The 144,179-nt window shown below is 38.7% G+C and overlaps 1 protein-coding gene across 2 annotated transcripts; it reads left to right on the top strand.

The window, feature by feature from the left end:
* Nucleotides 1-10,822: 10,822 nt before the first annotated feature.
* On the top strand, nucleotides 10,823-118,368 carry cxxc4 (CXXC finger 4). 2 transcript variants are annotated; one of them, XM_062026110.1, is made up of 3 exons: nucleotides 10,823-10,930; nucleotides 28,643-29,582; nucleotides 117,496-118,368. In XM_062026110.1, exons 2-3 carry the CDS (start codon nucleotides 28,758-28,760, stop codon nucleotides 117,538-117,540), a joined length of 870 nt encoding a protein of 289 aa, XP_061882094.1. In that variant the 5' UTR covers nucleotides 10,823-10,930; nucleotides 28,643-28,757; the 3' UTR covers nucleotides 117,541-118,368. The 2 variants fall into 2 exon arrangements, with proteins under 2 accessions (XP_061882094.1, XP_061882092.1); XM_062026108.1 differs by lacking the exon at nucleotides 10,823-10,930 and adding an exon at nucleotides 26,914-27,215.
* The last annotated feature ends 25,811 nt before the right edge of the window (nucleotides 118,369-144,179 follow it).

Here is a 144,179-nt window from a genome sequence, read left to right on the forward strand (position 1 = left end):
GCGATTAGGAGTGACAGATTGTTTGGTAAACGTATAGCATGTTCTATATGTTATAGTTATTTGAATGACTCTTACCATAATATGTTACGTTAACATACCAGGCACGTTCTCAGTTGGTTATTTATGCGTCATATAACGTACACTTATTCAGCCCGTTGTTCACTATTCTTTATTTATTTTAAATTGCCTTTCAAATGTCTATTCTTGGTGTTGGGTTTTATCAAATAAATTTCCCCAAAAAATGCGACTTATACTCCAGTGCGACTTATATATGTTTTTTTCCTTCTTTATTATGCATTTTCAGCCGGTGCGACTTATACTCCGAAAAATACGGTATTAATTGTTTTTAATAACACATTTCACAAGACCACATTGAACACATCATGATAACTGACCTTCATCGAAGGTTATTATTCAGTTGCTCAATAGTAATTCATTATTAATAATAATTAGGGATGTCCGATAATGGCTTTTTGCCGATATCCGATATTCCGATATTGTCCAACTCTTTAATTACCGATACCGATATCAACCGATACCGATATCAACCAATATATGCAGTCGTGGAATTAACACATTATTATGCCTAATTTGGACAACCAGGTATGGTGAAGATAAGGTACTTTTTTAAAAAATTAGTAAAATAAGATAAATAAATTAAAAACATTTTCTTGAATAAAAAAGAAAGTAAAACAATATAAAAACAGTTACATAGAAACTAGTAATGAATGAAAATGAGTAAAATTAACTGTTAAAGGTTAGTACTATTAGTGGACCAGCAGCACGCACAATCATGTGTGCTTACGGACTGTATCCCTTGCAGACTGTATTGATATATATTGATATATAATGTAGGAACCAGAATATTAATAACAGAAAGAAACAACCCTTTTGTGTGAATGAGTGTAAATGGGGGAGGGAGGTTTTTTGGGTTGGTGCACTAATTGTAAGTGTATCTTGTGTTTTTTATGTTGATTTAATTAAAAAAAACCAAAAAAAACCAAAAACCGATACGATAATAAAAAAAACGATACCGATAATTTCCGATATTACATTTTAACGCATATATCGGACATCTCTAATAATAATGTTTAATAATTACCCAGTAGTTAATAATTACTAAGTAGAACTTGAATGTGTCTTATTACAATTCGATGTAGCCTCTGATGGGCGCATACTGGAGCACTGTATGGCAGTGATATGTGTGTATTTACTTATATTAATGATTTAGCCCACTGACAATGAAAATTTAAAAAATTACTAGTTTTTCATGAGCTGTATGTTGAATGTCTGGGTGGGGGTCCTGCTTTGAAATAATTTGAGACATCTACCCCTTTCACAGATCACATTTAGTTCACCTTAAAACATTGACATTTTGCACAATGAAATGTATACTGTTAATAGAGTGGACAACTTTTTAACTGTAAAATACATCATTGCAGATGTTTTTTAGTAGCATTTATTTAATATAGGTACGGCATTTCATGATTTATGTCCAAAAATTAACATTAATAATATATGCCACTAGAATTAGCTCATCTGTAATTGGACAGTGGGGATAGGTTGTTTGGCAACACTACATGGTCCCTAGTGTGTGAATGTGAGTGTTAATGTTGTCTATGTGTGTTGGCCCTGTGATGAGGTGGCGACTTGTCCAGGGTGTGTCCCGCCTTCTGTCCGTGTGCAGCTGGGATAGGCTTCAGCACCCCCCGCGACCTTGAAAGGGACAAAAATGGATAAATGGATGGATGAGTGTACATTGTTAGTTCATTTTGCTAATATGAAAAAAAAAAGTTAGCATGCAGCATTTACTCTTTTAACGGCTTTTGGTGCTATAAACTAACCTGCAAAACAGCAACACGCACACATGACATGCTGTTACGGACACTGATTGACTGCATGTGAACCGTATCACATTAAACTAGAGATGTCCGATAATATCGGACTGCCGATATTATCGGCCGATAAATGCTTTAAAATGTAATATCGGAAATTATCGGTATCGGTTTAAAAAAGTTAAATGTATGACTTTTTAAAATGCAGCTGTACGCAGTGGTACACGAACGTAGGGAGAAGTACAGAGCAGTTGCGTCTCCTAGTCATACTTGCCAACCCTCCCGATTTTCCCGGGAGACTCCCAAATTTCAGTGCCACTCCCGAAAATCTCCCAGGGCAACCATTCTCCCGATTTCCACCCAGACAACAATATTGGGGGCGTGCCTTAAAGGCACTGTATTTGCGTTCAAGCCCAATCACATACAAACCCCGTTTCCATATGAGTTGGGAAATTGTGTTAGATGTAAATATAAACGGAATACAATGATTTGCAAATCATTTTCAACCCATATTCAATTGAATGCACTACAAAGACAAGATATTTGATGTTCAAACTCATAAACTTAATAAAAAATAATAATTCACTTAGAATTTCATGGCTGCAACACGTGCCAAAGTAATTGGGAAAGGGCATGTTCACCACTGTGTTACATGGCCTTTCCTTTTAACAACACTCAGTAAACGTTTGGGAACTGAGGAGACACATTTTTTAAGCTTCTCAGGTGGAATTCTTTCCCATTCTTGCTTGATGTACAGCTTAAGTTGTTCAACAGTCCGGGGGTCTCCATTGTGGTATTTTAGGCTCCATATTGCGCCACACATTTTCAATGGGAGACAGGTCTGGACTACAGGCAGGCCAGTTTAGTACCCGCACTCTTTTACTACGAATTCACGTTGATGTAACACGTGGCTTGGCATTGTCTTGCTGAAATAAGCAGGGGCGTCCATGGTAACGTTGCTTGGATGGCAACATATGTTGCTCCAAAACCTGTATGTACCTTTCAGCATTAATGGCGCCTTCACAGATGTGTAAGTTACCCATGTCTTGGGCACTAATACACCCCCATACCATCACAGATGCTGGCTTTTCAACTTTGCGCCTATAACAATCCTTATGGTTCTTTTCCTCTTTGGTCCGGAGGACACGACTTCCACAGTTTCCAAAAACAATTTGAAATGTGGACTCGTCAGACCACAGAACACTTTTCAACTTTGTATCAGTCCATCTTAGATGAGCTCAGGCCCAGCGAAGCCGACGGCGTTTCTGGGTGTTGTTGATAAACGGTTTTCGCCTTGCATAGGAGAGTTTTAACTTGCACTTACAGATGTAGCGACCAACTGTAGTTACTGACAGTGGTTTTCTGAAGTGTTCCTGAGCCCATGTGGTGATATCCTTTACACACTGATGTCGCTTGTTGATGCAGTACAGCCTGAGGGATCGAAGGTCACGGGCTTAGCTGCTTACTTGCAGTGATTTCTCCAGATTCTCTGAACCCTTTGATGATATTACGGACCGTAGATGGTGAAATCCCTAAATTCCTTGCAATAGCTGGTTGAGAAAGGTTTTTCTTAAACTGTTCAACAATTTGCTCACGCATTGGTTGACAAAGTGGTGACCCTCGCCCCATCCTTGTTTGTGAATGACTGAGCATTTCATGGAATCTACTTTTATACCCAATCATGGCACCCACCTGTTCCCAATTTGCCTGTTCACCTGTGGGATGTTCCAAATAAGTGTTTGATGAGCATTCCTCAACTTTATCAGTATTTATTGCCACCTTTCCCAACTTATTTGTCACAAGTTGCTGGCATCAAATTCTAAAGTTAATGATTATTTGCAATTTTTTTTTTTTTTTTATCAGTTTGAACATCAAATATGTTGTCTTTGTAGCATATTCAACTGAATATGGGTTGAAAATGATTTGCAAATCATTGTATTCCGTTTATATTTACATCTAACACAATTTCCCAACTCATATGGAAACAGGGTTTGTAATATCCACGGCTTTTCACACACAAACAAGTGAATGCAAGGCATACTTGGTCAACAGCCATACAGGTCACACTAAGGGTGACCGTATAAACAACTTTAACACTGTTACAAATATGCGCCACACTGTGAACCCACACCAAACAAGAATGACAAACACATTTCGGGAGAACATCCGCACCGTAACACAACATAAACACAACAGAACAAATACCCAGAACCCCTTGCAGCACTAACTCTTTCGGGACGCTACAATATACACCCCCGCTACCCCCTACCCCCCACCTTAACCCCGCCCCCGCAACCCCACCCACCTCAACCTTCTCATGCTCTCTCAGGGAGAGCATGTCCCAAATTCCAAGCTGCTGTTTTGAGGCATGTTAAAAAAAATAATGCACTTTGCGACTTCAATAATAAATATGGCAGTGCCATGTTGGCACTTTTTTCCATAACTTAAGTTGATTTATTTTGGAAAACCTTGTTACATTGTTTAATGCATCCAGCGGGGCATCACAACAAAATTAGGCATAATAATGTGTTAATTCCACAACTGTATATATCGGTATCGGTTGATATCGGAATCGGTAATTAAGAGTTGGACAATATCGGAATATCGGATATCGGCAAAAAAGCCATTATCAGACATCTCTACATTAAACCAAGGGTCAGCAACTCACGGCTCTAGCGCTGCATGCGGCTCTTTAGCGCCGCCCTAGTGGCTCCCTGGACCTCTTTCAGAGATGTGTGAAAATGGAAAAAGATGAAGAAAAAAATATATTTTTTGTTTTAATATATTTTCTGTAGGAGAACAAACATGACATAAACCTTCCTAATTGTTAGAAATCCCACTTTTTATATTATACATGCTTCACTGATGAGATTATTTGGCAAGCACTTGTTTGTCCTACTAATTTCAGCGATCCTTGAACTCATCGTAGTTTGTTTACATGTACATCTCTCTCTGATGCTGCCACAGAAAGAACTGTTTATGCCACTCCTTCTTTGTCTCATTTTGTCCACTAAACGTTTTATGCTGTGCGTGACTGCACAAAGGTGAGCTTTGTTGATTTTATTGATTTGCTGGAGATTTTTAAGTTTGGTAACTTCAAAATAAAGACAACTCCATGTTGATTACTTTGTTTTACTTTGGCCAATAATAGAACAAGTACATTCTGAAAACATACAAATCACAAGTAATCCTCTGGACAAAATACTTCCAAGTTTGTTGAAAATTCTGAGAAAATTGGTGCAGCTTCAAAAACACAATGAGCTTAGTTAGACTTTGTCTCAGTGTATCTACAAAGCCAGGATTAAATTTTAAATCACAGTCTTTCTGGGATTGAACAAAAAACGCAACATGTAAACTCGTCGAGGTATCAAATACCTCCTTTGTCATGTCCACGTATCAATCCAGTGCTAACTTAACAAACCGTAAGAAACGGAGGTAAAAACTATTAAAAAGGGTTACGTTCACTTTTCTTATGGTTGACAGAGACATTTTGGGCAACAAGGGTGCCAAATAACAATGTGTTTGAAGCAAAAGACATAAAACGGTAGTAACTCTTGTTGTTGAAGTGTGTGATGCTTGTTATTTAATTAACATTGTTACATGTGTATTTGTCGCCATCATGTGGTCAGGGCAGTTAATACATCTTTCAGAAGTGTGTACTTTGAATCAAACTGTATTGACCGGAAGTTGCATAAGCCAAGCAGAGAAATGTACGGTGGTTATTTTCGAAAAAATACTACATATACGGTATCTTTTGTTTAGGGTTGCATCGCTGGTATGTATCATAAGTTGAACTTTGTAACTTGGTTTTTGTCTAAAATATTTCTAGCTAAATTTACGATTTGTGATGTCTCATGAGATCTTTGTCATGCTCAATAGCGATCATTTTCTATGTCATCTAAGATGGCGTCGTAGTACAAATTCACTTTGGTTTACCTTCACATGCCATTACAGCATATATATGTACACATTTGCATAACATATGTAGTTTCACCCTTTTGAATGTCAATAAACCTGCTGACAACGCCCATCGGTCTCCAGAGTCGTCGTCATGAATTGATTAACGTGGACCCCGACTTAAACAAGTTGAAAAACTTATTCGGGTGTTACCATTTAGTGGTCAATTGTACGGAATATGTAGTGTACTGTGCAATCTACTATTAAAAGTCTCAATCAATCAATCAATCAATCAATCAAAAGACGTAATAAAGGTGTTAAACAGCCCTTGCATCAGAAATGCAACCCTAGGTAGATTTTAAGCTTAATTTGGGTCGAGGAGGAGGAGCCACAGTTACCCCTTACTGTGTACCTCTGTGTACTGTTTGCTTGCCTAACAGAATTGCTATTGTGACATCCAGTGGACACATTTAAAGGCCTACTGAAATGATTTTTTTTTATTTAAACGGGAATAGCAGATCCATTCTATGTGTCATACTTGATCATTTCGCGATATTGCCATATTTTTGCTGAAAGGATTTAATAGAGAAAATCGACGATAAAGTTCGCAACTTTTGCTCGCTGATAAAAAAAAGCCTTGCCTGTACCGGAAGTAGCATGACGTCACAGGAGCTAGTATTCCTCACAATTCCCCATTGTTTACAATGGAGCGAGAGAGATTCGGACCGAGAAAGTGATGATTACCCCATTAATTTGAGCGAGGATGAAAGATTCGTAGATGAGGAACGTTACAGTGAAGGACTTGAGAGACAGTGATGGACGTATCTTTTTTCGCTCTGACCGTAACTTAGGTACAAGCTGGCTCATTGGATTCCACACTCTCCTTTTTTTATTGTGGATCACGGATTTGTATTTTAAACCACCTCGGATACTATATCCTCTTGAAAATGAGAGTCGAGAACGCAAAATGGACATTCAGTGCCTTTTATCTCCACGACAATACATCGGCGAAATGCTTTAGCTACGAGCTAACGTGATAGCATTGTGCTTTAACTGCATATAGAAACAAAAAAATAAAGGATAGAAGGAAGGATAGATAGAAAATCAACAATACTATTAAACCGTGGACATGTAAATACACGGTTAATGCTTTCCAGGCTGGCGAAGGTTAACAATGCTGTGCTAACGACGCCATTGAAGCTAACTTAGCAACTTAGCAACGGGACCTCACAGAGCTATGCTAAAAACATTAGCTCTCCACCTACGCCTCATCTACTCATCAACACCCGTGCTCACCTGCGTTCCAGCGATCGGCAGAAGGACGAAGGACTTCACCCGATGCGTTTGGCGGCCCGGAGACGTAGGAAGTCAAGGTGAGGTCGGCGGCTAGCGCGTCTAGCGCGGCTAGCGCTCCAACAAAGTCCTCCTGGTTGTGTTGCTGTAGTCCGCTGCTAATACACCGATCCCACCTACAACTGTCTTTTTTGCAGCCTTCATTGTTCATTAAACAAATTGCAAAAGATGTCCAAAATACTGTGGAATTATGAAATGAAAACAGAGCTTTTTGTATAGGATTCTACGGGTACCATAACTTCCGTTACTCTGACTTCGTCACGCGCATACGTCATCATACCGTGACGTTTCAGCCGGATATTTCCCGGGAAGTTTTAAAAGTCACTTTATAAGTTAACCCGGCCGTATTGGCATGTGTTGCAATGTTAAGATTTCATCATTGATATATAAACTATCAGACTGCGTGGTCGGTAGTAGTAGGTTTCAGTAGGCCTTTAAAACAGCAGTTTCTTTCGTTACTTGGCAAACTCATCAAGCGGGCTGGAAAAAAAACTGTTTGCGGGCCTAATCCGGCCCACGGGGCCGTTACGTTTGACACCCCTGGTTTAAAGGGTTTTTTAGCTTTTTTCCCTTCTAATCATCTGTTGGGGATTGCCATGGATGACATTAAAGTACTATCTATCTATCTATTTTGGGGCAACGAGGGTGCCAAATGACCATGTGTTCGAAGCAGAAGACATAAAACGGCAGGTTTTAAGTTTAAAAAAGTAAAGTTAAAGTACCAATGATTGTCACACACACACTAGGTGTGGCGAAATGATTCCCTGCATTTGACCCATCACCCTTGATCACCCGCTGGGAGGCGAGGGGAGCAGTGAGCAGCAGCGGTGGCCGCGCCCGGGAATCATTTTTGGTGATTTAACCCCCAATTCCAACCCTCGATGCTGAGTGCCAAGCAGGGAGGTAATGGATCCCGTTTTTTTAGTCTTTGGTATGACTCGGCCGGGGTTTGAACTCACAACCTACCGATCTCAGGGCGGACACTCTAACAACTAGGCCAATGGTGCCCAACCACCGGGCTGCAGCACGGTACCGGTGTATCGGGCCGCACAAGAAAAAAATAAAATAAATGAATAAATAAAATAAAATAAAAATATTTTTTATTAAATCAACATAAAAAACACAATATATACATTATATATCAATATAGATCAATACAGTCTGCAGGGATACAGACTTGATTGTATTTCTTTATGACAAAAAAAACAAAAATTAAAAATACCATAACCCCCCCCCCCCCTCCCCCCGGTCCGTGGGACAAATTTTCAAGCGTTGACTGGTCCGCAGCTACAAAAAGGTTGGGGACCACTGCACTAGGCCACTGAGTAGTTTCATGTGGGTCGAGGAGGAGGAGCCACAGTCACCCTTGACTGTGTACCGTTTGCTTGCCCAACAGAATTGCTATTGTGACATCCAGTGGACACATTGAAAACAGCAGTATCTTTCGTTAAAAAAAAAACCCTTAAGTTTTATACTCTGTAAACTCATCACGCGGGCCGGAAAAAACCTGTTTGCGGGCCTAATCCGGCCCGCCGGGCCGTTACGTTTGACGCCCCTGGTTTAAAGGGTTTTTTGTTTATTTCCCTTCTAATCATCTGTTGGGAATTGCCATGGATGACATTTCCTCCAGTCTTGTACAGATATTATGGAAATATTTGTTTCACGTCCAACCAAGTCACTTATAAAAGATGTCGGTGCCAGGTTACTTTGCCATTGCTGACAAACAGTTAATTTCATGTTTAAAAGATTTTGGATCATCTTCACATGATGGATCGGTCCCTCGTGCCGATGCCGTGTTTTCTCATGTTGAATCAATGGATGCGCGTCATCACCCCTTTAAACGCCTATATCCTTTGACTCCACTCACCCCTGCCCCCTACATGTGGGCTACATTCTAAATCTGGCTTCATGGTTATTAATTGCTTCTTGGGCTTAAGTTAAAAGCCCAGGGTAACAGCGAGGAGGTGGAGACACAAGGGGATCGGCTCCGGAGCGCAGAGGCAGGAACAAAGGGCTGCCACGAGGGTTCATGCCTCCCACGCCGCCGGAGACTCACACAGCACTGTGGCTCTCGGCAGACAGAGGTTAGGACCACCGAGACAAGATTTCCCCTGGGGGCTATTATCGCCCAGAAGATAAAAATGATTTTCAGACAGAGAAGCTTCCGCGCACACAGATATAGAGGCTCTGATACGCAGCAAAATAACGCTTCAAGGGTGTTTTTTTTTAATATTGTCTCATGTGGAGGATCAAAACACTGAGATTCTTCATCAGTTTAGGAAAAATTCAACACAAATGCGTTCTTAAAGTCCCTTTTGCAATTAAACGCAAACATGCCATTATTACTAATGGATGTCAGATTGAATAAAGAAAACCCTACAAACAACTTGTATTATTGGCAACTAGCAGGTCAACCCAACTCATATTTAAATGTAAATGGGTTATACTTGTATAGCGCTTTTCTACCTTCAAGGTACTCAAAGCGCTTTGACACTATTTCCACATTCACCCATTCACACACACATTCACACACTGATGGCGGGAGCGGCCACGCAAGGCGCTATCCACGACCCATCAGGAGAAAGGGTGAAGTGTCTTGCTCAAGGACACAAGGGACGTGACTAGGTTGGTAGAAGCTGGGGATCGAACCAGGAACCCTCAGGTTGCTGGCACGGCCACTCTCCCAACCGCGCCGTACCATAACTGAGTACTGATCAATTTGTGTTGGAAACTACCCGAGCCCAGTTTAAGCCAGATTAACAGCCTTTAAAAAAAAGGGTTTTGTTATTCCTACTGCAGCGTATCACATTAGATGATTAATCCATCCTCGGTTTGGTAGTGAGCCAGATTCAGGTGCGTAGACAACAACAAAAGACAATTGTTTTTTTTTACACACACGCAGCTCGTAACTCCAAACACTCAATTTTTAAAGCAGCTCTGTGTCATATCGTGGACTATGGAGTGTTCGTTTTCCCGAGATGGAAGTAAAGTTGGAGTGGACATGGCGTGATGGTAAGGACATGTTTTAATAATAACTATAAAAAAGTACAAACAAAAGGCACGCTCAATGGCGGAAGTACAAACTTGGCTTATGAAACAAAAACTAACACTTACACAAAAACTATGAACATGAAACAAAACTACACTTACTGTGACGTGAAAAAACTAAACTTACGTGGCATGGCATGAAGCATAGACTATCGAATAAACAGGGCATGGTAATGACAATGTCACCGGGCTGACTTCCTGGCAACTGTCGGCTTAAGTAATACAGACATGATTGACAACAGGTGCGCGAGTGCAAAACGTGAAACCGGTGAAACTAATGGTCGTCATGGTGACAAGACAAACGAGAGTGCACAAAGAGTCCAAAAACCAAACCGAACATAACCAAAACAAAACATGATCACACAGACATGACACTCTGCCCTTTGAAATGAATTGCAATCAGTTTAATCCCTGCTATGCTCTCCCGTAACCCCACAATTGTAACATGTAACATGTGTCATGATCCGCTGCCCGGATCATGTTTGTTTAGTTTTCGATATCCCTCACTTCCTGTTTTGAGCACCCCTGGGTTTGTGTTTTAGTTGCCATGACTGCAGATTGTTTTCACCTGCCTCTGATTAGTGTTCGGGATGCTCACCTGCTCCTGGGCACTAATCAGAGAGCTACTTATTCCCGCTGTTCACCACACTCAGTCAGGCTTTCTTGTTTACACTACGCAACAGTGACCACGTCTTCTATTTGCTTCCATGCAACCTGTCACGTCGGGGTTTTCGCAGCTTACTGCGGGGTTCGTTCTCCCGAAAATGCATATGGACCACTCCGGACAAAGCGTGCAGGTAAGAACATGATCTATTCCTCAAAATGTCAAAGTAGTACAAAAAAAAACAGAACACAAGGCGAAGGCACAACGTGCTGATCGCACTTGGAGCTAAAGCTAACACTTAGCATAGACTATGGACAAGGAATACTCATAAAACTGTGGCATGAAACAAACAAATCTTACGTAGACAAGGCATGAAGCAAAAACTTAGCATAGGCTAGGAGACAAGCAAAACTTACGTTGACATGTTGCATGAAGCGAATACTTAGCATAAACTCGAAACAAAACATGAACCTACGTGACTGTTGCATACGGCAAACAATGACGCCAGACTGAGCGTGGCGAGCAAGGTGAATAAATAGCTCTCGGATTAGTGGTTGACAGCAGCTGAGCGTGGGACCACTAACCAGAGGCAGGTGAACCCATTTAATCCCCATGGTGACCAAAATAAACCCAGGAGTGCACACAACAGGAACTAAGGGAGTCCAAAACTAACAGAACATAACTAACCAAAACATGATCCGGACCACGGATCATGACACAGGTCATGAGTCCTGTTCCTGTGCTAAGATTCGCCATAGCTCCCACGCTATCAGCACGCTTTTCGATCTTTTTGTATTTTTGCATGATTTCATGGACAATAAATCAATGTCTTACCTGCACCTCGCCTCCGGAGTTCCTGCTGCATCTTGGGAGAACGTGCCATGCAGTAAAATGCGACCCCGCCGTTACAACATGACTTTTAAAAAACGTTTAGACAATAAATATTGTCTAAACATTACAATAGCATGTACTACAAACAACTCAAGTAGTAATGTCATAATATTGTCCAGCATTTACCGAATTGATGCGGCTTCTCCTATGGGCTGCTTCTCCATCCTGTGTTGCCAAGTTCGCTTTTTATGACCAATCTGTTTTCATTGAGCTGGTTTCTTGTTTCTCTCGTGACATCTGGCAACACTGTCTCTTGTCGTGTAACAACAGGAACTAGGAAATCGCTGTTTATGTTCCACACTGTCGTCTTTGAGTGACAGACCGGAGAGGTCAGTGTTGACAACAAGTGTGAAGGTAATGCCCGACCCTCCGGCTTGTTGAGTCAGGACGAGACAGAACAAATTGAAACAGCTTCTCAATATTTTCATGGATAAGTGTTCGTCGTTTGGACATTTGGGGCCGCAGACGCTGGCTGCAGCTTCTGTGATAAGAACTGACAGTATACACTGATTAGCTGTGCGTTTTTAATGGTTTGTTTCTCTGATTTGGTTCCTCTCCTTCACACTAACTTTCTTAGCTCCAATAGTTGTTGATCTCTGAGTGTCGCTCAAATGTGCACGTCAACTGTCTAATCCAATCCAATCCAATCCAATCCACTTTATTTATATAACATATTTAAACAACAACATTTTTTCCAAAGTGCTGCATAAAAATATTAAAAACAAGATTCAAATACTATCCTTAGCTCCATCAATGACTGAATAAAAACAAAATAAATAAATATAAAACCTATATAAAAACAATATAGAAATATAATATATATATGTGGAGGTGCTTCCCCGCAGTTCCACTGTTAGACACCGCACCGGAGCCAAGTGTGCAGGTTTTCACAAGGTTTTAATAATCAATTGTTTTAACAAAGTTCTCTCTCCAGCAGGACGCAACTTTTCAGCCATGTCCGTATCCTCTCTCCCCTCCTGCTCCCGGCCGCTTATTGTTAAAGACAACAGATGATTAGATTAACACGTACCACCTGTGAAATCTAATCACCTGCCAGCTGTGTCTCGCCGTCAGCACATCCACGCCCCCGTCTGATGGTGCTTTGTCCTCAGCATCATGGACAGAGGCGGTGACATTTGCTCCTGCAGGCACCGCTGGCCACATCTCCCTCCACAATATAATAATATAATATTTAAAATAATATAATCAAAACTTATGTTTGAAGCAGGAACAACAACGTGTAACTAGGGTTGTACGGTATACCGGTAGTAGTATAGTACCACGATACTAATGAATCATATTCGGTACTATACCGCCTCTAAAAAGTACCGGTCCCCCCAAAAAACTAATGTAAAGTATCAAACAGAAGAATAAGTGATTATTACATTTTAACAGAAGTGTAGATAGAACATGTTAAAAGAGAAAGAAAGCAGATATTAACAGTAAATAAACAAATGGATTAATCATAAATTTTTACAGCTTGTCCCTCATAATTTTGACAAAATAATAGAATGATAAATGACACAATATGTTACTGCGTACGTCAGCAGACTAATTAGAAGCCTTTGTTTGCTTACTTACTACTAAAAGACAAGTTGTCTTGTATGTTCTCTATTTTATTTAAGGACACAATTGCAATAAGAAACATATGTTTAATGTACCCCAAGATTTTTTCTTAAAATAAAGCCATCCATCCATCCATTTTCTACCGCTTGTCCCTTTTGGGGTGGCAGGGGGTGCTGGAGCCTATCTCAGCTGCATTCGGACGGAAGTCGCCACCTCAAATAAAGCCAATACTGCAATTTTTTGTGGTCCCCTTTTATTTAGAAAAGTATCGCAAAGTACCGAAAAGTATCGAGATATATTTTGGTACCGGTACCAAAATATATTAACTCTTTATTGCTCGAACGGCACAACCTGGTTACAAATATTGCGTAAGCTTCTAACTCATTAGTTAAAATCCTCTGTAGTGGAGGTACCACTGTACTGAAATAGATCTTTCTGTATTGAAAATGAGTGAAAAGTGCTCAACTCCACCACCACAAAAAAAAAAAATTGTCCTTTATAATCAGGGGAAGAATGAGCCAGTTTTTGTCATTCATTGAAATGAAAGCTAATGTATCACATTGCATGACTAAGGTAACAAACGTGACAAATTATGCTCATTGGTTCGATTCTGTCCACTTTTTTCAGAAGGGTAATACAAGTGTTTCAAAACATCCGACCATTGTACTTCTAAAGATACAGTGACAGGGTTTTCCTATGAGGGTTGCAGCTTAACACTAGCCTAAAATATAATATAGGGGGGCTTATAAATTAATTTTGCATGGTTGATTAATTAATAATTGGCAGAGGTGAAACACGCACGCCGTGCTTACTTTGTTCTAAACTACACCCTGAAGCCCGGGATAAATGTTCGGAGGAGGGTGTGCGGGGGGGGTGGTGGTAATAATCCTGGACGTCGATTGAAGTGGTGATTTCATTTTAACTCCCAAAGCCACGGGCGCCGACACGAGCGCACGCACGTCACGCAGGGGGCTGGTGAAATAAATGGGCACGCCGTTGTCAGCCTGCGGGAACAAGCATGTGCCTCGTGTGGCCAGCAGGCGGGATTTATAATGGCTGATGAATCCCAAAGGTTTTAAGTCATTACCGCTGTCACTGCATGGCAGGTGGGGGGGAGGCGGCAGCCAGGGGTTGTTATTTTACCTCCATCACAGCTCGGCTCTATTCAAATTAGCAGCACGGTGGACCACGTGGGATGTTTACATTGTGGTAAAGGAAATTGGAAAATCAAACAATTGGGGAAGGGTGGCACAATCTGTTGGGACGTCTCTTTGAGTTTGCGGGTTCCGTGAATATGTGTGTGTTATTTCCAGGTACTTCAGCTTCCTCTCACCTATCTTAACCCTTCTGCAACTATAAATAGACTATACACACTTCATTTTCGTATCTAAAAGGGATCCACTCATTGTCTTGATTTCAAATCTTTTTTCCCCACATACATACACAAATACAGTACATACCCACACACTCAAAGTTCATACATGTACATATACATTCACTGTACAAACATACATTTACATATACATGTACATATACATTCACTGTACAAACATACATTTACATATACATGTACATATACATTCACTGTACAAACATACATTTACATATACATGTACATATACATTCACTGTACAAACATATATATACACATACATGTACATATACATTCACTGTACAAACATACATATACACATACTGTACATATACATTCACTGTACAAACATACATATACACATACTGTACATATACATTCACTGTACAAACATACATATACACATACATGTACATATACATTCACTGTACAAACATACATTTACATATACATGTACATATACATTCACTGTACAAACATACATTTACATATACATGTACATATACATTCACTGTACAAACATACATTTACATATACATGTACATATACATTCACTGTACAAACATACATTTACATATACATGTACATATACATTCACTGTACAAACATACATATACACATACTGTACATATACATTCACTGTACAAACATACATATACACATACTGTACATATACATTCACTGTACAAACATACATAAACACATAATGTACATATACATTCACTGTAAAAACATACATAAACACATACTGTACATATACATTCACTGTACAAACATACATATACACATACTGTACATATACATTCACTGTACAAACATACATATATACATACATGTACATATACATTCACTGTACAAACATACATATACACATACATGTACATATACATTCACTGTACAAACATACATATACTCCCTGCTTGGCACTCAGCATCAAGGGATGGAATTGGGGGTTGAATCAGCAAAAATTATTCCCGGGCGCTGCCACCGCTGCTGCTCACTGCTCCCCTCACCTCCCAGGGGGTGATCAAGGGTGATGGGTCAAATGCAGAGAATACATTTGCCACACATCGTGTGTGTGTGTGACAATCATCGGTAGTTTAACTTAACTTAATATACACATACTGTACACATACATTCACTGTACAAACATACATATACACTTACTGTACATATACATTCACTGTACAAACATACATATACATTCACTGTACAAACATACATATATACATACACTGTACAAACATACATATATACATACTGTACATATACATTCACTGTACAAACATACACATACACATACATGTACATATACATTCACTGTACAAACATACATATATACATACACTGTACAAACATACATATATACATACTGTACATATACATTCACTGTACAAACATACATATACACATACATGTACATATACATTCACTGTACAAACATACATATACGCATACTGTACATATAGATTCACTGTACAAACATGCATATACACATACATGTACATATACATTCACTGTACAAGCATACATATATACATACACTGTACAAACATACATATATACATACTGTACATATACATTCACTGTACAAACATACAGATACACATACTGTACATACACATTCACTGTACAAACACACATATACACATACATGTACATATACATTCACTGTACAAACATACATATACACATGCTGTACATATACATATACATACATACCCTCATGCATATGATCACATTTCATCAAACATATATTAACGTTGTTGCCCTAGGGCAGTGGTTCTCAAACTTTTTTCACCAAGTACCACTGCAGAAAACACGTGGCTCTCAAAATACCACCATACTGTAACATATGTGAACATATGGGTTAGTAATTGCTGTGAAGTGGAAACAGGGTAGGATTAATTAAGCTTTGCTTTTTCCTACTCCTTTTCATTCATGCAAAGAAAAATTAAAATATGTATAATGTATCATATTGCACCTGTATAGATGTTCGAAATAAACTTCAACCTACCAACCTAAATGACCAACATTAAAATAAAGTACTATAGTAGGCCTAAATGTTCATTATTAAAAAGGCAGAGGTTTTATTTAACAAGTGTATTTATGTCCACTGTAACATTACACACAGTTTGAACAGTAACACTGTGTTTGAATATTGCATTAAATGATTATTTGGCATGCCATGTGCCACAGTTTGAGAATCACTGCCCTAGGGGAAACTGGGTAACACACGGCACAGTGACAAAGCTTAACCTATTGTTACTATAACAATCTACAAGGTTAATACGGTTCGCTTCTCCTTCTTCCCCTCCATTTATCTGCTTTCTTGTATTTGAAGTTATCATTACATATATGTATTGTTGCATTTGAAACAATTGTATTGTTGATAATAGAGGCAATTATTGTTATTATTAATTGCTAATAGCGCTATTTCTATTGGTATTTGCATTGCTCCATTTGTAGTGTAATAATGTTCATTGTCATTTCTGTATTATTATTTATTTCACTAACTGCTTCTTGGCTATCACTTTTACCATCATATTTGTACATATTACATATTTGCTGATGTTGTTCTGTTGTTGTTGTTATTGTTGTGTTTGCTGTTGTTGTTTTTGTCTCTCTGTCTAATCCCCCTCTTGTCCCCACAATTTCCCCCTCTGTCTTCCTGTTTTTCCTCTTTCTATCCCCTCCTGCTCCGGCCCGGCTGCACCTAATAATAACATAAATCCATTTATTAAAGTCAAATACAAATAAGGCAACAAGAGAAGTATCCCACACTTCTCTTTTGTAAAGTACATCTGCACAGCTGATATGGCTAATCTACATCAACTATATGATTTGCTTAAGTAGCTGGACAGGACAAAAGAAAAAAAAAATTGCAAATGAAGGAATATTTGTAAAAAAAAAAACTTCCAAATTGGAATATTTGAGATTAGGTATTTCCAGCTTTGAAAAGTTCAATAGTTTATTAATTTTAAACATTTTTTTTTACAGTGCTTACGAGCTATAATGAGAGAGAAAGCAGACGGGACTTGGTTGACTTTATTGTATTCCCATAAGTCTTTTATACGTTATATTTAACTGGCCAAAAATCATTTTTATTGCATGTAATTCACGTTCATTTTCGTTTATTTAACCAGGTAAAAACTCATTGAGATTAAAATCTCTTTTTCAAGAGTGCCCTGGCCAGGAGGGCAGCAAATAACAGGTTCCATAAATACATAGAACAACAACAAAAAACAGGAACAGTCACACACTATAGTTAAAAGTACAAATTACTTACAACATAAACATAAAAACATGCAATAGGTAAAAAAGTTAAATGTTTCAATTAAAACAATTTAAAAAAGTACAGTGCCCCATATAAACGGTTTCTTGATCCTGAAATGGCCTGGAATTACCCCAAAGTGATCAGTAAAGGTGGTTTAGTGGCAGTCGAAGTCACATACGCTCATCAAAGCTCTAGGAATTATGCTCATGGTCTGATGGCTATATATTGGTGACTTTGCTGACAAACAGAAATAGCCACACCCTCAGCCAGCTTGTGCGCCAAGGCATACAGGAGATACTCGCTTACGCTCTGCAATGAGAAAACGAATGTGTCTGATTTTTAAGATGTATTCATTCAGTGCACTCAGGAAATAATGCACCGCACAAACATTGGCAAGTTTGCATACGCACTGAGCACCATATATGACAGTGGCGGGCCGTGCGTTTCCCACCTAGGCATTCAGTGATGTCCGACTTCAATGATTGCCTCTCAAAATACCATAATTGGTGTCACAATGGATGGACCCCGACTTAAACAAGTTGAAAAACGTATTCGGGCGTTACCATTTAGTGGTCAATTGAATATGTACTTCCATGTGCAACCTACTAATAAAAGTCTCAATCAAAAACAAAACAAAACACATGACCATCCATCCATCCATCCATCTTCTTCCGCTTATCTGAGGTCGGGTCGTGGGGGCAGCAGCCTAAGCAGGGGAACCCAGACTTCCCTCTCCCCAGCCACTTCGTCCAGCTCTTCCCGGGGGATCCCGAGGCGTTCCCAGGCCATTGCTGGATAAATACTATACAGAAACACATTTACGCCCTACTGGGCATTGAATCACCACCAACAGTGTACATAACGTTTTTTTTTTGGCGCATTTAAAAATCAATAAACCCGCATGAGCAATTAAAACATATCTTATGTGGTACTGTCAAAATTAAAATTGCAAAAAACATTTGAAACGTGAAAAAAATAAAGAAATTAAATATCCGAACTTACATTTCATCGACAGCTGAGCTAACTTCCGGGGTTGGCCGACATGGTCTCACAAGATGTAGTTTCTCTTTAAATATCCTTCTTGGAAATGGCCTTGCAAATATATGTGTTGTCTTGTCTAATCATAAAAGATGCAGACGAGGCGTGTTGGCTGACTTCTTAAAAGTTTACTCCACAGCGTGCTCATCAAAAACATCCCGCTGCCGGCATGTCTACATTCAACAACCTAAACTGGGCTACTGCGCATGCTCTTCACTACTGTGGCATGCTGGGTAATGGAGTTCTTATGTTACCTAGCTCATAACATCACAATATATATCTGCCTTAGGCCAGCTAGAAGGCCTTACTGACAACAACTCGTGATCTGATTGGCTATCGCAACTGTCTATCACCTCTATGTCCCCGTTCACTTCCAGTGCACAGACGCCAGCATTGCTGAATCTGAAGGCCCGGGCGGATTTGGTACAGCATGGCAACATAAGCTAGCTGAATTCTGATTGGATAAAAACTATATAAACTAAAAACAACATAATATGACATGAAGAGAATATGAATACTTTTAGATATTTAGGGAAAGTAAATTAAAAATCAGTTTTATCTTTAATTATGATCAGGATTTCTGGTTATGTTAGGCCAGCAGAGAAGATTTTTTCTGAAAAAACATATAATTAATATGTATCTTATAAATCATTATTAGTTTTTATTTTAATTTTCATTAAATGAAACCATCAAAACCCTGACCGCACGTCTTTGGTATCTCGTTCTTGTTCTCTGAACTTTACAACATACGTCCAAGTTTCAGGCTTGCATTCTGACCCTGGCAAGGACTTCTGAAATGACCCCAATTGACAGAAAGTAGCCACTGCCTCCTCGCCACAGTCACCGGCAATTGGACTTCCAAGGTGCAGGCTGACCCTTGAACTGCTTCAGTGCCGTCTTCTGTCCTCATGCTGGACTTTGCATGTCTCAGGGGATCGTTTTTACATGGCCCAGTTTTTAACTCAAAAGTCGATACCAACTGGAAACTAGTTTGTTTCATTTACTATTTGTTTACAGTACATTAGAAATGTGTTTGGGAGCCTGAAAACAGTTCTTGAAGTGGTACTTTTTTATTAAATGACTTTGAACATGTTTGATCAGTTAGTGCACAGGTGTCAAACTCAAGGCCTTATCATTTTATGTGGCCCACGAAAGCCTAGAAAGAACATGTGCCAATAAGTCATTACATTTTTCTTCATTAATATATTTCAATGTTGACGGAAAAAAATGTAATGCATAAAAATACAGTTCTCAACTTCATATTATTTGAACAAGCCATAGGGCGCAATACATTGTGGTTCCTGCTGGTGTCCGAATAGCTTATTTACATGGCTGAATGCAGGACTCTGTCCTGAAGTTGTGTTTTTTTGTTAATTAGTTCAAAACATGACGCGGATGTGCGACATAATTAACTGTCACAAAAGTTGTTATGATCGCCAAGGAAGTCGGGTTAGGGAGCTAATAAAGAGACGATGGATAGCAGCCATGAGATGGTCAAACATCACTTTTAACGCCATCACCTAGTACATGTTGGTGTGTTCGCGGCATTTTCAGCAAATTTGAATCAAAGCATATTTTATTCTGTTGCACATGTAGCATTTAGTAGGATGTTAGCGTTAGCTAAGATAAGATAAGCTTTCTGCGGGTTACGAACAACGTACAGTATTTTGGTAAAAAGCAATATCCCAATTCACAGACCAGTAACTGAGAGGACTTCCCACATTAACCTCTTAAGGCCCAAGCTGTTTGTTTACATGCTTGTTTTATTTCTCTTTGCTATTTGGGCTTATTGGACCCTAATTAGAAAAAAAACTAAAAATCATCTTTTAATATGATGTACTTAGTCCATAAGTACACAAATGTGTACTTCATGTGTAGTGACATGCAAATGTTTATTTTTACACTTTTTTTTTTCCAAATTCCATTGTATGTTATACTCTTCTGACACCACCAGATGGCAGTATAAGTGTCCATATGTCGGCATAAGACCCCAATTCAGTAGTGTACACAATTTTGGAAATAAGAGCTAAAAGGTGCTGTCCACGCATGTGGCCACTAAGCCTTTAGTTAATGCACAGTGTATTTCAGACTTGAAATATTAGTTTTAGTTTGAAACTAATTTCTCCAGGAGATACCGCGCAGTAATAAGTCCTGTTGATTTACATCCGAAAGGACGACAAATGTAAAATACCGAGATCCTGCACACACCCAAAGTTGGTTTGTCCGTAAGCGTTTACAGACTTTGTCTTCTTGTTTCGCCTGTATTAAAACAGACTCCGTTGCACCCGGGATACATGACACGTTCGGCAGCTTGCTCAAATCTCGACTTTTGGACGTGCTCATATGGATCAGTTCCACCAATTTTACTTTTTTTTTTTTAAAGGCCTACTGAAACCCACTACTACCGACCACGCAGTCTGATAGTTTATATATCAATGATGAAATATTAACATTGCAACACATGCCAATACGGCCGGGTTAGATTAGTAAAGTGCAATTTTAAATTTCCCGCAAAATATCCTGCTGAAAACGTCTCGGTATGATGACGTTTGCGCGTGACGTCACGGATTGTAGCGGACATTTTGGGACAGCATTGTGGCCAGCTATTAAGTCGTCTGTTTTCATCGCAAAATTCCACAGTATCCTGGACATCTGTGTTGGTGAATCTTTTGCAATTTGTTTAATGAACAATGGAGACAGCAAAGAAGAAAGCTGTAGGTGGGAAGCGGTGTATTAGCGGCCGGCTGCAGCAACACAAACACGTAGCCGGTGTTTCATTGTTTACATTCCCGAACGATGACAGTCAAGCTTTACCATTGGCCTGGGACAACAGAGACTCTTACCAGGAGGACTTTGAGTTGGATACGCGGTACCGTGAGTACGCAGCTGCGACTTCCAAACATTTGATCGCTTGCCCGTACGTGCGTGCTGCTATGTGCATGTCACGTACGTAACTTTGGGGAAATATATGTGCTGTATGAACTTTGGGGAGGTGAACGGTACTTTGGGCTGTGGGATTGAGTGTGTTGTGTGGGTGTTTGATTTGTATTGGCGGGTTATATGGACGGGAGGGGGGAGGTGTTTGTTATGCGGGATTAATTTGTGGCATATTAAATATAAGCCTGGTTGTGTTGTGGCTAATAGAGAATATATATGTTTATTTACTGTTTTAGTCATTCCCAGCTGAATATCAGGTCCCACCCGCCTCTCACAGCATCTTCCCTATCTGAATCGCTTCCACTGCCCTCTAGTCCTTCACTCTCACTTTCCTCATCCACAAATATTTCATCCTCGCTCAAATTAATGGGGAAATCGTCGCTTTCTCGGTCCGAATCGCTCTCGCTGCTGGTGGCCATGATTGTAAACAATGTGCAGATGTGAGGAGCTCCACAACCTGTGACGCCACGCTACTTCCGGTACAGGCAGGACTTTTTTATCAGCGACCAAACGTTGCAAACTTTATCATCGATGTTCTCTACTAAATCCTTTCAGCAAAAATATGGCAATATCGCGAAATGATCAAGTATGACACATAGAATGGACCTGCTATCCCCTTTTAAATAAGAAAATCGCATTTCAGTAGACCTTTAAGGTGGCGTTTTTTTAAGGTCCAGTTTTTTTCAGTACAGTATCTTGATTTTATTCTTTCCTACGATCCATGTTCATCCAGTTTGTTGCTCTCTCTCACTATACCCCTGGTTGAGTACATTCATGTAAACAAAAACTTTGGCTACCCAGCCCCCACAATGCATTGTGAATTCATGTGCCCTTTCGAGCCCTAGTCCCGCTTTTCACTTTGATTTCTGATTCCCAAGAAAGTTTGTTGGTAAACAGTGACAATTAATCCAATAATGGGGCAATTGTATATTGTGGAAGTCGATCCCTACCCGTTCCACGGATATCACGTCACAGGAGCCAGGCGTGCCGTTTTAACAGAGTTTTATTTTTTCCATGCACGTTCAAGCATAATCTTTCATGAAGCTTTTCTTTCCAGTCTCTCTCAACTCTCCCTCCTCCGCTGGCCGCTCACTGTCGAAGACAACAGATGATTAGATTAACACGTACCACCTGTGAAATCTAATCACCTGCCAGCTGTGTCTCGCCGTCCCGCACATGCCCCGCCCCTAGCCGATGGTGCGCCGCCCTCGACACCATTGCCAGAGGCGGTGACCTTTGCTCCTGCAGGCGCGCTGATGCACTTTCCCTCCACATATACTAATAAACATTTTTTTGTAATTGTTGTTAGGCCTAAATTGCCTAATTTTGATGCAGCATTTTCAAAAAGCTGCGGGAAAATTACCAGGGAGACATTTAATTAGACGAGGGCTCTCCAAGGTGTGGCACGGGGGCCATTACACAAAAAAAAGTAGAATATAACATTTTGGGAGAAATTGCGTGTAAATGCTGAAATGCACAGGGCGAACTTAAATGCTATTGTTAACATGCTAACAGATAAAATGCGTCAGGTAACAAGTATGAAATATGAAGGGTATGCATAGAAATGTAGCATAAAATAAGTTAACATGTTAACATTAGCAAGCCCTCGGTTAGCGTGTGTCAAGTACTAAGTTATATGACTCTGACAGGTGCGGCAGGTAAAATTGGCTAAAAAAGTTACAGTTAGCGTGTGTCAAGCACCAAATTATATGACTTGAGGTTTTCGGATGCAAAATTAGCAAAACAAAAGTTGCATACCAAAATGCTAACATTAGCATGTTAACAGTTAGCGTGTGTCAAATACCAAGTCATATGACTCTCAGGTGTTCGACTGTAAAATAGGCAAAACAAAGTTACAGTTAGCATGTGTTAAGTACCAAGTTACTGTATATGCCTCTGAGATTTTCACCTGCAAAATTGGCTAAAAAAGTCAGCTCGTTAATGTTAGAATGCTAAAATGCTAACACTTAGCATGTGACAAGTTATGAGTCTGAGGCTCGGCTGCAAAATTGGCTAAAAAAGTTAGCGTGCTAATGTTAGTAATGTTGCGTGAGGCTGATCCAATCATGCAATGCTTTTCCAGCTCAGTGGCCTAGTGGTTAGAGTGTCCGCCCTGAGATCGGTAGGTCGTGAGTTCAAACCCCGGCCGAGTCATACCAAAGACTATAAAAATGGAACCCATTACCTCCCTGCTTGGCACTCAGCATCAAGGGTTGGAATTGGGGGTTAAATCACCAAAATGATTCCCGAGCGCAGCCACCGCTGCTGCTCCCTGCTCCCCTCACCTCCCAGGGGGTGGAATAAGGGGATGGGTCAAATGCAGAGAGTAATTTCACCACACCGAGTGGTACTTTAACTTTAACTTTGTTACCAATAGCACAACGCTAAGATATGGATGTTGTGTTCAGATAGTTTATCATATCTTGATTGATTTATATTGCATTGGTTTTAGTATCTGTAATGTAAAAAAACGTATCGAAGTAGCCCCTGCATCCTTAAATTTTTATTTATGTGTCCCTCGCTGGAAAAAGTTTGGACACCCCTGAGTTAGACAGTTGCATTACGTTTGAGTGGTGCTGGGACAAATTAGAATGGCGGAAGTGTCAATGGTTGGCCAAATTGTGCAGGGAAATTGTAGGGATTGGACAAAATTGCGAGGCTGCACATAATTCTTGGGCATTTATTGAATTTGCGTAAATTGTTGTGATGTCTTGAAGTCGGCTCTCTGAGGGTCTTTGTGACTGCGATGTGGCCCACAATGAATATGAATTTGACACCGCCGAGGTAATGCATTGTCATTATGTCACAGTCAAAACAGTCATGCCGGAACTGAAAACGTAATAACTAGAGATGTCCGATAATGGCTTTTTTGCTGATATTCCGATATTGTCCAACTCTTAATTACCGATTCCGATATCAACCGATACCGATATATACAGTAGTGGAATTAACACATTATTATGCCTAACTTTGTTGTGATGCCCCGCTGGATGCATTAAACAATGTAACTTTACCATGAATTGATTAACGTGGACCCCGACTTAAACAAGTTGAAAAACTAATTTGGGTGTTACCATTTAGTGGTCAATTGTACGGAATATGTACTGTACTGTGCAATCTACTAATACAAGTTTCAATCAATCAATCAAAAACAAGGTTTTCCAAAATAAGAGAACAACTTCAACTCCAGTTATGGAAAAAAATGGCAACATGGCACTGCCATATTTATTATTGAAGTCACAAAGTGCATTATTTTTTTTAACATGCCTCAAAACAGCAGCTTGGAAATTGGGACATGCTCTCCCTGAGATAATCCTGATACCCACTACAACTATGGGAAATACTATTCTTTGACTTTCACAGGGTGCATTATTTGTTTATTTTTTTAAACATGCCTCAAAACAACAGCTACAAAAACAGTGACGGCACACAGCTTCAGTCCAGAGTATACTAGGCCTACGTCCGTGTTTTACCAGGTATGTACCGCTCCGTACAGCGGCATTTGAAAAAGTCATTCATTTTACTTCTTGAAACCGATACCGATAATTTCCGATATTACATTTTAAAGCATTTATCGTCCGACAGTATCGGCAGGCCGATATTATCGGACATCTCTAATTAAAAGCCAGTCATTTCCAGGAGTTATCTCACCTTCTGAGAAGTTTTACTCATGGTTTCTAATATTGTAAAAATGTGTAGAATAAATATTACATTTCAACATTTCTGTCAACGAAGATTTGCGTCAGCCTGCGACACATAGTCATTTTGATAGTAGGCTATTATAGCTAATATAGACACGTTCATCATGTGTTGCCTTCATTATAACTAGAAATGTCCGATAATATCGGACTGCCGATATTACCGGCAGATAAATGCTTTAAAATGTAATATCGGAAATTATCGGTATCGGTTTCAAAATTATCGGTATCGGTTTCAAAATGTAAAATTTATGACTTTTTAAAACGCTGTAGGGAGAAGTACAGAGCGCCAATAAACCTTAAAGGCACTGTTTTTGCGTGCCGGCCCAATCACATAATATCTATGGCTTTTCACACACACAAGTGAATGCAAAGCATACTTGTTGGTCAACAGCCATACAGGTCACACTGAGGGTGACCGTATAAACAACTTTAACACTGTTACAAATATGCGCCACACTGTGAACCCACACCAAACAAGAATGACAAACACATTTTTGGGAGAACATCTGCACTGTAACACAACATAAACACAACAGAACAAATACCCAGAACCCCCGGGACGCTACAATATACACCCCCCGCTACCCCCTATCCCCCCCTACCTCAACCTCCTCATGCACCCAAATTCCAAGCTGCTGTTTTGAGGCATGTTAAAAAAAATGCACTTTGTGACTTCAATAATAAATATGGCAGTGCCATGTTGGCATTTTTTTTTCCATAATTTGAGTTGATTTATTTTGGAAAACCTTGTAACATTGTTTAATGCATCCAGCGGGGCATCACAACAAAATTAGGCATAATAATGTGTTAATTCCACGACTGTATATATCGGTATCGGTTGATATCGGAATCGGTAATTAAGAGTTGGACAATATCAGATATCGGCAAAAAAGCCATTATCGGACATCTCTAATTATAACACTTATATAAGTCTTTTAATTTTTTTGCGGCTCCAGACGGATACATTTTTTGGATATTTGGTCCTATATGGCTCTTTCAACATTTTGTGTTGCCTACCTCATACTAACGCATAATAAAAACACGTATATTTTTATTATCTTTTTTTTCCCATCCATCCATCCATCCATTTTCTACCGCTTGTCCCTCACCCAAATATTCCAATGTACGGATGCTGAACACGTCGAGCCCATCCACTGTCCCCCTCCCACCCCCACGCGTGTTTCTATAGTAATTTCCAGCCAATGATCAGTAGGTGTCCACATCCCCGCGTCCTCACCTCAGCACCAATCAGCCACACTCAGCGACAGCAACCACAGAGCGAGCACACACACACACACACACAGAGAGAGAGAGAGAGAGAGAGAGAGAGAGAGTGAGGTGGAGGGGAGAGAGAGAGACTCTCACACACTCTCCACAAAGCCCGGGATCAGGACAACAGCAACTCCCTCTGCTTCTAGCGCCTTTTTTTTGGCTTTATTGAAACCTCCGTTTATATATTTCTTTTTCATCCTTCTGTAAGAAAAGTCGCTACAAAAATAAAAGATGGCTCTTTTGTTTTGAGTGAGCGCTCCCACCCCCCCAACGCTCACGCTCTTTTTTTTTTTCTTTTTTTTTTTTTTTTTTCTTTTTTCTCTCCCCGTCCACCACCTCCACGCTCCACATCTCTCAGCGGTAATGTGCGTGTTCACGGCCGCAGGCTGCTAGCGCCTCAGGAGCTGCTCTCAGCGGGAACCTGGTAGGTGAAGCAACACCATCACTTTCCTGGGCAAAGTCCTTCAGCATCCTATCCCGTCCTGTCCCGTCCTGTCCTGTCATGCATGTGTCTTTGTCAAAGTCAACCGGGCACTGCCAGATTAAGTTTGGTTTTTTTTCGGGGATTTTATTTTTTAATTCGGATTACTAACCCGTGACCTTTCGATGGGAATATCTCCCACGGTTGCCCGATGAATGTAATTAATATCGCTGGGCTTCATCCCTAGCTCCTGCGTGTGTGCGTATTGGACATTTCTATCTTTGTAAAGTTTGTTTACAGGCTGAAAATCAATGGCGGAGACTTGATTGCCTTTGGGCCACATGTTCTGCTTCTTGGGCGGATTGATTAAGTAATAATCACCCGGCGGAGAGATGATCATTAGGCCAAGGAGGAGGTTCAGTTCACTCTTGGCTCCGGGTTGTTTTGAATGTATTCAATGTGTGTATGTGAAAGTTGTGTACACCTGATAACAATAACATAACATATAATCACGCGTCTATTTTGGCAATAAATCCACGCAAGGTGATCTTCTTAACTTGTGTGCATACTAGAATGTATTTTGGAAGTGATTTGCTGTCCCACATATGGATCAGAGGGGATACACACGGGGGGAAAAAAGGTAAAGCTGGATGTGGAAACCGAATCTGGTGTAGAGATAGAGGAAATGAACCGCGCACGCACTCTTGGACACACAATGACGTACACACCGGGTGACACCAGTTGGTCCATGGCTTGGATGCAAATTCACCAGTGGCTTTTATTGCGTTTTCATTGGAGGAAATAGACCGGTGGGTGGTCTTGGGTGACCTATTTGGTTCTAAAAGCAAGTAAAGATCTTCCAAACATTGACTCTAAGTATTGTATTTTTGAATCCACTGAGTATGTTCCTCGAAGGACTATTGTATGGTATTTGTACGGTAGTTCAAGTTAAGAATTCGGTAACCTTTTGGGGGAACATATTCACCAGTAATTAGTTGCTTGTAACATATTGGCTCTTAGTTAGTCATTATTAAGTACTTATTAATGCCTTATTCTGCATGGCCTTATTATACAACAACCTTAACCCTAACCCTAACCCTAACCAAATAACTCTAAATTAAGTCTTTGTTACTTACAATATGTTCCCCTAGTGTCCAAATAACTCTTAATTAAGTCTTTGTTACTTAGAATATGTTCCCCATACTAAAGTGTTACCAAGAATTCTTGGTTTGCAGCTCTGGAGTCAGAAATTCCAATTCTAACTCTTCTAAAGGAAAATGTACTTTGTGTTGCCATCTCTCCAAAAATGATATCAGTAGTGGGTTTTGAAGCATGCTTTTTTTCTTCCCTATTGTAACTTTTTCAATGTTCTTCACAAAATTACATTATAATCATTACGTCTTATGTGTATACCTTTTCCCCACTTTTAGCACCGGTGAAGCTAACTCAGGATGCTACGGCCTTGTTGGTAAGCAGCTCGACTTCCGACCAAGGCCACGGTAACCTCCCTCCTCCCTCCTAAGCAACGACCAGCCATCCTCAGCCATGTCTAACCTAAACAGTGCACTTTGCATTGAAAATGTACAGAACGCCGACTTGTCTCTTTTACAAAAGGATACTCTCCAGGATGGTGGATTAAGCCAGCTTTTGGATTATAACGCTGAAATGGAAAGGTACAGGTCTTTTGCCAACTTTTACAAAACCAATGGGGCATTTTCGCAGTCTGCCAAGATCGCCCGCATCACGACGCCCATTTTTCCCAGCGCCAGAATTGGCATGTCCCCTTGGAACTGCGATAACGCCATGCTCTGGGGGAGGAAATCAGCGGCAATAAACCCTAATAGGACCAGCATGCATAGAAATGACTCCCAGAGGCCGGGTAAGCCTGGCGTGCCGCCAGAGACGCTGCAAATGGCAAATAATAATTTCCTCTCTACCTTATCCCCCGAACACTGCAGACCTTTAGCAGGAGAATGCATGAACAAGCTGAAATGCGGCGCTGCCGAAGCAGAGATAATGAATCTCCCTGAACGCGTTGGAACTTTTTCAGCTATTCCGGCTTTAGGGGGCATCTCATTACCTCCTGGGGTCATCGTCATGACAGCCCTTCACTCCCCCGCAGCCTCAGCAGCCGTTACAGACAGTGCGTTTCAAATTGCCAATCTGGCAGACTGCCCACAGAATAATTCTTCGGCATCGAGTGGCAACCCGGCGAAGAAGAAAAGGAAAAGGTGTGGGGTCTGTGCACCCTGCAGGCGGCTAATCAACTGTGGTGTCTGCAGCAGTTGTCGGAACCGCAAAACGGGCCACCAGATCTGCAAATTTAGGAAATGCGAGGAGTTGAAGAAGAAGCCAGGCTCGTCGCTGGAGGTGAGAACCGGGGCTCGGCTTCCCCATCTTTTGTTATTATCCCCTTGCACTCTAAAGCATTAACCTTTTCATCCAGTCACGTTCTAAGCCCTTGAAAATTGTTTCCATGCCCACCCATGCCTGAACATCCCCCCGGCTTCTCAAATCTGCCTACCCGCCTAGCCTAATTGGCAGTAATTAGGGGTGTTTGTGCGAAGCGCAAGCTGAGCTTGGCTCAGACACCCCTAATTGCTGCCAGTCAGACTGGGGCTGGAACATATCCGAACAACCCAGAGCTTGGCTCGGCTCCAAGCGGGGCTGGGAAATGGTTTTCAGCAGAGAGCTATCCCTCTCGGCACCCGGTCATTTTAACCAATTATGGAAACCGTCTCTGGATGGAGAGAATCAATATCCCGCAAAGCCTCAGCCTCCGACCACCGCGAGATGCTGAAAGGGATGGCAACACTGCTGATGGCATTTCTCAGAGTTTACACTCAGAGGACCCTTGGTCCTAAGAAGCATGTGTATATTGACAAACAACCATTGCACATATTAGTGGGCTTCAGTTTGGTCAATGTAAGAGGCCTTTTTGTAGAAAAAACAGAAACAGGGTGAAGACCAACTGATTAGCAATCTGAACCCAATTTGGGTGCAGAGTAATTTGAACCAGCTGATCATCAGATATTGTTTACATGTATTCACTAATGAAGACGACATATTGATTGTACTACTGTAGTCACCAACAACCTTAGTTCACTTGTTTCAACTAATTTTTACGTGGAGATTCTTGTCATCTCTTTATATTGGTTTGCGGGATGTTCTGTGATATGCATTTCCATTTTACAGCGCTATTTGGGACATAACCAATTGTGGACTGAAGATGATGGAGATGACTGATTCTGCCGTGTTGTTAGCGTCAGTTTCATGATCTGTGTTACATTCAGCACTTCTGACCACATAACACAACTTTGGTTTAGTTTACTGAACGTTTTGGGCCCTTCAGTTTGTGCTCTTGGTAGGAAATTTGTGTGAACACTTAAGTACAAAGCTTTTTAACAGCATGGTGGCAAAGTTTGAAGATTACATTAAAGATTTGCCTATAAAGACAAAACTCCCCATAACTTCTCTCCACAAGTTCAGACCTTGATCAAAATTAGTGTGTATGGGGATGATGCTGTCCTCAATCCCCCTTAAGGGACACAGATTGGATATTTTTTTGCCAAGTTAAACACTCCAAAATGCTTCAAATTTAACATGTTTGCATGATATTTGGGCCACATCAAGGGTAGTCCGAATTTGTTTGGAATCTGATGTTTTAAAATGTGACTGCAGTCTAAACGGCAAAGCGACCTGTTTGCGACTTTACGTCATCTTGAGTCCAGCTACGTCATCCGTGCATGTGCACAGCACGATCACTTTCCTTTTTGCAATGCTCTTCTACCTCTTCCTGCAATTGTTTTCCTTCTTCTGCCTACTTCCTCTACACAACATCCACGGTGCAAACCCACTAACTAACCACTGATCTGTGGTGTCCATGTTTTCTTGTGTGGTAGCGATTTACGTGTTCATTTCCGACTACCCGGGCAACTTCCTTTGTTTTCACTTTATGGAACTGCGCATAGAGGCCTTTATACTGAAGTCTGATAACGACCATATTTTACTTGTAAACTGAACAGTCAGCTAGAAAAAAATCTGATTTGGTCTACTTTGGCCTGCAGTGTAAACATCTATACTGCTGGGCAATGCTAAATTGCACATTTTTAGCCTATGCCAGGGCTATTCTACTGGCGGCCTGAGCGGAAAATCTAGCTCAGGAATGACATCATTCCGACCCCCGGGTTTAGTTCAAAACTTGGGAGACAAAGATTTTTGCAGCAAACTTTTAAAAAGACTAGAGTGCTCCTTGGACCACTATAAACACATTGGCCGATCCTTGCATTTGCATTTTAAAGATGAAAGATTAAAGATTAAAGTACCAATGATTGTCACACGCACACTAGATGTGGTGAAATTTGTCCTCTGCATTTGACCCATCCCCTTGGGGAGCAGTGGGCAGCAGCGGCGCCGCGCCCGGGAATCATTTTGGTGATTTAACCCCCAACTCCAACCCTTAATGCTGAGTGCCAAGCAGGGAGGTAATGGGCCCCATTTTTATAGTCTTTGGTATGACTCGGCTGGGATTTGAACTCCAACCTACCGATCTCAGGGCGGACACTGGCCTACTGAAATGCGATTTTCTTATTTAAACGGGGATAGCAGGTCCATTCTATGTGTCATACTTGATCATTTCGCGATATTGCCATATTTTTGCTGAAAGGATTTAGTAGAGAACATCGACGATAAAGTTTGCAACTTTTGGTCGCTGATAAAAAAGCCTTGCCTGTACCGGAAGTAGCAGACGATATGCGCGTGGAGCTCCTCACATCTGCACATTGTTTACAATCATGGCCACCAGCAGCGAGAGCGATTCGGACCGAGAAAGCGACGATTTCCCCATTAATTTGAGCAAGGATGAAAGATTCGTGGATGAGGAAAGTGATAGTGAAGGACTAGAGGGCATTGGAAGCGATTCAGATAGGGGAGATGCTGTGAGAGGCGGGTGGGACCTGATATTCAGCTGGGAATGACTAAAACAGTAAATAAACACAAGACATATATATACTCTATTAGCCAAAACACAACCAGGCTTATATTTAATATGCCACAAATTAATCCCGCATAACAAACACCTCCCTCCCCCGTCCATATAACCCGCCAATACAAATCAAACACCCGCACAACACACTCAATCCCACAGCCCAAAGTACCGTTCACCTCCCCAAAGTTCATACAGCACATATATTTCCCCAAAGGCCCCAAAGTTACGTACGTGACATGCACATAGCGGCACGCACATACGGGCAAGCGATCAAATGTTTGGAAGCCGCAGCTGCGTACTGCGTTACACATACAAATTAAACAAAATGCTTATGGCAACATTCTGGTTGCATACTCACGGTAACACGTCTGCGTATCCAACTCAAAGTCCTCCTGGTAAGAGTCTCTGTTGTCCCAGTTCTCCACAGGCCAATGGTAAAGCTTGACTGTCATCTTTCGGGAATGTAAACAATGAAACACCGGCTACGTGTTTGTGTTGCTGCAGCCAGCCGCTAATACACCGCTTCCCACCTACAGCTTTCTTCTTTGCTGTCTCCATTGTTCATTGAACAAATTGCAAAAGATTCACCAACACAGATGTCCAGAATACTGTGGAATTTTGCGATGAAAACAGACGACTTAATAGCTGGCCACAATGCTGTCCCAAAATGTCCTCTACAATCCGTGACGTCACGCGCAGGCGTCATCATACCGAGACGTTTTCAGCAGGATATTTTGCGCGAAATTCAAAATTGCACTTTAGTAATCTAACCCGGCCGTATTGGCATGTGTTGCAATGTTAAGATTTCATCATTGATATATAAACTATCAGACTGCGTGGTCGGTAGTAGTGGGTTTCAGTAGGCCGTTAACCTTGCAAGGAAACAGAATGCTGGGCTGCAAACGTCTGATTTTTACATAACTGATGCGTCCCTCAAGGCACCCCTTTAGGTCCTCCCTTTTTTTGGCCGTTACACATTTTATTCGCAATGTGATTTATGTAAGTAAGATGATGCTGTAGCTTGTTTACTTCTGATGCAGTCATTAGTCACTTCTTTTGTTATGCTAGTAGTGTTCCATTTTAGGTCATCTCTTTTTTCATCCTTTGGGTTATTCCAATGGTGGCCGCTTGTTCAGTTCAAAAGATTTGTGAGAGACTCACATTTTTGCTGCAAATTCTTAAAAAAACACTAGAGTGCTACCATAGAGATCGGTCTTTGACTAGCTTTTTTTGCCGAAGGTCCTTAAAAAACAGCAGGTCACTCCTGTAACTCTGACAAAATAAATAAACCAACGTCAAATGTGTACTGTAGAGGATGCTGGTTCTACGGAATATACAAAGTAAGAATAATCGTGAAAGGAGAAGTCCAGCCCCCGGTCCTTAGCTTTCTGGAAATGTGGCTCCCAAAACAATTTAGTTGAGTACTGCCTCATAATACAAAGGTCCTGAGTAGTCCTGGGTTCAATCCCGGACTTGGGATCTTTCTGTGTGGAGTTTGCATGTTCTCCCCGTGACTGCGTGGGTTCCCTCCGGGTACTCCGGCTTCCTCCCACCTCCAAAGACATGCACCTGTTGTTTGAGGTTGAGGTTGATTGGCAACACTAAAATTGGCCCTAGTGTGTGAATGTGAGTGTGAATGTTGTCTGTCTATCTGTGTTGGCCCTGCGATGAGGTGGCGACTTGTCCAGGGTGTACCCCGCCTTCCGCCCGATTGTAGCTGAGATAGGCCCCAACGCCCCCCACAACCCCAAAAGGGATAAGCGGTAGAAAATGGATGGATGGACCCTGGCTGATGCCATATGATGGGTGGCAAAGTTTGTTGATTTGCAGCGAATTATTATGCTTTGGGAAGGGAAACGATTGGATTAGTATCACAAACAATTAAGCAAAGTTGCATCATATTGCAAGAAAGAGACGGTCAAAGTTGGGAAGTGTGCAGGTTTTGATATTTACTTGCATGTCACGTATCACACGGTCTGGGAAATGTTTAAAGGTGGAATAACAGCGACCCTAAAGTTTATGTCTTCCAATAAAAGGCTTTCTGATGGGTTATGCCAGGGGTGTCCGAACTTTTTCCACTGAGGGCCGCACACGGAAAAATTAAAGCATGTGGGGGCCATTTTGATATTTTTCATTTTCAAACCATAATAAAATATATGCATTTTTTATTTATTTTACCTTTAGGGGTCCTGAGGACCATAAAGGGTCTCAGTCATTAAAATGTTAAAAATAAGTCAGATTATTATTATTTTTAAATTATTTAACGCTTACAGTAAATCTCTATATCAACTTCAAGTTGATATAAAGTAATACAAATTAAAAAAAATGTTTTATGGCTTTTCTGTCAAAAACAACTTAGTTTTTTTATAGTAAAACTGAAATATGCAGTGTTTAGTAATTAGAACTCTAAAAGATCAATAATGCAGGACACCATTGCTTTTAATTCTTTCATATTTTTGAGTAATCACAGTGAAAAGATAAATAAAAAATCATTAAATATATTTGGGATCCAAAAAGTGCCCCACTCATAAAGTGATACATTTTTATTAGGTTTTTCTTTTACTTTCAACCCTTCAGTTACGAGATCAACTTCAGATATATCTGTCGATTTTATGCTGGAACTATTATTTTGTTTGTTTTATACGCTTTTGTCAAAGAAAACTTTGATGTTTTTATGTGGCTACTACACAATATATGCAATATTTACCACATAAAACATTTTAAAGTGAAATATTTGAAGTAATTGGAGCCCTGAAAATAATTCATTATAACATGGATTTTTTGTCATAATTTTTTTTTTTTGAGCAATGGCAAAAAAAATAAAAATGAAGAAATACAAAAGAAAAAGAAACAGCCTGCATGGCAGCTTTTGTGTCAACATTGAAACTTTTTCTCGTTAGATTTCACCTCATACCACTTTTTTTAATGTTCTTTTTTATTTTTTACAATAGTATTTCCAGAATGTGTGGCGGACCGGTAAACAATTAGCTGCGGGCCGCAAATGGCCCCCGGGCCGCACTTTGGACACCCCTGGGTTATGGGCTGGCATTGTGGACCACGGAGGTGGCAATCGGAAGCCTGTGTGTATATTGTGTACAAACGTGTCTCAAAACAGATGTCCCGGAAGTTTGTCTGACTGTTTTTTTTAATAAATGGGTAGACGCACCAAACACGGAAACACCTTCTAAAAGCATCTTCAGTGAGTTATTCCGATGACACTCTTTGATAGTGGTAATTTTTGGACGAGACACCTGTAATTACATCAGCACTTTCTGTTTACGGAAGTAGGACGCAAGTTCCTTGAGGGGCCTAAGTGGCACTTGTTCAGTTTTATCAATCATAAAATTAAGGGGAAAGGGATCTTTTTTTTCAAAGTTCATTAGGATTCCGGGAGCAACTTCTCATGTCAACATGCTAACTCCATCCCACACTTTGAATCCAGCAGTCACGCCCTCTTGCTAAATACTCGTCTTGTGTACCTATTTGCCTTGCCAGAGATGATAAGCTGCTGGCTGCCAGTTAGATTTGGCTGTCAGCGTTCTCCACATGGGAATCGCCCTGAACTAATTATATCGTATGCAGCGTTGAAAAAAAAAAAAAATAATGCAAATCAGAATTTTACTCACACCCCTGAAATCGGAGAGCCAATTTAATCTAATACCCCCTTTAATTTAGCACGCTAATGCAAGGCCCTCGAGAGTTGCCCTGTGTCACCGCCGTGCTGTTCCGTAGCAGATTCAGCCTCTCGCTTTCACCCCGCTCCTTGCTCGCAGGATGGATTAGTTTGGCAGAAAAATCTCATCTAACCTAACATTTCCCGTGCAGTTATATACCTTCGCTTAGCTGGAGCGCCGACGGCTCAAAGGTCCTTTGGAAACTTTGCAAATGCGATCATACGTGTGCTGGCTTTCACCTCAACTTTATGTGTGGATGAGCCTCATGCATTCCCGTGAATGTTAATTACTCTCCTCGCAGCTTGCATTGCCATACTGGTCCAAACCGTTTGGCTTTACGTGGACTGGTTCACACAATAGATGGGGAAACGTTGACAGCGAATGTGTTTTTAATGAGAATGGTAAATGTGATCATTAGGGCTGCAACAACTAATGGATTAAATCGATTAAAATCGATTATCAAAATAGTTGACGATTAATTTAGTCATCGATTCGTTGGATCTATGCTATGCGCATGTGCAGAGTTTTTGTTTTTGTTTTGTTTTTTTAATAATTTTTTTTTTTTTTTACTTTGTTTTTTTTTTACATTTTTTAATAAACCTTTATTTATAATCTGTAACATTTACAAACAGCTGAGAAACAACCATCAAAATAAGTATGGTGCCAGGATGCAGTTTTTTTTCTCAATAAAATACTGGATAGGATTGAAATGTAGTTTGTCTCTTTTATCCGATTATTAATCGATTAATCAAAGTAATAATCGACAGATTAATCGATTATCAAATTAATCGTTAGTTGCAGCCCTAGTGATCATGTGACCCTTACTTTTTGGCACGGTGTTAGAAAAAGAAACAATTACATTTTTGATTAATGTCATTGATATATACATGTGTATATGATTTATAGCAGGGGGTCCCCAACCTTTTTTGCACCAGGGACCGGTTTAATGTAGACATTATTTTCACGGACCGGTTTTCCATGTGTGGAAGATAAATATAGTAAATAAGTGCATAAGAAACTCTTTGCAAACAAGCTCTCCATATAATAATTTTTTTTACTCATTTTTACTAGTAGTAGGCATTTTTTTTTGGCTTTAGTATCTGATGGGTTATAGGTGATACATCACATCTAGGGATGTCCGATAATGGCTTTTGGCCGATATCCGATATTCCGATATTGTCCAACTCTTAATTACCAATACCGATATCAACCAATACCGCTATATATACAGTCCTGGAATTAACACATTATTATGCCTAATTTGGACAACCAGGTATGGTGAAGATAAGGTCCTTTTTAAAAAAAAAAAAAAAAAAGATAAATAAATTAAAAACATTTTCTTGAATAAAAAATAAAGTAAAACAATATAAAAACAGTTACATAGAAACTAGTAATGAATGAAAATGAGTAAAATTAACTATTAAAGGTTAGTACTATTAGTGGACCAGCAGCACGCACAATCATGTGTGCTTACGGACTGTATCCCTTGCAGACTGTATTGATATATATTGATATATAATGTAGGAACCAGAATATTAATAACAGAAAGAAACAACCCTTTTGTGTGAATGAGGGGAGGGAGGTTGTATCTTGTGTTTTTTATGTTGATTTAATAAAATAAAAAAAATAAAAACAAAACGATACCGATAATAAAAAACCGATACCGACAATTTCCGATATTACATTTTAAAGCATTTAAATATCGGCAGGCAGATATTATCGGACATCTCTAATCACATTCAAGGACAAAAGCATGGATATACTGTATAATAAAGCTAGAAATACTTGCCATCCGTTCCAATAGATTTCTATGGATTTATATTTCCATTTGAAAAGTTATTCATATTTTGTGCAATATTTCATACTTAGGTAAATTAATGTTAGCTTTTTTTGGTCCAATTTTCCATGCGTAAATACATATTTTATTGCTAACTACTTGTGTAGTAGGACTATGTGCAATAATACCAGCACTTTAACTTACTAGGCCAAAGGAGATGTGTATTTTCTTCCTTCGACACAATTATTATATGCATCAATTTAGCACTTCTCCATCTGCCTTATGCATCCCTGATCTTAGGTCATCAACCTGCCACGGACTACAGATCAATCATCAAGCAATCAAAGTTTACTTATATAGCCCTAAATCACAAGTGTCTCAAAGGGCTGCACAAGCCACAACGACATCCCACATCAGGGCAAGAAAAAACTCAACCCAATGGGATGACATTGAGAAACCTTGGATGGAACCTAGCTTTTGGCTATGATTTGGCACCTTTGCATTTTATATCTTTATTAATGTGCATTGTCCCATGTAACAAAGATGTAACAAATATAGCAAATGGCGACGTCCTATCAGGAGTTTTATCATACATCTATGAACAATCCTATTGGTGTGTCTGTCAAAAGTTAAGTAGGAGAAAATGCGGTTGGTTCTAAATTATTTAATGTCTCTGTGCGGCCCGGTAGCAAATGCATCACGGACCGGTGGTTGGGGGCCACTGATATATGGTAGAGATGTCCGATAATATCGGGCTGCCGATATTATCGGCCGCTAAATGCTTTATAATGTAATATCGGTAATTATCGGTATCGGTTTCAAAAAGTAAAATGAATGACTTTTTAAAACGCTGCTTTACGGAGTGGTACACGGACGTAGGGAGAGGTACAGAGCGCCAATAAACCGTTGTGTGCCGGCCCAATCACATAATATCTACGGCTTTTCACACACGCAAGTGAATGCAATGCATACTTGGTCAACAGCCATACAGGTCACACTGAGGGTGGCCGTATAAACAACTTTAACACTGTTACAAATATGCGCCACACTGTGAACCCACACCAAACAAGAATGACAAACACATTTCGGGAGAACATCCGCACCGTAACACAACATAAACACAACAGAACAAATACCCAGAACCCCTTGCAGCACTAACTCTTCCGGGACGCTACAATATACACCCCCCGCTACCCCCTACCTCAACCCCGTCCCCTCCCGCCCGCCGGGGCGTCACAACAAAATTAGGCATAATAATGTGTTAATTCCACGACTGTATATATCGGTATCGGTTGATATCGGAATCGGTAATTAAGAGTTGGACAATATCGGAATGTCGGATATCGGCAAAAAAGCCATTATCGGACATCTCTTATTTATAGTATATGAAATATTGTAAATGTTGTATTTTGTAAACAGAATTACAGTCAACTTTTTAAGGCGAAACATACTGTACTTTCGTACCATAACACTCTATTTGGATCTATTTTCATACAAAAGGAGCACCAGTTTAGAAGGCGCATTAAAGGGGTCATATAATCATTTTTTTCTACATTTAAAACACTTCCTTGTGGTCTTCATAACATGTAATGGTGGTTCTTTGGTCAAAATGTTTAGTTTAGTTTTACAGACCCTTTTCAAGCGGTTTCGTGGGCGGTCTTATTTACGTGCCTCCACTTCGACAGCGTCAATTTTGTTGTAGCTTTTAGCGCTTTCATAGCGAGTCTACTGACAGATATAAGATAGAACTGTACGCTACTTTGTATTTGAAATGGCAGCAGCGGAGGATGAACGCACCACAACAAGAAGATAGAGAAAAATAAGGAGCTTATTGACTGCGGCGTGCGGAAATTTTGAGGATTCACGCAGATCCCAAATACACATCAGCAGGTACCGATAAGGTAAGAAAAGTTGGTTTTGTATAGAATTGCAAAACACAATGCTAGATAGTATGAGACACTTGTGATTTAGGGCTATATAAATAAACATTGATTGATTGATAATAGGTGCCATTTTGGGGTGCTTATACACACACCATAATAAAACCCGTATGTTGAAGCACAGTACGTCTGACTACTGTAGCCGAAATGCGCCGACAATGCATCGAAGCGGTGTGGCTTTCGAAGCTTCCAAAAGTCGTACTAAAAACATTTTGACAGATTTTTGAGCGCTGTTTTATAGGGCTATATAAATAAACATTGATTGATTGATTGATATATTTTTATATTTGTATATTTTTTATATTTATATTTTATATTTCAGATATATATTTATACATATATTTATATTATATATGTTTTATATTATCAATGAAACATCAAAGTTTTAGTCTTGCTTGCTTACCGGTACTTGCTAGCATCATTTATTGAACAGGCGTCAACCTGCAGTCCACTTGTACAGTATTTCTTATGTGTGACTGCCATCTTCTGATCACACTTACAATTACACCATGTACCACAACCAGAATCAATAAATATAAAAGGCACACCGGGCTATAAGCGCACTGTTGATTTTTGAGAAATTGAAAGGATTTTAAGTGCGTCTTACAGTCTGAAAAATAGGATAATCTCTTAAAAAGGTGCTCATAAAAATACAAAATGTTCAGATTTGAAAGTGACTGTTCTCATAAGAAAATATGGAAATACTCCACAGTAGCACCTCACCTTTCGTACGCCCCACATTTTGTATAAACCGTTTTTTTTTCTTCCAAAAATGTTTGCTAAAACTTGCCTCGTTTTTTGTCCAAACATTGAGCTTAACAAACTACTCACTACATTGCGCTTCAAATATTGCAGTTTTTCGCAATTTCACTGCAGGTTTTTGAAAGCATATTCTATAACATCTCTGCCATAAATCAGGCATTGATCAAGCATAGAAATGGCCCCATGAGGTAAAAATATTAATCCTACAGTAGTATTGGCCGCCAGAGGTGACCCAAACCAATCAGTATCGTGGTTACCGATTGGCTTAGCCTGAGGCAGCTTTACTATATTGAATTAAAAGGTGACTAAGAGTTAGTATTTCATGTAGGGCTGCAACTAACGATTAATTTGATAATCGATTAATCTGTCGATTATTACTTCGATTAATCGATTAATAATCGGATAAAAGAGACAAACTACATTTCTATCCTATCCAGTATTTTATTGGAAAAAAAACAGCATACTGGTACCATACTTATTTTGATTATTGTTTCTCAGCTGTTTGTAAATGTTGCAGTTTATAAATAAAGGTTTATTTAAAAAAAAAAAAAAAAAAATAATACAAAAAAAACCTCTGCGCATGCACATAGCATAGATCCAACGAATCGATGACTAAATTAATCAGCAACTATTTTAATAATCGATTTTAATCGATTTTAATCGATTAGTTGTTGCAGCCCTAATTTCATGTCTAAACAATTTGGAAGGTAGTAAACATTTATACCCTAGTTGTGCAAATATTTTGATGTATACTTAATTATTGTAAGTATAACAGTATAACTGCAAAATATCCCACCATAGGGTCAAAGAAACTTCTATAAAGGTGAAAAACACTATTCAATTAAATAAATAATTCGTAGCAAAGTACAAAGATGGCGTTCAATTGACTAACCTTTCCTCCTCCTTCTCAATTCATTGCCGTCATTGTCCACAAGAGCCTTCAATAACGGTAAAAGTGATATCTTTGTCATTGTTATATATTTCACTTAGATTTCTGTAGGTAAAACTACAATGTTTCTCTTTAAATTGTGCCTGCAAGGGATTATTTGAATTTACATGATTTCTTAAGGGAAATTTGCTTTTGTTAACAACGTACAATTCGTTTTTTGTCTAACCTTTTGGAACAAATGACTTGCGAGCAGGGGCCCGAAGCAGAATTGTATTTGTAGGACCCCCTTAGCCCCAGTACAAAAAGAGTTCATACTTTTATATTAATGTGAAACTATTTTTATACTTTTTTAATCAAGCTTTACTTAAATTTGTCATTTGAAAATTTGTGTTGAACGAAAGAAAATGTTCTTTATTGCAAAATAGCAAATTTCACATAATTAAAACATACATTTGTAATACTTCCTGAGACAACTCTGACCTGGGCTTGAACCTGGTATGATTTCCTGGTATAAACACTGCGTGCTGCAGGTTTCGGTGAACATTTTGCAGGAAATTTGCCATAATATTCTCATCAGTTACAGAGCAGAATGGGACTAGGAAAATGTTCATATGAGGCGCTCTGTCATTCATAAATTCACATTTCACATGTTCATCTTCATGCCAGACCGTGGCCCTCCCCGGTTTGTGGGGCCCTAAGCGCAGCATATGATTTGCGTTTAGGGCGGGGTGGCCCTGCTAGTGAAAACAGACCTACCACCAGAGTAAAAAATAACACAGTTACAAAAGTACTGTTATCTAGTTATCTAACGGGTAATCTGATTACTATATACTGTATGTATGTATGTATGTATGTGTATACATATGTGTATACATATGTGTATATATATATATATATATATATATATATATATATATATATATATATATATATATATATATATATATATATATATACACATATATATATATATGTGTATACATATATATATATATGTGTATACATATATATATATATGTGTATACATATATATATATATGTGTATACATATATATATATATGTGTATATATATATATATATATATATATATATATATATATATATATATATATATATATATATATATATATATATATATATATATATATATATATATATATATATATATATATATATATATATATATATATATATATATATATATATATAGTCTCCATTGTGGTATTTTAGGTTTCATAATGCGCCACATATTTTCAGTGGGAGACAGGTCTGGACTACAGGCAGGCCAGTCTAGTACCCGCACTCTTTTACTACGAAGCCATGCTGTTGTAACGTGCAGAATCTGGCTTGGCATTGTCTTGCTGAAATAAGCAGAAAAAGATGTTGCATGGATGGCAAAATATGTTGTTCCAAAATCTTAATGGTGCCTTCACAGATGTGTAAGTTACCCATGCCTTGGGCACTAATACACCCCCATACCATCACAGATGCTGGCTTTTCAACTTTGCGCCTAGAACAGTCCGGATGGTTCTTTTCCTCTTTGGTCCGGAGGACACGACGTCCACAGTTTCTAAAAACAATTTGAAATGTGGACTCGTCAGACCACAGAACGCTTTACCACTTTGCATCAGTACATCTTAGATCAGCTCGGGCCCAGCGAAGTGTTTCTGGGTGTTGTTGATAAATGGCTTTGGCTTTGCATGGTAGAGTTTTAACTTGCACTTAAAGATGTAGCGACCAGCTGTGGTTACTGAAATTGGTTTTCTGAAGTGTTCCTTAGCCCATGTGGTGATATCCTTTACACATTGATGTCGCTTTTTGATGCAGTACCGCTTGAGGGATCGAAGGTCACGTGCATTCAATGTTACGTGCAATGATTTCTCCAGATTCTCTGAACCTTTTGATGATATTACGGACCGTAGATGGTGAAATCCCTAAATTCCTTGCAATAGCTGGTTGAGAAATGTTGTTCTTAAACAATTTGCTCACGCATGTGTTCACAAAGTGGTGACCCTCGCCCCATCCTTGTTTGTGAATGACTGAGCATTTCATGGAAGCTGCTTTTATACCCAATCATGGCACCCACCTGTTCCCAATTAGCTTGTTCACCTGTGGGATGTTCCAAATAAGTGTTTGATGAGAATACCTCAACTTTCTCAGTCTTTTTTGCCACTTGTGCTAGCTTTTTTAAACATGTTGCCGGTATCAAATTCCTGGGAGTCCATACTGGTACTTAACAGTACCAATTTTTGGTACTTTTGTGTGAGCTCATGTGTTAACAAATGTTAGTTGTTTTAATAATAACCAGAATAATAACATAACTGTGCTGTCCAGTTGTTGTATACTGTTTTCTTGCACTTCTGAGTCTCATTTTCTAGTATCATATAGTAGACTTTGCATTTCCAAGTTAGATCGCTGTAGTATGTAGGCTACGATAGGTTGCCTTAGCCAGGAAGTAGTCTTTGCCATTAAGTTAATTGTGCCAGTCTAGTCATGTTAGTAGTTATGTTGAGCTCTCGAAAGCGTTTGTAATGTAAGTATTGTACTTATTACACACCCGCTGTTTGATTGTGGCGTAAATCTTGATTGTAAATTTTGCTTACCAAATTTGGAGTCGATAGAATCGCCTTGTAAATATCGCTAATGCTAATCAGTAAGATGTATATTGTAAATCCAATGCAAATTTGCATTGAGGTAGTGTATTTTGAAAAGTACCTTTTGAGCGCCTTCTTGCTTTGTTGGCATGGGAAATTGCATCATTACCGGGAGGCAGCCTGGCTGCATCCGCTGTAAATTCTGCTTGAGTGCTTGTTTCCCTGCCAAGTGTTTGCGCTGGTGCTTAAGTCTACAACCACAGGTGTCGAAATATGGTTCACTGCAAATTATTTGCCACTTGTCAAGATTCAAAATTGTATTTCTAGAAATTCCCCTCCTTTTAAGAGATATTTACTTATTTTTAGTTATTGTCTTTATGGCACAATTCTGAATTTTAAGCATGAATATTTATATTTTGTTCAAAATTGTTAAAATTTTAAAAATAACTATTCAAATTAGGTATTTTGGTTTTCCCCGTATAAAAAATATATTGTGTCAAGATTGTGCATTATTTCGAGGATGCTTAAATTAAAAATTGCAAGTTGAATACTGCTTGTTTTCAAAATAAAATACGTATTTTTATTTTAAAAGTTCTGCTAATTTCTAGATATAGAAATATTAATTCATGATGTCTTCTCAAGCAAAATTAACTAGCTGCATAAACAGATAATTTAAGTAGTTTTTAGAATTTTTTTTCCTAAAATCCAATCATTTTATCTTATATTTTGTCAGCTCTTTTTTGCGGTGTTCGTTTGTTTTCACGTGAATCGATACCCGGTAGTACCGTCGAACTTCGTACAAATTATCAGTGGATATCCATATTAGCTATCTTAAGGCTACACAAATGTGAGGATTTATGACATTATGTAAAAATTTCAAAATATTAGGGCTGTGAATCTTTGGGTACTGCACAATACGATTCTTGGGGGTATCGATTGAATTGGGTGCCAGTTTTATGATTAACTACACTCCTCCATAAGATAGATAAACAGCTCTGATAAATGTTATATTACTTAAAAGAAAACTGTTTTGTTTAATAAAATTTTACTCAAAATTTTAATAAAGTCAAATACAAATAAGTATCACACACTAAAGTCAATCTGTACAGCAGATATAGGCATGTATATTAACAATATAATTTGCATGATTACAGATTACAAAAGAATAAATGAAAAAAAAAAAGATTTTGATATGCATGTGCATGTCAAAGGTAATCAAAGGAATACAGAAATGTAATTGCACATTGAATGAATATTTGCTCTTACTCGGGGTTGTGGTGCTGGAACCATAATAGCTGAATAGATTAGCGTTTTGTCAATAACAAATCTCTAAACCAACACATTTTACACAGAAATTAGGCTGTTTTTTAGGAAGGAGTATGTCATACAATATCACAACAAATTACAGTTGGTTATTGTCAGTACTATCAGAAAACAAAGACTAAAACGAACTACAACTAGCAATGGTTGTACTGGTGAAAAAAAGTAGAGCATGCTTAGCAGCCTAATGTACAACCAAAACTAAAGAGGAGACATTTTACCAAGGTATGCCTATAGGCTACTGCTTCAAACGTTTCAGATTGCCATATAACTTGGTACATGTGGTCCACAATATGCAAACACGAATGAGGAATTATTTTATCAGGTGATTTGGCTCTCTCTATACGTATCACATTGCCATTACAGCCGTGCTAATGTTGGAACCCATTTCCTCAGTGTACTAGCATACAGCCCTTTGAGACACTTGTGATTTAGGGCTATATAAATAAACATTGATTGATTGATTGATTGATTGATTGAGAAAACGAAATAGGCACTGGCACTACCCATATCTACATACGTTTTATTTGGACCGTAATTAGGCCTAATGTCTGACAAAACCCATGCTTTTTAAAAAAAATGTATTTATTTATTTTTTATTTTTATATTTTTTTTAACTACACTCCTCCATAAAATAGATAAACAGCTCTGATAAATGTTATATTACTTAAAAGAGAACTGTTTTGTTTAATACAATTTTACCCAAAATTTTAATAAAGTCAAATACAAATAAGTATCCCACACTAAAGTCAATCTGTACGGCAGATATAAAGGCATGTGTATCAACAATATAATTTGCATGATTACAGATTACAGAAGAATATATGAAAAAAAAAAAAAATTACATTTAATTTAATTTAATTTAATTTAATTTAATTTAATTTAATTTAATTTAATTTAATTTAAAATTAAAAAATTTAAGATTTTTAGTAATGTTGCTAAAAATAAGATTTTTTTTGGCTTTGTAGCAAATACGTCTTCAACTGACAAATATGTCTTAAACTGACAAAACTGAGGTGTCAAGAAACAATTAATTGTCCAATAAATGTTCCAAAAAGACAGAGGAACATTATTTGTTGTTGCAAACTGGTCCTGTTCTGACCGATGGCGCCAATGTATTAATAGAGCAGCCGACGAAGCGACGATTTAAATTCAACCTTCAGTCGGACTTTGAAGGTTATGCCTCGCATGCATAATTCATGCGCCGTTCAAGGTTTTTGGTCGCGTGTGACACTCTTCGAACAAAATGCTTCCACGCAGCACCTTCCCTGATTATATAGTCAATCTCAGTGATGAAAATTGACGAAAATAACACCGAACGCCGTGCATCCCTGAGTTGACAAGACAAGCCTGCGAGGATGGCGAGGAGGACAAAGCCAGGAGCGCTATCCGCCTGAACAGATTTCAGCCTTTTTTTTTTTTTTTAAATGAGCAAAATGTCAGAGGCCGGCGTCAAGTCACGTGCGTGGAAGACGGCGCGGCGCACCCTGCCCCCCCCCCTCCCCTCCCCCCCCCTCCCACCCCCGCGGGCTCCTTTGTGTCATGTTGATATGACGACATGAAATGAGCGCCGTGCGAAGGTGGCACGTCTGTTCGGGGGAGCCTTTGCTTTTTGTCTTCAAAAGACAAGGCAAAAAAAACAGAAAAAAAAAAAACAAGGCAAAAAAAACAGGAAAAAAATAACAGATAGGAAGCGGGACCTTGAGGAAAAATAGCTGGGATTCAGCCTCTTAATGAGAGCTAGGGCACCGAATAAGCGGCGACGGCCAGGTCTAATTTGTTGTAGGTGTGCTCGGAATAGATAAGAAGCAATCTGTAGCCTTCACCCCCCCCTCCCTTCCACCAACCTTTACCTTCATGGCGATAACACTGAGGGCTCCCAGTCAGGGGGTACACAAAAATAGGGGGCAAAAGCATCGGAAAGCCTGAGGGACGGACGGCCTTTAGATTTCGAACTTAGCGGGTTTATTCGAGCTTTAAAAACTGCAGATTAATTTGGTTTGCAGTGGGGAGGGGGGCAAGGGAGGAGGGGATGAGCGTCTCAACCTAAAGGGCAACCTTAAGCCCCTGTCAAGACAATAGGATTTTGCCACGATGCATCCCGCTTAATTATACGCATCTCGGCTGCGAGCGAGGCTCAGCCGCCTCATTCATCGTCACGGCCCCCCCCTTCTTCCCTTCCTGTGCCGCATGTCAGCTTCCATCGGCGCCAAGAAGCTGTCCTCCTCAGGCAAACCCCGACGTGTGGCGCTGTTAAAGAATTCATCGTTTTTTTGGGGGTTGTTTTTTTTTTTTGCCGCCGCCGCCAATTAGGGCCAACGCATAATCAGGGGCGTCCGGATGATTCCCTTACATTACGTGGCCTGTTGCCTCCTCCTGCCCTTGTGCGATTTAACATCCCTGCTTCGGTGATGACACAGAACTCATTGTCATTGTCTTTATTATAGCGAGAGAGAGAGAGAGAGACGGATGGAGGATGGGTAGGCGGTTGGTGGACGGACAAGCGTGAAAAGAACAGGTGCGCCAGGACGTTAATGTGTGGCACTTTAAATTTTAAACAGATGAGAGTAAATTATTGATGCCAACTCTGGCTGCGAAGTTAAAAGGTATCTTGTCATTACCGAGGGCTCGTAAAAAGAAAAAAGGTGCGAGAGAAAAGCCTTCAGTAAACGTATCGGAACATCTCAGGAACAAAGTGTTTTAATCCCCCCACGGAAAATGTGATTGACGTGTTTTGAGCTCCGGCGCGTGGTTTGGAATCGACAGTTTAGTGAAGGAGGAAATAAGAACACTCCCAAACGCAGGAGACAATAAACCACCTCGGCGTATTACCAGGCAACGCACGCTTAAGGTCGGACCGTAACGAATTTGGACGGAAATTTGAGCGGCAAAAATGAGGGAGACCTCAGAACCCCGTCATTTTTTAGCAAAGTTAAAATTGGAAAAACTTTCAATTCAGAATTAAAGGCCTGCTGAAATCCACTACTACCGACCACGCAGTCTGATACTTTATATATCAATGACGAAATCTTAACATTGTAACACATGCCAAAACGGCCGGGTTAACTTATAAAGTGCAATTTTAAATTTCCCGCTAAACTTCCGGTTGAAAACGTCTATGTATGATGACGTATGCGCGTGACGTCAATGGTTGAAACGGAAGTATTCGGACACCATTGTATCCAATACAAACAGCTCTGTTTTCATCGCAAAATTCCACAGTATTCTGGACATCTGTGTTGGTGAATCTTTTGCAATTTGTTTAATGAACAATGGAGACTGCAAAGAAGAAAGCTGTAGGTGGGATTGGTGTATTAGCGGCTGGCTGCAGCAACATAACCAGGAGGACTTTGAGTTTGATAGCAGACGTGCTTGCCGACGCTAGCCGCCGACCGCATCGATGATCGGGTGAAGTCTTTCGTCGCGCCGTCGATCGCTGGAACGCAGGTGAGCACGGGTGTTGATGAGCAGATGAGGGCTGGCTGGCGTAGGTGGATAGCTAATGTTTTTAGCATAGCTCTGTGAGGTCCCGTAGCTAAGTTAGCTTCAATGGCGTCGTTAGCAACAGCATTGTTAAGCTTCTTCAGGCTGGAAAGCATTAACCATTTAGTTACATGTCCAGGGTTTAATAGTATTGTTGATTTTCTGTCCATCCTTCCATTCAGGAGCTTATTTATTTTGTTGTGAATGTCGATTTCGCGATCTCGACTCTCATTTTCAAGAGGATATAGTATCCGAGGTGGTTTAAAATACAAAGCCGTGATCCACAATAGAAAAAGGAGAAAGTGTGGAATCCAATGAACCCTTGTACCAAAGTTACGGTCAGAGCGAAAAAAGATACGTCCTGCACTGCACTCTAGTCCTTCACTCTCACGTTCCTCATCCATGAATCTTTCATCCTCGCTCAAATTAATGGGGTAATCGTCGCTTTCTCGGTCCGAATCGCTCTCGCTGCTGGTGTAAACAATGGGGAAATGTGAGGAGCCTTTCAACCTGTGACGTCACGCTACTTCCGGTATAGGCAAGGCTTTTTTTTATCAGCGACCAAAAGTTGCGAACTTTATCATCGATGTTCTCTACTAAATCCTTTCAGCAAAAATATGGCAATATCGCGAAATGATCAAGTATGACACATAGAATGGATCTGCTATCCCCGTTTAAATAAAAAAAATCATTTCAGTAGGCCCAAGTTCCTCGATACTACTGTGCCACATTTCAAACTACTCAAACAGTACCACAGTTCAACACTTTTGTTGCACTTGACGTCACGGCCGGTTGCAGTGTGGCTGTTACGGTGGGGTTGCAGCTTACTGCGAGGTTTGTTCTCCCAGGATGCAAACGGACGACTCCGGACAGGACTTGCAGGTAGGAACATTATTTAATTGTAAATTAACACTTAAAGAGGTACAAAACAGAAAACAAACCAACGGAACAATGTGCCGATCGCACCTAAAGCTAAGGCTACTACTTAGCACAGACTAGAGATCACTAGCAGGGGGAAGCAAAACTTACGTAACAGTAGCGTGACGCAAACAAATAAGCCAGACCGACCGACTGGCAAAGACAGGCTTAAATAATGTCTCCAATTACAAAACAGGTGTGCGTCCCGAACACAAGAGGCAGGTGAAACTAATACGTAGCCATGGTAACAAACTCGGAGGTGCATAAACTAACAGAAAACACAAGTGACTCGAAAAACTTAGACTATGATCCGGGCAGCGAATCATAACAGTGGCACCGGCTGAAACAGTACTCAGAGCGCACTTCGGCGGACTGCCTTTAGCTCATGTTACAATTTTCCATGCCAACAAAGCAAGAGGAAGGCGCTCAAAGGTACAGTTAGGCGGCACTTTTCAAAATGCGCTAGCTCGATGCTAATTTACATCGGATCTGCCAAAGACATCAGCATTAGCAATTTTACATGGCGATTTCAGCACCTCAAAATTTGGTCATGAAAACTAAAATGAAGATACATATTACAATCAAACAGCTGGTGTGTAATACATACAATACTTACAGTGAAAACACTTTGTAGGGCTCGACTAAATAAAGGAAGGCAACGCAGCGTAGATTACACTACTGCCCTCCAACGTCTTGGAATTGTAACTGCATGCAAGGTCTACCTATAATATATACACCTACTCTGTGGCCTAGTGGTTAGAGTGTCTTCCCTGAGATCGGTAGGTTGTGAGTTCAAACCCCGGTCGAGTCATACCAAAGATTATAAAAATGGGACCCGTTACCTCCCTTCTTGGCACTCAGCATCAAGGGTTGGAATTGGGGGTTAAATCACCAAAATGATTCCCAAGCGCGGCCACCGCTGCTGCTCACTGTTCCCCTCACCTCCCAGGGGGTGAACAAGGGGAACGGTCAAATGCAGAGGACACATTTCACCACACCTGGTGTGTGTGTGACAATCATTGGTACTTTAACTTTAACTTAATATAGAATTGTAAAAAAACAAGATAACAACAATTACATTTTTTTTCAAACATACACAAAAGTACAAAAAAATCGGTACTGTTGACTGGCCGATAAATGCTTTAAAATGTAATATCGAAAATGATCGGTATCGTTTTTTTTATTATCGGTATGGTTTTTTATTTATTTAAAAAAATAAATAAAAAAAGTATTAAATCAACATAAAAAACACAAGATACACTTAGTGTACCAACCCAAAAAACCTCCCTCCCCCATTTTCACTCATTCACACTCATTCACACAAAAGGGTTGTATATATTTCTGGTTCCTACATTATATATCAATATATATCAATACAGTCTGCAAGGGATACAGTCCGTAAGCACACATGATTGTGCGTGCTGCTGGTCCACTAAGAGTACTAACCTTTAACAGTTAATTTTACTCATTTTCATTAGTTACTAGTTTCTATGTAACTGTTTTTATATTGTTTTACTTTCTTTTTTTTTCAAGAAAATGTTTTTAATTTATTTATCTTATTTTATTTCATTAATTTAAAAAAAAAGGACCTTATCTTCACCATACCTGGTTGTCCAAATTAGGCATAATAATGTGTTAATTCCACAACTGTATATATCGGTATCGGTTGATATCGGTATCGGTAATTAAAGAGTTGGACAATATCGGAATATCGGATATCGGCAAAAAACCATTATCGGACATCCCTACTGTTGACTACCGGTATCGATTCCAAGGTACCAGGACTTGGTTCTGTATCGATTTGGATGTGAAAGGTGCTCCTCCCTGCTTAGAATATTTGATTCATAGGATGATTCGGAGGTGTCTGATTGGACGATCAACCTCACAGTCGAATCGTCGGACTTTGAACGCCTTTCTCCCGCGTACGCCACCGGGTGTGTTGGGAGGATGTTGTGAGATGCGAGACGCAACATCAACAGCACGGAACCCCCTGTCAGTCGCAAAGCACGCCGTGCCACTACGCGCCTCGGGTGGGTTCAAATCTGTAATCAGCCCAGGTGGGACTTGTCGGAAATTGGAGCTGGTGTTCTAGCGAGACATGCTCCCTATTGGAATTCATGCACCCCCTGCTTTCGTGCATGTGTATTATTTAAAGGAATACAGAAATGTAAATGCACACTGAATGAATAGTTCAACAATATTACACTAAGTATTTTGTCATTTAAAGAATCTGGCCAGAAATGGTACTGCAATCACGGTCAAAATTCTGTAGTCCCCTCCCCCTCTCCCTTTCCCTGAATGAGGTTGCCAGGTACGCAGCCGAATCCAGCTCGGTCGACTGGGCTACTCCAAAGAACTTCAAACTTCCACTGCCTCTTACTCGGGGTTGAGGTGTTGGGACCATAACAGCTGAATAGACAAGCATTTTTGTCAATGACAAACCTCCAAACAACACATTTTACACAGAAATTAGGCTATTTTTTTAGGACGAAATACATCATACCTGCGTACAATATCACAACAAATGGCAATCGTATGGTTATTGTCAATACTATCAGAAAACAAAGACTAAAACGAACTACAACCAAAGCTAGCAATGGTTATATTGGTGAAAATAAGTAGAGCATGCTTAGCAACCTAATGTACGCCCAAAACTAAAGAGGAGACATTTTACCAAGGTATACCTATAGGCTACTGTTTTAAACGTTTCAGATTGCCATATAACTTGGTACATGTGGTCCACAATATGCAAACACGAATGAGGAATTATTTTATCATGTAATTTGGCTGTCTCCATACGTATCACATTGCTATGACAGCCATGCTAATGTTGAAACCCATTTCCTCAGTGTACTAGCATATTGAGAAAGAAATAGGCACTGGCACTACCCAAATCCACATACGTTTTATCTTAATCGTAATGAGGCCTTTTAGATTTACCAAGGTCTGACATGTTAAGTAACTTCAGCAGTGGCAGTAGCCAGACGAAGATGACGTAAGGTGCGTAACTGGCAACCTGGATGTGACACACTCGCAGACTTTTTAATTGGTCAAACGGTAGAGGGCGGGACATCGACATGAAAACAATAACAAGATTTCGGGGCTGTAAATCAAATTTTGAAATGATAACTGCTGTTATCTGTTATAGAGGTATTCGAAAAGAACATGATTTATTAATGCCTTTTGACAAATCAGGGCCATTTAATGATGACTTGACATGAAATTATTACATATGGCTCCTTTAATATACATGTTTTACACTACAAACTATTAAGCAAAGTAATGCTTTCATGTGAAAAATACAAAAATCAAATGCGGCAAGGGATGCTGAGAGAACTTTTCATATCCGAGCAAATAACACAACCTTAAAAATCGTACATTTGATTTTTTTTGTAGCGTGAAACATGTATATTAAATGACAAAACACAGGAATAGAGCATTACTTAGTGTAATATTTGTACTCACATAAAAGATTCCTTTAATGCACAATTACATTCTTGCATTCCTTGGATTTATATGCATGTGCATCTGCAGGTGGTGCATGAAATAAAATGGGGAGCACATCACGCTAGAATACTGACACGCGCCGATAAGGTGTAGCATGACCAACCACCAAACTAACAAAGGATAGGTACCTTTCACATTTGAATCGATACGGCACCAATTCCTGGTACCTGGGGATCCATATCGGTACTTTACGGTACCAATTTTTGCTACTTTCGTATTTGTCCAACTGTGTTACTAAATGTTAAACAATAAAATCTTTTTTTTTTTTAATTTAACATCCAAAGACATGCACCAGACGTGCATAGGTTGATTGGCAACACTAAATTGGCCCTAGTGTGTGAATGTGAGTGTGAATGTTGTCTGTCTATCTGTGTTGGCTCTGCGATCAGGTGGCGACTTGTCCAGGGTGTACCCCGCCTTCCGCCTGTGTTCAGCTGAGATAGCCGCGACCCCGTAAGGGACTAGCGGTATTAAATGGATGGATGGATGAATTCAACACTGAGTTTTGCTGTCCAGTTGTTGCCTTGTTTTCTTACACTACTATATCTCATTTGCAAATATTGTACTGTATTGGAGACTTTGCATGCAGTTGCAATTCCAAGACTTTAGATGGCAGGCTGCGGTGTGTATCTTAAGCCGGGAAGTAGCCTTTGCCATTAGGTTGAATGGGCCAGTCTTTCTTTGCATTGAGCCCTACAAAGTGTTTAAACTTTGAAATCTCGAATTGCGAACACCTCTTTTTGTGTTCTTCGATCAAGCCAAATATGCCTCGGTGTGCGACCCACGCCTCGGTGTATGATTGCGTCATTCATTTATTTGAATTATTTATTTATTCACTTTGTGTGCCGCTGGAAGCTCTATGGGTGCTGCCGTTTTGATGACATCGCTTCTTGTACACGCCATTTTGAAGAGGCGGGCCCCCGATGTTACATCCTGTTTACATTAGAGATGTCCGATAATATCGGGCTGCCGATATTATCGGCCGAAAAATGCTTTAAAATATAATATCGGAAATTATCGGTATCGGTTTCAAAAAGTAAAATGTATGACTTTTTAAAACGCCGCTGTACGGAGTGGTACACGGACGTAGGGAGAAGTACAGAGCGCCAATAAACCTTAAAGGCACTGCCTTTGCGTGCTGGCCCAATCACATAATACCTACGGCTTTTCACACACACAAGTGAATGCAATTCATACTTGGTCAACAGCCATACAGGTCACACTGAGGGTGACCGTATAAACAACTCTAACACTGTTACAAATATGCGCCACACTGTGAACCCACACCAAACAAGAATGACCCAAACACATTTCGGGAGAACACCCGCACCGTAACACAACATAAACACAACAGAACAAATACCCAGAACCCCTTGCAGCACTAACTCTTCCGGGACGCTACAATATACACCCCCCCGCTACCTCCAACCCCGCCCACCTCAACCTCCTCATGCTCTCTCAGAGAGAGCATGTCCCAAATTCCCAGCTGCTGTTTGGAGGCATGTTAAAAAAAATAATGCACTTTGTGACTTCAATAATAAATATGGCAGTGCCATGTTGGCATTTTTTTCCATAACTTGAGTTGATTTATTTTGGAAAACCTTGTTACATTGTTTAATGCATCCAGCGGGGCATCATTACAAAATTAGGCATAATAATGTGTTAATTCCACAACTGTATATACCGGTATCGGTTGATATCGGAATCGGTAATCAAGAGTTGGACAATATCGGAATATCGGCAAAAAGCCATTATCGGACATCTCTAGTTTACATACAGTATTTGTGAGTAGTAGACTGGCACATGGATTGGCTCACAAATATGGAGGAAGCAAGTCCACAATTGCAACTTTAATCAAAAAAGACGTTTATATTGTTGCTGACATTGCCGAAGGGGTTAAATATCATCACAAAGAACAGCGAGAAAGTACAAGACCAGGTGGAAAAGCTGTTGCTAGTGTGGATAAATGACAAGCAGCTAGACGGCGAAAGCATTTCCGAGGCTATCATTTGAGAGAATGCTCGCCATTTAAATGGCGACTTGATGTCCAAAAGTGGACAATTTAAGGCGAGCCGTGGGTGTTTGGAAAAGTTTAAAAAGGGAAGCCGTCATTCACAGCGTCGGTGCAGCATGGCGAGGCTGCTCAGACAAAGTTGCCGCTTCAAGGATTTTATCGGCAAAGGGAGGGCTTTCTACCTTAGTGATTTTTTTAATTGTAATAAGACCAGACTTTTTTCGAAAAAAATGCCAGAGGAAACCTTTGCTACAGCGAAGGAGAATGCAGTACCGGGACACAAGCTCATTGTGTCTTCACACTGCTAGTTTGTGCTAACGCTAGCGGTGGCTGGAAGGTGACGCTATGCTTGTTTACCACTCCCAGGCTGTTCAAGAAATGCCACAAATATTGAAGGAGACAAGGTAAAAGGATTTGCCTTTTTTTGTTTTTTATTTGTTTGGTAACATTTTGAAGTGCACCAAAGGAGCTTTTGTGTTTGTGAGGTGGCATTGACAGTTCAGCTGGCTGTTGTTGTTGTGTTTTGGATTATACATTACAGTGTTCATTTTTAATATAAAACGGGGACTTTTGTCGAGGATGGAACCAATTATTCATGTTTACATTGTTTCCTATGGGGAAATCTGTTTCACTATGCGAACATTTCGGTTGGCCAACCATGTCCAAGAACCAATCGAGTTCGTAAATTGAGGTTTTGCATGTATTACACACCAGCTGTTTGATTGTAACCCGCATCTTAGTTGTAGTTTTACATCTAAAATGACAAATGCTAACTGGTAGCATATGTATGGCAAAGCCAATGTAAATTAGCCTTGAGCTAGCGCATTTTGAAAAGTGTAGGCTTACTGTACTTTTAAAGTTAAAGTTAAAGTACCAATGATTGTCACACACACACTAGGTGTGGTGAAATGTGTCCTCTGCATTTGACCCATCCCCTTGTCCACCCCCTGGGAGGTGAGGGGAGCAGTGGGCTGCAGCGGTGCCGCGCCCGGGAATCATTTTTGGTGATTTAACCCCCAATTCCAACCCTTGATGCTGAGTGCCAAGCAGGGAGGTAATGGGTCCCATATTTATAGTCTTTGGTATGACTCGGCCGGGGTTTGAACTCACGACCTACCGATCTCAGGGTGGACACTCTAACCACTAGGCCACAATTTTAAACGCCTTCTTCTTGCTTTGTTGGCATTGAAAATTGTAACATTACCTAGAGCACACTGCAAAAACTGAAATCTAAGTAAGATTGAATATCTCAAATAAGGGTGATATTTGCTTATTTTCTGTCTGATAAGATAATTCTTCTCACTAAGCAGATTTTATGTTAGATTGTTTTACTTGTTTTAAGGGTTTTGGTCCGAAATGATCTCAGTAAGATATTACAGCTTGTTGCTGAGATTTTATGACCTATATTGAGTAAAACATGCTTGAAATTAGAATATCAACTGATGCAAAGCTGTGTCATCAACACTCACAAGTATACAACTACTTTTTTAAAGTAATAATTTCTTACTTAAAGCATGAAAAAAAAAAATCATGATGCCGAGCGCATATCATTATGTCAATATAATGGCACTAGCATTTACTTATTTTAAGAACATTTTTCAACATATTGAGCAAAAAGGTGCCTTTTTTTCTACCAAGAAAAGTGCACTTGTTATTAGAGAAAATATATTTATTTTAAGGTATTTTTGGTTCATTGAGGTTAGCTAATTTTACTTGTTTTAGAAAGTCTTGACAAGCCAAATTTTCTTGTTCTATTGGTAGATAATTTTGCTTAGTTCAAATAAAATACCCCTATTTTTTGTATTTTTTTTTTCTTGTTTTTGAACACTGACTTTTTGCAGTGCAGTTCTTCTCAATTATTTTCTGTCCGAAGAAGAACAATTTGTGCGCCCCCTCACTTGCTATATACTGTATATATAGACTATAGACTATAAATATTGTCATTTGCCTATACAGTTGTTATAAGTACACCTCTGCATATCATTGGATCCGTATTAACCTTCCAGAAAACAAAACAAAAATAAAGAACTAAAAAACTCAATTTATAAAAAAGAACAATTTTATTAAGATTGATTTTTAGTTTGTAACACAAAAGATTTAGAGTGCATCAATTTGCCTGAAAGAAAAAAAAAAAGGTATGCTTTTTTAAACTATAAACACTTTTTGACCGTCTTGAAGCATTTGATACTGCAAAATAGGATTGAATAAACTGAATAAGTAATGATGCATTCAAATTGGTCAGCAACATTAACTCAGGAGAACAATATATAAAACACGTTAACGAAGAAGTCTGATCTACAAAATGTGCAGGCAGCATACCCCTTCCCCTTCGAGCTGTCCTGGATGAACTGAAATTATTGTTTCCAATCATTTTGGAACTTGCAAACGTACTTCTTCTTCTTACTCGTCGTCGCCATGTCTCTTCTTCGTTCTTCTGCTTCGTCTCTGTTATGTTTTTGGACATTACTACCTGCCGTAGTTTTGAAGCAATGCATGATGGGAATCCGGATGTTGTGTGTCAGTGTATTAACGTGCCGGCTGGAATAAACACACGCTGAGAAATAGCTCCGTGCCTGCCTACTTTATGGGTTATAGAGAAACCTATGGATGACGGAGACATATATAATAGTCTCCTTTTCAGGTGAGAGAGGACGCTGAAGGCAGTGCCTTTAAGGCACGCCCCCAATATTGTTGTCCGGGTGGAAATCGGGAGAAATTTGGGAGAATGGTTGCCCCGGTAGATTTTCGGGAGGGGCACTGAAATTTGGGAGTCTCCCAGGAAAACCGGGAGGGTTGGCAAGTATGAGTGTGATCGTCTTCTTGGTACTTTAACAGAACTGAAGTTGACCCTGAGGGATCCGAGGATCTTACTAAATTATCCAATCTCTGCTGTGTTTATTTGTTTATCTGTGTGCTTTGGCCTTTTTGAGGTGGAAAAAGCTGAAAATAAGATGTGTTTATTAGCTGTGCTCTTGCTAGCATACATGCTAGCATAGTTTACTGATTAACAACTCTAGGCAAAAACTAATAAGTAAATAAATAAATAAATAAAAACATAAAAAATAGATGTATATGTATGTATGTACAGTATATATGTATAAGTGTATGTACTATAAATGTATATATGTATAAGTAAATATATATATATATATATATATATATATATACATTATATATCCAAACAACGCAACAACATTACAGCTAGCTTAAATGTCAATATGCACACCAAAAAAACAACCATATTGCTACAATATTGCTACAATAAACAAAAACAAAAAAAAGGAAAATAATTTTACCTTGTTTGTGCAAATATTTCTGGCATTGTTGCATAGTCTAGGAGTTTCAGAAGTGATATAAACGAGCAGCAGCTTCTTGTAGTCACAGCTAGCATTAGCACAAACTAGCAGCAATAGTGCTTTCTTTTCCACTGTAATAAAGGTGTGCTCTGGCATATTTTCTCAGTCTCATCACAACTAAAAAAAAACAACAACCTTTGGCTGAGAACATTCTCGAACTGAAGGTGCCGCATGCCGCAGGCTAACTAGTTAAAATGCTATCTCAAAGTGGTTGGCTAGCAACCCGAAGCTGTGAGAGCTTGGACAAACTCAAACTCAAACTCAAACTCAAACTCAAACTCAAACACTGAAAGTGTTTCTGACCAAACAAAGTGATCTCTAAGACGGGCTGACACAACTCTGACAAGGTACGACAATTTTGTACATAAACACATCATAATTGCCGCTCGATGTCGAAGCCCTTCGAAATGGTCAGGAAGTAAACAGGATGTGACGTAGGGGGTGCCACCTTTTCAAAAGGCCTTAAATAATGACTCATATATTAGAATATGGGATCCATTAGTTACCTTTGTTTTAACTATTAAATAAATCAAAAATTTGACTTATTTTATCTTTGTGGAAACATCACAATGTGTTGTCAAGCTTATGAGATGTGATGCAAGTGTAAGCCACTCTGACACTATTGTTTATTTTTTTTTAATAAATGGCTGTAATAATAATGTCAATGAAGGATTTGGGGCGGTATAGTTGGTAGAGTGGCCGTGTCAGCAACTTCAGGGTTCCAGTTCGATCCCAGCTTCTGCCATCCTAGTCACTGCCGTTGTGTGCTTGGGCAAGACACTTTACCCACCTGCTCCCCAGTGCCACCCACACTGGATTAAAAATGTAACTTAGATATTGGGTTTCACAATGTAAAGCGCTTTGAGTCACTAGAGAAATGCGCTATGTAAATATAATTCACTTCACTTCACATTTCTAATCACTGCTATGTTGGAATTCTTATTAATATTGATACTGTTGTTGATAATATTCATTTTTGTTTGACTACTTTTGGATTGTTTTTTGTGTCATGTTTGTGTGTCCTCTCAATTGCTCTGTTTATTGCTATTCTGAATGTTGCTTGGTTTGGTTTTGGAATTGGAATTGCATTATTATGCTATTGTTGTGTATTGTTTTGTTGGATTGATTAACCTCTTAAGGCCCAAGCTGTTTGTTTACATGCTTTTTTTTATTTCTCTTTGCTATTTGGGCTTATTGGACCCTAAGTAGAATAAAAACTAAAAATCATCTTTTAATATGATGTACTTAGTCCATAAGTAAACAAACGTGTACTGTATTTTTCGGACTATAAGTCACAGTTTTTTTCATAGTTTGGCCGGGGCTGCGACTTATACTCAGGAGCGACTTATGTGTGAAATTATTAACACATTACCGTAAAATATCAAATAATATTATTTAGCTCATTCACGTAAGAGACTAGACGTATAAGATTTCATGGGATTTAGCGATTAGGAGTGACAGATTGTTTGGTAAACGTATAGCATGTTCTATATCAGGGGTGTCAAACGTAAGGCCCGTGGGCCGGATCAGGCCCGTGAACAGGTTTTATCCGGCCCGCGGGATGAGTTTACTAAGTATAAAAATGAGCCGAAATTTTTGAATGAAAGAAACTGCTGTTTTAATTGTGTCCACTAGATGTCACAATAGCAATTATTTGTGTCTTTCTAGATTATGCTACATATGTAAAAAAAATAAAAAAAATATACCACACGATGTAAGCAAACTACATAAATAACATCCTGTAATTTGATTTTTATATATTTTTTTTAATAATAATAATAATAATAATAGATTTTATTTGTAAAAAGCACTTTACATTGAGTAAACAACCTCAAAGTGCTACAGTGTATTAAAAAAATAAAATAAAATAAATAAATAAATTAGAAAAAATAAAAAGATAATAAAAAAAAAAAAAAACTAGAACAGCCAAATAGCTAAAACTAGTATGCATATATCTAAAAAAAAATGCTTTTTTAAAAAGAAGGGTTTTAAGCCTTTTTTAAAAGCATCCACAGTCTGTGGTGCCCTCAGGTGGTCAGGGAGAGCGTTCCACAGACTGGGAGCAGCGGAGCAGAAAGCCCGGTCTCCCATTGTTCACTGAAGTTGTCTTTATTTTTAAGTTATCGTGCCGTGATTTTACCGGTCCGGCCCACTTGGGAGTAGATTTTTCTCCATGTGGCCCCCCATCTAAAATGAGTTTGACACCCCTGTTCTATATGTTATAGTTATTTGAATGACTCTTACCATAATATGTTACGTTAACATACCAGGCACGTTCTCAGTTGGTTATTTATGTGTCATATAACGTACACTTATTCAGCCTGTTGTTCACTATTCTTTATTTATTTTAAATTGCCTTTTAAATGTCTATTCTTGGTGTTGGGTTTTATCAAATACATTTCCCCCAAAAATGGGACTTATACTCCAGTGCGACTTATATATGTTTTTTCCTTCTTTATTATGCATTTTCGGCAGGTGCGACTTATGCAGAGGCATATTTGGCGCTTTGTAAAGCTTCGTAAATCGAAAAGATCGCAAATACAGGCGTTCGTAATTCGAGGTTCCACTCTATAGTTTCAAGTTTTATTCGTCACATGCAGAGTACACCACAGTGAAATGCTTTTTTCCATGCTCTTCAGATATTGCGTACAGTGGGATCCAACACTAGTTGCAGAATCTAATACACTAAATACCAAAAATACTGATGTACATTAATTACAAGACAATAAGTTGCACAGTAAGTTACAGTAGTTATGGTAGAGGTATCAGTACAAGTAGAAGGACAGTAGTCAAGTACAGTACCAGTATCAAGATCAAACAGTATAACAGTATATACAGTATAGGAAGCAACAAATATTAAGGTGTCTCTAGTAACAATTTTTCATCGACCAATGAATGGAAACGAGGGATAAACAATCGAGTGGAAATTCACCCAAATTCGAGGTTGACCAGCGTGTGGAAACAGACGGTAGTGGCTAGAGAATGAGGTTGGGCTGTAAACCATGGCGCTGGCATCAGCTCATGGCGGAGTGATCCGGCGATGCCTGCTGGAAATTTGAATGCGACGACTGAGTTTGTCGGTTCAAAGGATGGCGCCGGTGCGCGGCGTTGACGTGCGCGCTGAGGTGAAAGCGAATGTGTGAGTGACAGGCGGAGACGCTGATATAAATCGGCCAACGTGGGTTTTTTTTTAAGCGTCTCCCATTTCTGCAAGTCAAATCCTCGCACGCTGCCACCTCCTCTATTGTGGCTCTGCTCGCGCAGTATGAATATTTCATGGCGAGCATCTGACACCATGCCCAGAAAGATATTTCAAGGTTTTTTTTATTTTTTTATTTTTTTTATTCCCTACCCCCCCCCCCACTCCTTCTCCCTGACAGAAACCCTGAGGTTAGAGAGCGTCATGGAGGTGTGAAGTCGGGCTCTGGCCTCCGGGCAATGGGTAGGATTTATGATGGTTGATGACATCAGGCGGATATATTTCTCCCGTCCTCTTTGTCTCCCGCGCGCTGATGAACTATTGAGACGTTCGCAGTTTGTTGTCACTCCTCAAAGATCCGTCTGTGCTGAGTGATTTCAGTCTGCTCAGCGTGCAAACTGTGTCTTGACAAACTGTGACTGTTTCCCCCCCGCCATCTGATGAGCGTGGCGCCCAAATGGCTGAGAGGTAGGAGGGGGTCTGCTTGGTGTACACCTCATTGTTTTGGCCCGCACATTTTGGCCAGTCAGCGATGTTTTCATCATTATGTTTGTTTCTTGTGTAGACTAAGCAGGAACAACAACAATGTGCAACAATGTATAAACTATTTATTATTAAGTGAAGCTCGAAACCTACTTGCTGTTCCAGTCTACAGTGCTAGGTCTTTTGGGAAATGTTCAGTAAATTCCGGACTATAAGCCACTACTTTTTTTTTTACTACGCTTTGGGCCCTGCGGCTTATAAAACGGTGCGGCTAATTTACGGAATTTTCTTCGCTAACGGCCATAATGTTTGTGTGCAATAGTTTTACATTAAATCAGGGGCGTCAAACATACGACCTTGGGGCCGGATCAGGCCCGCAAACAGGTTTTATCCAACCCGCGAATGAGTTTGCTAAGTATAAAAATGTACCTGGGATTTTTTTATGAAAGAAACAGCTGTTCTAAATGTGTCCACTGGATGTCGCAATAGCAATTCTTTGTATCTTTGTAGATGACGCTACATATGTACAAAATAAACCACATGATGTTAGTACATCAGTCGAGGAAAATGATCAAACTACATAAATAGGGTTAACCCTAACCCTAACTCTCGGACTATAATGTGCAATAATGTTATATGTGTATATGTATATATATATATGCATATGTATGGATATGTGCATGTGTGTGGATATATACACACACACACACACACATATATATATATATATATATATATATATATATATATATATATATATATATATATATATATATATATATATATATATATATATATATATATATTCTTTTTTTACTATTTATATTACCAAATGATTGCGTATGCACCTTAGGGGATCTGCTCCAATTTCGTTGTTCTTTGAACCTGTTCACTGTAATAATGACAATAAAACTCTATTCTATTGTATTCTAAATAACATACTGTAATTTGATTTTGATATAATTTGTTTATCTTGCTAGATTGAAAATTAACACCAATGAGTTGACTGATGAACATTATCACATAATTTATTCAGAAAATTTAAATGACGATAAATAAAGATAGAATACTACAACATGTAAGTGTAAAGAAAAACAACAACATTATGACAATTTCAGAATGTGCTTGTTCTATTTTTAAACAAAGAAAATCATCTGAAGTTGTCTTTACTTTTAAGTTATCGTGCCGTGATTTGACCAGTCCGGCCCACTTGGGAGTAGATTTTTCTCCATGTGGCCCCCGATCTAAAATGAGTTTGACACCCCTGCATTAAACACAAGCCGAGACACTGAAGGGGTGAGTTATTGTTTGTGCTATGGCGCCATCTTTTGGAAGAGTTTGCTCACTGCAGATGAGTGCTTTGAACCGGAAGTAAAGTGCCATTCCGTCTTCTATCCGTCCACAGCGTTTCTACTCATATGGATTCTTCATTCTTCACTCCAAGCAACGATTGTAGGTTTTACAGTGTAACTAAAACTATTTATACTTACTAAACCGTCCCATGTGCAATGTCTGTAGGAGTGTTTTCATGCATATTTCAACGTGCTATCATAATGTAATCAAGCTAATGTCGTTAGCATGAGCTAATATGCCAACACGTTTACGGGTGTCTGTGTTCTTATCATCAACTTACAATGTAATTCTTCTTGTTTTGTTTCAGTTTCACAAATTCCTCAGTAAATTCACCAAAACATCACCGGGGAGTTATTGAGTCTGTTTAGCTGATTGGAGAGCTTGCTTTCGCAGCTAGTGGATCCATGACGATGACTTTTGTTTTGTTTGATCAGCCGTTTTACTGCCGTGTTACAGGCACCGTTCAGAAACAATTATGGTATGTAAATAAACATTTACAAAATATTTCTTTGTAAATAACTCATGTCGCAAGGTATATATATGCAACGTTTAGTCTGGTGCGACTAATATGTGGAAATATATTTTTTTCTTCTAATTTTTGTCAAGAGGAGTGGTCAAAAATTCAACCAGAAGCTTGTGGATGGCTACCAAAAGCACGTTATTGCAGTGAAACTTGCCAAGGGACATGTAACCAAATATTAACATTGCTGTATGTATACTTTTGACCCAGCAGATTTGCTCACATTTTCAGTAGACCCATAATAAATTCATAAAAGAACCAAACTTCATGAATGTTTTTTGTGACCAACAAGTATGTGCTCCAATCACTCTATCACAAACAAATAAGAGTTGTAGAAATTATTGGAAACTCAAGACATCCATGGCCTTATGTTCTTTACAAGTGTATGTAAACTTTTGACCACAACTGTATCTTCAGCTGATGTATGGAACAATATTTTTATTCTTCTAAAATTTAGTGGGTGTACCTTATATACATAGTTCGGAAAATACGCTAATATTATAGGTCAACCTATTTTTACACTTGTTTTGAATAATTAATTGACCTAAAACATGGCCTGACTAAAGTTATATAATGGCCCCAGTTTGACCTTGGAACTCAATAATTAAATTGACATTATTTCCTACAGTAGAGAAGGGATTCATATGGCCTCATTCCTGGGTGGTTCTCGTGTGAGAGGAAGAGAGGGGTTAATCATATTGCAGTGCAGTCTGCTGAAAATGATGGAAAGCGCCATTCTCATTCTCATAACAACTGACACTGTGGTCAAAGTTGGAATTGCCGCAAAACACATTTTAAAATATTCAACACTCTACTGCCATCTGGCGGTGAAAGTGGATAGCGCACACCCTAAATTAATCACATTTCCTGTGTCAGGTAAACCACAACGAATGAGACCTTCAGAATCCCCTTCCTAATGCATCTTTAAATTAGTTTAAAATCTTTAAGTCAGGGGTGTCAAACTCATTTTAGATCGGGGGGCCACATGGAGAAAAATCTACTCCCACTTCTTTCATTCAAAAATTTCAGGTACATTTTTATACTTAGCAAACTCACAGCACGATAACTTAAAAATAAAGACAACTTCAGATTGTTTTCTTTGTTTAAAAATAGAACAAGCACATTCTGAAAATGTAGAAATCATAATGTTGTTGGGGGGTTTTCACACTTACATGTTGCGGTTAATAATGTATTTGTCGTTATTTATATTTTCTGAATAAATTATGTGACAATGTTCATCAGTCAACTCATTTGTGTTTATTTTCAATCAAGATAAAAAAATGATATCAAAATCAAATTACAGGATGTTATTTATGTAGTTTGATCATTTTCTTGGACGGATGTACTAACATCATGTGGTTTATTTTGTACATATGTAGCATTATCTACAAAGATACAAATAATTTCTATTGCGACATCCAGTGGACACATTTAGAACAGCAGTTTCTTTCATTAAAAAAATTCAGGTACATTTTTATACTTAAAGTCATCCCGCGAGCCGGATAAAACCTGTTCGCGGGCCTGATCCGGACCTCGGGCCCTACGTTTGACACCCCTGCTTTAAGTCCTTGGAAAAAGGACCTCGTTCACTCTCTGTCTTTGTTTTCATTCCTTATTTTTTTTGGTGTTACAAGCGGAAGTTCTTCTTCTAATCACTTTTAATCCATCCATTTTCTACCGCTTGTCCCTTTTGGGGTCGCGGGGGGTGCTGGAGCCTATCTCAGCTGCATTCGGGCGGAAGGCGGGATACACCCTGGACAAGTCGCCACCTCATCACAGGGCCTACACAAATAGACAGACAACATTCACACTCACATTCACACACTAGGGCCAATTTAGTGTTGCCAATCAACCTACCCCCAGGTGCATGTTTTTGGAGGTATACAGTAGTTTAATCCTTATTTGTGTTTGCTCTCTCCCTGGGAAAGCTTTTCCTCCATGTGGCAGCTCAGGCCGGCTGACCTTAAGTTGTTTTTTTTATTTTCTGGCTCCATGGAATAACGACAGACACGGTTGTCCTTTCTGAAGCCGTCATATTTTACGATTCCTCTTAATAGTTTTACAACATTAGAGACAATTCACTATACTGTCCGTAAAGGGCCATCCAAAAACAACAGACTCCATAACATTTTTTTAATTAAATCCTACAAATGTCCAGGACCTTTACCTTCAGTCTGTGTACGACCATTCCCTGAAGTTTTAGTTTTTTTGGTCCCTTAGCAGAAAAATCATGCTTGAGATAGACTCGTTGCATCGAGAGACAAACTCGCATATGTCAGAACTGTCCTCTTTGAGATATTGGAATTAAGATTTTGCACAGTCCCATACTCTCTGATCTTCCAAACCCAGACAAAGATTTTGCTTTTTGACGGAGCATGACGACACTGAAACTTTCTACGAAAATGTGCTTGCAATGCGGTGTACATAGAGTATGCTTTGTTGGAGGAATAGGACTAAATATTGGGGAAGACTATTGCTAACATTTTTAATGGAGAAAGTCCACTTGTATACCCTGAACAAGAAACAAAGAACAGTTTAAATCAGGGGTGTCAAACGTACGGCCCGAGGGTCGGATCAGGCCCGCGAACAGGTTTGATCCAGCCCGCGGGATGAGTTTGCTAATTTTTTAATGAAAGAAACAGCTTTTCTAAATGTGTCCACTAGATGTCGCAATAGCAATTCTTTGTATCTTTGTAGAAGATGCTACATATACTACATTGCCAAAAGTATTTGACCACCAATCCAAATGATAAGAATCAGGTGTCCTAATCACTTGGCCCGGCCACAGGTGTATAAAATCAAGCACTTAGGCATGGAGACTGTTTCTACAAACATTTGTGAAAGAATGGGCCGCTCTCAGTGATTTCCAGCGTGGAGCTGTCATAGGATGCCACCTGTGCAACAAATCCAGTCGTGAAATTTCCTCGCTCCTAAATATTCCAAAGTCAACTGTCGGCTTTATTATAAGAAAATGAAAGAGTTTGGGAACAACAGCAACTCAGCCACCAAGTGGTAGGCCACGTAAACTGACAGAGAGGGGTCAGCGGATGCTGAAGCGCATAGTGCAAAGACTTTATGCACAGTCAGTTGCTACAGAGCTCCAAACTTCATGTGACCTTCCAATTTGCCCACATACAGTACGCAGAGAGCTTCATGAAATGGGTTTCCATGGCCGGGCAGCTGCATCTAAGCCATACATCACCAAGTCCAATGCAAAGCGTGGGATGCAGTGGTGTAAAGCACGTCACCACTGGACTCTAGAGCAGTGGAGACGCCTTCTCCGGAGCGATGAGTCACGCTTTTCCATCTGGCAATCTGATGGACAAGTCTGGGTTTGGAGGTTGCCAGGAGAACGGTACATTTCGGACTGCATTGTGCTTAGTGTGAAATTTGATGGAGGAGGAATTATGGTGTGGGGCTGTTTTTCCAGGAGTTGGGCTTGGCCCCTTAGTTCCAGTGAAAGGAACTTTGAATGCTCCAGAATACCAAAGCATTTTGGACAATTCCATGCTTCCAACCTTGTGGGAACAGTTTGGAGCGGGCCCCTTCCTCTTCCAACATGACTGTGCACCAGTGCACAAAGCAAGGTCCATAAAGACATTGATGACAGAGTCTGGTATGGAATAACTTGACTGGCCTGCACAGAGTCCTGACCTGAGCCCGATAGAACACCTTTGGGATGAATTAGAACGGAGACTGAGAGCCAGGCCTTCTCGACCTCACCAATGCGCTTTTGGAAGAATGGTCGAAAAAATCCTACAAACACACTCCGCAACCTTGTGGACAGCCTTCCCAGAAGAGTTGAAGCTGTAATAGCTGCAACTACGACATCATATTGAACCCTATGGGTTAGGAATGGTATGGCACTTCAAGTTCATATGTGAGTCAAGGCAGGTGGCCAAATACTTTTGGCAATATAGTGTATATAAAAAATAAACCACATGATGTACATCAGTCGAGGAAAATGATCAAACTACATAAATAACATACAATAATTTGATTTGATATAATTTTTTTATATTGATAGATTGAAAATGAACACCAATGAGTTGACTGATGAACATTATCACATAATTTATTCAGAAAATATAAATAATGACAAATAAAATATATAAGTTATTAACCGCAACAGGTAATTGTAAAAAAATAAATAAATACAACAACATTATAATTTGTACAATTTCAGAATGTGCCTATGTTCTTTTTTTAAACAAAGAAAACAATCTGCAATTTAGCTACTTCTAAATCACTAATCCTCGCCTTAATGGCGACAAATAAAGTATGTTTCTTACAAGTATCATCCTTGCAGGACGAGGAATAGCTAAGTATGTTTCACTACACATGGGAGGATTACAATAGCTAACCGCTAACAGCAAGCTAGCGCTCCTGAATGTAAACACACGCCATGGGTTCAATCTACACGACATGGACTGTAACAAGAGCAACTACAAGAGTTGTATATAGCCGATACTACATTGATTAAATGGATATTTTTGACCATCACACATTTTTTTTTAGTCCTTTTTATTTTTTATAACGTCAGGAAGTACGTTTAAATGTGACCAATGTATGACCCTGTAACTACTTGGTATTGGATTGATACCAACATTTGTAGTATCGGCCAAAACATATATGAAGTATTCAAACAACAACATTATAAGTGATTATTACATTTTAACTGAAGTGTAGATAGAACATGTTTAAACAGAAAATAACCAGATATTAACAGTAAATGAACAAGTAGATTAATAATCAATTTTCTACCACTTGTCCTTAATAATTTTGACAAAATAATAGAATGATAAATGACACAATATGTTACTGCATACGTCAGCAGACTAAATTAGGAGTCTTTGTTTAATTACTTACTACTAAAAGAGAAGTTGTCTGTGTTTATGATTTATTTAATGACACAATTGTTCTTTAATTGCAATAAGAAACATATAGTTAATGTTTCATAAGATTTTCTGTTAAAAGTAAGCCAATATTGATTTTTTGTGTGTGGTGCCCCTTTGTGGAAGTCGCTTCCTAGCAGTCCCTCTGACAGACACTTTACAGGATCCAAGCGTGCAGGTTTTAACAAAGTTTTAATGAGCATATGTTTTTATCAACAGTTTTCTCTCCCAGAACGTGACTTTTCAATCACGTCCGTATCCTCTCTCCCCCTCTGCTCCCGGCCGCTTACTGTTAAAGAGAACAGATGATTAGATTAACACGTACCACCTGTGAAATCTAATCACCTGCCAGCTGTGTCTCGCCGTCAGCACATGCCCCGCCCCTGCCCCGATGGTGCTCGTCGTCAGTACCATGGACAGCGGCGGTGACTTTTCCTTCAGGCAGCGCTGACTACACCTCCCCCCACACCCTTATTTTGAAAATAACCGAAAAGCATCGCAATATATTTTGGTATTGTTACCAAAATATTGGTATCGGGACAACGCTAGTCTGTAGTGATCATGTTAGCATTTAAGCTAGTGTTAATACTGGGCTGGTAAACAAGCATATAGGGATTGACATGCGTTGTAAGGAAGATGTATATTTGGTATTGTTAGAGGAATATTTTTCCACCTTAGGACAGGTTGAACCGTACATGAAATCTCACCTCATGTGCAGTACGTTATGTTCCGGAACATAACATGAATACACCCCGTATTCCTATCCATGAAAATACACACACATTGTATCTCATTTAGGTTCCAGACGATAAGATACCAGCCTGGAGAGAGAATGAAGAAGGAAATGTTTGTGCTCGGCACACAAATCAGGTTAACTTTCAGTTTTGGTTCCTGCCAAGCTGTAGCAACCGAGGTGGACAAAAGCATGAAAGATGGGCAACCATTTTAGAGATTGCTCCGACATTTAGATCGCTCAGTTCTCGCTCTCAATCGCTGGTATCGCAATTGTTTGTACTAACTCCTGTTTTGCAGAATAAGTTGTTAAACTTCAGTTCCAGTTCTAGTCACCTCTCATCATTTTAGACAGCCTTAAAACAAAGGAGGACTCTGGGAGGACTACCCCCCTCTTAAAAGGGAAGGTCCTAATAGTATGTATATTTTTATTATGTTACAATTGTTATGTGGGCATGCACAATATTGAAAGTGTTGCGTACATCTGTATGTGGAATTAAACTATAAAAATGGACTAGGTAATGCATTTCAACAAAGTACTAATATGAACCAGTTTATAAAACGGCACAAGCAGATGGTGTTTACAAAATATACAAAATAACTATTGAAGCAAAGTGTCTGATATTACTATCAGATACTATTATGGGACAAGGGTAGGAACAAACAAGATGTGCTTCTTCCTACTCTTTTTGGACTTTTAATAATTGGGTGCAAATGTGGTTGTTGATTGTGTTTATTTGTTATTATTATCCAAATTGTCATAATTCTTCATGACAGTTTGGACTTATGTTTATTATTTCCCTGTGTTGGTGTTATTTGTTGTTGTTGTTGTTTCCACTTCCTGTGTGCTTTCATCGTCAATGTTTGTTGCTTCCTCGATCTTTTTGTGGACTTCCTAGATCAGGGGTGTCCAAACTTTTTCCACTGAGGGCCGCACACGGAAAAATTAAAGCATGCGGGGGCCAATTTGATATTTTAAATTTTCGAACCATAACAAAATATATGGATTTTGTTTGTTTTTTACCTTTAGGGCTCCCGGGGACCATAAAGGGTCTAAGTCTTTAAAATGTTAAAAACAAGTCAAATTATTATTTTTTTTATTTATAAAACTCTTACAGTAAATCTGTACAGTATATCAACTTCAGGTCGATATAAAGTTTAAAAAAATAAAAAGGTTTTATGCCTTTTCTGTCAAAGACAACTTAGTTTTTTTTATAATAAAACTGAAATATGCAGTATTTCCCCCACTGCTCAAAACATTCAGAAAGCAATGTTTGATGTGAAGTAATTAGAGCATTAAAAAAATCAATAATGCAGGACACCATTGATTTTAATTCATTATTATTTTTGGGTAATCACAGTGAAAAGATAAATAAAATCCCATTCAATATATTTGGGATCCAAAAGGTGCCCCACTCAGAAAGTGATACATTTTTATTAGTTTTTCTTTTACTTTCAACACTTAAGTTACGAGCTCAACTTCAGATATATCTGTCGATTTTACGTTTGAACTATTATTTTGTTTGTTTTATGTTCTTTTGTCAAATAAAATGTTGATGTTTTTGTATGGCGACCACACAATACATGCAATATTTCCCACATAAAACATTTTAAAGTGAAATATTTGAAATAATTGGAGCTTTGAATAGGTCAATAATTCATTATAACATTGATTTTTTTTTTTTTTTTGAGCAATGGCAAAAAAAGAAAAAAGAAAGATAGACAAATGAAAAAAAAAGCCTAGATTTCACTTCATTCCACTTTTTTAAATGTTTTTTTAATTTTTGCAATAGCATTTCCAGAATGTGTGGCGGGCCGGTAAACAATTAGCTGCTGGCCGCAAATGGCCCCCGGGCAGCACTTTGGACACACCTGTCCTAGCTGCAAAAGTTCTCATTTGCACTTATTATAATATCATTGTACTTGCACGCTGTCTACTGTGTCAGCATCCTGGGGTCACATCAACTACTCTCATGCGAGTTCCTGACACAAATACATTGACAATAAATGTTGCCTTTGTTGGCTCACGACAAAAGGAAGCTAACAAGCTAAATGCATCAAAGCGCAATCTAAACCTAAACCGAAAATATGCTCCAGACACATTGTAAATTGTAAAATGTTTAGGCAATTATTAAATATTAGTGAACGAGGATGATGACATTTTCTGTGCACTACGACGATATGACCATTATTTTTGCACTAAAATAAATTATTGAATAATTTATTTACAACTTGTGGAAGTCGCTTCCTACGCCTTCCACGATTACACACGTCGCAGGAGCCAGGCGTGCTGTTTCAACCAAGTTTTTAATGTTCATGTAACAAGTCAACAATCTTTTCAGATGTTTTCTCTCCCCAATCTCTCCCACCTCCTCTCCTCCACTGGCCGCTCACTGTTAAAGACAACAGATGATTAGATTACCACGTACCACCTGTGAAATCTAATCACCTGCCAGCTGTGTCTCGCCGTCAGCACATGCCCCGCCCATATCCGATGGTGCTCCGCCCTCAACACCATCGACAGAGGCGGTGACCTTTGCTCCTGCAGGCGCGCTGGTCACACTCTCCCTCCACACAACTATTTTCATTTCAGTACAAAACGTTAGAGGCGCTGAAAAAAATCAACACACATCTGAATCAATTCATAGTTTCCACAAATAGACTTAAAAAAATAAAATATGCAAATATTTGTCAATAAAACAATGCATTTTTATTTTGATAGATATTTTTTACATTTGAGTTGAAAAGACCAGTCATTTAAATACTTCAATTATGTGAATTAAATAATAACTGAGTACAATAGTATCTAAACGTCTGTGACTGAGGTCTTAACTCAAAACACTTGTATCTCAAATCAACATTTCCCTTTTTTTTTTTGTCCTGTCCAGCTTCTCAGGCAAATCATATAGTAGATGTAGATGCCCATATCGGCTGTTCAGATTTACCTTACAAAAGAGAAGTGTAGGATACTTCTCTTGTTGCTTTATTTGTATTTCCCATTTAATTTAATTGAAAAAACATTTTATTTATGTAACAGCATCATTTTAACATGCCTTTTAAAAAGAAAAACTTACTTTTTCATATGAAATGTTGTTTTAAAACAATACAAAAGAGTGTACTAGTAACAACTACAGTAATTTGATGAGGTAATGTTATAGTAATGCACAGCAGTTATTCTCAAACTGTGGTACATGTCCCACTTGTGGTACATGGGCTCCATCAAGAACCACTTGCTTAAAGTACAGTCTTTTATGTTCCTATATTTAAACACAGTGTTGCTGTTCAAACTGTGTACCCTGCCTTCCACCTGTGTGCAGCTGAGATAGGCACCAGCACCCCCCGCGACCCCGAAAGGGACAAGCGGTAGAAAATGGATGGATGAATGGGTTACTTTTCAAACTGTGGTTAATGTTGCAGTAATCAAAAATATTAAATATACTTGTTAAATTAACCTCTGCCTTTTATTAATGACTACTTAGGCCTACTATGCTACTGTATTTTAATGTTGGTCGTTATGGTGGCACTTGAAGTGTTTTCTTAGTTGGTACTTGGGGGGAAAAAAAAGTTTGAGAACCACCTTAAGCATACGTCAGTAGCCAAGAGGAGCTTTTGTAACCTGTACCCTGTTTTGAAAAAGTGTTATTAAAATTTTAACACCAAATAATATTTTGCGAGAATCTGTTTCAATGGAGTCATCACCCCGAGGATCGGAATTGAATTGAATTTGTGAGTTGTTGTACAAACCCCAAAACCAGTGAAATTGGCATGTTGTGTAAATGGTAAATAAAAACAGAATACAATGATTTGTGAATCCTTTTCAACTTATATTCAATTGAATAGACTGCAAAAACAAGATACTTAACGTTCGAACCGGAAAACTTTGTTATTTTTTGCAAATATTAGCTCATTTGGAATTTGATGCCTGCAACATGTTTCAAAAAAGCTGGCACAAATGGCAAAAAAGACTGAGAAAGTTGAGGAATGCTCATCAAACACTTATTTGGAACATCCCACAGGTGAACAGGCTAATTGGGAACAGGTGGGTGCCATGATTGGGTATAAAAGGAGCTTCCATGAAATGCTCAGTCATTCACAAACAAGGATGGGGCGAGGGTCACCACTTTGTGAACAAATGCGTGAGCAAATTGTCAAACAGTTTAAGAAGAATATTTCTCAACCAGCTATTGCAAGGAATTTAGGGATTTCACCATCTACGGTCCGTAATATCACCAAAAGGTTCAGATAATCTGGATTAATCACTGCACGTAAGCGATGGTATTATGGACCTTGGATCCCTCAGGCGGTATTGCATCAAAAACCGACATCAGCGTGTAAAGGATATCACCACATGGGCTCAGGAACACTGCATAAAACCACTGTCAGTAACTAAAGGCCATGTAACACAGTGGTAGAAATGCCCCTGTGCCAACTTTTTTGCAATGTGTTTCTGCCATTAAATTCTAAGTTAATGATTGTTTGCAAAAAACAATACAAACATTAAATATCTTGTCTTTGCAGTCTTTTCAATTGAATATAAGTTGAACAGGATTTGCAAATCATTGAATTTTGTTTTTATTTACGATTTACACAACATGCCGACTTCACTGGTTTTGGATTTTGTAAGATTCACATCCTTACAAAACATGCATCAGATTAAATTCAAGTTTGATTGAACAAGTGCAAAAGCTTTTCCACATAATTAAAATTTTTTTTAATAAAAAGTAGTAAAATCAGAGTATAATTCTGCTTAGGGCCAGCTGTGGCTTTGGTGGTTTATCAGGTGTGTCCAAATTTTTATTTTTTTTCAAATGAATCGCGTAACGGTTCTTAACCGATTAAAAAATATGTCCTGTCCAGCCACTTTATTTCATGTTTAAGTAGAATTTTTATCAAACTGAACCAGTTTTTAAAAAAAATAATATACAAATTTATCAGTGCTATTTATCTATTTTACGGAGGAATGTCGCACCCACATTTATTTAAAAAAGTATGTATTTTGAGTCAAGAATCGCTTTGACTTGAGAATCGATTCTGAATCTAATTGTGTGACGCCCAAAGATTGAAAGCCTTAGTGTTTCTCCTTCCATGGCGACAGAACCCTCATACGAAGGTCTTCCTGTATTTGAAGAACTGATGATTTACACTCAGTGCCCACTGATGGAGCTTCCACTTCCGCTCGGTGCCATCACTAACCCTAAACCAGGGGTGTCAAACTCATTTTAGATCGGGGGCCACATGGAGAAAAATCTATTCCCAAGTGGGCCGGACTGGTAAAATCACGGCACGATAACTTAAAAATAAAGACAACTTCAGATTATTTTCTTTGTTTAAAAATAGAACAAGCACATTGCAGAAGTCGCTTCCTAGCAGCTCCACTGTAGACACGGCACAAGAGCCAAGCGTGCAGGTTTAACAAAATGTTAATGTTTTCAACAAGATTTTTCGAAATGTTTTTTGGCATGTCGTGACGTTGCCGTCACTCCCAATCCTCTCTCTCGCTCTGCTCCTGGCCGCTTACTGTTAAAGACAACAGATGATTAGATAAACACGTACCACCTGTCAAATCTAATCAGCTGTAGCTGTAGCATATGTAGCATCATCTACAAATATACAAAGAATTGCTATTGTGACATCTAGTGGACACATTTAGAACAGCTGTTTCTTTCATTAAAACATTTCGGCTAATTTTTATACTTAGCAAACTCATCCCGCGGGCCGGATAAAACCTGTTCAGCCCGCGGGCCGTATGTTTGACACCCGTGCTCTAAGCTAAATAAGACGTTGATCTCCAGTAAATATAAATATAATGCGTAAAGGCCCTTTGAGTGGAAGGGCTCCCACGCAGATGCTGCTCCAAACAAGAAGGTCTGCTCCTGCTTTGCATTTCAATTTAACATTTCAAGAGAAGTGGCAGCACATCGCCCTGCTCAGCTTCCTTCCTCTCGTCGTTAACGCCCACGCCGCTTCTCGCTCGCTGTTCAAAGGGCTGAGAAATTGGGGATTTCCATAGCGGATCCCTCAGGTATGAAAAGGCTCCGACTCGGACGCAAACCCCTGACCTCCTTTTTGTTTAGCTTTCCCCCCCCCAAATCTCACCTGCTCCTGTCTGACATGCCGGGTTTCCTCTCGAAGGAGCCGGCAGCCTGGCGTAAGACCGCCTGCTTACATAGAGCTAATTGAAATGGAGGCGGGCGCTGTGGTACGTCGAGGCGGGAAGGTGATCTTGACTGCAGATGGCCGCCTCTGACCCCCAGGGCGCGCCGAGCTCAGCCTCCGTCTGTGTGGGCCGGGATTTTCCCGGCGTGACAAATGGAAGCGTCATCGTGTCTGCAAGCCTGTCTCCTGGAACTCACATTCCCGTGCAACCACCCTTCCTGCCGCCATGTTTGAAACTACGCATGAGCATACTTGCCAACCCTCACGTTTTTAGCGGGAGAATCCCGATATTCAGCGCCTCTCCCGACAACCTCCCGACAGAGATTTTCTCCCGACAAACTGCCGGTATTCAGCCGGAGCTGGAGGCCACGCCCCCCCCCCCAAAAAAAAGTCTGCCGCAGCTGCGATTGGACCTGACCAGCCTCCGGGTACAAGTACTGGAGTACCAATTGCTTGCCAGGGAAGATCTTCCCCAGGAAGCAAGGATTGACCGGTTTTGGGCCATGCTAGGGAGAGATGGAAGATTCCACACTCTCGTGCATTTGATGAAAGCACTTGTGTGCGTGCCACACAGCAATGCATCATCAGAGAGGGTGTTCAGTATGGTTAGAAAAATAGTGACAGAGAATAGAAAGAGGATGGACAATTCAACCCTTAACAAAGCATTGTACTTTCAAGTACAACAATGAGTAGATGAGTGTTGTGTGTGTGTGTGTGTGTGTGTGTGTGTGTGTGTGTGTGTGTGTGTATGTGTAAATAAATGAACACTAAAATTCAAGTATTTCTTTTATTTATATAATAAAATCAATATATATATATATATATATATATATATATATATATATATATATATATATATATATATATATATATATATATATGTAACGGTGTAGAAACAGACGTTCATTATGCTTGATTAAATTATGAATGAAGTGTTGCAACAGCGCCTGTTGCTGGCGAGAAGTGGTATGTACTTTACCTGCGGGAAGTGCTCAGAACTGTGACGCCTTCCAATTGATAATCCCGTGACCCAAGTGGACTCACAGTCTCACAATTTGCACTGTTTTGCAGGACACTGTAATAAAAGAAATTCATAATCCACCCGGTGCCAGTGATATGTTGAAGCGACAGCAGTGTGGAGCTGCATTTTGCCACATACAGTTGTGGACCGTCACATATATATATATATATATATATATATATATATATATATATATATATATATATATATATATATATAGCTAGAATTCACTGAAAGTCAAGTATTTTTATATATATATATATATATATATATATATATATATATATATATATATATATATATATATATATATATATATATATATATATATATATATGTATATATATATATATATATAAATACTTGACTTTCAGTGAATTCTAGCTATATATATATATATATATATATATATATATATATATATATATATGAAATACTTGAGTTAGTGAATTCTAGCTGTAAATATACTCTCCTCTTAACCACGCCCCAACCACGCCCCCCGCCCCAACCATTTACTGTTAATATCTGCTTACTTTCTCTTTTAACATGTTCTATCTACACTTCTGTTAAAATGTAATAATCACTTATTCTTCTGTTGTTTGGATGCTTTTTATTAGTTTTGGATAATACCACAAATTTAGGTATCAATCCGATACCAAGCAGTTACAGGATCATACATTGGTCATATTCAAAGTCCTCGTGTGTCCAGGGACATATTTTCTGAGTTTATAAACATAATATAAATTTAAAAAAACTAAAAAAATTTTGTGATGCTAAAAGATATCAACGTAATCATAGTAGTATCAACTAGATACGCTCCTGTACTTGGTATCATTACAGTGGATGTTAGGTGTAGATCCACCAATGGCGTTTGTTTACATTGTGACACCGGTGAGCTACGGTGTGTAGTGAAACATGTTTAGCTATTGTTCGTCCTGCAGGGATGATACTTGTAAGAAACTTACTTTATTTGTCGCCATGGAGACCAGGATTAGTGATTTAGAAGTAGCTAAAACACTGCAGACTGCGGTTAGACTTTAGCCGCTAGCGACCTAGCCATGTCTTAAAGCACCTCTTCCAGTGGGCGTTTCAGTGTTATAGCTTCACCTTTATCCTTAGTTTTTAGGCCAAAATGCGTCCGTTCTCCCTTTTCTGTCTACACACATTGACTGTTTGTAAGTATTCCGTGATTGTGTGCCGCCGAACATGCTCGTCTGCTCGTAAAACCAACAATGACAAGACATGACGACGACGGGGGACATGACGACGACGGGGGACGGGGGACAGGGGGGGGGGGGGGATGTTGTTGGTGGACTGGTACTTTTTAGAGGCGGTATAGTACCGAATATGATTCATTAGTATCGCAGTACTATACTAATACCGGTATACCGTACAACCCGAGTTGATACTTCAGTTCAGGGGTGTCCAAACTTTTTCCACTAAGGCCCGCATTCTGAAAAGTCAAGTATGCTATTGATATTTTAAATTTGTTTTAAAAGTGCTTAAAACAGATATTGTGTCAGCTTTATATTAAAGCCCAGCAGGCACAAGACATTAAGACAATGTTGAGAACTTGTTGAATTAGGTCCTGACGTGGAGCAACTCAAACATAACGTTGGAACAAATTGCTTTTTGATGACGTTTATTCAACGTCAGGTTGTGACGTTGATTTGACCATTGAAATGTAGTCATTTCCCAACGTTAGACATCAACGTTGTCTCAATTTACAGATAGAACTGTTTTGCAAAGTTGTTATTGTCTGTCTGTGTTGGCCCTGCGATGAGGTGGCGACTTGTCCAGGGTGTACCCCGCCTTCCCGAATGCAGCTGAGATTGGCTCCAGCACCCCCCGCGACCCCAAAAGGGACAAGCGGTAGAAAACGGATGGATGGATGTTTATAAGTCAGTTTTAAAGAACATGTATGTATAATCAACATTGTAACAATGGCTCGTGTCTGCTGGGAGGTGACCAAGTGTATCATTATTAATTATTAGTTCAAACATTTCAGATTTTTCTCATTACATACACATTTTTTGTGTGCTCTTTTTTCTTATATTTTGGTATTGTTTTCCCCCATGTAAGAATTGAATAAAAACACTAATAATACGATCGTGTAAGTGCATAATTACAAAATTACGCCTGTATGAAAATATAAATGTTCAGTTACACATTTAACAGTGATTATTATGGTTGTTGCATTTTTTTGAATTCATCCGTAAATTAGTATTACTTTATTGTTCGATTAACTAACCAAACTTTGTTTTATATTTTAAGTATATTTTATTTTGAGAGCTTTTAATATTTTAGATCAGGGGCGTCTAAACTTTTTCCACCAAGGGCTGCATACTGAAAAAGCAAGTATAATAGGCAAGTATAATAACTGTTTTTAGCATTAAAACATGCTAAAAACACAATCGCTAATTTTTCGAATTAGCGATTGTACTGCAAAAAAAAAAAAAAAAAAAGGGATTACTCCCTATATGTGTATATGTATGTAAGTATATATATATTTACATGTATGTATGTGTGTGTATGTATATATATATATATATATATATTCAAATATACAAATATTTTATATATATTCAAATATACAAATATTATATACTTGTGATTTAGGGCTATATAAATAAACATTGATTGATTGATTTATTGATTGATATATATATATATATATATATATATATATATATATATATATATATATATATATATATATATATATATATATATATATATATATATATATATGTATATATATATATATATATATATATATGTATCTGTTAATATTTTATTTTATTTCTGATTATTATAATTATTAATGTATTATTATTTCCTTCTTTTTTTTCCTGTTTATTTAATCGATGTATTTGTAGATACTACTTTGTTTTTTTGTTGTTGTTTCTTTCTTTTTTGGGGTGGGGGTAGGGGGGGTGTGGTATGGATGGGATATAAACAAAAATATTTTGAAATTTAGGGCAGACAATAGATATATGATTTATGTGAATATGATGTAATGGATAGGAATGTCTGATGCTGGATGTCAATAAAAATAAACTGAAAAAAAACAACAACAAAAAACATGCTAAAAACAGATATTGTATATAGGTGACCAAGTACTTAATTATTAGTTTTAAATATCAAGCTTTCAATGTTTGTTTGTTTTTCTTACATTTTTACTGTTGTTTTTTTTATAGATAGATATGTTGTTATTTAAAGGGACAAGCGGCAGAAAATGGATGGATGGATGTTATTTGAAAATACATAACTTTTAAAATATTTTGCAGACACGTTAGTTATATTTGCACAATGTATCGGTATCGCCGATACCAGCCTGACTTTTACTTGGTATCGAATCGGAAATAAAATCAATGGTATGGCACATCACTGGTAATGGTAATCTCCTACTGAGCCACTTCCCAGGAGGCGGATGTTGTTCTGCATCTTCTGGCCACGCCCCCAACCCCAGTCAGTGATGTCTTGTATCCAGCAGGTGGTTTTCCTTAAGCAGCTAATAAAGAACATCTGCCGAATGTACCGCGTCCATAGTGGGGAACAGATTGTGTATTAACAGCCCTCCATCGTGGGTGGGTCATCACGTATGACCCATATGTGACTGTAGGTGGAACGTCTTAATGGTGAAGTAATGGAAATAGAATAAATCAGTGGTTCTCAAACTTTTTCCCACCAAGTACCACCTCAGAAAACACTTGGCTCTCTAAGTACTTTAATGACCAATATTGAAATACAGTAGCGTAGTAGGCCTGAGTATTCATTAAAAACAAGTAAGCAGTTTTATTCAAGTATATTTAATATGTTTGATCACTGTACCATTACACACAGTTTGAACAGCAACACTGTGTTTGAATATAGGAAAATAAAACACTGTACTTTAATTAAGTCATTAATTGGCATACCACTAGACCAGGGGTGTCCAAACTTTTTACACTGAGGGCCGCAAACGGAAAAATTAAAGCATGTGGGGGCCATTTTGATATTTTTCATTTTTAAACCATAACAAAATATATGGATTTTTTAAATTTATTTTACCTTTAGGGGTCCCGGGGACCATAAAGGGTCTTAGTTATTAAAATGTAAAAAAAAAAAGTTGTCTTTTTATTATTATTTTTTATTTAACGCTTACTGTAAATCTCTATATCAACTTTAAAAAAAAAAAGGTTTTAATATTTTTGAGTCATCACAGTGAAAAGATAAATAAAATACCATTAAATATATTTGGGATCCAAAAGGTGCCCCACTCATAAAGTGATACATTTCTATTTATTTATTTATTTTTTTAAACTTTCAACACTTAAGTTACGAGATCAACTTCAGATATATCTGTCGATTTTACGTTTTTACTATTATTTTGTTTGTTTTATGCTCTTTTGTCAAAGAAAACGTTGATGTTTTTATATGGCTACTACACAATATATGCAATATTTACCACATAAAACATTTTAAAGTGAAATATTTGAAGTGATTGGAGCCTTGAAAATAATTCATTATAACATGGATTTTTTGTCATTATTATTTTTTTGAGCAATGGCAAAAAAATAAAAAATAAAGAAAGACAAAAGAAAGAAAAAACAGCCTGCATGGCAGCTTTGTGTCAACATTGCAACTTTTTCTCGTTAGATTTCACCTCATTCCACTTTTTTTAATTTAATTTTGTATTTTTTGCAATAGTATTTCCAGAATGTGTGGCGGGCCGGTAAACAATTAGCTGCGGGCTGCAAATGGCCCCCGGGTCGCACTTTGGACACCCCTGCACTAGACGGAGCCCGCGTAGCACAGTTTGAGAATCCCTGGACTATATGCATTTTGGCAGGGGTCCTACTGTAAATACAGCCTGTCAGCCATTTGCAGACCACCTTGTGTTGGCTCTGGGAAGACAAATTTAATAAAATATCTTGCTCATGCTATAAACTATAAGGGTCCCCAAACTTTTTGACTCAGGTTAAAATAATTTGGCTGTCTTATATTTAATGATTTACTTTACAAAAAGTGTGGGATACGTCTCTTGTTGCCGTATTTGTATTTGATTTTATTAAATGGTTTGAGCACATACTTGTTGGTGACAAAAAACATTCATGAAGTTTGGTTCTTTTATGAATTTATTTAAAATGTGACCAAATCTGCTGGGTCAAAAGTATACATACAGCAACATACATGATCAATGTTGGTGATGTAGAAAAGTTGCCATCAAATCAATTTAGCTTCATGGCATGGCCTCTTAACGTCATGTGAGTGATTGTGATTGACAACACCTGTTGACTTCTCTGAGCCCATTTAAATAGGGCTCATGTGATGCAGTCATTAGACTCGGGTACAAACGTGACAATAGGAAAGTCAAAGGAACTCAGCACAGATCTGAAAAAACGAATCATTGATTCGAACAAGTCAGGAAAGTCACTTGGAGCCATTTCAAAACAGCTTAAGGTCCCAAGAGCAACTTTGCAGACAATTGTTCGCAAGTATAAAGTGCATGGCACAGTTTTGTCACTGCCAGAATCAGGAAAAAAACGCAAGCTATCGTCTGCTGCTGAGAGAAAATTGGTCAGGATGATCAAGAGTGAACCGAGAACCACCAAAAAGCAGGTCTGCAATGAATTGGAAGCTGCTGAAACACAGGTGTCAGTGTCCACAGTCAAGCGTGTTTTACATCGCCATGGACTGAGAGGCTACCATGCAAGAAGGAAGCCTTTGCTCCAGAAGCAACAAGCTTAATTTACGAGCTTAATTGGTTCTGTGACGGATCTCTTAACTCAAAGCACCTGTATCTCAAATCATTGTCTCCCTTTGAAATAATTGGAAATCAATTTTATTGGTGCCCCAAAAACAGCACAATCTTAACATGTAACATGCCTTTTAAAAAGAAAAACTAACTTTTGGATGAGAATTTCTACTACATTATTATCACTATTACTATAAACTACAGTAGATTCATGAAGTAAAGAAGTAATATTGTGCATAATTTACCTTCTAAAGTTGCTTCTCTGTCAAACACACCATCATTGGGGACGGCGTGGCGCAGTTGGGAGAGTGGCCGTGCCAGCAACCTGAGGGTTCCTGGTTCGATCCCCACCTTCTACCAACCTCCTTGTGTCCTTGAGCAAGACACTTCACCCTTGCATGTGAATATGGAAATAGTGTCAAAGCGCTTTGAGTACCTTGAAGGTAGAAAAGCGCTATACAAGTATAACCCATTTACCATTACATTTTATCAGCAGCTTCTCCATATTTTCATGGATAAATGTTTGTTTAGACATTATTTTAACATTCTTGGCAGTTTGTCAATGTTTTTGATGAGTATAATAACAATATCACTAATACTTGGTTAAGATTCAAGTCACGAAATGTAAATGGAATATTGTTGTCGCTTCTTGGATGTTTTTTATTGGGTTTTTAAGGGCTGAAAAGAGGACCTCTTGTTGACTCAGCTGTAAGCGCACTTTTATTTATTTACAAGTTAGAATGCATTAATATATATATATATATATATATATATATATATATATATATATATATATATATATATATATATATATATATATATATATATATATATATATACATATATATATATATATATACATATATATATATATATATATATATATATATATATATATATATATATATATATATATATATATATATATATATATATATATATAAATATATATATATATATGTATATAATATAAAATATATATATATATATATATATATATATATATATATATATATATATATATATATATATATATATAAATATATATATATATATGTATATAATATAAAATATATATATATATATGTATATATATATATATATATATATATATATATATATATATATATATATATATATATATATATATATATATATATATATATATATATATATATATATATATATATATATATATATATATATATATATATATATATATATATATATCCGTCCTCATGTCTTTCATAATAACTGTAAAAGATGGGGGGGGGAAAATTAATTGAAAAGTGCAGTTCCCCTTTAAGGTCGGTAATTAAGTTTAATACGAGCATCAGATTATGCTTATGTCAAGACGCCACATTACTTACTTGTACAATATCACAATCAAGCACTTGTTGCAGGTTTGCTGAGTCAGCATTTATTTAGCACCGAAATGGTCTTTTTCGATCTGGTAATTGCCGTTCACGAGGCCACCGCCGGTGCCATAAAGGAACCGGGTTTCGTAAATTAAGGCCAGAAGAAACTGAAAAAGTTGAATGAAATGTTGAATTTTGAAAAATCCACCAGTGTATTGAAAGTAAGAATAGGTTGGTTTTTAGCTTGAACGAAATTATGAATCACTTCGATAATCGATTTGAAAATCTCCACTTTCATTTATTTGGATATCTGATTTTTTTTCAAATTCAAATCTTATTTTTCACAGTAAAATTTTTCATAATTGTTGTTAAATTTTAGATCAGCTACACCCAAAACAGAACCTCATTGATTTTATATTTCAAAATTCATCATTAAAAATGAGATTTTTCAGTCTCAAAGGTCCGTTCACACTGCAGGGTCGGATGGCCGATTCAGATGTTTTTTTTTTGTCAAATCCGATCTTTTTAGTGGTTGTTTACCTTATAAAAACACAAAAATGCAATTTCTACAGTTAATGCAATCCGACCCACATGTGGACATGACGTCATGGCGTCGCAGGCACTGCAGTGTTTGTGGAAGTAAAAATGGCTTCCACTCTCGTAAGTCTCAGGAGTGACGCATTTGTGGCAATTTCAAAGATTGTGTGCAATCAAAGTCAACATTTTCTGAACCAAATTACAGCGCGTAGATCAGGGGTCCCTGATCCCAAATTTTACTCAGTGGCCTAGTGGTTAGAGTGTCCGCCCTGCGATCGGTAGGTCGTGAGTTCAAACCCCGGCTGAGTCATACCAAAGACTATAAAAATGGGACCCATTACCTCCCTGCTTGGCACTCAGCATCAAGAGTTGGAATTGGGGGTTAAACCACCAAAAATGATTCCAGGGCACGGCACCGCTGCTGCCCACTGCTCCCCTCACCTCCCAGGGAGTGAACAAAGGGATGGGTCAAATGCTGAGGACTAATTTCACCACACCTAGTGTGTGTGTGACAGTCATTGGTACTTTAACTTTAACTTAACTTTAACTTAAAGAAAATGAGAAAACATTTTAATTATTATTTTTTAAAAATCTGTCCTTTCTAATCCATTTTCTACCGCTTGTTACTCTCAATGCAAATTTTTTTTAACCCAGTGCGGCCCCCGAGTCAAAAAGTTTGGGGACCCCTGGCATAGTTGATTAAGAAGGAAGAGGACAAGTATTTTGGCTCTGACAATTTTACGGGATATTTTCCTTAAAATATGTGGCCGTGCAGTCGGAGACTGGGGAACTTTCACAGTTCCTAACACATTATTTACACCAATTTTCTGCTCCGTTGCCAGCTCTTTATTTTATAACCGTCTATTTTGGCGAATAACTATCACGCTTAACGCTTTTTGATGACGTTCTGGTCTGTTGGATGCAACCTCACATTGAAGATGCATCGCATATACAGTCGTGGTCAAAAGTTTACATACACTTGTAAAGAACATAATGTCATGGCTGTCTTGAGTTGCCAATACTTTCTACAACTCTTATTTTTTTGTGATAGTGATTGGAGCACATACTTGTTGGTCACAAAAAACATTCATGAAGTTTGGTTCTTTTATGAATTTATTATGGGTCTACTGAAAATGTGACCAAATCTGCTGGGTCAAAAGTATACATACAGCAATGTTAATATTTGGTTACATGTCCCTTGGCAAGTTTCACTGCAATAAGGCGCTTTTGGTAGCCATCCACAAGCTTCTGGCAAGCTTCTGGTTGGATTTTTGACCACTCCTCTTGACAAAATTGGTGCCATTCAGCTACATTTGTTGGTTTTCTGACATGGACTTTTTTCTTCAACATTGTCCACACGTTTAAGTCAGGACTTTGGGAAGGCCATTCTAGAACCTTAATTCTAGCCTGATTTAGCCATTCCTTTACCACTTTTGACGTGTGTTGGGGTCATTGTCCTGTTGGAACACCCAACTGCGCCCAAGACCCAACCTCCGGGCTGATGAGTTTAGGTTGTCCGGAAGAATTTGGAGGTAATCCTCTTTTTTCATTGTCCCATTTACTCTCTGTAAAGCCCCAGTTCCATTGGCAGCAATACAGGCCCAGAGCATAATACTACCACCACCGTGCTTGACGGTAGGCATATTGTTCCTGGTATTAAAGGCCTCACCTTTTCTCCTCCAAACATATTGCTGGGTATTGTGGCCAAACAGCTAAATTTTTGTTTCATCTTTCCTCCAGAAGGTCTTATCTTTGTCCATGTGATGTCAGATGAAACGGTAATGAAACATTCGGAATTGCACTGTTCACACGGACATGAAATTATCTGATACAGGTGAACGAGACCAAAGTACAAAACTTTTAGCGCCACAGTTTTGGTAAGCTATAGTTGGCATATCATATTTAATGTATTGTATGCATGCAAACAAATTACATGGAATTAAAGATGTCCGATAATGGCTTTTTTTGCCGATATCCGATATTCCGATATTGTCCAACTCTTAATTACCGATTCCGATATCAACCAATACCGATATATACAGTCGTGGAATTAACACATTATTATGCCTAATTTTGTTGTGATGCCCCGCTGGATGCATTAAACAATGTAACAAGGTTTTCCAAAATAAATCACCTCAAGTTATGGAAAAAAATGCCAACATGGCACTGCCATATTTATTATTGAAGTCACAAAGTGCTTTTTTTTTTTAAACATGCCTCAAAACAGCAGCTTGGAATTTGGGACATGCTCTCCCTAAGAGAGCATGAAGAAGTTGGGGTGGGGAGGGGTAGCGGGGGGTGTATATGGTAGCGTCCTGGAAGAGTTACTGCTGCAAGGGGTTCTGGGTATTTGTTCTGTTGTGTTTATGTTGTGTTACGGTGCGGATGTTCTCCCGAAATGTGTTTGTCATTCTTGTTTGGTGTGGGTTCACAGTGTGGCGCATATTTGTAACAGTGTTAAAGTTGTTTATACGGTCACCCTCAGTGTGACCTGTATGGCTATTGACCAAGTATGCGTGGCATTCACTTGTGTGTGTGAAAAGCCATAGATATTATGTGATAGGGCCGGCACGCAAAGGCAGTGCCTTTAAGGTTTATTGGCGCTCTGTACTTCTCCCTACGTCCGTGTACCACTCCGTACAGCGGCGTTTGAAAAAGTCATAAATTGTACTTTTTGAAACGATACCGATAATTTCCGATATTACATTTTAAAGCATTTAGCGGCCGATAATATCGGCAGTCCAATATTATCGGACATCTCTATATGGAATACTTAAAAATGCAAGTGAATAAATAGATGCATGAAACCACTTGGTTGCAATTAGGAGCTTCTTTTAATCTAATTGTCGAGAACCTTCCCTTTGGAATAAAGTAACAAAAAAAAAAGTTGCACTTTAGAGGTGTATTTTTCGACTGGAGCAGCATTCCGCTTCGTGCACGTGCTCCATTTAACTACCCGTGTCTTTGAAGACAGAGAGCCAATGGGCTCCTTTGCAGGCCTTGTAAAATCTATGTCCTACAGTTATACGTCACTCTAATTACATTCCCTATTAGCAAGCGGCGGCTGTGAGTCACACCGAGCTCAGCCTCCAGCAGCACTTTGCCATATGGTCCATCTGCACGTCGGCGATATTTGGCAAGACTCTTTTGCGAAGGTCAAAAATCAAGTCAGGGGACGGTGCCAGAATTGCATCTATGCTAATTGCTTTTTCCTCCATTCATCTCCGGCTCGTCTGCTCTATCTCTCTCCTCCCTCCCTGCTCTCTCGCCCGCTCCCCGGCGCCTGCTGAATTTAGTAATCTGCTTTAGGATGTTTCTGAGATGGAGATGGATTTGGTTTTCCTCCGCTGCCCCCAAGCCTAATCTCCCCCCTGTGACCACCCCGCCTCTTGCAGGCGCAGCTCTTAAGCACACCATCATACATCTCCACCACCCCAACACACACACTGCATGAGCCGAGTCAGCAAAAAAAAACTGCCAAATTCCTCATTACTCACAAGCATCCGCAACACACTTAGCTTGATTTGCTCCAAAGGATGTCTGGTGCGCAAGCCGGGACCTTGAAGTAAACGACAGTCGCTATACTTCAGTGCAATCACGCAAAGTTTATTTTTTATTTTTTATATGCTGTAGTCCTGCACGAAAAATTAAATGCAAGAATGTGTCCATGCCAATGATAGGGTCTCATTTTATAGTTTGTTGCACTGACTAATCAGAAAATAATAATTGAATACAAATTGTCAAGTCTCCAAGTCAATGATTTTTTTTTGTATTTTTGATGAAATATTGAAATATCCCCGTCTACCCAGAATTTTTTGACATATTTCCTATTAAAAATGAATTGGCCATTTTTCGAACTTGCACAATTCCCACATTTCTCAACCGTTCCACCATCCGCACACTCCACTCACTGTGGACAATCAAACTACCATTTTCCAAGAAAAAAAAAAAATCCCAGGAATTCCCAGAATTCTCAGTTCTCCAAAGCCTTATTTTCACTTCTCACTAGAGAGTTGACACAGTCCACACTTTTCAACCGTTTTTGATAGAGATGTCCGATAATGGCTTTTTTGCCGATATCCGATATTCCGATATTGTCCAACTCTTAATTACCGATTACGATATCAACCGATACCGATATATACAGTCGTGGAATTAACACATTATTATGCCTAATTTTGTTGTGATGCCCCGCTGGATGCATTAAACAATGTAACAAGGTTTTCCAAAACAAATCAACTCAAGTTATGGAAAAAAATGCCAACATGGCACTGCCATATTTATTATTGAAGTCACAAAGTGCATTATTTTTTTTAACATGCCTCAAAACAGCAGCTTGGAATTTGGGACATGAGGAGGTTGAGGTGGGCGGGGTTGGGGTGGGGGGGTGGGGGGTAGTTTGTGTGATTATTTGGGGGTAGCGTATATTGTAGCGTCCCGGAAGAGTTAGTGCTGCAAGGGGTTCTGGGTATTTGTCCTGTTGTGTTTATGTTGTGTTACGGTGCGGATGTTCTCCCGAAATTTGTTTGTCATTCTTGTTTGGTGTGGGTTCACAGTGTGGTGCATATTTGTAACAGTGTTAAAGTTGTTTATACAGTCACCCTCAGTGTGACCTGTATGGCTGTTGAACAAGTATGCTTGCATTCACTTGTGTGTGTGAAATGCCGTAGACATTATGTGATTGGGCCGGCAGGCAAAGGCAGTGCCTTTAAGGTTTATTGGCGCTCTGTACTTCTCCCTACGTCCGTGTACACAGCGGCGTTTTAAAAAGTCATACATTTTACTTTTTGAAACCGATACCGATCATTTTGAAACCGATACCGATAATTTCCGATATTAGCATTTATCGGTCGATAATATCGTCAGTCCGACATCTCTAGTTTTTGACCTTTCCACTTTCAGAACATTCCTCTTGGTTGGGACAAAAAAATTACCTTTTTTTTTTTTGTACACATTTTGGTTTACCCGAATTTCCAGGAATTTCAAAATACCCATTCTCAATTCAAACTGTTACTACTTCAACATTTTTCAACCGATTCCAAAAATACCAACACCAACCCATTCATATCATCTAGGACAATTGTGCTAATCAATATTTTTTTTAAAATCCCGGTTATCCCAAAATTCCCATATTTCCAGGAAATGTCTATTCAAATGAATGTACAAATGTATGGTTCTACAATGCCCTAAATTCTCAAAATATTTAGCATTTTTAAACCCGATTCCGACCTTTCAACCATCCACCCACACTGCTCTTCCTATATATCGAAAGCAAAACGTGTTTTCCCCTACCCAAAATTTCTTGTTTTCCCAGAAATTCCGGAATTTTTCTCCCCCATTGACAATGAATGGGAAATATGCAATTGACTGCATATCCCACATTTCTAATCCTACCGGAACTGCGAATTATAGTTAAGTATTAAATGACTCTTGACATTTTAGCTATCCAGCACATTTATTGTGTATTTATTATTTTATGATATTGCGTGTTGCCTCGTGTGTGTAATTGATGTTTGTTATTGTGCCTTTTTTCGACACTCTGTAAACTGACGCTGCTTCACACGGCGGATAACTCAAGTATTTTAACATGAATACCAGATAATAGTAAAAATAATTATAGTACATTTTAGGGATGTCCGATATTATCGACCGATAAATGCTTTAAAATGTTGGTATTGGTTTCAAAAAGTAAAATTTATGACTTTTTAAAACGTCGCTGTGTACACGGACTTAGGGAGAAGTACAGAGCGCCAATAAACCTTAAAGGCACTGCCTTTGCGTGCCGGCTCAGTCACATAATATCTACGGCTTTCCACACACACAAGTGAATGCAAAGCATTCTTGGCCAACAGCCATACAGGTCACACTGAGGGTGACGTATAAACAACTTTAACACTGTTACAAATATGCGCCACATTGTGAACCCACACCAAACAAGAATGACAAACACATTTCGGGAGAACATCAGCACCGTAACACAACATAAACACAACAGAACAAATACCCAGAACCCCTTGCAGCACTAACTCTTCCGGGACACTACAATGTACACCCCCCGCTACCCCTTACCACCCCCACCCCCTCAACCCCGCCCACCTCAACCTCCTCATGCTCTCTCAGGGAGAGCATGTCCCAAATTCCAAGCTGCTGTTTTGAGGCATGTTAAAAAAAATAATGCACTTTGTGACTTCAATAATAAATATGACAGTGCCATGTTGGCATTTTTTCCATAACTTGATTTGATTTATTTTGGAAAATCTTGTTACATTGTTTAATGCATCCAGCGGGGCATCACAACAAAATTAGGCATACTAATGTGTTAATTCCACAACTGTATATATCGGTATCGGTTGATATCAGAATCGGTAATTAAGAGTTGGACAATATCTGAATATTGGATATCGGCAAAAAAGCCATTATCGGACATCTCTAGTACATTTAGATAAATTGTTCAGGCTCTATCTGTTACTTCTGGTTTTGAACATGTGACACTGGGAATAAAATCATCTTAATATGATTTAAAGTAAGTTTTTTTCCCTATTTAGAAATTTTTTTGCATTTATTATTTAACATGAATCCCTTAATTGTATTCATTTTTACACAATATCAAGTAAATATTTGTTATTCATTTTAAAACGGGCTTATTGTAACCCCTAACTTTCTAATGCGTTTTAAACATTGCACCCCACTCCCTTATTTGCATGTAACTATGTCATTAGATTTTTGGGCTAACGATTGAAATTTGGATAACAAACTTTGGCAAGCATTGAATATTGCACAGTGGTTCTCCAAAAAATGTTTTCAAGTACCACCTTGGAAAAAACTTGGCTGTCCAAATACCACCATAAAGACCAGTACTAAAATACAGTCGCATAGTAGACCTAAGTATTAATTAAAAACCAGGCTCAGGTTTTATTTCCTAAGCATATTGAATATTTTGGCCATTATACACAGTTTAAGCAGTAACACTGTGTTTAAATATAGGAAAATAAAACACTGTACTTTAATGAAGTGATTATTTGGCGTACCACTAGATAGAGCCTGTGTACCGTTAGTGGTGCATGTACCACAGTTTTTAAAACAACAAGACCGCAAATTAGGAATTTCCCGATCAACATTTTTGGCCTCAGATCCAATCCGACAAGAGGTTATAGAAGTGAAAATGTTTGATTGTAAACACAAAAACACATATTTCTAAAATGTAACTCATTAAATTTTGAAAGTGCAACTACTGTGTGGTAGTAACTCGTCGTCAGATGATGTTTTAAATGTGAGCTATTGAAAGCTACATAAATTTTTTTGAACTAATTAAAGTGGTTAATGCACAATAACTGAACCAAAACCAAAACTATTATTGGCTCCTATTGAAATAATTTAGGATTTTTCCTAAAGTCTTTCTGTATCTAGAGACTTACTCCCTGAATGTGTAAAAAATAACAAAAAAACACACAAAATAATGTAATAAGGACAAGAAAAAGAAAAAGATTGATTTAATTACTTTAGTATTGTTTATATATAACATACAGATACTACACTCGGTATGATAATATCAACATCTGGATCATCCCTACTTTACATTGAAGGTTTAGCGATTAGCTTCTTTTGCCGTCCTGCTCGTTGTTTGTGTATGTAGCCTACTTAGCCATTTCTTTTCCTCTAGTCCTCCAGTGATAATACTGCATCTAATATATATATTTTTTCTGCCATGTTGGTGAGGATTAGTATCTAAGAAGTGGCTTCACACTGCGGGTAGCAGCTCATCTGAAAATGTTATGTAACAAAGAATCATAGTTTTCTTCTACAAACAAATAGCATGAATGAAAATTAAAACGAATACAATCCTTGAAGTAGTTGAGACAGAGTCGCGTATAAAGCCGATCTCCTCAATGATTGGTCAAAAAGTACTCACGTGACTACCGGGCGCCATGTTTGCTACAGACTTTGAGCTGATGCTGTGTGTGTGCGGCACTTCCTGTATAAATGTCCTGTTGTGCAGCATGGAGTCACTGATTACAGCATCTTGTACCAAGTAAACACACGACACAACGTTGTGTTTTGTTCAGAGGAGAACACACAGAAGCTAATACACATAATAAATTAAATATATGGTTTGACAAAAACAGACTATCTTTAAATCTCAATAAAACTAAAATACTGCCATTCGGAAATTGTAGAAGAGAATGTCAAACACAAACACAAATATTAAGATTGAATAAGTAAAATAAACCACATTTTGGGTGTAATAATAGAGGAGAAAATTAACTGAAAATGTCATTAAAAAGTGGCAAGAAATATATCCATGATGAATATAGCAAAATATGTTTTGGAGCAAAAATAACTTCATATTCTTTACTGCTCGCCAGTGTTACCATATCTGACTTATTGTGCAGAAATAATGGGAAATAACTCCAAAATTAAATGTATTCACTTGGCATGTTACAAAAAAGAAAGATCAGTTAGATCAGGGGTCACCAAACTTTTTGACTCGGGGGCTGCATTGGGTTAAAACAATTTGGCCGGGGGCCGGGCTTTATATATATATAAATATATATATATAAATATATATATATATATATATATATATATATATATATATATATATATATATATATATATATATATATATATATATATATATATATATATATATATATATATATATATATATATATATATATGTATGTTCGCACTAATTGACTGAAAGAGTGCGAATTTGCTGCTGATGATGTCACATTATCGCTGGGAAAATGCATTTTTAGACAATATGATTTGCCTAAACGGCTAGGAGACACCGAAAGTAACAAGAGGATGGATTAGAAAGGACAGATTTTTAAAAATAATAACGAATAAAAAAATAAAAAATAAATATATATATATATATATATATATATATATATATATATATATATATATATATATATATATATATATATATATATATATATATATATATACAGGTATGTATATATATATATCTGTATATTTATTTTTATTAAATTTTTTTAAACTTGGGACTTCCCGCGGGCCGGAGTTTGGGGACCCCTGAGTTAGATTAATACATAATGAGTGTCACATACAGTGATTACAAATACATTGGCGGCACACACCACAGTTGACATACTTCAAAACTGTAGAATCAAATACGCCTGCAAAATGATACTTTCACAAAATAAAAGCATGTTTTATTGTAGCTTTATGAACTGGAGTATGTTTAGAACTATATATAGACGTATTATTTTGGTTTGTTTCGTCAAAACGACAGCAATTGCATTACATGGACACAGCCGCACGCGTCCTTGGTAGCAGTCATGGCGCCTGTTGTACAGTTGGCCGTACCCTCTTTATTCCAGACTCTGGTTGAGACTGATTTATGAGCACTCCTGCTGGTTGCAGCCATGTATTGCACTCAATTTTGCTTCGATTACTTTCAGGATGAGCTGAAACTAAGTTCTAAAAAAATGGAGTGATAACAGGGGTGTCAAAGACAAGCAATTATCTACGGCCCCCGGGATGATATTTGATTAGTATTAGAACCGGCCCGCAGGCCACAGCCGCCTGCTGCTGTTTTGCACGCACCAATACTCCATCAGTGTTGGTGCTAGGAATTTTTTTAAATGGGGTCCCGGGGACCCCATCAAGTCATAAAAATGGGGTCCCACAGTAAATTTTTGGGGTCCCACTTTTTTGTAAGCGTTTTGAAAACAAATGATAAATGTATGCATTATGCTATTATATCTCACATTCTACCGTATTTTTCGGACTATAAGTCGCAGTTTTTTTCCTAGTTTGGCCGGGGGTGCGACTTATACTCAGGAGCGACTTATGTGTGAAATTATTAACACATTACCGTAAAATATCAAATAATATTATTTAGCTCATTCACATAAGAGACTAGACGTATAAGATTTCATGGGATTTAGCGATTAGGAGTGACAGATTGTTTGGTAAACGTATAGCATGTTCTATATGTTATAGTTATTTGAATGACTCTTACCATAATATGTTACGTTAACATACCAGGCACGTTCTCAGTTGGTTATTTATGCGTCATATAACGTACACTTATTCAGCCTGTTGTTCACTATTCATTATTTATTTTAAATTGCCTTTCAAATGTCTATTCTTGGTGTTGGGTTTTATCAAATAAATTTCCCCAAAAAATGCGACTTATACTCCAGTGCGACTTATATATGTTTTTTTCCTTCTTTGTTATGCATTTTCGGCAGGTGCGACTTATACTCCGGAGCGATTTATACTCCGAAAAATATGTTATATTGTGTTTTGGAAAGAAGTTGTCATAAACGTTACTTAATTCATAAAAAAATAATAATAATACAAAAGAAAACATTTTTTTATGCATATGTAAATGTATTCAGTTATAAACATTCATTCACTTTCTTCTTTCCTTCATGGATCTAAACTTTACCGCTGCCAGTATTGTTTTTCTATATTTTTATTGTAATATTTTCAGAATGTGTTTGTTCTATTTTTGGCCAAAGTAAGACAAAGAAAACGATCTGAAGTTGTCTTTATTTTGTTTAGTTTTAATGACATTATTTTAATAGTCCGGTCCGCGTTTGCACAGATTTACCTCCATGCGGCCCCTGAGCTACAATGAGTTTTACACCCCTGCCTTAAAAGGAAACGGGCAGCAAAAAATGTTAAAAATAAAAATAAAAATGCAGCGTTATGGAGCATTTTTCTTGCAACGATGCTGCGTTGCAGGCTTGGGGTCAATGGCGTGTGGCTGACGAGATGAGCGTGCCGTCCGTGATGGCGGCCTTGGAGCGAGGTACCTTTTATAAATGGCATTGGGTGACGGCAATATTGGCCACAAGCTTCAAGATGAGATCCACATCCCCCCCAGCCCCCGCCCGAGCCCCCTACCTTGCGGCACAGGTGATGGATTGCTCTACCTTCCAGGTTTGAGCTTGGCAACGCCCCAATATTCCGGCGGAATAAAGTGACAGGCAATATATAACCTATCAGTTAAGGCCGACTGCGCCGTTCTTTCGCTGCTTCTTCCTGAGCCCTGAATGTGTGGCTGCCTCCCGACTTGACCGTGATGAAAATGATCCCCAGCTGCACTTTTTTCCCCCGACTCCCGAATCCTCACTACTGCACTGATTTGAGTGCATGGCGTCATCACGCCAACTCCCGAGTAGAAAGTAGAGCATGTTTGTGTAACTCCTCAACTTATCTGTCAAAAAGTGAACCTCTCTGTGCTTTTTCCTCATTTTCCCGACAAGTACAACACATGGTGGCGCTGTTTTTAAACCTTCAAGTTTGACCCCGCAAGTTGGATTTCCTTGAAACATTGCACTCCGTCCCCTTATTTGCACGTAACTATGCTCGTACACATTAGATTTGTTGGCTAACGATAGAAATTTGGATAGATAACTTTATTAGAGTGTCCGCCCTGAGATCGGTAGGTTGTGAGTTCAAACCCCGGCCGAGTCATACCAAAGACTATAAAATGGGACCCATTGCCTCCCTGCTTGGCACTCAGCATCAAGGGTTGGAATTGGGTGTTAAATCACCAAAAATGATTCCTGGGCGCTGCCACCACTGCTGCTCACTGCTCCCCTCACCTCCCAGGGGGTGATCAAGGGTGATGGGTCAAATGCAGAGAATCATTCCGCCACACCTAGTGTGTGTGTGACAATCATTGGTACTTTAACTTTAACTTTAATTTGGTACCCAACCCTAATGCCATGGTAGCATTCACAGGGGTTTGAGCACAACCCACAGGGGTCATGGGGCAGTTTTGGGCCGTGACTGTTAGTTCCTAATGAACAGGTACGCTCAAAACCTGCTCAGTGGCCTTGTGGTTAGAGCAGGGGTGTCCAAACTTTTTCCACTGAGGGCCGCACACGGTAAAATTAAAGCATGTGGGAGCCATTTTTATATTTTTCATTTTCAAACCATAACAAAATATATGCATTTTTTATTTATTTTACCTTTAGGGGTCCCGGGGACCATAAAGGGTCTGAGGCATTAAAATGTTAAAAATAAGTCAGATTATAATTATTTTTTTATTTATTTAACGCTTACAGTAAATCTCTATATCAACTTCAAGTTGATATAAAGTAATACAAAATAAAATAAAAAATTTTTATGGCTTTTTTGTCAAAAACAACTCTGTTTTTTTATAGTAAAACTGAAATATGCAGTATTTAGTAATTAGAGCCCTAAAAGATCAATAATGCAGGACACCATTGATTTTAATTCTTTAATATTTTTGAGTAATCACAGTGAAAAGATAAATAAAAAATCACTAAATATATTTGGGATCCAAAAGGTGCCCCACTCATAAAGTGATAAATTTTTATTAGGTTTTTCTTTTACTTTCAACACTTAAGTTACGAGATCAACTTCAGATATATCTGTCGATTTTATGCTGGAGCTATTATTTTGTTTTTTTTATGCGCTTTTGTCAAAGAAAACTTTGATGTTTTTATATGGCTACTACACAATATATGCAATATTTCCCACATAAAACATTTTAAAGTGAAATATTTGAAGTAATTGGAGCCCTGAAAAGAATTCATTATAACATGGATTTTTTGTGATTATTTTTTATTTTTTGAGCAATGGCAAGAAAATAAAAATTAAGAAAGACAAAAGAAAAAATAACAGCCTGCATGGCAGCTTTTGTGTCAACATTGCAACTTTTTCTCGTTAGATTTCACCTCATTCCACTTTTTTTAATGTTCTTTTTTATTTTTACAATAGTATTTCCAGAATGTGTGGCGGGCCGGTAAACAATTAGCTGCGGGCTGCAAATGGCCCCCGGGCCGCACTTTGGACACCCCTGGGTTAGAGGGTCCGGCTTGAGATCGGTAGGTCGTGAGTTATAACAAAGACTTTAAAACTGCTTGGCACTCAGCATCAAGGGTTGGAATTGGGGGTTCAATCACCAAAAATGACTCCCGAGCGCGGCCGCCGTTGCTGCTCACTGCTCCCCTCACCTCCTAGGGGGTGGAACAAGGGGATGGGTCAAATGCAGAAGGTAATTTCACCACACCTAGTGTGTGCGTGTGACTATCAGTGGTACTTTAACTATAAAAGAATGTGGATAACTAATAGAACAATAGTCTATTGATAAGGTCTTGAGGTTATCAGGAAGGCTGAAACCAACAAATCCACTCGTAAGGACGGTGAATTAAACGTTTCCCAGTGATTGCATACCTAAGAGTGTGTGTGTGGCAAGCATTTAGCACAGGGTTAGCACCAGACATGTCTCTAGAGAAAGCGGGGCACATCTGCAATCACCCCGAGTTCAAAAGGGTAAGTTATTCGCAGTCCGTGCTTTAAGTCGCTCCGCTCAGGACGCCGCTGTGGGATTGTGCCGCGCGAAGGCACATCATTTTCATTTTTCACTCGCTTCCCCTGCTCACCTTCCTCCTCCTCCTCCTCCTCCTCCTCCACCCCACCGCCGTTGTTGTTGTTCCTCCCAGAGCCCTGTGTGGCGTCTTTTAGCCCGGGCGCGGGCGAGCATATTTCACTTTTACATTCATCCGCGCTGACGTCCCGGCGCTGATTGAATTCTGAGGCGCTGCGGCGTCTGCCATTATCGCCCTCATCGTCTTGAGTGGTTTATCTCTGGCCGCAGCTCGGTACGGCTCCAAGGCTGCGGGGTAGACGAGGGGGCAGGGTTGTGGACTCTTCATGCCTTTTTATTATTTGTGTGCAAAAAAAAAAAAAAAGGGACTGGCTCGAAACTGGACGTAGTGCTTGGAGGTCTTGTGTACTGAGGACTTTCCTTTGTAATCCCTGTTTTTTCTCCTGTGAAGGGGTTTAAAGGCCTGCTGAAAGCCACTACTACCGACCACGCAGTCTGATAGTTTATATATCAATGATGAAATCTTAACATTGCAACACATGCCAATACGGCCGGGTTAACTTATAAAGTGCAATTTTAAATTTCCCGCCACACTTCCGGTTGAAAACGTCTAGATATGATGACGTATGCACGTGACGTAAACGGTTGATACGGAAGTATTGGTACCCCGTTGAATCCAATACAAAATAGCTCTGTTTTCATCTCATAATTCCACAGTATTCTGGACATCTGTGTTGGTGAATCTTTTGCAATTTGTTTAATGAACAATGGAGACTGCAAAGAAGAAAGTTGTAGGTGGGATCGGTGTATTAGCGGCGGACTACAGCAACACAACCAGGAAGACAGAGATGGATCGCAGACGCGTTAGCCGCCGAACTCACCTTAACTTCCTCCGTCTCGCCGACCGCATCTGTGATCGGGTGAAGTCCTTCGTCGCACCGTCGATCGCTGGAACGCAGGTGAGCACGGGTGTTGATGAGCAGATGAGGGCTGGCTGGCGTAGGTGGATCGCTAATGTTTTTAGCATAGCTCTGTGAGGTCCGGTTGCTAAGTTAGCTTCAATGGCGTCGTTAGCAACAGCATTGTTAACCTTTGCCAGGCTGGAAAGCATTAACCGTGTATTTACATGTCCCTGGTTTAATAGTATTGTTGATTTTCTGTCTATCCTTCCAGTCAGGGATTTATTTATTTTGTTTCTATATGCAGTTAGGCACGATGCTATCACGTTAGCTCCGTAGCTAAAGTGTTTCATCGATGTATTGTCGTGGAGATAAAAGTCACTGTGAACGTCCATTTCGCGTTCTCGACTCTCATTTTCAAGAGGATATAGTATCCGAGGTGGTTTAAAATACAAATCCGTGATCACAATAGAAAAAGGAGAGAGTGTGGAATCCAATGAGCCAGCTTGTATCTACGTTACGGTCAGAGCGAAAAAAGATATGTCTTGCACTGCATTCTAGTCTGTCACTCTAACGTTCCTCATCCACAAATCTTTCATCCTCGCTGAAATTAATGGGGTAATCGTCGCTTTCTCTGTCCGAATCGCTCTAGCTGCATTGAAAACAATAGCAAAATATGAGGAGGCGATCAACTGACTACGTCACGCTACTTCCGGTACAGGCAAGGCTTTTTTTTATCAGAGACCAAAAGTTGTGAACTTTATCGTCATTGTTCTATACTAAATCCTTTCAGCAAAAATATGGCAATATCGCGAAATGATCAAGTCCATCCATCCATTTTCTACCGCTTATTCCCTTCGGGGTCGCGGAGGGCGCTGGAGCCTATCTCAGCTACAATCGGGCGGAAGGTGGGGTACACCCTGGACAAGTCGCCACCTCATCACAGGGCCAACACAGATAGACAGACAACATTCACACTCACATTCACACACTAGGGCCAATTTTAGTGTTGCCAATCAACTTATCCCCAGGTGCATGTCTTTGGAGGTGGGAGGAAGCCGGAGTACCCGGAGGGAACCCACGCAGTCACGGGGAGGACATGCAAACTCCACACAGAAAGATCCCAAGCCCGGGATTGAACTCACGACTACTCGGGACCTTGGTTTTTGTGAGGCAGACGCACTAACCCCTCAAGTATGACACATAAAATGGATCTGCTATCCCCGTTTAAATAAATAAAAAAATCATTTCAGTAGGCCTTTAAAAATACCCAACACTTATTATTTTCTAAAAGGGTATACATTCATTTGGTCCTCAAAATTTTACAGTTTTTTTTTTAGTTTTGCAAATAAAGTTAAAGTTAAAGTACCCATGATTGTCACACACACACTAGGTGTGGCGAAATTATTCTCTGCATTTGACCCATCACCCGTGATCACCCCCTGGGAGGTGAGGGGAGCAGTGAGCAGCAGCGGTGGCCACGCCCGGGAATCATTTTTGGTGATTTAACCTCCAATTCCAACCCTTGATGCTGAGTGCCAAGCAGGGAGGTAATGGGTACCATTTTTATAGTCTTTGGTATGACTCGGCCGGGGGTTTGAACTCACGACCTACCGATCTCAGGGCGGACACTCTAACCACTATGTATTAAAAATAAACATATCACATGTACATAAGTATTCACAGCCTTTGTTGACAAATCTTTGGCATCAATTTCAGCCTTTGGTCTTTCTGAATACGATGCCACAAGCTTGGCACACCTATCTTTGGGAAGTTTCGCCCATACCTATTTGCAGCACCTCTCAAGCTCCATCAGGTTGGATGGGAAGCGTTGGTTTTCATCCAGGATGTGTCTGTCTCTTCCTATTTCCCTCTATCCTGACAAGTCTCCCAGTTCCTGCATTCATTTTAGTCTAGTCAGGGAGGTGACCAAGAGCCTGAAGGTCACTCTGTCAGAGCTACAGGATTCCTCTGTGGAGAGACGAGAGCCTTCCAGAAGAACTCCCTGCAGCAATCCACCAATCAGGCCTGCATGGTAGAGTGGTCAATGGAAGCCATGTCTTGCTTTCAGGTCTTTGCACCAGAAAGACTCTCAGACCATGAGGAACAAACTTCTCTGGTCTGATGAGACAGAGATTGAAGTCTTTGGCGTAAATGCCAGGCGTCATGTTTGGAGCAACTGGGAAACTAGTCAGGATAGAGGGAAAGATGAATGCAGAGACATCCTGGTTGAAAACCAACACTACCCATCCAACCTGATGGAGCTTGAGAGGTGTTGCAAAGAGGAATGGGCAGGACTGCCCAAAATCAGGTGTGCCAAGCTTGTGGCATCGCATTCAAAAATACTTGAGGGTGTAAATACTGCCAAAGGTGCATCAACAAAGTATTGCACAAAGGCTGTGAATACTTATGTACATGTGATGTTTTATTTTTAATAAATGTATTATTGAAAAAAAACAAACCATTGTGTTTATGGTGTATTGTGTGAAATTAATTGCGAGGGAAAATATGAGTTTATTCGAGGGGTGTAATTGTATTTTAAATAATGCGGTATTTCAGTATCAAAATCATCACAATGATGTTGTGACGTGATACAGTATAAAATGAAAACTTGGTCAATGTAGTTTTTTTGCTGGCACTTTTGAATAGGCCCGTCTGGAAGTAATGTACATCTCTCAAAATTCCCCGCATAGCGCAGGTGTGCCAGGTCCGTGTGTGGGAGCTCGTAAACCAGAGTGAAAGGATTGATTTTCAGAAATTTCCTGAAGTTTTCATAAAAATCAATCCATAACTTTTTGAGTTATGTTGCTCACAGACAGACAAACAAACCCGGGCAAAAACACACCATTTTTGGTCTTCATACTGCAAGACAAAGTTGTGACTTTTTAAACCACATTTTTTTTCAATAACATTAAATCAACTTGTGGTTTAAATGGATTTGTTGTCCATGTTTTAGGTAGGAAATGCGGCAGGTGGTAGTGCGGACAAAAAAAAAAAAAGTTTTGTGACACTGCACTGCGGTCACTTAAATAATATGCGAAACTACTTGATAAACTACTACCCGGAAAATATAATTGATGTCAAGCAGGCCAAGTATTAATTTGTGAGGTATTTACATTGTTAAACGTGACATTTTCAGCTAACTTTTCTGAGAATAAGCATTTTCCAAAGTGATATAAGATGCATTGGGCTAAAAAAATGTGGCCATATATACATATATATATATATATATATATATATATATATATATATATATATATATATATATATATATATATATATATATATATATATATATATATATATATATATATATATATATATATATATATATATATATATATATATATATACATATACACTACCGTTCAAAAGTTTGGGGTCACATTGAAATGTCCTTATTTTCAATGAAGATAACTTTAAACTAGTCTTACCTTTAAAGAAATGCACTCTATACGTTGCTAATGTGGTAAATGACTATTCTAGCTGCAAATGTCTGGTTTTTGGTGCAATATCTACATAGGTGTATAGAGGCCCATTTCCAGCAACTATCACTCCAGTGTTCTAATGGTACAATGTGTTTGCTCATTGGCTCAGAAGGCTAATTGATGATTAGAAAACCCTTGTGCAATCATGTTCACACATCTGAAAACAGTTTAGCTCGTTACAGAAGCTACAAAACTGACCTTCCTTTGAGCAGATTGAGTTTCTGGAGCATCACATTTGTGGGGTCAATTAAACGCTCAAAATGGCCAGAAAAAGAGAACTTTCATCTGAAACTCGACAGTCTATTCTTGTTCTTAGAAATGAAGGCTATTCCACAAAATTGTTTGGGTGACCCCAAACTTTTGAACGGTAGTGTATATAATAATTATTGATTATAAATCCATTATTTTATACTATGTAAACACACACACACACACACACGCAAACACACACACACACATACACACACACACACGCACACACACACACACACACACACACACACACACACACACACACACACACACACACACACACATACACACGTTATATATACATATACATATATATATATATATATATATATATATATATATATATATATATATATATATATATATATATATATATATATATATATGTATATGTATATACATACATACACATATATATTACATACTATAATATACAGTATATATATTACATATTATATACATATTATATATATGTATATATATGTATACGTATATATGTGTATGTATGTGTGTGTGTGTTTACATAGTATAATAATATAATAGATTTATAATCAATAATTATGTGTAATTTCAATTTTTTTTTTTTTTATGGTGATGGGACGTTTTTTTTTTTAATATAATATCCACAAATTTCAGTGAGCAGGTTGTGTTGTGTGACCGTATGTATTCTGTACTGGATCATTTTTATTTTTTTGCATTATGACTAAAAAAAAGTTGTTTGGATCGGGTCATATATGTAAATGCTGTACTCACATCATCAAGAAAGCACACATCATGGTCTTTACCTTGAGTTTTTCACGTTGTCCATAAGATGGTCACATTTTGGCACCTATTAGTACTCTGGGTGCTTAAATTTAATGAGAGCACAGGTTGAGAATATTAGCTTTGATGTTGAGTTGAGTTGTGACCAAATGAAAGATTTGAAACAAAAAAAAACAATTTGCAACTTAAACCTTTTTTGTTTTTGTGTATTTTATTTTTTGGGGGTTTACAAATATTACTTTTTTTTATGTTTGTTTGCAGATCCTCTTTTGGTTTGGTTGCATAAAAAGATTTCCTCTACACCGCTTACACGTGTGCTTCATTTAAAGTCTAGAGACTCGTCTTTTGGCCGTGGGTTCGATACTGAGCGGCGTGCGTTGGCCGCCCGAGCGAGAAATTGTCTTCCCCTGCGTGTGTGGTTGTATCCAGCTTGTTATGTATGCTCTGCTGCACAGGCAGCGGCGTTCACCAGAGGCTGAAACGTCGCCGCCGCGCCGTCTTGATTCGAGGTGAAACCTCGCTGTTGTCGCGGTCGCACCACAACCAACCCTCGCCGTTCAGACCTCCCCTTCCAATCTTCTCTGCCCTTGCTTGTTCCGTCTCTTGCCATTTTTCTCTTTGTCCTCTCCCCCCCCTTCGTTCCCTTTCAGTGGCGAGTGATTTTTTTTTTGTGTGTCAGGCGCAAGCAGGTGGAAGTGTGCTAATTGAGCCTTCCTCGTGTCTTCCTCGTCACCGCAGCTTTGTGAGGCCAGCACTCCAGCCTCGCCGGGTCGATACGGTGGAATCTTAACAAAATGCAGACATGCCGAGTGCCTAGATCAGGGTCATTATTGTCTCTCGCCAGCCGCACTTCCACCAGAGGCTAATCAATGTAAGGATATGGATTAAGACAAACACCTTGCCTTTCTCCAGACCAAGGTAGCGAAGCTTGTCGCTAAAAGTGTTCTTTTTTAGACGCTCCACAGTTTCGTTTGAAAAAATCATCAATGTACTTTACCTGCAATAAATATAACGTCATCACACATCACTGTTACTTGTAGTCATTTATTTGGACGATCAAAGCAATCGTTCACCACTAGGGGCATTATACTTGCTATTGATTCATGCACGTTTAGCACTTTATTCCTGTTCCATACTTGTTAAACCGAATGGAATATAAAAGCAGTGGTTTTTGTTTTCGTCACATTTCGTGTTTCAGTAAATCCCTGCATTTTCAAGCCACCATATTTTCCGGGCTATAGAGCGCACGCACTACCTTTTAAAAGGAAAAAAAAAATATATATATATATTTGCCGCACCAAAAGAATGAATTGAGATATTTACACAGAAATATTTTCTAAATGTTTATTTACATACCTTAATTCAGGGGTCGGGAATAGAGATGTTTGATAATGGCTTTTTTGCCGATATCCGATATTCTGATATTGTCCAAGTCTTAATTACCGATTCCGATATCAACCGATACCGATGTATACAGTCGTGGAATTAACACATTATTATGCCTAATTTTGTTGTGATGCCCCGCTGGATGCATTAAACAATGTAACAAGGTTTTCCAAAATAAATCAACTCAAGTTATGGAAAAAAGTGCCATATTTATTATTGAAGTCACAAAGTGCTTTTTTTTTTTAACATGCCTCAAAACAGCAGCTTAGAATTTGGGACATGCTCTCCCTGAGAGAGCATGAGGAGGTTGAGGTGGGGGAGGAGGGGATTAGGGGGTAGCTGGGGGTGTATATTGTAGCGTCCCGGAAGAGTTAGTGCTGCAAGGGGTTCTGGGTTTTTGTTCTGTTGTGTTTATGTTGTGTTACGGTGCGGATGTTCTCCCGAAACGTGTGTGTCATTCTTGTTTGGTGTGGGTTCACAGTGTGGCACATATTTGTAACAGTGTTAAAGTTGTTTATACAGTCACCCTCAGTGTGACCTGTATGGCTGTTGACCAGGTATGCCTGGCATTCACTTGTGTGTGTGAAAAGCCGTAGGTATTATGTGACTGGGCCGACACGCAAAGGCAGTGCCTTTAAGGTTTATTGGCGCTCTGTACTTCTCCCTACGTCAGTGTACACAGCGGCGTTTTTAAAAAGTCATAAATTTGACTTTTTGAAACCGATACCAATAATTTCCGATATTACATTTTAAAGCATTTATTGGCCGATAATATTGACAGTCCGATATTATTGGACATCTCTAGTCGGGAACCTTTTTGGCTGAGAGAGTCATGAAAGCTAAATATTTAAAAAATGTATTTCCGTGAGAGCCATATACTATTTTTTAACCCTGAATACAACTAAATGCGTGCATTTTTAAGTAAGACCAACATTCTCTTATTCTTTTTAGTAACATTGTTATTCTGAAGCTAACCAATAATAAACAAAATACTTCTTACAATTAATGCGACGTATTGAACAGGTGTGGTAGAAAAATGGATGTATGGATTAAAAAATGCATGAGAATATTTTATATTTTGAACGTTATTTTTAACACTGTGATTGCCAGCGGATTTATTTATTACTTATCGTGTTAAGCAATGTCAGCTAAGATGTATCCGAGAGCCAGATGCAGTCATCAAAAGAGCCACATCTGGCTCGAGAGCCATAGGTTCCCTACCCCTGCCTTAATTGTTTCCAAATGGTGCCTGTTACAAGGCAGTAAAACGGCGGATCAACCAAAACAGAAAAGTCATTGTCATGGACTGAATAGCTGCGGGGGTTACCTCTCCAATCAGATAACAGACTTGATAATTTCACTGTGACATTTTGGTGAATATACTGAGACATTTGTGAAAACTGAAACAATACAAAAATAATGCCGTTGTAAGTCAATAATACTAACACAGACATCTGTAAACGTGTTAGCATATTAGCTAATGGTAAACGATTTAGTTCATCCAACCATTCATTTTCTATGGAGTATATTGTGAATATATTGAGAACAGGAAGTGAAAACAAGTTTTAGTAACTGCTATGTAAAGGGAAAGAGGTAGGATTAAATAAACTCTGCTTCTTCCTACTCCTTTTCGAACATATTGAATAAAGAAACTGGAAATTGTGATGCATCATGTTGTATGCATGCATGTTCCAAATAAACACAAACTCAAACTTTAACACCTGTTTTCATCCTTAACAAATGTTAAAGTTAAAGTTAAAGTTCCAATGATTGGGGCGGTATAGCTCGGTTGGTAGAGTGGCCGTGCCAGCAACTTGAGGGTTCCAGGTTCGATTCCCGCTTCCGCCATCCTAGTCACTACCGTTGTGTCCTTGGGCAAGATGCTTTACCCACCTGCTCCCAGTGCCACCCACACTGGTTTAAATGTAACTTAGATATTGGGTTTCACTATGTAAAGCGCTTTGAGTCACTAGAGAAAAGCGCTATATAAATATAATTCACTTCACTTCACTTCACACATACACTAGGTGTGGTGAAATTTGTCCTCTGCATTTGACCCATCTCCTTGTTCCACCCCCTGGGAGGTGAGGGGAGCAGTGAGCAGCAGTGGTGGCCTTGCCCGGGAATCATTTTTGGTGATTTAACCCCCAATTCCAACCCTTGATGCTGAGTGCCAAGCAGGGAGATAATGGGTCCCATTTTTATAATCTTTGGTATGACTCAGCCGGGTTTTTTTTTTTTAACCCACAACCTCCCGATCTGAGGGTGGACACTCTAACCACTAGGCTACTGAGTAGGGTGATGTGATGGGGACTGTGATTAAATATGAATCATTTTAGTTATATTGTAAAACTTACAAACGTTGCTTGCAGTGATGAAGGAGGAAACCATACAAGTACAAAGGCTATGGATGAATAGTAGACGGAACGGCCCTTATACTTTTGGATAAAGGAAATACGGCGTAGACTTTCAACCCGCAGCACTTACAGTGAACAAACTCATCCAAAAGATGGTGCTATAGCGCAAACAATAACACAACTTTTCAGTCGCTGTGTCGGTGTTACTACTATGTAAGTTTGTTGTATACAAAAAATTATGGCCGTTAGCGAAGGAAAATTCACAGATTAGGCGCACCTTTATATAAGCCGCAGGGTTCGAAGCTTGGGAAAAAAGTAGCGGGTAACAATCCGGAAAATACGGTAGTTTAAGATGAAACTTATCATCATGCTAACTGTTGCCATCTGTTAATGTGTTTCTAGCTTGATGCTAACGTTTAGCATGTAATGTGTAGCAACATACGTTTTGAACATACTTACTGGTAGTTGTTCACTAACATTGTTTAACTTGTATTTTTTTTAATTATTATTTTTTACTTCCTGCACACATTTCTAAGGCTGTTTATCAAAACGCTGAGGTCAATTAGCATATTAGCTTAGCGCACATAGCATGGGTGCAACCATCAATTAGTTACTTGTTATTCCAGTTGGGGTTGTTTACAAAATGGCATTATTAACTTTCCAGCTGTTTAGAATGTTTTTAATTACCCCAAATGACTTTAAGGTTGTGGTATAGTCAAGTTTTGTTTGTAGAAATGACACAAAGTGACAACAATACTGTAAGACATACAATATTGATTATGGATGTGAATCTTACAACAACATTCAAATCGGTTCTCGCAATTTGGTATAAAAAGATAGTAAAACCTTTTCAAAACAAGTTACAGATGCTCCTCTTGGCTGCTGATGTTTACGTGCAACAAGTAACATGAATATTATCTAAGAAACATCATTTCAAAAACTGACTTAAAAAAAAGTGATTCTTAAAAATTATGAATTGATTAAGAATCAAAATAAGTAACCGATGTGAATCGATTTTTTTTCAGCACCGCATTGATTTGACATAATTTTTTACATAAAATTCCTTATCCAAAATGATTCACTCACTTTTCCAAAACACACAAATCTAATGTTCCGAATCTAAAATTGTTTCAGAATAATTTAGAGCAGTGGTCTCCAACCTTTTTGTAGCTGTTTATTTTTTTTATTTTTATTTTTTCCACAAAGAAATACAATCGTGTGTGCTTACGGACTGTATCCCTGCAGACTGTATTGATCTATATTGATATATAATGTATATATTGTGTTTTTATGTTGATTTAATTTAAAAATATATATATATTTATTTATTTTATTTTTATTTTTTTCAAATTACTTGGTGTGGGTTCACAGTGTGGCGCATATTTGTAACAGTGTTAAAGTTGTTTATACGGCTACCTTCAGTGTGACCTGTATGGCTGTTGACCATCAGCTCTAAATCAGTTGGGGACCACTGATTTAGAGCATTTTTTTCCAAACTGTGGTACCACGTGTATCAGGTGGGCTGCATCTAATAGTACTCAGTAACATCATATATGATGAAAAATAATATTTCAAAATGATATTACACTTCTACATAATATATATTTGCACAAATACTAATTACAGTTTAAAGTGATTATTTTGCTGAAATAATATTCTTAACTTATCTCCTACCTGCAAACACAGTGCATCTGGAAAGTATTCACCTTTTACACAATTTGTCATGTTACAGCCCTATTCCAAAATGGAATACATTCAATTTTGTTCTCGAAATCCTACAGACAATACCCCATGATGACAATGAGACTTATTTTTTATTGCAAATTTATTAAAAATGAAAAAAAACAACACAAAAAAAAATAAAATTCATTCACAAACTTGGTCTATCCCTACAGTGAAGCATGATGGTGGCAGCATCATGGTGTGGGGATGTTATTTTTAGCAGCATGAACTGAGCGACTAGTCGGGATAGAGGGAAATATGAATGCAGCAATGTACAGAGACATCCAATTTGTGTTTTTTTTAATTTTTTTAATTTCTTTTTATCAATTTGCTAATTTAAAAACAATATATCCCATTGTCATTATGAGGCATTGCCTGTAGGATCTTGGAATAAGGCTGTAACATAACAACATGTGGAAAAAGTGAAGCGCTGTGAATACTTTCTGGATGCACTGTACAATCCTTATTTTTGAAGCTAGATCACGGTACAGTTCCCTTAATCATGCAAAAGATTGTGTTGTGCTCAAAATTGTTGTGTTTATTTTTACATGTAAAAAACAAACACAACTTATTACAATCTTTCTTCTGTCTATCCTGATTTGCCACTTTAAAAAAAAAAGTCCCTTCGACATGAATAATTTTGGGCCGGATGTGGCTAGCCTCGACTTTTAGCGTCACACGTGACAAGACTATCCACTTATACGAAGTCTTAATTGCGTCAAAATGAATGGCTGCGTGCAATTAAGCGAAGAGGTGACATCAGATGCTCTCTTAAAGCCTTCAAACGTGCCGACTCGGAATTAGGCGAGATGGCGCCCCGCTGCTTTGGGTCCTCCATTAAACACTTAGAAAAAGAATAGGCGTTGTTTGATGTTGTGTGAAAACATAGTAAGTGCTTCTTTCGCAAACACAAGAAAAGAAGGACGCGTGGGGATGTCACGTGAGACCTACGGAAGCAAACTTGGAGGCCTAAATTGTCATAAATGAAATGTTCATCATCGAGGAGAGGCGTACAGTGCAAGCTTCTTTTTTTTAATGTGGGGGGCGGGCTCAGACGCTCATCAGTATGCCTTTAAGGAGCCACTGGGTATTAAAATGCAAAATTGCCCTCCACTCAGGCTAAAGTGATTTTAGTTGTGATTATGCACCATTTCCTCCCACTCAACAGCAAAGAGGGGGGGAAAAAAAAAAAAAAAAAGAGGGAGGAGAAAAAATAAAAAGAGCGCTAATTGGTCATGGGGATTGGTGGGAGGCTTGGCTGTTTTATGTGTCTGACTTCTAAATGAGTTTGGGAAAGGAGAGGCTGCCACTCCGCTATAGAGGTTCTGTTCGGTTGGGCTGGGTGGGTGGGTGGTGTTGAGGGGGGGGTGGGGAGGGGGGGGTGCTGTTGGCGCGCGCTCAAATTGAAATGATGCACTGTTCCCCCTCACTGCGGCTGGAACGCACAGTAATTAAATGCCTCATTGTTGCTTCCTGGGAATTGGAATGGAATATTTCATGCGGCGTGGTGATTATTTGGGTGTGGGTGGGGCGTGGATGTAATCACCTTGGCTGCATCTCTGATTAAACACGTTGGTCTGGTGCTTGTGCCCGCCTAAAGTGCCTCTCGGGGTTTCTTTTTCTTCTCTTGTTGATTTTTTTGTATGTATTTTATTTATTTTTGCTAAGTGCTTTTAGTCATCAGCGGTCTTGTTTTTGTCAAACTTGAATGCAGCACGTCACAGCTCAGCTCTTATTACTGCTAATGCTACTGAGTCACTCTCGGTTCAAACTGCTTCAATCCCAATGAGTGGCCTCTGCTTGAAGAAATGCCACACCTCAAATAAACACCTGGTGCCCCAAGATGGGCGTGGTTAATTAATTACAAAATTATGGTCAACAGCCATACAGGTCACACTGAGGGTGGCCGTATAAAGAACTTTAATACTGTTAGAAATATGCGCCACACTGTGAACCCACACCAAACAAGAATGACAAACACATTTCGGGAGAACATCCGCACCGTAACACAACATAAACACAACAGAACAAATACCCAGAACCCCTTGCAGCACTAACTCTTCCGGGACACTACAATATAAACCCCCCGCTACTCCCTACCCCCCTCACCTCAACCCCGTCCCCCCAACCCCGCCTACCTCAACCTCCTCATGCTCTCTCAGGGAGAGCATGTCCCAAATTCCAAGCTGCTGTTTTGAGGCATGTTAAAAAAAAATAATGCACTTTGTGACTTCAATAATAAATATGGCAGTACCATGTTGGCACTTTTTTCCATAACTTGAGTTGATTTGTTTTGGAAAACCTTGTTACATTGTTTAATGCATCCAACGGGGCATCACAACAAAATTAGGCATAATAATGTGTTAATTCCACGACTGTATATATCGGTATCGGTTGATATCGGAATCGGTAATTAAGAGTTGGACAATATCGGAATATCGGATATCGGCAAAAAAGCCAATATCGGACATGTCTAAAAAGAAGTACAGATTGTACATCGAATGAAAGCCATCTAGACCAGGGGTCGGCAACCCAAAACTCTAGAAAGAGGTTCCGCAGCCTCCGTAGCAGAACCTCCAGGTTCTGTAACAGCTTCTTCCCTCAGGCCATAAGACTCTTGAACGCATCATAATAATCTCCTCAATTCCCCCCCAAAAATGGGGGGGAATTGAGGACTGTACTGTAAAGTTCAAATTTGAATGACAATAAAAAGAAAGTCTAAGTCTAAGAAAGAGCCATATTGGACCAAAAATACAAAAGACAAATCTGTCTGGAGCCGCAAAAAATGAAAAGCTGTATATAAGTCTTATAATGAAAGCGTCTATATTTGTCATGTACAGGTAGAAGGAGATGGCACAGACAGCAGTTTAGATCTATGATTTATTATGTATATATATAAACTATATATATAATAATAAAACAATGATATAATAAACTAGAGAATGAAGTGTGACTAAATCCAAAAGTGTATGTGTGTGCGTCTATGTGTGGGGATTAGCTGTAGAGTGTTACCGGAGTGTTGAGTGAGAGGCAAGTCCAAAAGGGGCAGGGCAGGCTCGTAGATCCGAGAGACAGGCAGGACGTCGGGGCTATAGCGAGGCGTAGTGGGTCCGTGTCCAAGCGGGAGGTCGAGATCCAAGAGGCAGTCCGGGAAGCAGAGGGAACAAGGAAAAAACGAGACACACAGCTCGTCACGCGGGAACGGAGGTCTGCAGTTGGAGCGACAAGGAGGACGCGAGACAATCAATACGACAGGGAGGAAAACACAGAGAGAGCAGGATTGCATATAGCGTGGAGAATGTAGGCTTACTGTACAGGACAGGTAGCTATGTTCTGGCACGGGATAGCAGGTTGTGCAGGCTTATGAAGGCAGGGCCTCTGATCAACCACAGGTGTGCTGGTTGCTGGTGATTGATTGCAGCTGCCGGCTGCAGCAGGAATGACACGCGCCTGGCGCGCTCCTGGAAGTGCGCTCTTGGAAGTGCGCTCATAAGAGCGCACAGATGAGTGTGCATTGGAATGCGCCCTGGCCGTGACAATATTAGCTATAATAGCCTACTATCAAAATGAGGCTATTATAGCAGGCTCAAGCAAATCTTCGTTGACAGAAATGTTGAAATGTTATATTTATTCTACACATTTTTACAACATTAGAAACCGTTAGTAAATCAGAGGCTACTCAGAAGGTGAGATAACTCCTGGAAATTACTGGCTTTTAATGGCCAAGGGTACAGATGTGTGTGTCCAAGTTAAAGGAAACAACAGGCGGTCTTCTTTTAATAGATTTATTACAATCTTTGGCAAGCTTGGTGATATTTGCTGTGGTCTGGAACAACATGGCGCACAAACAACTTTTAGAAATGCAGCCAATATTACATACATATAATGTGTCATGAGACATGCAAAACTAAATTATATACAAAGAGGATAAAAGTAAAGGATATTTAATGAGCTCAAATATACCTACAAATGAGACATAATGATGCAATATGTACATACAGCTAGGCTAAATAGCATGTTAGCATTGATTAGCTTGCATTCATGAACTGACCAAATAGGCCCGGTTGGACATGTTTGTCCTCAAACAAAAAACATACTAGAACAAAAAAAATGTTTTTCCCCCCATCTTTTTCCATTTTCAGTCCTTTTTTAAAAATGTTCCAGGGAGCCACTAGGGCGGCACTAAAGAGTCGCATGCGGCTCGAGAGCCGCGGGTTGCTGACCCCCGATCTAGACGGATAAGCATGCATGCATTTCAAGAAGTAAAACACCCTACATCGAAAAAAATGCCTGACATTTACTGCTGTTGAATAAAAAGATTCACATTTTTAATCAAACACCTTCCTTCTAAATAATTAAGTCTGATATTGTTCTGTTAAGTGGATAGATTTAAGCTTTGAATTTAAGCCCTTGCCTACACTAAACGCCAGGTACTCTCTACCAGTGATTACATTGATACAAACCCCAAAACCAGTGAAGTTGGCACGTTGTGTAAATCGTAAATAAAAACAGAATACAATGATTTGCAAATCCTTTTCAACTTACATTCAATTGAATAGACTGCAAAGACAAGATATTTAATGTTTGAACTGAGAAAACTGAGACCAATTTTTGAAGCTTTTCAGGTGGAATTCTTTCTCATTCTTGCTTGATGTACAGCTTAAGTTGGTCAACAGTCCGGGGTCTCCATTGTCGTATTTTGGTCTTCATATTGTGCCACATATTTTCAATGGGAGACATGTTTGGACTACAGGCAGGCCAGTCTAGTACCCGCCCTCTTTTACTAGGAAGCCACGCTGTTGTAACACGTGTCTTGGCATTGTCTTGCTGAAATAAGCAGGGGTGTCCATGGTAACGTTGCTTTGATGGCAACGTATGTTGCTCCAAATCCTGTATGTACCTTTCAGCATTAATGGTGCCTTCACAGATGTGTAAATTACCCATGCCTTGGGCGCTAATACACCCCCATACCATCACAGATGCTGGCTTTTAAACTTTGCGCCCGGAGGACACGACGTCCACAGTTACCAAAAACAATTTGAAATGTGGACTCAACAGACCACAGAACACTTTTCCACTTGGCATCAGTCCATCTTAGATGAGCTCGGGCCCAGCAAAGCCAGCGGCGTTTCCGGGTGTTGTTGATATATGGCTTTGGCTTTCCATAGGAGAGTTTTAACTTGCACTTACAGATGTAGCGACCAACTGTAGCTACTGACAGTGATTTTCTGAAGTGTTCCTGAGTCCATGTGGTGATATCCTTTACACACTGATGTCGTTTTTTGATGCAGTACCGCCTGAGGGATCCAAGGTCATGGGCATTCAATGTTACGTGCAGTGATTTCTCCAGATTCTCTGAACCTTTTGATGATATTACATACCGTAGATGGTGAAATCCCTAAATTCCTTGCAATAGCTGGTTGAGAAATTATGTTCTTAAACTGTTCGACAATTTGCTCACGCATTTGTTCACAAAGTGCTGACCGTCGCCCCATCCTTGTTTGTGAATGACTGAGCATTTCATGGAAGCTGCTTTTATACCCAACCATGGCACCCACCTGTTCCCAATTAGCCTGTTCACCTGTGGGATATTCCAAATAAGTGTTTGATGAGCATTCCTCAACTTTCTCAGTCTTTTTTGCCACCCGTGCCAGCTTTTTTTAAAACATGTTGCAGGCGTCAAATTCCAAATTGCAAAAAATAACAAAGTTTTGCCGTTCGAACGTTAAGTATCTTGTCTTTGCAGTCTATTCAATTCAATATCGGTTGAAAATGATTTGCCAATCATTGTATTCTGTTTTTATTTACCACTTACACAACGTGTAACTTCACTGGATTTGGGGTTTGTAGATTTACACTTTTAATTAAACACCCTACCTCTAGTAAATGGCTTGTACTGCCTGCTGTTGAGTAATAAACACCTGTTACTTTCTCCTGATGAGCAGACGGATAAATGATGGATAGACAGACAGAGTTGAAGAATTGCAATGCCTAACGTTGAATAAATGCTCTCTGCTGTTGAAGAGATACATCAATACAATGATAGATTTAGGCTTGTAATTAAACGCCTTGCCTACACTAAATGCCTGGTACTTTCTGCCATTGAGGAGATGGGTAGATTCATCTGTATTTATCTGTAACTAATTATCTCTAATAAATGACTCGTGCTGTGCTGTTGACTAGATGGATACGGCAGATGGATATTCCCGCATGAAAGTAGATTCACGGAATGTCTTACCTTTAATAAATGTACATTTTACCTCTGTTGAACGCCTGATACTTTCTCCTTATGAGCAGATAGATGCATGGATCAACCCAGCAGACACAAGACATTAAAACAACGTTGAGAACTTGTTGAATTAGGTCCTGACGTTGAGCAACTTCAATTTAACGTTGAAACAACATGATTTTTGATGACATTTAATCAATGTCAGGTTGTGACCTCGATTCAGTCATTGAAATTTGGTCATTTCCCAACCAACACCGGGAATTCAACGTTAGACACCAACGTTATCTCAATTTACAAACACAACTATTTGCACAGTTGTTTAGAAGTCAGCTTTAAAGGACATGTACGTATAATCAACCTTGTATCAATGTCAATGCATTAATTACAAGAATTACAATGCCTTACCTTGATTAAATGCCTGGTATTCACTGCTGTTGAATAGGTACATTAATAAATGGACAGATTTACACATGTAATCAAACACCGTACCTGAAAAATATTGATATTTGATATTTTTCATTTTTCATTGTCACCAGTAGGGCTCCCCTCAATTTTGATGAACGTTAATGGTCCCGGGGACCCAAAATGTATTAATCATATATATTTTAATCTATCGCTATTTTAGCAGATCAACTTCAGATCCATCCGTTGACATAAAGATTTATTTAAAAAAAAAAACGCTTCATACCCTTTTTGTCAAAGAAAAACATGTTTTTTTAATGGCAAAAACACAAAATATGTAATATTCCCCCCCCAAAAAAATGTTAGGGGTCTCCAAAAAGCGGCCCAGGGGCCATTTGCGCCCCTCAGCTAATTTATTTAAGGCAAGCGGCACATTTTAAGAATACTAAAAGAAAAAAAAAAAAACTTAAAAAAAACATAAAACATGGAATAAAAAAGAAAACAGGTGCAATGTTACGAGAAAATGTTGCAATATTGACACTAATAACACAAAGCTGCCTTGCGTGCAGTTTTTTTTTTTTTTTTACCTTAAAACTGCCATTGCTCAAAAAATAATGAAAACTTATAATCGACAGATAGATCTGAAATTGATCTAGATATTTAGGTGTTGAAAGTAAAAATTATATATTGATATCTGTATTATTTTTAACACTTTTTGAGCGGGGGCCTTTTGGATCCCCCGAGACCTTTAGTCTTATTTTTTAAAACTGTCATTGTTAAAAATTTTTATAATGAATCAGAAGCAATTTTTTTATTAATTATTTACCTATTTAAGGCTCCCATGACTTCACATCAAATATTTTTTACTTTGACATTTTTTTTTGGGGGGGGGGGGGAAATATTGCATATTTTGTGTTTTAACCATACAAAACAATGTTTTCTTTGACAAAAAGAGCATTAAACATTTTTTTTTATTAAAACTTTATGTCAACAGATTGATCTGAAGGTGATCTAAAAATATTTTAGCGTTGAAAGTAAAAAAAAAAAAAAGGTTTTTGATTAGAAGATGTCAGGTTCAAACACTGATGACATTTATTAAACAGACGAGAAGCAAGGAATCATACAGAGACAAAGTTAAATTTGGCTCAATTGAGGAGACACGTTTTTTGGTCTGTACTCTAGTTACAGATCCAAACTACGTTCTAAAAGTCCAGCCCACGTGCTTCCTCTATTTATTTGGGAGGTCCCTGGTTACATCACTGAAGCTATCGCTGAGGGAAGGGGGTAATCTCGACAGCTCCAGTTAGACACAGTATATGATTATACAAAAATGCAAATGTGCTGACAGTCGTGATATCGCCCTGTCTCTGCTTTGTCTGCGTCACGGCGGTGTTCGGCCTTGGCAGTCAGCAGGCCGTTCCTGGACACAGACGCTGATACGAGACTGGCTTGCAATCTTTTGGATTGCCAGCTTTGCACAGACAAAGAAAAATACAATTCCAGCACAATTGATAATAACTATAGCAACGGTCCTTAAGCATAAGAGTTGTGTGATAACATATACATAATTATTCTAACAATATTTTGGATCTCAGGGTCTGGCAGCACGATGATACAAGGAGTCGGTGCATGTGCCTCACAATAAGAAGGTCCTAGGTTCGATCCCCAGGCTCTGGGTCTTTTTGTGTGGAGTTTGCATGTTCTCCCCGTGACTGTGTGGGTTCCCTCTGGCTTCCTCGCACCTCCAAAGACATGCACCTGGGGATAGGTTGATTGGCAACACTAAATTGGCCCTAGTGTGTGAATGTTGTGTGTCTGTGTTGGCCCTGCGATGATAGGCTCCAGCAGCCCCAGCGGTAGAAAATGGATGGATGGGTCTCCGACTCTTTTAACAGTCAGCGAAATTGAGGGGAGCTCTAATGGTGACTATAAATATTGTATTGGTTTTGAAAATGAAAAAAATATCAAAGTAGCCCCCACATACTTTCATTTTTCAGTGTGAGGTCCTCAGTGAAAAAAATTTTGGGCGCCCCTGCCTTACCTCTAAAAAAGTAATCTCTCCATCCATTCTTTTTTTTTAACCTTTTGTCCCTTTTGGGGTCGCAGGGGGTCCTGGAGCCTATCTCAGCTGCATTCGGGCTGTAGGCTGGGTACACCCTGGACAAGTCGCCTCTAAGAAACACTTCTATCAAAGTTAACATGTCCCCTCGTTGTGTCTCCCACAGAGGACGCCGGTGACTAATGGCGAAGCATTCCGGTGGTTCTTCTGAAGACACGGAGCGCCCGGGCCCCCCCAGCAGGAGGTCCCCAAGGAGCGACTCTGTGGACGGTCTGCTCAGGACACTATGTGACTCAAAGCAACACATTTTTGGACCGAAAGACAGGACTGAAAGACCTTTTTGGACGGGAAGATGGATTGAAAACATACTGGGTGTCGTTTGCTTTTTCTGTGTAATTATTGTACCTTTTGACAGTATGACAATGTATATTTTCGGTGTCTATGAATGTGTTTTCGGCGTTCGCGGCCCGGGGACGGGGCCGCCGACCTCCTGTAAAGAAAGAGACAATCGTAGCACCACACACTGAGGACACGGACAGACCGCCAGGATTGACGTTAAAGCGACAGCAATAATTCTTTTTCAGCTTTTCTCCCTCCGAGGAATCTTTCTCCGCTGTTTTGTCTCAATGAGGCAAAAATGGAATTTTTTTTGTTCTTGATTCTAACCGGGTGTGGGCTCACTGCAGTACAGGGCACATTGTCTTGAGCAAGTGAGTCGCGCTTCTTTTTTAAAACGGAGCATTTAAAAATCGGAGTCGGGACTCAAATCTGGAGATTTTTTTCTGGGTATTTAAAAAAAAAAAGACTTTAAAACCAATGAAAGTACACTATGAACATATCAGGCGGAGTTCTGCGACGACGGACTTTTGGCTACTCCCCCGCAGAGCAGGCCATTACGAAGCATCCCCCGAAATGGAGTTCCCCCTTGTCCTTAACCCTGTTGTTGCATGTGTACATGTGTTTGGCTTTTAAAGACCACTTAAGAATTTGTATATTGTTGTTGTGATGCTTTTATGTGTTCTAATAAAAAAAAGAATGACTTGGACTAGCCGACGCTTGATGGAGACGATCGCCTGATAAGTAATCGTTCCCATCCTCTCCTCTTCCAGGGCATGAATCCGCCGGCGTTGCTTTGCCTCCCTGGTCACGTATTCCCGGGAATACTAAAATGCTGCGCGGAGAAGAGTGCTTCCCGGAGGCAGCAGACTTTAAAGGACGAGTGAAATCCCATGTGGTTTGTCATGCTAGAATGCGTACGGGGGGGTGGAGCGGAGAGGTGGTGGGCACGGTGGAAGGAGGAGGAGGAGGAGGATGATGGCGGGTACTGACGGTGGGGGGGAAGGCGGCGAGATGTGCTCCTGAGATAGCGCCAGCATCAGAGTGATTGCCGGATCTTTGGGATTCAGGCGGAGGCTGCGTGGTAGTGGGGTGGGAAAGTGGGGGGTTGAATCATCCGAGACTGACTGCTCCTCCGCCGCTCGCAATCACCCTCGATTGAGCTCCTGACGAGCGAGGAGTGTTTGGTGGCGGCCATGTTGACGGCGTTGTAGCGCCCAGAGCGTTCCGTCCCTCCTCGCTGGTGATTAGAGCGTGGCTCGCTCGCCTCCTTCCCCAACCTGGCCGGCCGGATTAAATTATATCGCACAAGGCTCGCTCTAATCCCACCACCACCTTTTGGGATTAAAAGCGGTCGGGCCTGCGGTGGTGGTGGTGATGATGATGATGATGATGATGCGCTCCCTTTTCTCGGCAGGCGACAACAGGAAGTCACTGTAGTGACTTCCTGCTAGTCTGCAAATGATGTGTTGTTGTAGAGTGTCTGTGCTGTCTAGAGCTCGGCAGAGTAACCGTGTAATACTCTTCCATATCAGTAGGTGGCAGCCGGTAGCTAATTGCTTTGTAGATGTCGGAAACAGCGGGAGGCAGTGTGCAGGTAAAAAGGTGTCTAATGCTTAAACCAAAAATAAAGAAAAGGTGAGTGCCCCTAAGAAAAGGCATTGAAGCTTAAGGCCTACTGAAATGCGATTTTCTTATTTAAACCTGGATAGCAGGTCCATTCTATGTGTCATACTTGATCATTTCGCGATATTGCCATATTTTTGCTGAAAGGATTTAGTAGAGAACATCGACGATAAAGTTCGCAACTTTTGGTCGCTGATAAAAAAGCCTTGCCTGTACCGGAAGTAGCGTGACGTCGCAGGTTGTGGAGCTCCTCACATCCGCACATTGTTTACAATCATGGCCACCAGCAGCGAGAGCGATTCGGACCGAGAAAGCGACGATTTCCCCATTAATTTGAGCGAGGATGAAAGATTCGTGGATGAGGAAAGTGAGAGTGAAGGACTAGAGGGCAGTGGAAGCGATTCAGATAGGGAAGATGCTGTGAGAGGCGGGTGGGACCTGATATTCAGCTGAGAATGACTAAAACAGTAAATAAACACAAGACATATATATACTCTATTAGCCACAACCCAACCAGGCTTATATTTAATATGCCACAAATGAATCCCGCATAACAAACACCTCCCCCCTCCCGTCCATATAACCCACCAATACAAATCAAACACCCGCACAACACACTCAATCCCACAGCCCAAAGTACCGTTCACCTCCCCAAAGTTCATACAGCACATATATTTCCCCAAAATCCCCAAAGTTACGTACGTGACATGCACATAGCGGCACGCACGTACGGGCAAGCGATCAAATGTTTGGAAGCCGCAGCTGCGTACTCACGGCACCGCGTCTGCATATCCAACTCAAAGTCCTCCTGGTAAGAGTCTCTGTTGTCCCAGTTCTCCACAGGCCAATGGTAAAGCTTGACTGTCATCTTTCGGGAATGTAAACAATGAAACATCGGCTGTGTTTGTGTTGCTGCAGCCGGCCGAAATACACCGCTTCCCACCTACAGCTTTCTTCTTTGCTGTCTCCATTGTTCATTGAACAAATTGCAAAAGATTCACCAACACAGATGTCCAGAATACTGTGGAATTTTGCGATGAAAACAGACGACTTAATAGCTGGCCACAATGCTGTCCCAAAATGTCCTCTACAATCCGTGACGTCACGCGCAGGCGTCATCATACCGAGACGTTTTCAGCAGGATATTTCGCGCAAAATTTAAAATTGCACTTTAGTAAGCTAAACCGGCCGTATTGGCATGTGTTGCAATGTTAAGATTTCATCATTGATATATAAACTATCAGACTGCGTGGTCGGTAGTAGTGGGTTTCAGTAGGCCTTTAGGGAAGGCTATGCAGAACAAAACAAAAACTGAACGTGCTACAAAGTAAACAAAAACGGAATGCTGGACGACAGCAAAGACTTACTGTGGAGCAAAGATGGCGTCCACAAAGTACATCCAAACATGACATGACAATCAACAATGTTCCCACAAAGAAGGATAAAAACAACTGAAATATTATTGATTGCTAAAACAAAGTAGATGCGGGAAATGGCGCTCAAAGGAAGACATGAAACTGCTACAGGAAAATACCAAAAAAAGAGAAAAAGCCACCAAAATAGGAGCACTAGACAAGAACTAAAACACTACACACAGGAAAACAGCAAAACCGCCAAATAAGTCAGGGTGTGATGTGACAGGTGGTGACAGTACACCTACTTTGAGACAAGAGCTATAGTGATGGTTATGCTTTAAAGTCATATCCAACAATTGCGACAACGACTTTTTACTGTCAACTGAGTTTCGTTTTTTAATGATTTCTGCTGGTGGTGTGCCTCCGCATTTTTTCAACGCAATAAAGGTTGAAAAACACTGCACTATAGGACAGTGTTTTTCAACCTTTTTTGAGCAAAGGCACAATTTTTTTTATTGAAAAAATCCGGAGGCACACCACCAGCAGAAAACATTAAAAAAATTAAACTCAGCAGTCGATATTGACAATAAAACGTCGTTGTCGCAATTGTTGGATATGAATTCAAACCATAACCAATTATGCATCACTATAGCTCTTGTCTCAAAGTAGGTGTACTGTCACCACCTGTCACATCACTCTGTGACTTATTTGGAGTTTTTTGCTGTTTTCCCATGTGTAGTGTTTTAGTTCTTGTCTTGCGCTCCTATTTTAGTGGCTTTTTTCTGTTTTGTTGGTATTTTCCTGTAGCGGTTTCATGCCTTCCTTTCAGCGATATATCCCCGCACCTGCTTTGTTTTAGCAATTGATAATATTTCAGTTCGGTGCGGACGCTATCCTTCTTTGCGGGGACATTGTTGATTGTCATGTCATGTACGGATGTACTTTGTGGACGCCGTCTCTGCTCCACACGCTGCAAGTCTTTGCTGTCGTCCAGCATTCTGTTTTTGTTTACTATGCAGCCAGTTCCGTTTTTAGTTTCGTTTTGCATAGCCATCCCTAAGCTTCAATGCCTTTTCTTAGTGGCACTCGCCTTTTGTTTATTTTTGCTTTACCTGCACACTGCCTTCCGCTGTCATCTGCATATTGGGATCAAGACACACCATGTTCCCGACATCTACAAAGCAATTAGCTACCTGCTGCCACCTACTGATATGGAAGAGTATTACACGGTTACTCTGCCGAGCTCTAGACAGCACCGACACTCAACAACGGCACATTATTTGCGGATTATAACTACTAGTTTGCAAAAAATGCTTTTAACCCAGCTAGGTTAAATTACATAATCTCCCACGGCACTTCAGACTGTCATCGTCATCATCATCGGCGGTCACTCGAACGAGTATGACGATCCTCCTGGTAGGGGTGTATCCCTTTATGGAGGATGCCTGTGCGTGAATTTGTTTAACATGTGGAGACTGGTGCACAGACAGTCACCACATGATTCTTGACAGAATCGGGTCAGGGTCCAGTGGCATGGAGTCCAAGAAGACTGGGGACCCTATTCTGCTGCAGCCTTCTTCCGCAATCGCAGCCATTGAGGTCTTCACCGTATCCCTGGCTAGGGGGCAGTCAGGTACTAGGCCTTTGCCAAGGGCCACCTGGGGTAACAGTAGTAAAGGGGTTAACCTCCTAGTGTTTATCTTTAAAATACAAAAGAACGGAAAAACAAGTTGCTTCCATATTGAAGCTATTATCATATTTATCTAATTTAGGACACCAAAAGACTTCCAAAGTTTGTGAACAAATAGATATGATTGAAATAACATCAATCTCCCGGAGATTCCCGAGCCATTGTGGGAGTTAGTGAGCAAGCCAGTCACGTGATCCGTGACGTAGCATTACGAACCACAGACCCCTTCCCCATCAACGACAACGCAAATCAGACCCCTTCCCCATCAACGACAACGCAAATCAAGCAGACTTTGCAAGAGCCAACATTGATTACTTTCGGAAAAATGATGGCCTAGGACCTTAGATTTTTGAGCCCGAATACAAAGAGTAAGTAAGTAAGTACACTTTATTTATAAAGCGCTTTTCACAGATAAAATCACAAAGCGCTGTACAAAACATAGGTGAAGTAAAACAACAATTCAATTTAAAACAACAGGGGCAACATCATAAAAATGATACAAAGTTGATTAAAAATGATAGTTAAAAGGTGCATTAACTAAAAGCTTTACTAAAAAGAGAAGTTTTGAAATGTTTCTTAAAAGTTTCAAAACAGTCAAGATCACAGAGGGACTGGTGCAAATTGTTCCAGAGTTTGGGAGCTATAGTCAGGAATGCCAGGTCTCCACGGGTTTTAAAACGAGTTTTGGAATTTTTAGAAGACCCTTGCCTGAAGACCGGAGGCTGCGCCCTGAAGTGTAGGTGCACAACAAGTCAGTGATGTACTGAGGGGCCCCGCCATGCGATGCACGGAATATCAGGGCTAAAATCTTAAACTCAATGTGGATTTTAACTGGAAGCCAATGAAGACTGGATAAAACGGGGGTGATATACTCAGAGAATCAGCACCTCCAAGTCCGAGTCCATGGTTCTCGCCCGGAAAAGGGTGGAGTGCCATCTCCGGGTTGGGGAGGAGACCCTGCCCCAAGTGGAGGAGTTCAAGTACCTCAGAGTCTTGTTCACGAGTGAGGGAAGAGTGGATCGTGAGGTGAAGAAGGAGCTGAGCCGGAAGGCAAAGCTCTCAATTTACCGGTCAATCTATGTTCCCATCCTCACCTATGGTCATGAGCTTTGGGTTATGACCGAAAGGACAAGATCACGGGTACAAGCGGCCGAAATGAGTTTCCGCCACCGGGTGGCGGGTCTCTCCCTTAGAGATAGGGTGAGAAGCTCTGCCATCCGGGGGGAGCTTAAAGTAAAGCCGCTGCTCCTCCACATCGAGAGGAGCCAGATAAGGTGGTTCGGGCATCTGGTCAGGATGCCACCCGAACGCCTTCCTAGGGAGGTGTTTAGGGCACGTCCGACCGGTAGGAGGCCAAGGGGAAGACCCAGGACACGTTGGGAAGACTATGTCTCCCGGCTGGCCTGGGAACGCCTCGGGATCCCTCGGAAAGAGCTAGACGAAGTGGCTGGGGAGAGGAAAGTCTGGGCTTCCCTGCTTAGGCTGCTGCCCCCGCGAACGGACCTGGGATAAGCAGAAGAAGATGGATGGATGGATGGATATGCTCAAAGGATAAACAATACGTTTTAAAAGCCAAGTGCTAAACGGATGTAGCTTTATTGTAAAACTATAGCATCATGTAGCAGCACTGCTAGGAGCTAAACATACAAACTAACCAGAATAAAACAAACACTTACTGTACAATGTCTACTCTCGCCTGGATGCCGACCGACGAGATGCTCACATAACAAAATGAAGAATGGATCGAAGGAATTAAAAAACTAGCGTCTTTTTGTGTCTTTTTCACCACCAGCCTCTCGGTCTATGGCTACATTTGTCTGCTACCAGGTGAAAGATGCATGAATTATAATCTAGAATTAAAGGTGCCATATGTAGCAATCTGGCCAGAAATTGTACTGCGATCACGGTTAAAATTCCCACTCTCTATGACTGAGGTTGCCAGATATACAGCCGAATCCGAATCCTACTCCAAGGAACTTCAAATGGCAATCGACGAGTTCTACGCTGTAGGTTTCTCTTGTTTATGCTTCTTGCAAGATGGTCACACTTTACTAATGTCGATTAGTAAAATAGCGCATTTGTAAAGTTACGCAGCAATATTTTCGTTGGGACAGATTGTTGGCGTTACCCTTCTAAAATGTCTAGTTTGACCGCACGGACCACCATCAAAATAATTATATATAATAATATATATCGCATAGGCCTACTTTGATGGCAAACCAAGGCCAACAGTAAAATTACCGCCACATTTTATTCAGCATAACCCCATGTTGCATCCAACCTGACGCACTGCATTCTCTTCCATGTACGCACATCACCATCTTTCAGAGCAGAGTGCAATTCTATGAGCCAACCCACGCTACACAAAAACCACGTTACGCATAAATCATATAACCTACTACCATGTCAATATATATATATATATATATATATATATATATATATATATATATATATATACATATATATATATAAAAGTATATATTCATGGTAAAGTTACATTGTTTATTTATTTTTATTTTTTTTTGTCCTGTCCAGCTTCTCAGGCAAATCATATAGTAGATGTAGATGCCTATATATATATATATATATATATATATATATATATATATATATATATATATATATATATATATATATATATATATATATATATATATATATATATATATATATATATATATATATATATATATATATATATATATATGTATGTGTGGGAAAAAATCACAAGACTATTTCATCTCTACAGGCCTGTTTCATGAGGGGTTTCCTCAATCCTCAGGAGATTATCTCCTGAGGATTGAGGAAACCCCTCATGAAACAGGCCTGTAGAGATGAAATAGTCTTGTGATTTTTTTCCCACACATACATATTACGCTCTACCACGGTATCGAGCACTATTTTTTGGATAATCTATTAAGACATATATATATATATATATACATATATATATATATATATATATATATATATATATATATATATATATATATATATATATATATATATATATATATATATATATATTAGGGCTGTCAAATGATTAAAATATTCAATCGCTATCAAATGCATTTTGTTCATAGTTCACTCAATAATTGTGATTAATTGCAGATTTTTTTTCATCATTAATAGGTGTACCCTAGACAGATAATTTTTAAGTTTTAAGTTTTGAATACCATCAGTGGACAATTACTTTGCTTAAATTAAGTGTTTTAAACATATTTCTTTTTCAAACAGGTCAACACAAAATGGACATAAAGACACTGTTAAGGACAATAAATAAATTAAATAAATTGCTGGGTTTTTTTTGCTTTCAGAGGAGGAGCTACACTTCTATGGTATTAATTACACAAAATGTGGATTTTTACAATTCTAGTTTAATCGTCAAAAATGTTTCGTAATATAATCTGTGATATTTCTACCTGAATAAATGCATCTTATATATTGGACATTCTATGTTGTACAAGTTTTCTATGTATTAATAAAATGTACTGTCCAGCCTGCTAAACATTCTGTAAATGAGGGCTATGAATATATGAAATAATATGCAATTTATTTCAGCCTGCCAGAACATGTCCGTCTCTATATTCCTCAACTGCTGTACTAGCATTTAATTAGGTAGAAATATCAGATTACATTACAAAACATATTTGACAAAGCATGTTCATAATATAAAACATTTTTCATTTATTAATTTAGTTAGACCGGATGTGACGTGTAACGTTATTATTGTGAAGACGGAAGTGTGATTTGTTGAGAGGGGGTGCTTGGCATGTTTTGAAGACGTGATAAAAAATAAAGAATATAAAGAAGTGACTCTTGACCTCCTGCCTACCGTGTTTCCTTTTTGCAGAGCTTTAAACCCAACTAACAATATTAAAGTTAAAGTTAAAGTTAAAGTACCAATGATTGTCACACACACACTAGGTGTGGTGAAATTTGTCCTCTGCATTTGACCCATCCCCTTGTTCACCCCTTGGTAGGTGAGGGGAGCAGTGGGCAGCAGCGGTGCCGCGCCCGGGAATCATTTTGGTGATTTAACCCCCAATTCAAACCCTGATGCTGAGTGCCAAGCAGGGAGGTAATGGGTCCCATTTTTTAATATACACGTTATGTTGTCACTGCAGTAAACTGTAATCTAAACACGGAAGTGAAGCTCCACCCCTTTGAATTCAAGTGCTCAAGCAGGCATTTTCTGCAGTGATGACGTCTGCAAATAGTCTTGTCTATTCAGGAGAACGACTTGCCATGGCTTTGGACCTGAGCTTTCCATAATGTACCTTTTTCTCTGTCCATTTCTGCCAGCTATTTTTTCCCCAGCTTTTAACTCAATAGTAACTGATCGCAGCTCCATTCTCCCACGCTTCGGAACGGATCGAGGGTCAGACAGGATGTGTGCACGTTAATCGTGCCTAAAAAAACTTTCAGACAGCCTTATAAAAAATATATATATATATATATATATATATATATATATATATATATATATATATATATATATATATATATATATATATATATATATATATATATATATATATATATATATATATATATATATATATATATATATATATATATATATATACATACATATATATATATATATATATACAGTATAGGCCAAAAGTTTGGACAAACCTTCTCATTTCAATGCGTTTTCTTTATTTTCATGACTATTTACATTGTAGATTGTCACTGAAGGCATCAAAACTATGACACCTGTGAAGTGAAAACCCTTTCAGGTGACTACCCCTTGAAGCTCATCGAGAGAATGCCAAGCGTGTGCAAAACAGTAATCAGAGCAATGGGTGTCTATTTTGAAGAATCTAGAATATAAAACATGTTTTCAGTTATTTCAGTTATAACTCCACCTGAGTTCATTCATACTTTTGATGACTTCAGTGACAATCTACAATGTAAATAAAGAAAACCCATTGAATGAGAAGGTGTGTCCAAACTTTTGGCCTGTACTGTGTGTATATATATATATATATATATATATATATATATATATATATATATATATATATATATATATATATATATATATATATATATATATATATATATATATATATATATATATATATTTATACAGTACATATATATATCAGGAAGAAGGAACATGAGAAACTTGAGAAGTACCAAGGGTTGAAAGAGCAGCTGGAACGGATGTGGAAGGTCAAGGCTAGCGTGGTCCCCGTGGTAGTGGGGGCGCTTGGGGCAGTAACCCCCAAACTGGAAAAAAGGCTCCAACAGATCCCAGGAACAACATCTGAAGCCTCAGTCCAGAAGAGCGCAGTCCTAGGAACAGCCAAGATACTGCGCAGAATCCTCAAACTCCCAGGCCTCTGGTAGAGGACTCGAGCTTGAGGATGACACAGATACCACCCAACCAGGGTGAGAAGGAGATTTAAAAAAATAATATATATATATATATATATATATATATATATATATATATATATATATATATATATATATATATATATATATATATATATATATATATATATATATATATATATATACATATGTCTAAATATATATGTAAAAAAAAAATATATATATATATATATATATATATATATATATATATATATATATATATATATATATATATATATATATATATATATATATATATATATATATATATATATATATATATATATAAATAAATAAACACATATACATTTGTATAAATATATATGTAAAAAAATACATAAGTATATATATAATATAAATGTATATAAACATATACATATGTATAAATATACATATATATATATATATATATATATATATATATATATATATATATATATATATATATATATATATATATATATATATATATATATATATATATATATATATATATATATATATATATATATATATATATATATATATATATATATATATATATATATATATATATATATACATATATATGTGTGTGTGAATACATATTAGTATGATAAATACAATTTAAGAAGTTTTTAAACTACCTTGAACACTAATAATTCAAATTGTTAAGATTTTTACATATTTGTTTTACTCCTTTCAACTGTAATTCAAGTTCATTTTCTAAAAAAATAAAATAATCAAAAAGTCAAAAACTCAGACTTTAGTTCCTGTGTTTTCATTCAGTGCTGTTACATAATTCACAGAAAGTTGCATCATTCAGATTCTCTGGGTCATGGGAAGGCTTAAAGTAAGTTCACTTTTCAACAAAAGAGGACAAATATAACCTTAGAGGGAAATCTAATTTAAAACATCTGTATGCTCGTACAACACTTAAAACTTTTTGTATATCAGTATGTGGAATGAAATTATGGAACGGATTAACCAAAGAAATCAAACAAAACACCAATGTGATTCAGTTTAAGAGACTGTTCAAACTACAAGTGTTCACAAAGTACATCTTGAATCCTTTTTTTCCCCCCTTTTTTTATTGAGACAAAGATTATTTATGTATTTAATATTTGTATGTTTACTATGGTACATTATTTATTTATTATGTATTTGTTCACTGTTCTGTTACAGAGAACGAGGAAATTGGATAAAATTGTTATGGTATGAAAAGTGGTAGGATTAAATAAGCTGTAATTCTTCCTACTCCTTTTCGGACGTGCTGTAATGAAACAGCTGGAACTGTGTGATGCATTACATTGTATCGTATGCATGTTCCAAATAAACTGAAACTGAACTTAACTGAAATTATTTATTTTTCAAAAAATGTTTCAACTATGCTGCGGGGGGGGAGGGGTACATCTTACCACAGTCCTCTTACCTACATTATATTATTATTATTATTCTATTGACTCACTGTCACGTGTTTGGTGCTATTAGTTTAAATGCTATGAGGCTATATTTGATAATTCTATGCGAACAACTCGTAGTACTTTTTTATTGACATCCAGCAATGACCCCAAAAGGGACAAACGGTAGAAAATGGATGGATGGATCCAGCATCAGACATTCCTATCCATTACATCATAGTCACATACATCATATATCTGTTGTCTGCCCTAAATGTCAAAATATTTTTTGTTTATATCCCAATCATACCACCCCCACCCCCCAAAAAAAGAAACAGCAAAAAAAACAAAGTAGTATCTACAAATACATCAATCAAATAAACAAAAAAGAAATAATAATACATTAATAATAATAACAATCAGAAGAAAAAAATAAATATATAAACAGATACATATATATATATATATATATATATATACATATATATATATATATATATATATATATATATATATATATATATATATATATATATATATATATATATATATATATATATATATATATATATATATATATATATATATATATATATATATATATATGTATAAATAGTGCTCGATACCGTAGTAGAGCGTAATATGTATGTGTGGGGAAAAAAATCACAAGACTATTTCATCTCTACAGGCCTGTTTCATGAAGGGTTTCCTCAATCATCAGGAGATATATATATATATATATATATATATATATATATATATATATATATATATATATATATATATATATATATATATATATATATATATATATATATATATATATATATATATATATATATATATATATATATGTAAAATAGGGGTGTGGGGAAAAATCGATTCGAATTCGAATTGCGATTCTCATGTTGTGCGATTCAGAATCGATTCTCATTTTTAAAAAATCCATCCATCCATCCATTTTCTACCTCTTATTCCCTTTGGGGTCGCGGGGGGCGCTGGAGCCTATCTCAGCTACAATCGGGCGGAAGGCAGGGTACACCCTGGACAAGTCGCCACCTCATCGCAGGGCCAACACAGATAGACAGACAACATTCACACTCACATTCACACACTAGGGCCAATTTAGTGTTGCCAATCAACCTATCCCCAGGTGCATGTCTTTGGAGGTGGGAGGAAGCCGGAGTACCCGGAGGGAACCTACGCAGTCACGGGGAGAACATGCAAACTCCACACAGAAAGATCCCGAGCCTGGGATTGAACCCAAGACTACCCAGGACCTTCGTGTTGTGAGGCAGACGCACTAACCCCTCTTCCACCGTGATGCCCTTTAAATCGATTAAAAAAAAAAAAAAGTTTTATAATTATTATTTTTTAAATTTTTTTTAAATTAATCAATCCAACAAAACAATACACCGCAATACCATAACAATGCAATCCAATTCCAAAACCAAACCCGACCCAGCAACACTCAGAACTGCAATAAACAGAGCAATTGAGAGGAGACACAAACACGACACAGAACAAACCAAAAGCAGTGAAACAAAAATGAATATTATCAACAACAGTATCAATATTAGTTACAATTTCAACATAGCAGTGATTAAAAATCCCTCATTGACATTATCATTAGACATTTATAAAAAAAAATTAAAAAGGAACAATAGTGTCACAGTGGCTTACACTTGCATCGCATCTTATAAGCTTGACAACACACTGTGTCCAATATTTTCAGAAAGATAAAATAAGTCATATTTTTGGTTCATTTAATAGTTAAAACAAATTTACATTATTGCAATCAGTTGATAAAACATTGTCCTTTACAATTATAAAAGCTTTTTACAAAAATCTACTACTCTGCTTGCATGCAAATAAAATAAATAAATAAATAAACATTGATGTCAGCTAGGGGTGTGGGAAAAAAATCGATTCGAATTCAAATTGCCATTCTCATGTTGTATGATTCAGTATCAGTTCTCATTTTTCAAAAATCAATTTTCTTCCCCCGCTCCCGGCAATGTGTATATGCCTTCTGGGCTACCGTAGGTATTGCGCAATAAGCAGCGTTGCTACCTGGTGGCTAGCTAGTACTAAGGGGAGTGTACAGTGTAGTGTTGTTGTGTTGCCGCTAAAATGCAGGTAAAAGAAAAAGACACAGAGCAGCCTAAAGAAATACAACCGCCTCCGTGGGCTTTGAAAGCAAACGTTTGGAGACACTTTGGATTTTACTGTGGCAAGAAAGGGCTTGACATGACTCATGCAATTTGCAGACTTTGCAACGCTAAAGTTAAGTATTTTGGGAATACTTCAAGTCCCCGCGCTCACTTGGACAGACACCACCCACAGTTATCAGAGGAAAAGGATCATCCACTAACACCACCGGCAGCAATATTGGGTTTGGTTTTGAAATTGTATTGCATTATTATGGTATTGTTGTGTATTGTTTTCATTTTTTTTTTTAAATAAAAAAATAGTTTTTGAATCGAGAATCGTGTTGAATTGAAAAAAAAATCGATTTTGAATCAAATCGTGACCCCAAGAATCGATTCTGAATCGAATCGTGGGACACCCAAAGATTCACAGCCCTAATATATATATATATATATATATATATATATATATATATATATATATATATAGAGAGAGAGAGAGAGAGAGAGAGAGAGAGAGAGAGAGAGTGTATATATATATATATATATATATATATATATATATATATATATATATATATATATATATATATATATATATATATGGATATATACATGGATATATATATATATATATATATATATATATATATACATATATATATATATATATATATATATATATATATATATATATATATATATATATATATATATATATATATATATATATATATATATATATATATATATATATATACATACATACACACACACAACTCGTAGTACTTTCACGGGTGTTACTCAAATGAAAATAAAGTTGCCCGAGATGGGCCAATACCCAGTTTGAGTAGTTCAATATGTGCAGTATCAGATATAAAGTTGGAAAAAAAACCATACATTTAAGCTTATGTTGACAATTAGCATGCGGAATGACCCTTAAATTGTTAGCAATAAGGCAATATAGTGTAAGTTTCATACCCAGGAGACACCTTCACGAACCCTGGGAGTCTTCAAATATTCAAAAAGGAATTCCTAACTAGATGCTAACCCACCTGTTGCTCGGCCACATTAACCACAAATTACGCGGCCTTGTTTGAAAAGAAGACGCTTTCACAAATAGGGACGTTTTCTTCGCAGCAGGTGCAGAAATAGACATTTTCAGCGCGCTGTGAACTCAGTCTGAACCGCTCTCGCATGAAATATTCCGTGTTTGCTGACGCTACCTGAACCATCGCAGCAGGACAAATAAAGCAGGATCCCGGGAGATAAAGTCATTTGATTGAGTGGAGGGAAGCCTAGCTGGAAAGGTAATCGTTAATTAACTTTGGGATAAATCGCTGGAGAAATGATGAACATAAATATTTTTCTCCAAAGAGCTTTTTGGACAACTTTGTTAGCATTGTGTGATTATGTAAATGGGCAAACAACTCTATTTGTGCTCACAGTACGGTAGCCCTGAAAGATCAAAAACGTCCCCCCTTTATGAAACATGTACTTGTACAGCCTCTTTATGAGCACCAAACGTGAGATTAAATCCATTATCTTCATCATTTGTTGGCTACATTTTTGAGATGAAGCACTCAAATGCTCACTTTTGAAGTTTTTCATGAAGTCGTAAAGGAAAAGCTTCCGCCTGTTACGGTTTGTACAGGGGAAGAACCCTGTACGTTTAACTCTATGTTTATTTATATGTATACAATACATGTAAATAATAAGTTAAGTGTGTAAATAACCCAAATATGTGTATGGTGTGCGACTATGTGTGGGAATTAATTGTTTAGTGTTACCCGTAGTGTTGAGCGAGAGGCGGAAGTCCAAAGAGGGGCAAGGCTGGCTCGGAGGTCCGTGAGCAGGCAGGTAGTTGGGGGTAATAGCGAGGCGTCAAAGTCCGTGTCCAGGCGGGAGGTCGAGATCCAAAAGGGGCAGCCAGAGAACCAGAGGGGAACACAGGGAGACGACACACAGCTCGTAACACGGGAACGGAGGTAGGCTGCTGGAAGACGACAAGGAGGACATGAGACCAATCAACACGGAGGGGGAGAAACACAGAGAGAGAGTATGCATTAGCTTGTGCACTGCAAAAACTGAAATCTAAGTAAGATTAAATATCTCAAATAAGGGTGATATTTGCTTATTTTCTGTCTGATAAGATAATTCTTCTCACTAAGCAGATTTTATGTTAGAGTGTTTTACTTGTTTTAAGTGTTTTGGTCCTAAATTATCTCAGTAAGATATTACAGCTTCTTGCTGAGATTTGATTACCTATATTGAGTAAAACATGCTTGAAATTAGAATATCAACCGATGCAAAGCTGTGTCATCAACACTCGCAAGTATAAAACTACTTTTTTAAAGTAATAATTTCTTATTTCAAGCATGAAAAAAAAATCATGACTTTGACACAATTGTGTCTCATCTTAAAACAGATGACAACCAAATGGACTTTGCTGTTTTATTTTCAATGAAAGAATAGAAAATATGTACTCATATAGTAGTACAGTTGTTATTAGTTAGAACATACTTATTTTAAGGTATTTTTGGGTTCATTGAGGTTAGCTAATTATACTTGTTTTGGAAAGTCTTGACAAGCCGAATGTTCTTGTTCTATTGGCGGATAATTTTGCTTAGTTCAAATAAAATACACCTAATGTTTGGATTTTTTGTTCTTGTTTTTGAACACTGACATTTTGCAGTGTGGAATTTCGGCTTACTGTACAGGAACAGGTAGCTACGTTCTGGCGCAGGATAGCAGGTTGCGCTGGCTTAAGAAGGCAGGTCCTCTCATCAGCGACAGGTGCGTTGATTGCTGAAGATTAAATGCAGTCGCTTGCTGCAGCCGGAGTGGCGCGCACCTGACGCGCTCTTGGAGGTGTGCCCAGCGCCGCGCACAGATGAATGCGCACTGACGTGACACCAATAGTTGCCAACCCTCACGATTTTCCCGGGAGACTCCCGAATTTCAGTGCCCCTCCCGAAAATCTCCCGGGGCAACCATTCTCCCCAATTTCTCCCGATTTCCACCCGTGCCGGCCCAGTCACATAACATCTACGGCTTTTGGAGCTCAGTGCACAACTGCACATATATGTCTCTGTTATCCATTGGTTTATCTATAACCCATAAAGTAGGCAGGCACGGAGCTATTTCTCAGCGTGTGTTTATTCCAGCCGGCACGTTAATACACTGCCACACAACATCCGGATTCCCATCATGCATTGCTTCAAAACTACGGCAAGTAGTAATGTCCAAAAACATAACAGAGACGAAGCAGAAGAACGAAGAAGAGACATGGCGACGACGAGTAAGAAGAAGAAGTACACTTGCAAGTTCCAAAATGATTGGAAAAAATAATTTCAGTTCATCCAGGACAGCTCGAAGGGGAAGGGGTATGCTGCCTGCACATTTTGTAGATCAGACTTCTCCATTGAACACGGTGGCCGAACGGATATACTCATTATATACGGATTATTTATATATATATATATATATATATATATATATATATATATATATATATATATATATATATATATATATATATATATATATATATATATATATATATATATATAAGAAATACTTGAAAATATGTACACCCCCCCACCCACCTCAACAACGCCCCCCGAACCCCGCCCCCCATCCCCCGAATTCGGAGGTCTCAAGGTTGGCAAGTATGGTGACACCTCCCCATACTAGTTCCAAAATGATTGGAAAAAATAATTTCAGTTCATCCAGGACAGCTCGAAGGGGAAGGGGTATGCTGCCTGCACATTTTGTAGATCAGACTTCTCCATTGAACACGGTGGCCGAACGGATATACTCATTATATACGGATTATTTATATATATATATATATAAGAAATACTTGAAAATATATACACCCCCCCACCCACCTCAACAACGCCCCCCGAACCCCGCCCCCCATCTCCCGAATTCGGAGGTCTCAAGGTTGGCAAGTATGGTGACACCTCCCCATACTTGCCAACCCACCCAAATTTTCCGGGAGACTCCCGAATTTCAATGCCTCTCCCGAAAATCTCCCGTATTTCCAGCCGGACAACTATATTGGGGGCGTGCCTTAAAGGCACTGCCTGTAGCGTCGTCCCTCACCTGAAAAGGAGACTATTATATATGTCTCTGTTATCCATAGGTTTCTCTATAACCCATAAAGTAGGCAGGCACGGAGCTATTTCTCAGCGTGTGTTTATTTCAGCCGGCACGTTAATACTGTAGCGGCTGGCTACGGGGTGTTAGCCAATGACTGTGGCTGGGGGGCGGGACTTCCGGGAGAGATAGGGAAGTGACGTTGTTAATAGGAAGTGGGTGTTCGAGTTTTGCCGGGAAAAGGGATAGACACACATTGGAGCTGTTGTGTGGTTGAATTACATCTTGTGCAATAAAGACAAGACAAACAAAGAAGTCGTATGAGCCTACATTCCTGGGATTATTACAATACACTGACACACGACATCCGGATTCCCATCATTCCGTTTTCATTTGCGGATGTTTTCAACAAATCCGTGAAGGATAAGTTCCTGGATTCAGAGATCGCTCGTCAGTACTCAAATGGCAGAACAAAAGCTACTCAAATTAGAGATGTCCGATAATATCGGCCGGCCGATATTATCGGCCCATAAATGCTTTAAAATGTAATATCGGAAATTATTGGTATCGGGTTTTTTATTATCGGTATCGGTTTTTATTTATTTCTTATTTTATTTTTTTAATAAATCAACACTTACAATTAGTACACCAACCCAAAAAACCTCCCTCCCTCATTCATACAAAAGGGTTGTTTCTTTCTGTTATTAATATTCTGGTTCCTACATTCTGCAAGGGATACAGTCCGTAAGCACACATGATTGTGCGTGCTGCTGGTCCACTAATAGTACTAACCTTTAACAGTTAATTTTACTCATTTTCATTAATTACTAGTTTCTATGCAACTGTTTTTATATTGTTTTACTTTCTTTTTTATTCAAGAAAATGTTTTTAATGTATTTATCTTATTTTATTTAATTAATTTTTTAAAAAAGGACCTTATCTTCACCATACCTGGTTGTCCAAATTAGGCATAATAATGTGTTAATTCCATGACTGTATATATCGGTATCAGTTGATATCGGTATCGGTAATTAAGAGTTGGACAATATCGGAATATCGGATATCGGCAAAAAGCCATTATCGGACATGCCTAACTGAAATAGTGAAAAGTAAGTGTTATGTTTTTTTTTCTTAAAGTAAGCAGCAAGTACAGTACAGTTAGTAGAACAACTGTGTTTTCATTACTGTTTACTGTACTATGTATATATATATATATATATATATATATATATATATAGATATTTGTATGTATATACTTTAATTTCAGTGAATTCTAGCTATAAATATACTCCTCCCCCTTAACTCCGCCCACCCCCCACCCCCCCAAATCTCCCAAATTCGGAGGTCTCAAGGTTGGCAAGTATGGTGCCACCTCCCTCACAAACACGCCACAGCCTCTAACCCGTACTTCGACCTGGGAGCCGTAAGTTTGATCATTTTTCTTCAGCAGTCAACAAGCTAACCTAGCATGATGTTGCTGTTAACACATGAGCGTAACATTAGCACTGCAGCTAGCATAGCCATGCTAGTGTTGCTAACGTTTGTGTCCTCGTGTTCCACTCCTCAATGTTACTTTCTTGCACGTCATGTCATCTATTAGGGATTACAGTGTACACTTACTTGTATAGCGGAGAAAGTGCAGCACATTTTGTAGACAAGTCTGGGACAAGTAAAGCTTGTTAGCGTTAAAGCTGCACACAAAATGGCGTGTTCACAGCAGGGCACAAACTGTCTAAATTCCAGCAAAAAGGCATGATTTTTGGACAACACACATCTAATACAGTAATTGTTATAAAAAAAAAACTTTAATATGGAGCTTTTAATTAACATTTTGTGCTCCTGCAAGCGGAAAAGACACACTTTGAGATGCTAGTCCTGCACGTGTTTGCACATAACTTGATGGCGACACGTAAGAGCGCCACCGCCATCGCCCTCTCCCCTTCTTGTCTTTCATTATTTATTTACCCTGCACAGTTTTTCTTTTTTTTTCCACGGCACGCATATTGATGCAGGGAAAGCAGGGTGTGAGTGCGTGTCAGAATCATTTCCCGTAGAAGGAGACAAGGTGGAAGTAATCAGCAGCACGCTGATGCAATATGACAGGCCGTAGAAGCGCTGGTACACAGTTAAGAGCAGAGGGGGTGCTGCAGGTGGAGTGGTGGGGAGGAGCACAGCAACACACACACACACACACACACACACACCATCACTGCAGGAGGAATATTTGCAAAGGCAACATTTGGCTAAGTTGGGAAAGTTTTGAGTAAGCTTGTTCTGAAGTGTAAGAAAAATATGATGCAACGATAAAAACATGTATTACAAACCCCGTTTCCATATGAGTTGGGAAATTGTGTTAGATGTAAATATGAACGGAATACAATGATTTGCAAATCATTTTCAACCCATATTCAGTTGAATATGCTACAAAGACAACATATTTGATGTTCAAACTGATAAACTTTTTTTTTTTGGAAAATAATCATTAACTTTAGAATTTGATGCCAGCAACACGTGACAAAGAAGTTGGGAAAGGTGTCAATAAATACTGATAAAGTTGAGGAATGCTCATCAAACACTTATTTGGAACATCCCACAGGTGAACAGGCACATTGGGAACAGGTGGGTGCCATGATTGGGTATAAAAGTAGATTCCATGAAATGCTCAGTCATTCACAAACAAGGATGGGGCGAGGGTCACCACTTTGTCAACAAATGCGTGAGCAAAATGTTGAGCAGTTTAAGAAAAACCTTTCTCAACCGGCTATTGCAAGGAATTTAGGGATTTCACCATCTAAGCTCCGTAATATCATCAAAGGGTTCAGAGAATCTGGAGAAATCACTGCACGTAAGCAGCTAAGCCCGTGTCCTTCGATCCCTCAGGCTGTACTGCATCAACAAGCGACATCAGTGTGTAAAGGATATCACCACATGGGCTCAGGAACACTTCAGAAACACACTGTCACTAACTACAGTTGGTCGCTACATCTGTAAGTGCAAGTTAAAACTCTCCTATGCAAGGTGAAAACCGTTTATCAACAACACCCAGAAACGCCGTCGGCTTCGCTGGGCCTGAGCTCATCTAAGATGGACTGATACAAAGTGGAAAAGTGTTCTGTGGTCTGACGAGTCCACATTTCAAATTGTTTTTGGAAACCGTGGACGTCGCGTCCTCCGGACCAAAGAGGAAAAGAACCATCCGGATTGTTATAGGCGCAAAGTTGAAAAGCCAGCATCTGTGATGGTATGGGGGTGTATTAGTCCCCAAGACATGGGTAACTTACACATCTGTGAAGGCGCCATTAATGCTGAAAGATACATACAGGTTTTGGAGCAACATATGTTGCCATCCAAGCAACGTTACCATGGACGCCCCTGCTTATTTCAGCGAGACAATGCCAAGCCACGTGTTACATCAACGTGGCTTCATAGTAAAAGAGTGCGGGTACTAGACTGGCCTGCCTGTAGTCCAGACCTGTCTCCCATTGAAAATGTGTGGCGCATTATGAAGCCTAAAATACCACAACGGAGACCCCCGGACTGTTGAACAACTTAAGCTGTACGTCAAGCAAGAATGGGAAAGAATTCCACCTGAGAAGCTTAAAAAATGTGTCTCCTCAGTTCCCAAACGTTTACTGAGTGTTGTTAAAAGGAAAGGCCATGTAACACAGTGGTGAACATGCCCTTTCCCAACTACTTTGGCATGTGTTGCAGCCATGAAATTCTAAATTAATTATTATTTGCAAAAAAAAAAAAGTTTATGAGTTTGAACATCAAATATCTTGTCTTTGTAGTGCATTCAATTGAATATGGGTTGAAAAGGATTTGCAAATCCTTGTATTCCGTTTTATATTTACATCTAACACAATTTCCCAGCTCATATGGAAACAGGGTTTGTATTATCATTGCGAAACTTGTGGCTTAAAATGTTGATTGCCCCACATTTGCTTTTCAGCTATTGCTTAATGATCTGCATTTAGATTGAAAATATCTAACATGCGAACAGAAGAAGTGTAGCTAGCCAAAATTCTGTGTTTTTCCTTGAGACATCTTCAGTTGCCAGGTGAAAAGCAAAAGTTGCAGCCCTAATGTGTATATAGATGTATATGTAGATAGATAGATAGATAGATAGTACTTTATTGATTCCTTCAGGAGAGTTCCCTCAGGAAAATTTAATAGTCGAGGTATCTGTGGTTTATCCGTTATACAGTGCTCAATACCGGGGTAGAGCGGAATATACGTTAGGTCAGAAAAAATACAGAGGCTATTACATCCCTACAAGCCTATTTCATTACTAAAAAGATAGCCAAATACATGTAAGAATGCCCAATGATAACATGAACAGTTACTACAAATATAGCTAACGACTATAGGATTGCCTAATGACATCTTTGACAGTGACTTAGTTTTATTTGTATTTATTTAGAATAAAACCTTCGAAACAGGCTTGTAGGGATGATATAGCCTCTGTATTTTTTCTGACCTAACATATTTCTGTATATGTATGTATGTGTGTATACATATATATATATATATATATATATATATATATATATATATATATATATATATATATATATATATATATATATATATATATATATATATATATATATATATATATATATATATATATATATATATATATATATATATATATATATATATATATATATATATATATGTGTGTATATATATATGTATATATATATATATATATATATATATATATATATATATATATATATATATATATATATATATATATATATATATATATATATATATATATATATGTGTGTATATATATATATATATATTAGGGCTGCAACCAACGATTAATTTGATAATCGATTAATCTGTCGATTATTACTTTGATTAATCGATTAATAATCGGATAAAAGAGACAAACTACATTTCTATCCTTTCCAGTATTTTATTGAAAAAAAAACAGCATACTGGCACCATGTTGTGGACATTGGGGGTGCAGCATACACCAGTAATAACACAGAAATGTAACTCATCAGAACTGAATCAGATATTGTACACGTTTCTGTTGTGAATAATAAAGGATTCATTTTAGGCTGCCTCTGAATAATAGCATGAAATATTCCAGCACCTTCATAACGTTTAGTTGTACTAAAGCGTCACTCAAATCTAAATATATTTATATAGCTTTATCGGCCCGGCTACATATATCCATTATGAAACCAATCTGAGATATTTCTGTCTGTTACGTTTATTTCCAAATTGGTAGCCGTGCATTTTCTCTCTCAAAACGGAGTCAAATGTGCCGGAGAAACATTATCAGCCCAGCGTTGCAACAAAGGCATAACGTTAAAGTTACTTACAAAAAAGCTGAACTCATGAATGCTTGTTGCCACTATGGACTTAAAAAGTTACGTACTGTGAGTTCCTCCCTTCATCCATGGCTCCAACATGTTTCCTTTTCAGGTGCTCCTGAAGCAATGTTGTACTTCCGTGCCATTTTGCAGGAAACGGTCTTCTTTGAAGTCTTTAAAGTAAAGTGTTCCCGCACTTTTGACGACTTAGGTTGTACACTTTTCTCCATTGAAGCAATAACCTCAAGATGTTTCTCCGCTAAACTGTCGGTACTGTTTTCCTGCGCCATTTTTCGAATGTTTCCAGACGGCGTGGTCACGTGAGCTGCACATGACACATCATTGGCTAGCTTACGCCACCTCATGAGACGTAGCCTCAGCGCCGTCCTGTACTGTTTTTGTACTTATTTTGATTATTGTTTCTCAGCTGTTTGTAAATGTTGCAGTTTATAAATAAAGGTTTATAAAAAAATATAAAAATATTTTTTTTTTAAATAAAATTTAAAAAAGCCTCCGCGCATGCGCATATAGCATAGTTCCAATGAATCGATGACTAAATTAATCGCCAACTATTTTTGTAATCGATTTTAATCGATTTAATCGATTAGTTGTTGCAGCCCATATATATATATATATATATATATATATATATATATATATATATATATATATATATATATATATATATATATATATATATATATATATATATATATATATATATATATATATATATATATATGTCATATACGTCATATACGTATATATACTGTATATATACTGTATATGTATACATGTTTATATGTGTATGAATGTATATATGTATGTGTATATATAATATACAGTATTTTATATTTAATATATATTCTATATACATATATAAAGGGCTCGAATTTAACCACGACAACCCCGACAAAAGCCGCGACTGCCTATGTGACTTGCCGTAATGCCCTAAAAAAATTACCAACATCGACGGCAAGAACATGCCGTGACCGCCCTTGACTTTTTACTTGTTAATGGACAAGGTATGTAACGGTAAGCGGTATGATGATAATTGGCGATAAAATTCCCGAAAGTTATTATTACCATCTAATTTTTTAATTACTGAAAAACTTTATTTATTAATGCATTTTAGGCAACACGGGGTCAGACGCATGCGCACTAGCGTCATTTGGCCTGATAATCATGGCGGACAAGCTACACGGACTTTGCTCCGGAGAGCAAAAAAAAAAACATTGACTTCACTCTGAATCTCTGACACATATTGCAATATACAAACATGCTATTTATTTATAGAAGAAAAAAAATCATGTTAAATATTATTCGTTAGAAAATGGTCGTCGTCCTTGCGTCCTCTTCCACCAAAATTTAAGGAACCTTTAGTTAGACGTTAGCTTTATTCTTGGTTTAACTCCTGTCTCACTGAAAATGTGCATTGTGTATGCCATAATAACGTGACCTCGGAGTATGTTAGGGTAAAGTGCGGAGTCCTACAGGGTTCGATGCTTGGCCCTGCTCTCTGTAGCAACAATATGCCACCCAGGATAGGACACCCAGTTCTACATGCCCCTAAAGATGACCAACACGCCAGATTGTAGTCATCCGGAGGCGTGTCTTAATGATATTAAACAAAGGATGTCCAGCAACATCCTGCATCTTAACGCTAGAAAAACGGAAATGTTAAATATCGGCCCTGCGAGACGCAGGGACCTATTTCAGGATACGACTTTGAAATTCCATACCAAAACAATCCTACAAAGTGACTCGAGAATACTCAAAGAATCTTGGTATTGTTTTCGACCCAACACTCTCGTTTGAGTCACACTTTAAGAGTGTTACTAAAACAGCCTTATTTCATCTCCGTAATATCGCTAAAATCCATCAAATTTTGTCCATCAGTGAGGCCGAGATCATTATGCATGTGTTCGTTACAACATATTATTTTCAGGTCTCCCTATGTTTAGCATTAAAAGATTACAGTTGGTTCAAAATGCGGCTGCTAAACTTCTGACAAGGTTTGATCATATTACGCCTATACTGGCTCACCTGCACTGGCTTCCGGTACACTTAAGATGTGACTTCAATGTTTTAGTACTTACGTACAAAATATTACACGGTCTTGCTCCAGCTTATCTTGCTGATTGCAATTTACCCTATGTTCTGTCCAGAAACCTATGTTCTAAGAACTCCGGCTTATTATTGATTCGCAGAGCCGAAAAAAGCCTGCAGGCTCTTGCGTGTTTTCTGGTCGGGCTCCAGTACTCTGGGATGCCCTTCCGGCAACAGTTAGAGATGCTAACTCGATAGAAGCAATAAAGTCGCACCTTAAAACTCATTTGTAAAGTCTAGCTTTTAAATAGACTACTTTAGATCAGTTGACCTGCCGCTTCTCTTTTTTTACCTTCCTTTCCTGCAAGGAGAGGTTACCCGCCTGCGGAAAATCCCTGTGCTAGCTGTTTTAAGTCATGGCCCAGTGTGGACCACCCTTCTATGACCTGCATGGAGACCTGCCAAAATCCTCTGCTTAGCCCCAATAGACTGAACTCTCCCATTATCATGAATCATTTGCAATCACAGTACCCACCTGGCATCCATTGCAGCCAGTCAGTGTGGGTTCTGACCGGTTTGTGCAGCCCTTCGAGGCACCTAAAATAATTTTTGATTTAAACTAATGGTTCCTGTAGACTTGCGTGGTTTGTGTTTCCACCACATTCCACAGTTCAGTCTATACAAATCAGGATGATGATGTTTGGATGAGTGGTACAGTATATTTCTACATTGATGCCATGTAAATAAACATACAATATTAGGTTGGATTTATCTTACCAAAGTGTAAGTAAATACAATACAAAGCCATAAAATACAATGATTTAAAAACTACATTATACATTACATATACATTAAAATCAGGCTTTTGTACAAACAGTCTCCCCCTGATGGTCAGGCAAGTTTTTAAATTTCAAGTTTAATCTTTAAATCTCAAATTTATGTACCGGTCCAAATAACTGAATGTTAGGAAACACTGCAGTTATGTTAAAATGTTACTAAATAATAACAACAGTGTAACCCCGGAACTGACTATTTTTATTTTGCTGGACCGTTTTTACATTTCTGTGGAAGTTAAAATTATATTTTTTAATCATGGCAAATGTTTCACCTTGAAACGAACTACAGTATTTTATTTCCATTATTTCCCTCATAGAAAATAAATTGGGCATGTTTGAAGCGGTGTCGAGCGAGGCGTCGTGGAAGACGCAGGAGGTTGTAGTGATTTTAAAGATGCAGACGAATGAGGGAGCAGCGTGCAGTAAAAAAGGGTATTTATTAAATAAACAGACAAAACAAAAAGCGAGAGCAGAATGGAAGTGCTCTGAACGGCCAGACTATGAAAGAAACAAAACAAAATGCTGGAACGCAGCAAAAAACTTACTATGAAATGTGGCGCTGACGACGTCCACAAAGTAAGAGCGTACTTGA

The sequence above is a fragment of the Entelurus aequoreus genome, linkage group LG18, assembly GCF_033978785.1.
Source record: "Entelurus aequoreus isolate RoL-2023_Sb linkage group LG18, RoL_Eaeq_v1.1, whole genome shotgun sequence".
In the NCBI taxonomy this organism is placed as follows: domain Eukaryota; kingdom Metazoa; phylum Chordata; class Actinopteri; order Syngnathiformes; family Syngnathidae; genus Entelurus; species Entelurus aequoreus.

Excerpts from the sequence above, each read along its gene's own strand:
- cxxc4 (XM_062026110.1), top strand. The coding sequence starts at position 28,758 with ATGTCTAACCTAAACAGTGCACTTTGCATTGAAAATGTACAGAACGCC. Across the intron at positions 29,583-117,495 it reads AGCCAGGCTCGTCGCTGGAG|AGGACGCCGGTGACTAATGG; the intron begins GTGAGAACCGGG and ends TGTCTCCCACAG.